Source organism: Aquila chrysaetos, chromosome 8 (genome assembly GCF_900496995.4).
Source record: "Aquila chrysaetos chrysaetos chromosome 8, bAquChr1.4, whole genome shotgun sequence".
Classification (NCBI taxonomy): Eukaryota; Metazoa; Chordata; class Aves; order Accipitriformes; family Accipitridae; genus Aquila; species Aquila chrysaetos.
Window position 1 is genome coordinate 20,341,661 of NC_044011.1, and position 144,179 is coordinate 20,485,839.

Sequence of the window (144,179 nt, forward strand, 5' to 3'; positions counted from 1 at the left end):
CAGGCTGATGCATAAGAACAGCAAAGTGTGAAAAATCACATACATCTGCTGTGCCTTCCTAAAAACAACTTAAACTGAAATTAATCAATTGAAAAAATCAGTGTATCGTAATTTTGCAGCACTCACAAAGATATGTCTGATAAGAAAACAGGGTTTATCTTTATGTTTCCAAATAAAGGGCTACAAAACTTGAGTTTTAACTAGTTTTAGGAAATATAAACTCTTTTGAACTATTTACATTTACTTTGTTTGCATTTCATTATTTTTCAGGGGTCCAACTGACTTACTGTACATATTTCAGAGCAAAACTTGAAAGGTACTGAAATCGAGTACGTTGCTTCTGAATCCTATGGCCCACAAAACAAGTACTTACACAAGTGGGAACAACACTTGCTGGTGACAACCAAAATGAAAGGCTGAGGGAAAACAGGAAGTAATCCACATAGAAAGTGTGTAACTAATCTTGAGAGGGATAGCAGCAAGCCTCCTCTGCAGCAAGCATTCAGGAAGGGAGAAGGACAGATAGGCATCTTCTACACTGAGAATGGCCTGTCTGAGCGAGATTAACCCTTGCCACAGAAAACAAAGATAACATATCGGTGTTCCAGACAAAGACGCTGTGAAGTGCTGGACTGAGATGAGACCCAACTTGAAATATAAAGCCTCAAAATAGAGGTTTGCAGTAAAAAGGGTTACAGGTTCTCAACTGAAGAAATGCAGTGAAAATGTGCTGAAAAGACAGGTCAGACTGGAATGATTCCCAGATCCTTCAGACTTGTGAAAGGAAACCATGCTGGAGAAGGTGTATTCAAAATAAGTTGCCTAAAATGCTGAACAAGATGAGAAGGTTTATTGCTTACAAATTCTCCTGAACCCACAGTGTATTTGTAAAGGCCTGGAATGAATGCTGCTGCCATTACCACATGGTACACACATTATAATTATTTAATTTAGGAGAAAAACATAATCAAATCAAAGGAGAAAATGTAACTGAAACTGCAACTGGCTGCTGACAATGTGTGACACGTGACCAACACCACAGCTGCTTGTAACCCTTTATCATCATGAGGAGGATTAAACTACTTCCCCGTTTATTTAAATAAAACTCAAAGGAGCAAGGATGCTGGAGAAGCCTTAATGACCACAGTGATTATACTGAAGAACTACTTTCCTACATACAACAATGTTTCGGCACACACTTGTTTGCTGTACACTGAACCCTTGTAGAGTCCCATGGAAGTCAGTATTTCTTATGTGATTTAGAAAGATTCTGCTGCATATGATACGGTTAGGTCCAACAAGCATGTCCAAAGTATGTGCTTACCCAAAACTAAATTGACATTCCTTACAGCAACAGAACATTTCTCTTATATAACCATTATGTTAATTTGACTAACATTTTCTTCATGTCAGAAATATTGGAACTGCAAAGGGAAAATGTGGACTTAATCAATGGAATAATACAATTACATTTTTGATTGGCTATTATTAAATTCCAGGCCAGACACTCACACAGATCAGTGTCTCAAGTGGACTGTTGTGCTGTAAAGATTCGACCACATGGAAATCCAGTCCCAAGTACAAACCATTGTTGGATTTAAGTTGTGTCAATTCGATCAGTTGGTGGTTTGAGAAGTTAAGATTTTGTCAACCTTGCTCATACTGAGAAGTATCTTACTTCCTGCGCAGCCTCACTGATTTAAAATAGAATATTTGTATGCAGATACGAGAGAGTAGGGTACTGCGTGAAACGATCTGCCTAAAAAATGTGACTGTTAATTATGTGTATAAATGTATCCTGGATTGGGGCCTATATTTGTAATCATAAATCTCTCTTTTTTTTGGAGCATTCAAATTCATTCTAATAATAAGCTTCAATTATTCGGTGGACTTCAAATAAATTACTTGTCAACTACCAGTTCAATTAATTACAGAATATATGCAATGAACACTTTAGGTGTAATCATCCAGGTCTAATACATACTTAGAAGTATGTACTCTGCTTTCTAATAATGTTTAATTAAATAAAACATTTCATTCTACCTGAAAATTTTTTAAAAGTCTTTGTTGACCCAAAACAGTAGTACTATTACTTGGCTCAGTCTCCAAACAGAACTAATTTTGTTCATACAGCCTAGCTGGTGACCGCTTTCCATCTCTGTGCTCTATTTGAACCTGGTGTCATTTGGTTTACTACAAAAGCTACTACCTCTTTCTCAAAGGTGCCTGAACATTTTCCTTTTGTTATTTCTGGTTCTCACTGATACCCAAAAGTAGAGAGTAGCAAAAAGGTCCATGTTGGGGTTCTGTGTGACAGAATACAAATGGAATGGTACTCGATTAATTATTTACTTACATGTGCGTTTATTTTTGTATATTTGCATCCTCATGAGCCTCTTCAAGAAGTAATGTTCTTAATAAGTTCTCTCATTTTTAACAGAGTTACTTTTTCAAAGAAAATACCTTGCAGTGAAATTACACTTAAGGAAGAACCTCGGTTGCGATCACACAAGCTTGAAGCATTGCGCTGAGAGGGCGTAACAGTAAAACAATGGAGCTTGTCACCCTTCCCAAGACATTCTCACACGAATAAGACGATGCAGATGAAGGGTGCAAAGCCACATTCATTATTACCGAAATAAAATATACCGGCATGTTACTATCTTGAGCCATCTAAACAAACAGGAAAAGGTGGGTGGGGAGAGAGTAGCACAATTTGCATAGCCTGTGTTCCTGAATTTAGAGCAGCACTTTGATGTGTACATCTTTGGTTCCTGGCACACCAACAAGGGATGCAAGCACATGAAACCCTCTAACATACCCCCAAACGCTTCAGGAATTCCCGTGCTCTGGGTAACTCTTTGCTTTTCATAAAGGTTTGTTGCTAACAAATATACTGGTAACCCCCATTCTCAGCAGAGTAACCACTTCCAATCAGTACAGAGATGGATTACTTTGTGAAACCTGGCAAAGAAAAAATGAGTCCCGTGCTGACTAATGGAGACAGTGCATGCTGTGTCTCTCTCTGCATTTCCACCAACTCTCCCACACTAGCCAGCTGTGAGGAACGCAGTACAGATTTGCTTTGACATCACTCCAGTAATTCCTTGTAACATACGTCACCACTGAGAGAAATCCCCAGTGGGTCATCACTTCCGCGCTTGGGCTGCCTACCTGTATGTCAGGTGCACTACCTCACTGAACAGTGGCCTGCCCCAGGAGAGCAGACTGTTGAAATGGGAGGGCAGATGCTCAGCTCTGGGGAATGCCTGGCTGGTGTCTGGATCGGCAGAGGGGAGCTGTGATGGCTTTAGGAAGCTTGTGCCTGGTATCAAACTAGTTAATCCCATGTTTTCTGCCATAGTCTGGACTTCGGTGCTGTTCAAACAGCCAAATTTGCCAAGGTAATTTCTTACCACCTGGATACTTGGAGGATCTCATACCCAGACCCATGGCTCATCTTGTGTCCACTCTCCCGCCCTCCCCCTCCCAATCACAGAAGAATAATAGGTCTCTCAGTAAAGCAAGTCAGAAAACGGAACTCCCTTCTAGTCAAAAACCCTGTGTCTTCACCCCATAGGCAAAAAAACCCACTGTTCTTCTCACAAAGGGAATTCCAGGGGAAAAAAAGGCATGTTGAGAGACCAAAACAGATTTCTCTGTTTCCTGAGTGCCCATCTGGAACAGACTTGTCATGTTCATTGTTTTTTCCTTGGGGTGGGCAGTGAAACCAGCGGCAGCCATCCAGCTCAGTGCTAGTAAAGCAAAGAGCTGGGGACCTCCTGCGCCACAGTTTCCTCTTCCCTCCCAAGCGCCAGGTGCCCTGGGGAAGGGTGGGATTGAAGGAAGCTGTGAGGAGGTCAAAAGCGAGAGCAGCCAGAAAATCATGGCTTGTCTTCTCAATAGCAGGGCTTAATCATTTCTACAGAAAGGGCATTCCTTCCAGGATATCATTCTAATATAAAATTTCCTATCAGATAACCCTAGCAGATGTCCTGAACTGGGTTTTCCTGACTGCTTTGTGTCAGCGTGGGAGGGAACACATAGAAACTCACCTCTGCAGTGATCTGGGGCAGACAAGTCACAGAGAGTTAGGGATTATATTTTCAGAGTTGCAAAAAAGGACTAGAGATCCAAGTCCCCCTGAAATCCGTTGCCCTGTGTATCTTGTTCCAGTAATACATCCCTGGAACTACAAGTATTCAGCTGGCTTGAACATTTCCAGTAAATACCTGGAAAAACACCATCTGGGATTCTCCTTTTTGATTTTCCTTTCCTTCCTTTCACCACACTCTGCAGATGTTCCAGTCTGGAAGGAGTGAGTGGGGCCGCATCCGCAACCCAGCCTCAGTGCCTGCCTGACCTTCCGATCCAAAATGTTAACACCCAAATGAGGATCCATCTTTTCCCTTCTTGTGTATGATATTTCTCAGTGATTCCTCCTAGATGGGCACAGCAGTCACATTCTGCTTTCAACTCTATTCAGAGTCTTCGCTGAGGAGCGACTCTGTGAACCCTGCTGCTTTCATTCCCGCCCCTGGCCATCTCCAGCATTCTCCCATTGCGCAGTGCTCTGCTTTCTTGTTGTTTTGACTGAAGAACCAGCTCAGGTATGCAGAAGACTTTGAAGAATATGAGTGAAAAGATTTCTTTAAATAAAGTGGCTTAGATCAGGAGAGGCAAACAGATGAGACTCGGGGCTCCCTGCTAGCTCAGTGGTGATGGGCTCATGCTTTGTCCTGCATTCCCCTAGCTGCCTGTCACCAGTCTTCCAGCCATTTCCTGGAAAGCAACCAACTGATTGTGTTCCCGCTTTGCTATGGCCATAAACAATGACAAACTTGGCTTGTCTGGCACTGCTCTGCTGAGCCTTATCTGGACCCCCTTGCAACCCCCGATGAAGAAAGCTCCGTCCTGCCTAATTCTTTGTACATGGGCTGTAAATACTGAAGATATGTTTTGTATGAGTGAGGTGCCGTGGAGGCTGTGACTTTGCTACTATTTCTTCTGGCAGTCTCATGCCAATTCTCCATAACTCACTTTGGCAAGCTGGCAGCTTCCAGCATCTGAAAGCCGAAAATAGGAAAGGGCATTTGCAGGGCTGTGATATGATGTGTGCTTGGCTTTAAAAAGGATCACAAACTTAAGGCAGTGGAGAGCAAAAAGGCATACCAGTATCACCATGGTTATGTGACATTAAACAAACCACTTGTCATGATACACAGCTGACTACTTGCCAAATGGAACAGGATCTTCTTATTATTCATTGTTTTGCCCTGCAAAACCTGCACAACCACAGGAAGGAAAAATCTCCAGAAAGGTACTGTCACTTTTCTGACCATCCCTGGCCATACTAGAGGTCCTGATTCAATGGCAACTCCCAGACGTCCACCTACTCACAAGCATTTGAAGACCAAAAGGTGAAATCTTGGTGGGCACCCTACTTAATTGCTGCAGGAAAAGGAGCTGCAGGATGAGGTCACTTCCTCAAGGTAACTCTGGCACTTGTAAAGCTTCCTGTGCCCTCAGGGCTTTGATTCCATCCCTGCTGTCCCTCACAGCTGGGGTGTCAGCCGGGTATCTTTCTGATGTCTTGTACGTGCCCACCCACTGCCGCCCACCCGCATGGCTTTGCTAAGGACTGCACCAGCCGTGCTGGGAATTGCCCTTGTCCTCTCATCTGCCCCACCTCGCTGCACCCAGTAACCCAGCTCGGCCTCCATCCCAGCGGGAGATGAGGTGGAGCTAACCCTCCTTTTGGTTTCACCTTCATAGTTCACTGCAGCCAGGTAAGGGCCCACCCAAAAGGGGGCAAGGGGGCTGCCACATAGACAGCATCTTGAAGCATCCCATTTGCCCTCACCTGTGCCTCCCCAGGGAGGACCTCCTGCACCGCTGTGTCCTTGTGGAGTGCATGGAGGAGCAGAAACCCCATCTCAGCCTACATGATGGCCGCTTTGACCTCAAAAGAGGAGCACACAATTCCTTGTGTCTGGGGAGGGTATCCTGCCTACCGCTGCCCCCTCGGCATGCCTGTGGGCAGCTGAAAGGGGGAAAGCTGAGAGGGGGAGCAGAAATCCAGGCGAAGGCACTGGTGAAAATAGGCCACCATCCAGCGATTCCCTGCGGCAGGCCTCCTCCGGCCCCTCGGCGCTTCCCAGCTACTTCAGCACGGCTGCCCATCAGTGAGTGAGGAGCTGGTGGATCTGGAGCAGGAGGCAGCAGCGCTGGTCTTGGGGCGGGGGGGGGGTGCACACACGTGGCCCTGCCGGGGCGGTGCTGCAAGGCAGGGTGCTGCCGGCCACGGGGGACTGGTAGGGGACCTGCCCCGCCAGGGTGGTCACCTTTGCAAAGCGTGTACCCACCTGCGCACCGCATGTTCTGTTCTTCTTTGCCATTCCAAGAAAAACAATCATAAATAACACTAATAAAGTCCACCAAGCCGGCCAAGGGCAAGAGTGGGTGGGCACTCGCCCTGCACACCGCGGGTGGCTGTGGGGCAAACACGAGGGATGGAAGGAGGGGGCGGGGGTGAGAGTGTGCCGGCACCCCCACACACACCTCCCGCATGCAGCGCCCGTGTCTGTGGAAAAAGGTGGATCTCGGATCTCACCTCCGGGAGAGGGGCCGGCCCCGGGGGCGCCCACGCGGGTCCGTGGGACTCACGCCGGCGGGGCCGGGCACCTGCACCGCGGCGGGACCGGAGGGTCGGGACCTCGCCCTGCCCGGGCAGCGCTGCCGGCGCGCCCAGCCCCCCCCCCCCCCCCCCCGCGTGTCCGCGGCCGCCGCGCTGCAGCGACACGAGCGGACGGGGCGCGAGGGAGCCCGGCGATGCCCGGGCGCGGGGCCGGCCGGGGCCGTGGGCGGCGGGCGGCTCCCTCCGCCGTGGCCGCTTCGGAGGCGGGTGAGCGGCGGCGAGGTGCGCGGGGGGCCGCTCGCTCCCTGCCGCCCCGCCGCGGAGCCCCGCTTTGTTCCCGGGGGAGGCGCGGAGAGGGGCGCGCAGCGCGGCGCGAGCGACCCACGGACACACGTGTCGCCCAGCCGGGGGGAGCGGGGTGCCTGGATGCCTTGCAGAGCCGCCTAGCCCCTTCCCGCGTGTCTCCCTCCGCGCGTGTGCCCCTGTGCGTGTGCGCGCTGGGTGTTGGGTGGTTTTTTTTTCCCCCCTTTCCTTTTTTTTTTTTTTTTTTTTTTTTTTCCCCTCGCTTGCTCCAGGTTTTACTTCTGGTTGCCTGTAAGGGTTTTGCTCCTCCCTTCTGAAATCCTATATTAGCTGTGGCCAAAGCTGGGTAAGAAACACAGCTCATTGTTGGCAAGTGCCGATGAGCCTCGCAGAGGAGTGAAAAACAGCTCCGGGGCTGCGGCAGCGATCACAGCACCGTCACGTAAGCGCCGAGGAGAGAGCCGGGGAAGCCCTCTCTATGCTGGGTGACTTTTACTGACTGATTTCACCGCCACCTTTGAAGCAGAAGAAGAAAGAAGCCGGGAGGTGAGTGCGGCGGTTCTCGTAGCTGGTGCCGGGTGTCCCTTTTGTGTGCAACAGGAAAAACGGGACTGTTGAAACACGCGAGGAAAGGTGTTCCTCAGCTGCCTGGCTTTACCTCCTTATGCGTGCATTCCTGTATTTTTACCGAAATAATTAGGACTTAATTCCAAAAGTTGCTGACAGCGGCTAGGTGGGACTTCCCAATTCTTTGCTCGTTCCCCGCAAGTTAGCGAGAGCGCCGTGGAAATCCGCTGCCTTCCCTGGCGAAGCCGGGGGGCTCGGCGCCTTTGGAACGTGCGGGGAGGAGGCGGCTGTTGCCGTATGCAACACTTTCCGCTGATAGGTATGCACAAGTTGGAGTGGGGAGGCGTGTGTGTTGCTCGCCGGATTAGCGGAGGGGACTGGGATTTTCGTACCGCAGGCTCCGCTTTTATTTTTCCCTTTGTACTCCACGGCAGAGCCGCGGTAGGAGATTTTGGGTTGGTTTTTCCACCCCCCTCCCTCCCTCCCTCCCTCCCCCCCGGGAAAGAGAGGACGGCGGGACCAGCGAAGTCGTTTCTGCCAGGGCCGGGCAGATGCAGCCGGTCCGGGCGAGGGCGGCTGGATGTCCGAGGGTGTATTTTCTTAACGTATTCCCACGCTAACTTTCCAGGTGGGCAATGGCAGACCACATGATGGCCATGAACCACGGGCGATTCCCCGACGGATCCGGCGGGCTTCACCACCACCCCGCGCATCGGATGGGCATGGGGCAGTTTCCCACCCCGCATCACCACCACCAGCAGCAGCAGCCGCCGCAGCAGCACGCCTTCAGCGCCCTAATGGGCGACCATATACATTACGGAGCTGGGAATATGAACGCGAGCGGCGGGGTGAGGCACGCCATGGGGCCGGCGAGCGTAAGCGGAGGGCACCCGGCCGGCAGCATGCCGCCCCCCGCCCGCTTCAGCGGCTCCCAGTTCATGGCCCCCCCCGTCGCCAGCCCGGGAGGGCAGCTGAGCGCCAGCATGCAGCTCCAGAAGCTGAACAACCAGTACTTCAGCCACCACCCCTACCCCCACAGCCACTACATGCCGGACTTGCACCCCGGCAGCCACCAGCTGAACGGCAGCAGCCAGCAGCATTTCAGGGACTGCAACCCCAAGCACGGCGGCGGCGGCGGCGGCGGCAGCGGCTTGCCGCCCGCCGTCCCCCACGTCCCCGCGGCAATGCTGCCGCCCAATGTCATAGACACTGACTTCATCGACGAGGAGGTCCTCATGTCCTTAGTCATCGAAATGGGGCTGGATCGCATCAAGGAGCTTCCCGAGCTGTGGTTGGGACAGAACGAGTTTGACTTCATGACAGACTTCGTTTGCAAACAGCAGCCCAGCAGGGTGAGCTGCTGATTCATTTAAAACAAACAAAGGACTTTCTATCGGTGCGAATGAAAACATTCCCCTAGACACGGTGTCTCACTTTTCAGGGCTTGAAAAGGTGAGAATCTGGAAAGCAGAGTCAACTATGCGCTTGTATAAATTCTTTTTTTTTTTTTTTTCTCCTTAAATCGCTGCCACTTTTTTGTAGCTTTGACATTCACGTCCCCTCCCGTAGTAATAATTTCTAGCGAACTCTGCCTTTTTATGTTGGTCCCCCCCTTCCCTCCTCGCTCGTTTAATTTCCTCGCAGTAACGTGCCCATAATTCCCACAGTGCTGAACTGTTAGATATTAATCTTGGCAAATTGCTTAATCTTGTGGATTTTGTAAACGATAATTTCCAATGACTTGAACTGCATTCAAATTCTGAGTGAACAGGGAAAAAAAATTGCATTAGTTGGTTGCATGAACTTTGAAGGGCAGATACTACTGCACAAATGCTGCCATCTTGCTTAATTTTTAACTATGCATTGCAGTGCAGACTAATAATTTTTTTTTTTTTTCTTGAATACGCTAAACTGGAAGCTTAACAGATGTGGGCCAAACCTTTCCAGATCAGGAAAAGTAATACTGTTACTTAAGTCTGCTACCCATTCCCCCTCCCCCATATGTACAGACAATAATATGGTGTGGATGGAATGTTGACTAGTGGCAAACATTTCGCAGATTATTTTTTTTTATTTTGTTTCTGTCTTCAGCATTTTGACACTGTGCTAATATAGTTTATTCAGTACATGAAAAGATACTACTGTGTTGAAAGCTTTTCAGGAAATTTTGACAGTATTTTTGTACAAAACATTTTTTTGAGAAAATATTGTTAATTTATTCTATTTTAATTTGCCAATGTCAATAAAAAGTTAAGAAATGCTTTAGTTTTTCTAGAAGTCATTTACCAGTATTTTTCTTCAAAACTCTTCCCCACTGTCCCTGGTAAGTAGAACATCTATCTGTACAACCGTGTTGGTGTGCAAAAAGACATTCCAAAATAGAAAGTACACTACACCCATATATATGTCATGGTGAACTCGGTAGGTAAGCGGGATTTGAACATACTTACAGCATACAGCCTCATACGTAACATTGTAATATGCCTGTCAGTGTGGTTTTATGAAAAATAAAGTTGCCGAGGCGCAACTTTTTTGTGACTTGCCAAACATACTTGCTTTAAATGTAGTTGTCCAGAGTTATGATGCATAAAGTATTTATTATATTTATCTATTAAACTTGTAATTTTATAAATCTGCTTTCATTTATATAGTAGACTTTGTTCTTTTGTACATTTATTATCTCTCCTGGAAGAGCTATGTAAAAAGACCAACAGCTTAACGTGCAAGTATTTGTAACTTGGGAAGGGAGGGTGGTGGTGGGTGTCGTCCCGGCCCTCTCACCTCACAGGGTTAACGCAGGAGATTGCTGCATCAATCCAGATCTGCGTCGCACCAGAACTGATAGTGTTTCATTTCCAGTGACTTAGGAGAAGGGGCATATACCCTTAAAATATTCCTCCGTGGGACATCTCTGACCCCTCTCTCCCAGAAATTGCTACCAACTAAGGCCACTGAGACAAATCCATACCGGTTTACTTTAAATATTTGGGAGAAAAATGCCCATTATTATAAAGCAATTGACATCTTTCTCCTTTACTGCCAACTGTTGCAGCCTTCCGCCCCCACTCAGCCTTTGGCAAAGCTCCCGCACAAGTTACTACTTCAGTGAGGACTGTGGGATCAGGACCCTAATAATAACACATAATCCCGTTTAGCCACGCTTCCCAAGTTCAGTAGAGGAGTGATACCACCATGCTTTCTTTTTGCTTACTTTTCCAGCCACGTCTTCTGAATTTATTAGGAAGAAAAACAGCATGGTGGATGTAGTTAAATTTTAAACCTGGGCACGTAAACAGGGGAGGATATCATCACGCAATGGGAGTGTAAATAGCAGTGTTTTGAATCAAGCTGGGAAATTAAACTGATTACTATTGCTAAAATTGTCCCAGCTGGTGAGAAAAGTGATACTTGGCCTTCTTTGCCTTACAGACATGAAGCAGCTAATATGTTTTATGAACGTGAAAAAAAAATAATGCTTGTATTAAAGTATTAGGAAAAGTAGAAAGAAGGAAGCGTACACTTCTGGGAAAACCTGATGACAAAATGCTCTCTGTAGGTGGTAACAGCCTGTTCTTAGACAACTCTCAGCACCCAAGAATTTAAAAAAACAACCTTCTGGCTTCAGCCAGTGATCGCTAATGTTTTGTGACAGTAAATTTAACATTAAATGGCAGTGAATCGTAATTTACCAACTCACCAATAATGTAAAAGAGTGTTTAGAAGAATACAGCTGTAGTTTTAAGAGCCATTGCCCAGCTTGCCACTATATAAATCCTTTTTCCATTTTAAGGCTGTTTGATCTGCACATGTTGCATTGCCCTCTTCTGCTGGAGTTTGGGAGGGTGATTTTCCTGATTCTAATCAACTTCTTATAAAACAGACTATCAAATTATGTGCATACCAAATTGCATAGATGTTTAAAGCCTCCGCTATCTCCTAAAACAAAAGGGAATACTCTCGCTTTAATGATGAGTACTTTTGCTTCATAAAGTTGGTTAAACAACAGATTCTTCACAGTTGAGACATCACTACTTAAGTCTGTCAACGTTAAATCCTTCCATATAAGCTTTTCTAAGAATAGGCAGTTTCACGGGCACACTGGTAGAGTCTATTTGTGTACGACTCCTTGTAAAACTCCTGAGAGCTGCTGCCTCTAAACAACAGCAGCTACTGAAAGCACTGGCTTTGAGCAAGGCATCGTCAAGGAGTTTTACGATTTCTTAAAAGTAGACCCTGGGGAAAATTTGCAAAACAATCATATTGCCTACCTTGTCCCTTAATTTCTAATGAAGAGTCAGATCCCAGTGGATAGAACAACTACATTGTTTTCTTATTCATAATATCATCCACCAAGCAATATTGGGGGCCTGACCCTCATCCTCCCAACGTGAACCCCTTGGCAACGCTCCCACGGCTGAAACAGTAACAGGCCTTCAAGTAGACCCTCTCTAGCCTCCACACTGTTTAGAAACACGCTGAAATAATTTATTATTTGAACTCAGCGATTAGTGAAAAATGCACAGCGACCCAGTTTTCCAGCTACCGCCAGATCCTCACGAAGGACGTTGCAGTCTTGCGTCCCATTAAGTTGCTCTCGGTACAGGAAACTTGACCTCTGTACTTTGGCTGTTTTTCAAGAACTTCCAACATGGTACATGAGATCTGCTCCTCTTTAAGCCACGGCCATAAATAGACGCGCTGCTTTATTTGGAAGGGAGATCAGCCCTAAGCCGCCCCGCCGCGCAAGACACGCTCGGCGGAAAATTAGGTGCCGATTAACGCAATCCTCTGCCTTTTTTCCCCGGGAAGAAAGGATTCACGGGTGGGCGCTGGGGCGGGAGGCCGCAGGGGGACAGCTGCCCCCTCACCGACGGGGCTCCGCCCCTGCACGCCGGGGCCGGGGGCGCCGCGGAAGGCCCGGCCCGGCCCGAGTCCCGGCGCGGCTCCCGGCCCCGCTCCCGGCCCCGCTCCCGGCCCGGCCGGGACTCCCGGTGCGGCTCCCGGCCCGGCCCGGCCCGGCCCGGCCCGGCCCGGCGCGGCTCCCGAGGCGGCTGCCACCACCTGCGCGGAGCGGCCGGCGGCGCCACGGCGCCCCCGCGTTGGCGCCGCCCTCCCTTCCTCCGTCCCTCCCTCGCTTGCATTGCGGGTCTGCCTCTCCTCCGCCGCGGCCGCGGGGCGGGGGGGGCGAGGACCCCTTGGCCTGGATCCCCCCCCCCGGGCTCTTTTTTCTCCTCCGGCCCTGTCTGTGGCGCTAGGGCCCGCCGCGTGCGGGAGGGAGAGGAAGGGCACGGCCCGCAGCGAGGGGAGCCGGCCGTGTGCCCTCGCGGCGCCGGTGCCCGCCGCAGCCCTGCCCGAGGCGCCCCGGCACCCCCGGCACAGGGCACGGCACGGCTCGGCACGGCACGGCTCGGCACGGCACGGCTCGGCACGGCGGCCCGAGGGGTGCGGGGCCTCCCGAAATTTCTCGGCGGGGGTTTAGAGAAGAAGCAAACAAACCTTGTGAAAACATGCCTGTTGGTCTCAGGTTTTATTTTAAAAAAAGGAAAAAAAAGTTATATAAACGAGGATTATCCCCTGCTTATCTTGTCTTGCTGGGGGGATTGGAAAATTCCAACATCTGGATTTGCGGAGTTCCTTTCATTTGTTCCTTTTTTTGCTTGCCTTTTTTTTTTTTTTTTTTCTTTTTTCCCCTAGGAGATGTTTTCCACACTCCAGATCTGCTAGATAAGTCGGATACAAAGCCCGGCAGATCACTCGTGTTTGGCCAAAGGCCATGGCATGTGTGTGTGGAGCCGCATCGTAATACTTCTTCTGGGCATCGGTAGCTTCTGCATCAACATCTTGGTATAGGAGCCTCCTGTTGCTCCTGCCCTCTGCCTCCGCTCCCTCCTGGCTGTGCGGCACAACAGGGCTTAACCTGTGAGCTGGTACTGATAGCCCCTCGTATTAGAAACCTCAGCAAAATCAGGGTGGCCATGGGCATGGAGGGGAAGGAAATGAAGGCGGGAAAAGCAGTTCTTCTCCCTGACCGTACAACTATCCTTTCTGAAGCCCTCATTTCTTCCAAAATACTCCATGCGGGGCTACCGCAGACAGGAATAAGAAATGCCAATGTTACAGATCTGGGCTACACACACTGACCTTAACCTGATCTATTTCTGTATCATCACTCATAGGGATAGCGGTGTGAACAAGGACTAAGTAACATTGGCAGGAGCTGTTTAAATGATAAGACAAAGTATTTTTTAGATAGTCAGGCAAATATATTTGTCAGATAACACTGCATGTGCAATAAAACTAAGATGAGGAATCAAAGGAATTTGGAACCCAAGGCAGCAGCATTTTCTCAGGGTTTCATGTATTCTAAGTGCATCATTTTGTCAGTACAGAGGAGGTGTTTTACATAGTTTCTGAAAATATATTTACACATTTCAATATGGCGGCACTACTCTGCTCGCACACAGGATAAAGCCGCGTCTCAGTAACTGCAACAATAATGAGATACCTCACATGACTGAACAGATGAGCCACTATTGTGGTAGGCTCTCTTGTTACTCTCTTTGCCTCATTTTAGAAAGAAATTTGCAACACCATTTTTTTTAATAGAGACGGATCAGGTATTGCACTCCCTCTCCATCTGCTGTGCCCTTCGTCCTCTCAAAAAATTACAGAGGGTCAATTTGATCACAAGCCTGAAACAAATTTTGAAAAAAACATATTTACCATATTGAAAATAAACAAAAGATTCTCCAGCTTATCAGGCTTCGTAAAATGCTGACCACTCTTCTCACCTTTTTCTTTCACCGGGACATTTTGTTATCTCTGTCTATTGGCGTGTTCATTTGGCAATATGTTCCCTATTTTATCAGCAATAAAGTAAAATAAAAGACACTTTCAGAATTGTCACGGTCCTAAAACCGTGGCTGAAGTTACTAGTGTGAGTACACAGCATTTCTTAAGCTCAAAAGCTAAATATTTAGCAAATGCTCACCCCAGCAAGATGCTGAAGGCGCACCTACTTGTGTGCAGTTTTGCCCGAGCCTCCTAGCAATTGCACTGTGAGTTTTCTACTGCAGCCTGCTTAGCTAACGCTAGTGCACTGCGCAGGAGAGGGTGGAGTTTCTGAAAGTCTATAAAAGTGTCTTACCTGCTGCTATTCAAACAGAACGAACACAGAGAATTTCAGATTTCACTCTCTCTCTGCCAGGATAAGTATTTAAAGACTTGTTACTCAAAATCTTCTCTCTTTTCTTCCAGCTACATTATTTGGTCTAATAATTGATACTATCTTTACAAACCTTGTACAGCTATATGTCCTCCACCAACTTTGTATGAAGTAAAGTATGTATTTGAAGACAGGAATGGATTCCTGGGATTTTCCAATGATAGGAAATGACAGCAAGCCTCTGCACACCTCTGCTTTGTACAGACGCTATACAGTTATATTTTGGGTTGCTTATAGGATTATAAGCATTATATAGTGATATTTGGGTTGCTTCTGGGTTGTTTATCAGCAGGCTGCACTAAGGCTAGCGTGTGATCTGACAGGGTGATGAAGGGCAAGGTATGAACACAGGTACGGAGATGAATATAAAACCTTTCTAAGTAGTAGGCAAAAAACAATTAGTTATGATCATCACTGAGAAGGTTTTAGGGATAGGTCTGAAAACCCCTCAGCCCTAACCCACAAACTATAAAGAGGTGTCTGTCTGTGGAGTGATGGGGACAGCTTGGTTTTGCTTGTCATGTCTGACGGGGCACAACATTGTACACTGGAGAAGTGGCAAATTTGAGAAAACATGACGTGTTAATCTTCTTCACAGACCATTATTGACAACATAAACCCAAATTTGCTCTGGCAGAGATAAGTGAGCAAAGCTGCTGTCGGATGGAGCCGATGAAGCCTGCAGTCCTGTGTCCTCTGCCTTTGAGGACGGACACGGGATCCGTGTCTTTGCTCCTGGAAGACGAGTAGGGAGCAGTCCCATTCCCAGTCAGCCACCATGCTGGAAGCCACTGTAGCCAAAACATGGACTTGAAGCCTGTGCTCAGTCCTGCTTCTAAAAACCACCTTCTCCCTTTTTAAATCTCCTGCAATCCAGTATCTTAGCCTCATCTGGTGGGATTCTCTTTCGGTGGCCAGGAAGCACCACAGGCCCCGTGCTTTCTCATGTCCTCACTTCAGTTTAATCAGGGCAAAAATAAGCCATTGCAAGCATTTGAGGCAGTAGCATGTTTGCTTTGGGATGCGCGGTCAGCCGGGGCGGTGGTTTATTGCAGCCGTGCCCTAGGATGGTAGGGGAGGGTGACAGCTGGTCTGTCACAAGTCACCTTGTGTGTGACTTTGCCCTATAAGGACAAGAGCAACCTCTGACGGGCGTCTCGCCCCTTCCCCGGCTTCACAGATAGGGACCTGCTGCAGGGCAGCCCGCCGTCCCATCGCATGGCTGCTTCTTCTTCTCTTTCTTAGCTCTCGCCTTTTGAGACGGGGTCCTCTTGTCCGACCTTTTAATCAAGCGCTTTACATGAAAGACAGCAGTGCGCAGATAATCACACAGATTTTTGAAAGGAGCTGTTTAAATTGTTGATACTTACTTGGAGGTGCTTAGTTTCAATTAATGAGTTATGTGTTGAAACAGAGCAGGAGGAACTTCACATGACAGATAAACGGCTGCAGAAAGGCTGCAGTACTGAGAGCTTGCCCACTAGGTGTAGCTGAAGCCTTGGCTTTCTTATTGATTAAAATCTTTAAAAGAGCAGCCTTTTAATTTGATTTATCGTATACGTTCTAACCAAATGAAAGGTAGTCAGAGTGAACACTGATGGATGCTTATGGAGTAGAGCCTTTACCTCATGCAAGAATTACGTCTCGGCAATTCCACAATGCCATCCCAAAAATTAGGTTAATATGCACAGCGACTCTTTACTCTGGTTCCTGTAGTCCAGAACTTCTAGTCCAGGAGTCTTTTTTGACATTGTTCATTTTACATGTAGATATCGCAAGTGATGGAGTCCTCTACTAGGGCACCTGGGTTTGGTTGTGTGTTTTTCCCCCAGGCTCTATTCCAAGGACTGTGTTTAAGAGGAGGTTGGCTCCACAGAAACCAGTGAAGCAGAGCACTTCTAAATTCCAAAGCTGAACTCTCAGTATTTTGGCCTAAGGAAGAAAGGAAGAATACTTTGCTGCTTTGCCTCACCTTCAGATCTCTTTAGCTCTTTCTATACATAACAGTTTTGCCCTGAATGGTATCCTCATCGCTTTGATTGGAGATAAGGCAAAACAAGGAAAGACCTGGTGTGTAAGCCGAATTCAGGAGGTCCATTCTCCATTTTGTTGGGTTTTTTTGTGGTTAGCTTTCAAAAGGCAGCAATCTTGATTTATAAGTTGTGAAGATAAACTGGAATTAATATTATTATCCATATCCACCTGTGATTTTCCCAGATAAGATTAATCATCAGAATCTAGGTCAATGGTGCTCTGGGTCTAGTTCTGACCTAGGTAACTGCTTGGCCAGTGGTGTCCAAGTCAAAAATCAACGTTTGACTGATGGCTAACCCTGTATAGCCATACCCTTGGTGTCCCTTTCGGAGTGCAGGCAGTACTTTATGCCAAAACTGCATTGCATATTCTGAGTCTAATGCAGTTCTAGTTTTCTCCTAAGTCACCCCACCAGTGTCAGCGGGCCTAGAAGTGCTCTGAACACATTATTCATTTTAGGAGGACTATACATTGCTTGGCCAGGTTACATGATAGTGGTGTAAATCAGTCTCAGGTCTTGTAATTCCTTCTTGAGACTCTGGAGTGGTGTTGCTGGAGTCCCTGCTTGGCCAAGTTAAAGCGTTGCATGAGCACAGCACTGCAGGTGCAGATGTGCACCATCCTCTGTAACTCCAACACCTCGTGTTACAATGATAATTTCAGATTGGATGAAGGCAGAATTCACAATCACTATGATGACCAGAAGCCTATCCGAGGTCCTTATTAACTTAATTCAAATATAACATCACGTATTTGAGTATATTCGTAATGTGGTGTTTAGGCCAGGAATGGATTAGGGTATTTTCTGATCCGTATTTTCCTCTGACATTAGCTTATTGGTACTGTTATAATCATTCTAATAATGATTTAGTGGGACTTTCTGATGACTTTTTTTCCTCAGCATAAGGTGAAATAACCTTAAAATGTCTTCTTTCTTAGTTTGGGGGGATTTTTTTGCATCACCCTGGTAGCAGGTGGCCTTTAACTACTGAAAAGGAAAGGAAGGTAGATGGAAAGCTGAATTAGATGTTTTCTGCTAAATCTGATTGACTAACATTTTCCTAATTTTCTTTCCTCCCCCACAAAGATGAAGAGCTCCAAACTGCTTTTGGTCAGTGGCTTTTGCCAGCCTCTTTCATTGTGAGGAAATTGCATGTTACTTTTTAAGGAAACCTAAGTACATGCATGCTGAGTACACTTTCATGTATGTCACATCTTAGGGGTATAGACACTTTTCTCTTTCTGGTTATTCTCCCAAAACAGGGAAGAAATAGATGTATATAGTATTTAATGTCCCAACCAATTCAGGCTGCCACTAAAGCATCCATTGTTATCGAGGGGGGTTCGTACTTGCCTTTAGAAAGGTAACTTGCCAGCTTATGCCTGCTTGTGCCAGCAGTTACTGGGTTCATGGTTCCTCAGCGGTTTTGTCGGAGATGGATGATTGTGCTGAAATGCTGCATTTCTCTCTTCTTCCATTTTTTGATGAAGGTTACCTGGAAGATTGATGACCTGTGGGTATCCTTGACACCTGACGGTCTGGAAGGGAACAGGATGACAGAACAGGACTTCGAAACTGATAAAGCCTCACAAGGACCCAGCTAGTCAAACATTTGTTGGCAACATAAAAGGAAAGAGAAGACAGAGCAAGTCAGGTCTAAACAAACTGTATCTTCTCCTTGTTTGCCACTGGCTGGCACATGGGAGGTTTCTGGGGGACTTATTGCTCAGTGTGCCCTCCAATAGCTTTTTCTTTTTTGTGATTGTTTGGCAGATAAATGAGAAAGAAGAACAGGACTAAAGACAGATTTTATTTTTCCCGTTCTCTGGTTGGTGCAACAGTCCACAGTCTTACAAGTAGCGACTATCCTTCCTGCCCGCTCTGCTAGCTGATCTAGTGAGAAAAGACTACCGCACAGAAGATAACACTGAAGAGCCTGGAGGGGCAACCAGAGAGCAGGAGCCCGCTGTGCCAGGAGAGTACAAGCATGCAACAGAACGGTGGCTCTGGGGGACTTATCCACTGGCTGTCTTACAAGACAGGGAAGGCAGGTGGGAGACCAAATGATGAGAAAGAAAGAAAACAAACTGAGAAAAGGTAATATTTATTAGTCATTAGAATAGCAATACGACAGCCCAGGGATTTTATTTACATTGTCCTGTGTGGGTTGTTGTAGTCACAACCCCTGAAATGGCTCAGAGATCTCACAGTTGTCTTATGAATTTAATGAAAATCAGAATTTCAGTTTTCCATGGTCATGTAAAGTACAGTTCCTTTGTATAGGGAAGATGACTTTATACTGGCTAACATTTAGGCCCTCCAGTCCTATAATTTACCTGACTTAGCCCTCCCTTGTGCAAAGCAGTGTGGTTTTTAATCCGTCTTTATTCAAGCTGACTAGACAGGTCCTATTAATTTCACAACAGATGCAAACCCTTTGTAGAAAGTGAAGGCACATAAAGCACATCAAGACACTGAACATTTTTGTGAGGTAGACCTCCCCTTTTCTCTAATCATGCAACTCTGGTCCTCATATAAAGTAAGCATGCCACAATTAAAGTAGAAAAGAATCTAAGCACATCTTGTTCCCATCTGCATGACCTTGTGCATGTCATTATTTATTGTGTATTAACATGTAACACTTTATGTCTCAGTTTACCCTTTCAAGTAATGAGTACAACGTGCTTTTTGCAGTTCATTGCTTCTTGATGTTGATCTTGCTTAATAGATTATATTAGATCCTTGCATACAAGCTACTACACAACTGGAAATCACTGCCACAGAAGTTTGTTCCTACATCTTTAATTCTAAAAGCTTGGTTTAAATATTTTAACCACAGATAACCATGATTTGTAGTAAAATACATTTTGGGCGCAGAAAACAGAACTAATAGCCAAAGAAAAAAATCATTAATAGGTAAACAGTAACTAGTGATGTATCTTGCAATGCTATAGGAACACAGACAATATTACAGATTGACTGATGATGATTTCAGAGCATCCAAGTGAACTAGAATTGTTCTCTCTGATCCCAAGGAGGATGCTAAAAAGTTGATTTTTCCCTGGTTCAGCAGTTCCCCATTCTCCACCTGGTTTGGGAGTCTCCAAATTATGTAACTGCTCTGAGGCTATTGAGAAGCACTGCAATCTAACCCATCCTCTCTTTTAGAGTGCCATTAGAGGAAAAACACTTTTTAAATTTGTAGTAGTAGTAGTAGTAGAGTTTTGGAGACACATCTGAAGATACCTAAGTCTAAATACTGTGCATATATCTGTTTGTATACTCCTATTCAAGTCCAGGATCTAAATTAGAGACCCATTTGCTTTTCACAATAAATATGACTTGCATAGGCTTTTTATGTACACAAAAGGAAGATTTACTATGTTCTAACAAATTGGTGACATTGGTGCCACCTGTTGTATTTGTCTTTCAGCTTAGTAAAATATGAAAGTCTCTCTCACCTGATCTTTTCTTTATTCATCCTTTCATCTCTGGGGTTTTATTTTCTTCTTTACTCATTTGGTCCCCCTAACATTGTTATGTTTAATAAGGTCACTCTACCTAGACAGCTAGAAAACCCTTATAAAAAAATCCAATTAGCACCGTTTCACAGTTTTGATCTGTTAATGCCAGTATACCTTTTGCATCCTTTTGCGTTTTCCATGTAGTGATTCTCTTTCCACGCATGTCTTAAAATAGGTCATTGGTGTTTACATCAGCAGCAGTTTTAGACATCACACAGTAGCGCTGCCAGCTCTGCAGATCACCGCGTGGTTCCTTCTGAACTAAGGATTCATCAGCCACCCTGTCATTATCCTATAGAATAAGGTTCTCATTAGGACTTATTTCACTATCACTGTCTCTCTTATTTCCCCCTTTCTTTCTACATGTCTTTATCTTTCAGCACAAATGTCCCCCTCATTTTCAAGCGTTGTTTAAGTGTTACCTCCATCTGTGTTGTTCCCATTGTGTCAGTCCCTATTCTTCCCTCCTGTAGTCTTAGACAGGTTAGTCATAACCTCAGTGTTGCTCAGTCCCCCGCCCCCCTCAGCTTACTTATGATTGTCAGCAGAATTTGGACCTTGTCCTTTCCAGAGAAAGATGTTTGGCTCCAATTACGAGATGCTTTACCGCCCATGTACAGCCCGTAGAGCTGAGAGAGCTAGCCTTCAATTTCTAATTTGCTTTATTCTCTGTGCTGCTCACCAGCAGGTGCTGCTTGGGAAATCAATGGCAGTTCCACACACGGAGCAGCTGCAGGACTGAGCCTTTAATAAGTCTTTTCCATTTCTAATTTTTACAAGCAGCTCTAGCAGCAATCTAAAAAAAAATGTTGCATATTGATAATGAAACTGATGCAAGTGAACATTACTAGCAAATGGAAGGTGCTAGAAAAGGGAAGGAAAGACAAAAAGCTATATCATACAAAGCAAGTCAGTTTACATTATCTTACTGGAATAGATAATCTCTACAGCTCACCCTTGACCAATGTACCACTGGCATTTAAAAGACTTCCAAATTACTCCTGATATGTGATTTACAGCATGATCACATCTGAACTGGGCCCAGAGATTTCCCCTGGCAGGTTCACAAAATGTCCAGGGTTGACAGTTGACTTGGCCCAACTCTGTTCCCACAGTCTGTTGATAGAAGATCATTTCTAGCTAGAGGAGCATCATTTTAAAATTAAATTAGCTTAAAAAAAGACTGTTTCAGGATTCAGTACCTTTTTGAAGTTTCATGCTAGATTTTATGTTCACTTATAATGGTGTAAATCAACAGTAACTTCACTGCACTACCAGAATAACTGGAAACAGCTAATACTTTTCTTTTCCTTCCCAATAAATTACCTGTATATATTGGAGAAGAGTTGTTTCCAAACTGCAGAGATGCATTCAGGTGTGACTGGATGCCTCACCTGAGGGATTCCTTTACCTTATGTGTGATTTTTCAAGTGAAGCTATTCTCCACTTTGCCAAATTCTTCAAATAGCACATAGCATAATGTATTTATGAAGAGTCTATCTCTTGGGCAAGCTGAAGCGGTGGAAATTGCCTGGAGAAAATTGAAACCCTGATAATTGATTTTGCTTGCTCTTAAGGTTTCAAAAGACTTGAATCTTTCCAAGAATAAATCAAAAACTGTTCAGTAGCAAACCGTGGGGAATTCCTCCAGATTCTTAGAGTGGTTTCCTTGCTAAAATTCAGAAATTGTATTCTTACTGATGTAGATTAAGAATTAAATTATTTGCTTAAAATAGTTAAGTCTGTTGCCTATTGGGATTTTCTGTGTCAGCTAATTTGGCTGCGTTATTAACTGCCATTTGTAGCCAGGATCTTTGAGCTGTAGAAGAAAAAAAGCTGGCAAACCTTAGGTATATGACAAAACCTTCAGGCCATAAAATCTTATTAGAAGGCAAATCATAACCTCCCAACCCTTTTGAGATTGATTTGGAGCTAGGAAGTCTGTAGAAAATTGATGCAGTGTGGAACACCTGCTTTGTGTATGCAAATAAATGCAAATATGTTATTTTTCCCCCTTTTTTTTTTCACTGACACGGGACTAAGCAAAAGAGAAATGATTCCCCAGAGGTCACCATGCAAAATGTCTGATTGGCCCAGATGTTTACGACATTTCTATTGAAGTAAATTAAACCCAGTGGACATCAGTCTTGACAGACTTTGCATTGGGACCTCATAGGAGTGTCCCAACACTGGTTCAGCTGTAGCTGCCCACTGCAGGGAAACGCTGCTGGACTCAGCAAGCTTCTGACTTCTAGACCACTGCTCATAGCTCACTGTGCTTCTGTGTCTCAAGACCTTTATGAGTGTTCTTTCTAAATTCTAATTATATGTTTTACGTTACAAGCATTTCTAAATTCTTCATACGTGCTATACTTTCATTATATACCTTACATGTCTGCTTGCTACTATATATTATCATGTTGTAAGTATATTATATAATTATGTAATGGCATAAGTATATTATGGTACATATTTAAACAGAATGGATCAATTTTATTTCCAATATAATTGACTGAGGTAATGGTACTAAAGGAATTGGTTCTGCCCAGGTACAATATAATTTGAAAGACTTGTATCTTTCCAAAAATAAACCAAAACCTGTTCAGCAGGAAAGTCGTGAAGTACTCCTGCAGGTTCTTAGTGGGGCTTCTGTGCTAGAATCCAAAAATGGTGCTCTCACTGATACAGATCTGGCACTGAAGTGGCAGACTACGGCAGTCCACTTCAGTTTACATCCCCGTGTATGACAGGACCAGGAATTGTTGTCTCCAGATTTTCTTGTGCTGCTGGCAAGCAGGGTCTCATGGAGCACAGCAGCTACAATTTGCAGAGGGGTGCAGACAGCTCTTTTCTGGACAGTGCAGAAGGCAGGAGACCCTCCCCAGCCTCTTCACCTTCTGCCAAGAGACTGGCCTGCAGGCCAAATCAGTCTGTATGGCTTCCAGGGGATATTAGGGCTTCTGGAGAAATTAAGCTTTCACTTGGGTGGAAGAAGAATTAAGGCTTGCCTTTGCTTGTGGTGAAAAAGAAACCCTCAAAACTTTTTAAAGTGCTTTTAACCAACACAGTATTGCCTTCAGACAGTCTGCATTTTTTAAAGCCCTTGAGCATTTGAGAGACAGACTCTAAACCTGAACCATCGGGTCTTTCGCCTAAACCTTCCCATGGCACACAAAAAGAATACACAAAAACCCTGTAAGTAACTGTTTCAATGCCAATGACATTAGCACTTGAGGGAGGGGGGAGAGCATCAGCAGGTGAGAGCTGAATGTTGCAGTTGAGGAAAATGGCCTGGGGAAAGAAAGGGAAAAATACGTCAGAAAAAGATAGGAAGAAAACCCAAAAGCTTCAATAGCATTGACTTAGTGATGAACTTATTCTTCCGCTTGGTGAGACTGAATGCATTGAATATCATATAGAGCAAGTGATAAATATAGGTAGAAATTTACTTACTAGTTTTTTTTTTTTTTCCCCCTGCAAAGCCTATGTCTTCAGTAGATGTATGCTGCTTATGATTATGTTTAATCCAGAAACAGGCAATTTCTGTGTAACATTACCAATGACCTCAGCTGAAATGCCACTGCACAACAAGGAGTGTAGGGTTATGGATATGCAATCAAGCTCACAACTGAACACAACTGAAAAATAAATTCAGCCTTGTAACAGCAAAGTCTCAAAGAGTGGTCTAGCTTTAATATGAGGAAGGTACATTTCTCCTTTTTTCTCATGGATTAGAGAAAGCTTTTCTTTCTTTTCCCCTAAACAGGGACATGAAATGCCCAAAGCATTGCAAAAGCAGAAACCTCAGAAGCAGTGCAGGTTTCACAGAGAGTGTTTTCAGCCAGCTGTCTCCTCAGCTTCCCAGATGCAACCATCCCAGCGTGCAGAGTCCCAATGCCAGTCGGTCGGTTGTCCTCAGCATGTAAATTGCCGGCATGGCAGTTTCAACACGCTCCTCTGAATTTCTCAGTCTGAGTTTCCTTTTCCATTCTTAACGTGGTTGTTTCAATTCACAGGCCAAAATCCAGCCCCTTTTAATCTTTTGGAGCTACACAGGCATACTGCCCACGTACTCAGGAACACTGCTTTTATCTGCTCCTTTGTGTTCCCTGACTGTACCAGAGACTGTTTTCTTTACTTGCATATTTAGGAGCAATTCAGAACATGTAGCTTTGCATTTCTTGTAGCTAGTTTTTACAATGATGACCCCAGCTAATTTCCTGTTATCAGTACGTTCTCACGTCTCAAGGACATGACCAGGTTCCCACTGCCTAGTGAATCCTTGCATGTCATTTGAGCTGCAATAAGGGTCTGTGTGCATGCTGTCAGTCTGTTGCAAAAATGAGCTAACACGTAATAGCTTTAGCCCCAGTGAAAGAAGGCAAAGCTGAACGTGTCTTGCCTTGTGTTTGCCAAGGAGTGAGGATATGCTGGAGTAACTTTCTGCAACTCAGCTGTCGCTTAGCTCCTTGGTAGCTCAGGTGTGCGTTTTGATCTCAGAAACCCTGGAGCTGATTTTATTTCAAAAGAAAAATGAACAGGGGACTGGAACAGGAGAATTCTCCAGTCAAAACAGGAGGAGCACAAGGAGCCCACACAAGCACTCTTATCTTCACTGGTATTCTGCTGGCTCGCTCTGCCCTGTCACAAACAACCCCAGAGCTTTATCTTCTCTCAAAACACATCCAGCCAGTTTCCAAACCCCTCCAAAAGATTCACAGAAGCAGCCCCCCACCTTGCAAACTGCCTTTCATTATCCTTAAATCTGTGACTTTCTTAGGAGCACTACCAAACCACCACCAGTGTCTGAAGAAGATTTGAAGAACTGATTTTTTGTTAAGCTGCAATGCCTATGCATCCACAGATAGTATGAGCTGCCTTTTCCAAGTAGATAAATAAGATTAATGAGAAACCACCCCACATATGTTCTTTCTGCCCCACAGACACTATCTTCACAAATGTCGCAGGACCTTTAGTCCTCTCCAGTGAAAGTCTGGGATGCTGCTAACATATGGACTATTTCTGAGCCAGTACTTCTTGATACTGAACTGCCCAGTACTGTTTTTTCATATATCCCTCGTAAATCTGGTGCAAAACATTTCTGGATGCTCTAGTGCCATGCAAGAATGGGTCCATTTGAGGGCTTACTCCAAAACATTGTACCTTATATGTGTTTTTCCTCCTAATGTTGTTCTAAGCATTATTATTTTTCACTGGAGCCAAAGTCCTATTTCCCTTCTTATAGCACTGGCTGCCACTTCCGCTACCAGCCTATCACTTCTCAGTTGTTTGCATATTTGTGCATTAAACTGACCTACATCTCTCTCTAGGGAGTGGGCAGCAGATGGTCCTGAGGCCATCTGGCATCTCAAGATGCTGCCTGAGTGGCTTGTGGGTCACAGAAGTGGGAGATGCTAGTTGCTGGATAAACAGCGTTCAGCTGAGCTCCCTGGGGAGTGCTCTGCTTGTTTGTATAAACGACTTTGGGCCAACGTGAGCCAGTACAGTAACGTGCAAGAAGTAGGTCAGAGAGGTTACCTTGGCAGCAACAAGAACATTTGTTTGGGAGCTACTGGGATCAGGGGGACAGCTATACCAGCCATCTCCATTAGCATTGCTGCCCTCGTGGGAGAAGCTGGTCAATTCACTGGAGGGGCACCGTGGTGGCTGGGGCTGGAACACTTGTCCCATGCGGAGAGGTTGGGGGAAGTGGGATGTTCAGCCTGGAGAAGAGACAGCTTTGAGAGCCCCTAACTGCAGCCCCACAGTACCTATGAGGAGATTATCAAGAAGACAGAGATAGGCTCTTCGTAGGGGTGTAAGGTGGGAAGACAGGAGGCAATGGGCACAAGTTGGAACAGGGGAAGTTCAGGCTAGGTATAAGGAGAAATTTCTCCACCACGAGGACATTGGGCAGGAGAACAGACTTCCCAGAGAGGTCATGCAGTCTCCATCCTCGGAGGTTTTTAAGACTAATATAAAGTCCTGAGAGACCAGGTCTAAGCTCACAGCATGAGCTTGCTTTGAGCAAGAGGTTGAACTGAAGACCTCCTGTGGTCCCTTCCAGCCAGTGAGTCTATGATTAAGAATCAGTCTGGGTTTTAACAAATCCTGCCCAAATCCCAGGTTGCAAAGGGCAGTCACAGCTGCGAGCTGACATTATGGAAAGCCATCCTGGTCTTTCTGGTGCAGACAGAAAAATTAGACCAAGTTTGACCAATCCATAGTCAATACAGACAAATTTCATGCAGTGCAAAGTGTCAAGCCATTGAAGGATTAAGACTTAACTTTCAAGGGTAGCAGCCGTGTATGAATCCCTCCTTTATTTTCTCTTTCTGAGGGCCCGAGTCTTTAATCTCTCATGCTATCTCTGTCAGAGCACCAACATAGCTGGCTTACACTGCCAGCTAGCAGGCAGCCTCCCTGCTCGCCTATCAGAGCCTGTCCCCTGCAAAGCGCGCATTCAGTCTCCGCCGTGTTTGCTCCTGCTGTGTCATTCTGTCCTTCCCCCGTCGCTTAGTCTTCCCGTCCCTCTTCCCTCGGTGGCAGGATTACAGTACCAGTGTCCTGCTGCTGGCGTGCCCTTGTCTGAGCTTTCTGCCTGACTTTTTTTCTCTGCTCAGCTCTTCTCTTTGCTCTGGTAAGTCTGATGAACAGCTTCCTTGCTGTCACTGCTTGGTGGCATGGTGCAAGGGTTTTAATCTAAGTACTTCCCTTTGGGACTGTCAGCCCACATTTTCTAGGAATAGCCTTAAAAGCCTGGGCACTGTGTGATGTGTGAGGAAAAGAGGTGAGTATCTAAGGCTATTGGTGAAAGTAAGAAATGCTTCTCTAAAGAGTGATCAAAAAGATTTAAGCTGACTTTGGTAGAGCTTGCCTTTAAGTGAGACTAGGGGCCATGGCTGGTTTGCTACAACAATAAGTGATCAAGACTCAGGTGCCACATGAGACTTCAGAAAGTCTCTGAGTCTGGTTCTTTCCATGCTTGTATGGAAACCTGCCATGAAGCCTCCAAACCTTTGTTCAGTTTTGTACTAGAAAACTGTGTGTAAATCATAAAGCTATTAAAATGTAGCATGTAGTTGATAAAGCTGATTTTATCACTGCTTTCTGAAGTAATACATAGGACAGTGTCTAGGCTATAACAAGGCACTCGTATTTTTCTGGAGGGTAATTGGAGCTACAGTAGTGTGGGCCATTCCAGAGTTTAATATGTGCTGCTTTGAGGTGTTATGTTCAATCTGGTGTTATGCTGAGGCAAAAAGTCAGAGTTTATCAGCATATGCTGGCTGGTGTAAGTGTATGGAACACTTTGGTTTAGAGAATTGTGTGTGTATGTGAATTTTGAGCATAAAGTGCTAAATACCATTACCCATTTTAGAAGTGCTTAAAATAACTCCTGGCTGCAGAGCAGGTGCCATGTGTCCTTCTGCTGGATACATGGGGAGGCAAGAGCTAAATATAGACCAGTTTGTAAACCCTCCAGAAGTTCAAGCTGCAAGAAGGGAAGGAGGAAGCAATTCCCGTGAGAAGGAAGGGGAAGCGCTCTGTTTAAAAAAGATAAACAAAACTCTGCAACAGCATGCAAGACATTCTGCAAGAGAAGCTAAGAAGACGACGTTTATTTTGTGCTTTGCTCCTGCCAGGACAGTGCCTCGGCAGCAGTGTCCGCTCCAGCGGTGCGAGAGGCAGGCTGACGCAGCCCAGCACACAGGGGATGGTTTTCCCAGCAGCAGAGGGAAGGCTATTGCAGCTCTGCTAAATCAGGCGCTGGCTCTTGCCGACTGACCTTTTACTTCAGAGGTACTGGCTGATTGCAAAGCACAGTGAAGGCAAATCGTGCCGTAAATGTGAAATGTTAAGGGATGTGGTCAGAGACAAACAAACTCAGCCCTTTACCAGACTGAGCTTAGCAGCACACCTTTTTCTGTTGCCTCTAAGTGCAGCTGTGGCTGTGCTGTGTGCTCAGCCCTGTTTTGTGCCTTTGGGGCCAACCGCCGACTGCTGCTGCCCCAAGCACCAACCTCACTGTGGGACGGCAGGCATAGCCACGAGTCCTCCTACAGAAAGGCGTTAGCCTGGGACTGGTGTCTGTCACCTCCCACCTGAGACTGGAGGTCACCCGTGCCCCAGGGTGGTCTGTTGCTCTCCTGGGTTATCCCAAGTTTTTAATGGAGGAAGGAGGAGAATGGAGAGGAGCCGCTCCCGCAGTGGGGAGGCAGGAACACCCTCTGGCTCTCGGGGGTGTTTCCCACTGGAGGAGAGGAGGACCAGAGTGACTACCCGTAGGCAGCAACCACAAGTGTCTGGGATCAAGCTTCCATCCAAAACACCAGGGCCACAAAAGATACTGACCTCAGGGCTGTAGAACAGGTCTGGGATTTGGGAGCGCAGGAGGAAAAGAGTAAACAAGATGCAGTGCTCAGACTCAGTCAGATAACTGGTCAGTCCTCCCCCTCGCCATAAAACAGGATAAGGCCGTGTTGGAAATTCAGGTGTCTGGAGGCAACAGTAATGGTAGTAGGAGTCGCAGACCTCAAGAGGTGGAGGTCTAAAATTGGGCAAGTCTAAAATTCCTAAAGGAACCAAGGAATTCCTCTTCTGGGCTCAGTCACCTAATTTTTAGGCTTTACTGTGTCTAAGATAGCGTATAATGTAAACACTTTTGGTCTTGCTGAGATTGGCGCCAAAAGTCTTTTATGGCCTGATAAGGAAGAATCCCTGATGTACATCAAGGTTAAACAGGCTGGAGCACGAGGAGGACTGGGGCCAACTGCAGTAAAATCTCCCAGCATCAAAGGCTGTAAGTGGGCTGCTCTCAGCAGATGATAGCTGCCCTGTCTCCCTAAATATAAACTCCATGACATTGTGGAAGCCGTTATGAAAAACAAAGTACAGACGGCTTAACAGGCATTTTGGTTGTGCTTGAAAGTAGTTATGAGACCTCTGGTTTAGCCTGAAGAAGAATGGAATAAAACATTAAAATATTTATTTGTGTGTGTAAATACAAACCCCAGTATGACCCAGCAGGTGGGCACCTTGGGTTAAAGGTTCATCACTGAGTATTTCTGTGGTTCCTGCCTCCTCACTGTTCCAGAATGGTGGCCTGAACCTCAACAGATGTGAATTGCCATGGTTTCAGAGACTGATTATAACTAATTCCTTTCTAGCCAGGAAGGTATGTTAGGGAAGATTTCCTGCAAGGCCAGCTTTTAAACATCTTGTGTCCTTGATTCCAAACATCCAGTTTCTCTTTCATTCACCCGTGTTCTTCCCTTATTACTGAGAAACACCGTGCATAAATCGATCGCCGCTGTGGATTTAAAGCCTACTGTGTTTGCAGGCATGCTTCATGATTCACATAGGAGGAAGCCTTTAGCTGGATGGTGCCGCTCCATGAGCGATGCAGCTGGGAGTTGGGAGGCAGCCAAGAGAGAGAGTCAGGGTGCAGTGAGAACCGCGTCAACTTGTGCCATCTTAGAAAGAGCGGGAGATAGTCGGAAGAGAAATTCATATTTGGAAATGGAGCATTTAGTAATCCTGTTCTCCTTCTGTGATGAAAGTATTACAAAAATAGCTAGTTTAAATTGGGGATATACTTTGTGAGACTTTTGTTCTGTCTAGACAAGCGTTGGTGATCCTGGGTTTTCTAGCTGATTGATCGCCAATTGCCAATTAGCTCAAATTAATTAATACAATTGTAAACACTAGTCTGAACATGTCAGAGATAAACACATATTTTGTGGAGCTTCTAGCTTAGCATTTACAATAATCTTACTGACCTTGAATTAATTGGCAGTCAATTAACTCTAGTTAAAACAAGATCATAAACTGCAGCCTAAAATTCATGCTATCTGGAATTATTTAAATAAATTGCACATGTAGCCTAATCCTTCAATATAAAATAAACTAAATACGACATACAATCAGACAGATATAATTTTACAATCACTGTGCAGTGATATAATGGCCATGCCACAAGCAGGAAGGAAAGAATGGGATGCGTCTGTCTAACAGGGTCTGTGAGACCAGGTCCAGCTGCCTTCCCAAACCGTTCCTGCTGGCGAGTTGTACCTGTGGGAGGAATGCAGGGGCATGGATTTATAGCTAACAGTTTTCAAGCACATCCTGAGCCTCACTCAGAGTTTTCAATTATTTGCTTGAGAGATGGTAAACCATAATATTTGACTATCTATCTTCTCTGTAAGCCCAGTCAAATAGCTAGACAATCAAATCTTGAAAAACATTGCCTTAGCGATGGCCATCACCGTACTTCCAAACATCGCTGTGAGTGGGGAGAGTTTAATAACAAACACTGGGTCGTGTATTACAATAAATTACATCTCTCTTATCATATACTGCCCTTGGCCAAGTTAGTTTATGATTTTGAAAGCTGTAGGAATTTAGACACCACAGAAGATAGACGTTAACGGCCAACTGAACAGGGAAGAAAATGCTTCCCAGTTAGCTCCATGTTTTCAAAACAAGTTGTCTTTTAAAAAATAAGAAAGCAACCACCTCAGACACTGGAACAGAATGAAGAAAGCAATCTTCTTCCTTTCTTCATTCCCCACTGGCACCATTGTAAATCGTATCATTAAAGGGATGCTAGTTGCAGGGCGAGACCCAGCTGTGCACCCTGCGCCTCTGCACTACCTCCTGAGGGCAATGCAGTGGTGACAGCAGCTCTGCTGGCACTCTGAGAAAGAAGGAGCCTTTCTACACTGAGTTTTCCAGCCGCACGCAGTCAGAGATGCTGTTTCTGCTGGCCTACACCTTGCAGGAGCTGGGAGCAGGTGCCCAGGATGCTCTCACTGACACCCTCATTGCCAGGTCCTGGGGAAGCCGGAGCAGTCTCCAGAGGAACACAGATACGTTGGAGGCTCTGTATTCACCTGGCTGAGTGCAGCTGCTCAACGACATGGGAAAACAAAAGCTTCCCTTTGCAAATTGGGAACAAATTAGCTGAAATTCACCCTAGAAAACAACACGGACTATCAACCCATGTTACGCCTGGTTGGTTTTTCTTCGCTGTGATTTATTCCGTATTTTGTATTTTGTCAAACAAGCTGTCAGCAGCACGCAGCAAGTACAAGAGAAGAGTGGTTTATAGCTGTTTATCTTATTCTTTGCCATTATTGTGACAGTGCCCAGCCAGGCTTTTTGTAGATCAAGCACCACGCTGGGCCCTCCAAGAGCACAGTGCAATTTTCGGTGCACTGATTTCATTTAAAATATTCCTTTTTCATGATTATTGACTTAAGATGTGCCAATGGGGGAGAAATAGGAAATGAAACTGATGCAGCTCTGAAGTGAAGCTGCCCATATCAGTAACCAGCATTGCAGGTAAACAGGTCAAGAAAAGTAAACATGTAGCAAATAGTATGTTCAGGGAGGGAAATGGTATAAATGAGTTGGGTGTCATTTCGTGTGTTATCGCTGGCAATGGGAATAAGAGGTTTTGATTTTAAGTACTAGCTTTGGGCAGGCTTTTCCTCTTGGAAAGTATATAATTTGCTTTTCTCCCTGCAGGCAAATCACCTTGGTTGTTTGTTTAAGTGCGACATATTTATCAAGCCAGAGCCAACAGACGGGCTGCCATCCCAAATTCCACACAAAATCACTCATGTGCTGGCCGAGCTTCCCTAACAGCTAGAAGACTAATTTCATGTGCTTTTAAATTAACCCTCCATTTGTTTGCTGTCAGGTACCACACCAAGCATGGAGAATGACCAGTCTCCCACCTCGCCTGGGCATGACGTACAGGGGCAGAGCGGGGAGAAAGCTGCCCCCAGCTCCCAGCCCCCTGCTCCAGCCCCCACGGAGCAGCCGAGCCCCCGGCCCGAAGCAGCCGTGTGCGACATCTCGGAGGAGCTGAGCCGGCAGCTGGAAGACATTATTAAAACATACGGGTCTGCCGTGAGCCTGATGGAGAAGGGAAAGTGCCGCTACGGGAGCCGACAGACCTGAAAAGGGAGAGCCGGGCAGCGTGGAGGATGCGGAGTACGAGGATGCAAATGAGGAGAGTGAGAAAGAGAAGCTGGCTCCTGGGGATGCTTCCAGAGCAAAGGATCCCAGCTGCAGCAAGGAGCAAAAGCTGGAGAAGAAAATCCTGAAAGGACTAGGCAAGTACTTACGTACTTTAACACAGCGCTTCTGCGAACAGAAGTAAAACCTCCCTGGTCCTTGCTCTTTCCCGTGTTAAGCCTCTGCCATGGAGGTAACCTCTAGTTTCCACTGAAAATTGCAGTATAACTTTTCTCTAATTGATAATTATTTTCAGCAATTACCTGACAGACACATAGGCTGTATCAGATATTAGTCCTTTTAAAAAGACAGAAATCTAGGATTGTATCACACAGTTCTGATGTACTATTGGGCCACCCGAACTAGTTAGCCAAAGCTGTGAGCCTGACAACACACTGCAGAAAGTTGCCTCTTAGACAAAGGAAAACCTGGCCTCGCGTTTGTGCCTCAGTAAATTTTCTCTTCCCCTGCTTCCTCGGGTATGACTTCTCAGCGGTCCTAACAGTGCTACTATGTAGCATGGGAATCTGCAGAACAAATTCTCCGTCATGCCCAGGTTATTTTTCATCTAGCAGACCTCCAGCCTCATGATGGACTATATGACATAAGCCAATACACTTATTCTCTCTAAGCACAGTGCTTAGAGAGCACCTTGGCCGCGGCAGGGCTCTGTTAGCAGAGCTAGAAACAAGTCTCAGCGAGTTTTTGTAAGTATGTCCTTTCTGCTGGACAGCCACTAGAGAGCAATGTAGTTACATCCCAATCTAGTAAACATGTAATTTATTTCCCTTCCTACATTTAACTCCTGCCAATCTTCAAGCCTTTCTTCGTGAGAACCCAAACCCAACCACAGACGAATCCTATAGAAAAATCACTGCAGGACGTTCTCACAGGCAAGGGATTAAGCATAGGACAGAGCAGGGATTTTTCCCCAAATTTCTTGAACGTCCAGGAGAAAGAAATTTCCTCAGTTTCTATTGCCTTGGCTTTGGTGCAGTTATTGGTACCTCTCCAAGATCAGTGAAAACACTACCAAAGCACAGTTCTCCAGCTGCACTTGCAACAGTTTTCACTCCAGGATTTGATTTGAGCTCTCTTCAACTTATTTATACTGGTGCTGTAGAGGGAACTTAGTGTGAAATAGTGGATTTTCTCCCCAGGCAGTACTCCTGGACTGCACTAGAAGTAGAAAAAGTCCAGCCTAAAGCAGAAAGCAAATTTGGGAAAGAGCCTTGGGAAAGAGGAGCATTTGGAAAACCACAGCCAAGCCCCTGGCACCACCGCCATCCTTATCTCCAGGGACACCGGGGACATTTTGTATTTGATGAACAAGCAGTGTTCAAGCTCCAGCTCATACTCAGGGCTGCAATGAATACCAAGAGGTATCAGAAGAGAAGCAATACATATATGGCTATGCAGTGATTTAGATATGCACACCCAGATAGTTACTAGACTGTCTCTGTATCCATAGTCTCTTCACCAAGTTAGAGAACTGATTTATCACTATCATGTAGCCCTGACCTGGCTGGCAGTACCCCCTGCTCTCTGATTGTTTCCATCCACACCATAGTCTCCATACCTAACTGAATTTTTCTTATGTCTTGTACAGGTTGAGCAGCACAGGAGCTGAGTAGGCCAGCTTTGATCAGTTTTTGCCTGCAAAGAGATCTGGTTTCTGAGCCTTTGGGGTCCAGGCACTTTCCATCCCATTTCAGTCAAATGTGGCATATATGTGACCCAGTCATGTTGCAAAAACATTAAATGAAAATCAGATTATGCAGGACAAAAGCATTTCACAGCCAATGCTTTTGCTAGAAGACAGCACATTACTGAGGTCTGAAATGGAGGAAAATTCAAGCATGTTTGTTCTTATGGGGAGAAGAAAAACCCCAAAATTCATAGCAAAAACTATTCCCTTCCTTCCAAAATGCCTCATTTCTCCCTGAGTTTTTAGAGATCCATGCATTAACCAACCAATTTCATAACAGTACATCAGCTACAAACTACCTCTACCATGAAATCTCTGCTGCTTTGTTTTTTAAGGCAAGGAAGCCACCCTACTGATGCAAAGTTTGAACAAGCTGAATACTCCAGAGGAGAAGCTGGACCTGTTATTTAAGAAGTATGCTGAGCTGGTTAGTAGACCATTGGTTCTTTTCTGTGCAAACTGTATGTGCAGGAAGGGATAAAAAAACATATGCCATGCAGCATGGTCAAACCTCATGTAGTAGTAGTGTCTGTCCTGTTGAGTGAATCCCAAAGTAATTGTCAGGGTCAAATAATCAATTATGGATGAGAAGGAGTAAAAAAGCAAAAAGTAAGGAAAACAAGCTGGACTTGGGGTTAAGAAGTTGATGAGGCAGAATATTTGTACTTAAAGGCAAATCTACCAAACCAACCCACACTGGAGACTAGTGTCTAGGCTCCTGCCTTCACCTTCTGCAAGGAGTTTTTCATACCTCTATATGCAGGTACTGCTTTAAATTACATATCAGTGTGGTGGGCTGACCCTGGCTGGGCGCCAGGTGCCCACCAAAGCCGCTCTATCACTCCCCCTCCTCAGCTGGACAGGGGGGAGAAAATATAACAAAAGGCTTGTCGGTCAAGGTAAGGACAGTTTAATAAAGTGAAAGCAAAGGTCGTGCGCAAAAGCAAAGAAAACCAAATGATGTTATTCTCTACTTCCCATCAGCAGGTGGTGTCTAGCCACTTCCTGGGAAGCAGGGGTTATGTGCCCTCCCAGGATCTTGCCCAGCCCCAGCCTGCCATTGAGGGGGGCAAAAATGTTGGAGAGACAGCCTTGTTGCTGTGCCAGCACTGCTCAGCAGTAGCCAAAACACTGGTGTGTTATCAACACCTTTCTAGCTACCAGTGCAGAGCACAGTGCTAGGAGGGCTGCTATGGGGAGAATTAACTCCATCTCAGCCAGACCCAATACAATCAGTGATTTAATCAAAATGAAAATAATACAAGGCTCAGTATAAAATGTTAGGAAGCAGAAAATCAGAAAATAGAGAACTGAGGCTAATCGTGAGAGAAACCACAACAAAGTGAAGAGTCAAAGATCCTGCCACCATAATGTCACCCCTGTAACAATGCCACCTACCTGACTCTGTTCTTTCCACACTTAAGAGGAGTTATTTTCAGATCAAGTATTTTCTTCTAAGTAGTTAAAGGACTCTATGGCCATAAGCTGTGGATATCTTACAAATGAAAAGGCTGCAGCATTTTACAGTTTGCAGAGTACTGAAAAATGTGCCAAGCAGAACATTGACTTTATAATTGGGTTTATGCACAGATGTGTCCATGTCTCATCATAATGTGAAGTTCAGCTTTTCCTTTTTTTCATGTAAAATTCTCTGATTTCATAAATTGGGCTCAGGCCTTTTATGGTTTAGCTCATGCTTTAAGGGACTTCATGCTCATGGATTAACTGAAATAGGTCATCTTCTTCCTCTATCATGTACCCTCCCCTGCATTCAAACATCATTGGAGCACTGTATAAAATGGGGGCCATATTGCCAGTAACCCATGCAGGAGAAGGGTGCTAAAACATAAATTCAGAGCATTCAGTTTTGACATTCTGTGCAATGTCACTAAAATAAATCATTTACTAAATACAGCTAAAAGCTTGTTGGAGAAAGCCTCACGCTGCTCACTCAGCGCAGCTGAGGGGTGTAGTGTGATTAATAACTTGTCAGCAGTGGGCTGTAGTAGTTACCACTCTCTGCTCCCTCTTGTCCATCCCCATCACACACCTGAGGTCACTTTTTGCCTTAGCTGTGTTGTTTTCCAGCCAGATCAGCTCCCTGGTCTGGTGAACTGTGTGCTGACACAAGCACTTGTTGCAGCACAGCTCAGGGGAAGGTGCAGCCGTGTGCCAGGCTGACCTGGGTGCTGGCAATGGCTTCAGCTGCGTTAGATAGTGCTGCTGCGGGCTGTGGCTTAACAGGTTGCCTGTACTCGGGGACCCTACGCAGCGCCAGTGCTTCCCCACAGCCACCCAGCTATATGCTACTTAACTGTTAGCACGTGCCCTGGCACAGTCTATAGCGATGGGTACACCAGAAAATGGAAGGCATCAGGGAAGAGCATGGGCTGGTTTGAAGGAAGCCATGCCTGCTGGGATGGGGAAGCAAGATGGGGTCGAGATAAAACTTATTTTCCTAAACTGAGAGTTTATCTCTCTAGGTCAGCCTTCCAAAATCAGAATTCCTTCTATTATACCTAATAATTCATTAATTATTCTTAAAAAATTATCATTGGTGGCCCTTTTGTCATTCCTATTTACCTGTGAATTCCCTTCTTCAGTGCCAAAGTAACACCATGTCTTAGACGTTCCTGAGAACTTTGAAATATAAGTTTCTAGTGCAAGTCATTCTTAAGGAAAAAAAGGCAAAAAAATGCTTGGAAGACTTCTTTTATCACGATTAAGACCTGTTTTATTCTAAGCCCCCTATCTCAAGCACAGCTTGAGGGAATCATCTAAAATTTGGATAAATCATTATCTGCTCAGCACAAGCTGCGCATGGAAAATGTGAAGCAAAAAGAACCTTTTTTGTGTTTTTAAAAGGGAAGGGGAAGGGGCCAAAATCAAGCTTATAAAGGAAAACAAATCTCAGCCTTAATTACAGAGAGGCTGTTTTTTCCCTACAATACTAGAAAAATTATTTCAGCTAGTGCAGCTTGATTAGATGCAAAAGCCCCTATTCTGATCTACAAGGGTAAAAACCACACAATACACATGCTGAAAGTTGGGCATAAACTGTAAATACACTCCAAGCTGGTGATTGCATTGTTTTGTGGTACGCCTAGCTGTGATTTGATTGATAATACACAGAGCTCTGTACTGTAAGCATAAATTACTGAACATCTGCAGAAAACAGATCCTCAGGCAGACAAAGTGTAAAATATGATGCCTGTTAACTGTCTTGTTTGAGCTGCACATCATTCCCCTGCACTCACAGACCTTCCCGGTCATACTGGGGTTAATAATTAATACTAGAGGTACTGTATTATTAGATAATGTAATTTTAGTAGCAACTGTTATTATTAAGGTTTGCACATTGCAGCTCATGTGCTGCTGTTTTTCAACCAGCAAACATCTGGACTTCAGAAATATCTCGCAATGTATGCATGCCTGTGATATAGCGAGGAGGGCTGCTCTTGTGTTGGAACAGGAGATGAAATCTTTAAAAGCTTCAGAGGTGAAATGCTTCTTTGACGTGACTGTTTAATTTGCAGTACAGGAAATTTTTCCAAAACAGCCAGTAATAGGCACATGTCAGAAGATATGATGTGTCTGTGTGGGGACTGCTATTACAATTCTGTTGCTGCCCCTCATTCCCTCTCCAAATACACCCTTCTCCCCACCAGCCCTCTGGGGAAGGCAGAAGCCATGCACCCACAGAACAGCAGGTTCCCAAGTGAGCCTCAGGGACTGTTCATGTTTTCTTCATTAATTACATGGAGCCAAAGAGCCCCAAAGAGGTTTGATTCACCATAACCCACCCCTGTTGACGATAGGCCCTCCAGAAATACAACTGACGGATGGTCCCATGTGCACCCATGAGCAAGAGGAGCCTGGCAAGAGGAGGTGCCCATGCGTCAGTTTGGGGAGTTCTTCCCTGAAGAGCATTCTCCTCCACCAGCAGCAAAGCCCACACACAGATGGCATCCCTGCTCTCCAGCACCTCTTCTGCTGTTGTTTTTTCCAGCAGGTTCCTGGTTATCTAGGAAGCCGTTTCTTTTTCAGGAAGCTGCAAAACAGAATGAGCGACTATTACGTTATCTCATGATCTGGAGAAATCTCACTGCGTAAAGCACTACCGGCTGCTCCAGTTCCTAACGTTGAAACAGAAATAAAAACCTCACAGATGTCCTTCAAAGAAATTCAGACCAAAGAAGGAAGGGCTGAAATGGTGTGACGAGTATTAAAAATTATGTTCACCCACCCACACTACAACGCACTTGGGACTGTTGCAGCAAGCAGGCTTAGGACACCCTCCAGGTTGCTCACTCCTCTCCCATTAGCACAGATAAATACAGAACATTTTGAGGTTAAGAAAGTGTGAAGACTTTCCCAAAACCAAAAGAGCTCTTTTTCTTTTCTTTCCTGTCCCTCTTTGTTTCATTTTAAACCCCGTTCCCCGCGCAGCTCGAAGAACATCGTGCCGAGCAGAAAAAGCTCAAGTACCTGCAGAAGAGGCAGGCCCAGATCACCAAGGAGAAGGACCAGCTGCAGAGTGAGCACAGCCGAGCCATCCTCGCTCGCAGCAAGCTCGAGAGCCTGTGCCGGGAGCTCCAGAGGCACAACAAAAACCTCAAGGTGAGTGGTGGCCTTATCAAGGTACCCGGCAGTGGCGGGGGAAGAAGATGCTGATGCCTTCCCATCTTGCTGTAGTACCAAATTGAAGAGATGTTTGCATCTCCATGTGCAATATATAATTATATATACACTCTTGTCTTGAGGCCCATTTACACCAAGACCCCTTTATTCCTCATTTGGAAATATCTGAGCACTTTTGGACACTGAGTTTGCCCACATTAGCTGTAAGCCCTCCTCGTGTTATCAGGGAGCCCAGCGCGGAGAAAAGCAGAGGTGCTAACAGGCCAGGACCCTGAGACTGCAGATGCAAATGCATGTGTATGGACAGAACAATAGGAACACCAGCTTTGCTCCAGGGGACTCACAGAACACTGGTGGGCATTTTCATGTAATTTGGGCACTTGGGCATTTTCAAGTGATCTGTGAGGGTTAGTCAATCAGGACATTTGCCTCAAGACATCACACCTCAAGACAGGAAGAACGGCAACACTGTTTGTGGAAGTTGTTGGGATTATGAGAATCAGTTCAAAAAGGAAATTTTCAGGAGTGTCAAAAGGCTGGGATTCATATGCCATGTCTGCCTATTCCTTGGTGCCTCACGCCATTTAAATGTGAAATCTATAACATGATTATGTTTCTTGAAAAAATTTAGGTTCAAGAAGTATATTTCTGTTGTGATCTTCCTTTTTTTCTGAGTACATGTTAGTGATGGTGGTGTTATTATTATACAAAAAGCCTCTGCTTTGATCTATTCAAAATCCTTCTTTATGGGGATATAGTTTTGTATAGAATTACACATATGAATTGTCAGCAGCAAGAATTTCACCTGATATAACCTTTATTAACTGTAACAGATTTTCATTCATTTCCACCAGCTCAGGAGCAGGCCTGCAGGGTCTAGCTCTGACTTGCATTGTACATTGGTAATAATATAGCTGGGAGGGGGAATGGCCACATGTACACTCAAATTGTGCACTAGTAGAAGGACAAAAGCAGTTTAACAGATAGTTAGGAAAACTAGAAGCAAATGTCCGTGTGCTCAGTTATAGTAGCACAAAACTGGTAGTGCCAATTAAATTTGTGCCTGTCATTTGTGCCAGACCTAAGCTATACCTCGATATTGATCCACACTTCCTTGGAAGTGTTCAAGGCCAGGCTGGATGGGGCTTTGGGCAACCTGGTCTAGTGGAAGGTGTCCCTGCCCATGGCAGGGGGGTTGGAACTAGATGATCTTTAAGGTTCCTTCCAACCCAAACCATTCTATGATTCTGTGATTCTGTGATTCTATTATTTACTGGACCATCATTGGGCAAAATCTTTCACCAGAAATACAAGCCAATTTTAAAGTGATTTAAGAGTACAGTGTATAGTGCTTTGCATAGACTTAACTGAGATTTCTAAAACAAGCAAATCATATCAGTGGAACAAATCAGTAGAAACTGGGGTTTAGAGGAAAACTAATTGTATTTGGAAAACATATCTGGAACAGGTTTTGTTGAATTCCTCACACAATTTCGCAGCGACCATATGCTTATTAATCTCACTACTAGAAAGCATGGTTTTTCCTTTCTCTTTGCACATAAATACTTCATTACACATTTCATCTTTACATTCAGGGAAGTCTCTTTCCAACATCTTTCCACTTGTTGGACTGTTTTACTTGGGGATTAGGTCCCCTAAATAAACTTATCAATTTCAGACTCAGTTCTGATTTTTATCCTGTACCTATGCCAGGTGAGCCAGGAAAGGTACCTGCGCTGACCTTGTAGTAGGAAGAAGTGTTCAAATTTTGGCCACTTCTTTCTAAGAGTTTGGAGACCTTTTAAGAAACCCTGAATACTAGCTTTCCTCTGGTTCCTGTGCTTTCAGTTTAAAAAAAAAAAAAGTTAAATAAGATAGTATGCAGAATGAATGAGGATTAAATTAATAAGCAAAGGCATTCAGTATCTTTATCTGGTTTTGCCTCTCTAAGAATTTTAACATAACTCTTGGAATATTTGCCTTTAAGCTTTAGCTCCTCGAGATCTGTGAATCTCCAGAATCTCATCTTTTGTTTATTCAAATGAGTGCAATTTTTTTCGCTTATGACTGTACTGAGAGGGCCCAAAACAGGAGAATCCATCAAATGTTATTTTTAAAATCTCCTGCTTAAGTAATTTTTATTTTGGTTTTGGCAGGACAGAGAAGCTGATTCATAATTTTTTAGCACTTGGGATTAGCACTTCTGCTTATGTTCCAAAGCGTGGAAAATAAAAACTGTAGGAGATTGTGTCATTTCAATAGCAAAGGAGAAACCTGGCCTGTCCAGATCATGAACCTCCTCTGACTTGCCATGTGGTACATTATATGCACATCACGTCATGTAAATGTCGTCTTCGCTCATCTGGTGTGTGGAATTCCCATTAACTGGAGTTCGGTGCAGCCAAGAGGTGATGAATATGCAATGCGGAGCTGTGCTGAAAATCCGCAGGGCAGATCAGAGTCTGGTTAGTAATTCTGGTTAGTATTGGATACTGGCCTCAAAATCTGACTTACTTACAGTCCAGCTATTCAGATTATTTCCTTGAAGTTACACTTCATAGCAGAAAACAGATGTTTAATTTTCTTTCCAAGAAAAGTGGAATAAATGTTTGTGAAATAGCAGAATGCGTTCCCACTGCAATAGAGAGTAGCTCTGCTAAGACCAACAGCAACTCGTTTCTCTGCACGGTGTTCGTGTTCTGCCAATTATCTGACAGGTTGGTGGCTACTTAGCATCTTGTAGTGACATGAACATCTCAGGTCCCTTGTCCTTCCTGCTACCGGGCATTAAGAAATGACTTTCATACAAATGTCACAAAAGTCAACAGCTTTGGTTATGGGCTTAGCTCCAAACTGGCTCAGACTGTGGTGCCTGGGAATGAAGAGAAAGGTTCATTGAAAATGAGGAGTCCACGCTCATATCATCTCAGCTGATAAGACTTCAGCAGACCAGTGGTCTTCTTGGGTTGCCCCAGAGAGGAATGAGGACCAGAGACAATCCTGCCCTTTAATTTGCAAATTATCTCACATTCCAGTGATAAATCCCAGACTGCAAAATATCCTTGTCTTAATTTTACAAGGTTTTACTCAATGCGTTCTTACATTTTTGGCAGTAAAACAAGAGTGGTAGCAGTATTGCAGTAGGACACAAGAATGAATCTTCGATAGGGTAGATATGGAGCACAAAGATTAAGAAAGGGCAGAGGAAAGGGAACAGTAGTTTATGGCTGGACTTTAGTCTTCCACAAGTGGAAATCTAAAAAGAATTTACAATGCTTTATTTTTCTCACTAAGAACACTTAACACTGAACACTTAATTTAAAACTATTAAAAGAATAAGCACAGAGCGAAGTGGCTGACAAGGCCAAGCATGGTTTGCATGTTATGAATTCACCATGATGATGCTGAGAAGTCACTACCCCAAACACCCTCTGCTCTGCTCCCTACAGCCAAGCAAGCCGGGAGCTCTGGACTCCGCACAGCTGCTTCAGCTGCAACAGCAGTAACACAAAACAGAAGTCAGTCTTCAAGCCTCCAATTTGGGGGAAAACTTAAGGATCTTACTTTACACTACAGGGTCTTGAAATGGGAAGGACTAAGGAATCTATTGGAAAAAAGTGCATTTTCACAGCTTACAGGGACAGGTATAAGCAAGAGTTGGGGCTGTAGCCTTGTGATAACAAAACTTGGGTGATGCCGATGATTTGGGGTTTGCCAGACTGTGCCAGCACACAGAGGCACTGAGGCACAGAGGGTTTTGTTCCTTGGCACAGGGATGAGGCAATGCCTGCAGGTCTCTGCACAGTGCCGTAGCCAGAGTTGCTTTTCTGCTCAGCCAGCTCCTCGCACCCACACCCACCCTTAGTCTGGAACTGGGATCTCAAGGATTTAACAAATCACTGCCATTTTATGAGGGACTCTGTGGAGCTCTCTGGGACACACCACAGCCCTCCCCCCCCAGCAAATATCCTCCTCAAATACCTTTTTCTGCGAAGAAGAAAAGATTGAGAGGAATACTGTGCCCTGCAACTAAATGCTTCCTGGCTCAGTGTCTTTAACCATGAATCTCTGTATCGTCTCTGTGTTCTTTATAATTATTCTACCTCAGAGGAGAGGATGAGCAGGAAATAAGATCCTCTGAGTAACAGATGCATGGGTTGGTTTTTTTTTTTTAACATTTGCATGATTGCTACTCTCAGGATGTCTTGTTTCACCTTGTAACAGAACTGTTCGGTGTGACGTACGCATAATCCACTAATTTTTTGTTTTATATTCAGCTGGATTTATTGCTCCAGAGAGCTTTAAATCACAGCAGGGACACATTATAACACCATTTGGTCCACTGAAACAATGAAGTGTTTTTGAGGAAGGATGTTTTGAAGCCATAGAAATAGGACTCCAGACATGCAAGTTCGATTTGTCACTCTGTCTTTGACTTCTCAAGGTGAAAGCACTTGGTCACTCCCTGCTCAGGGCTGCACCTATACAATGGAGAACTAAGAGGCATGAGCATTTTTTTAAACAGTATATTAGAGGTGAAATGGAATTCTGACTTGACCGAAACTATCTAGGAATTCAAGTTAAATTTGGCAAAGTCTCAAACAAAAATATAAAGGACAACATTGTTTGTAAACATCCGCTTTCAAAAGAAAATTAAATGTTTCATTTTGGGAATGCTAAAGCAGTTGATTTAAAACACCTTCTGAGTAGCATTTTTAACTCTACTTTGGAACAGCATTTCTGTTTCAATATTGTACTAAAAAGAGTTAAACAAAAAGTAACTGCAAACAGAACACAGCTCAATTTCTGGCCAAGCAAAATGTTTCAGGCTAAATCAAAATCATTATCATAAATGAAAAAAAAATAAAAAATTAGATTGCTTCTCTTTCATCCTGCTGCACATTTGTCGTGTGTCCAGTTTCCAATCTGGGTACTGAACCAGGGCCCCCCCACATAATTTGCCCACCTGCATCTGAAATTCTTTCTTCCTCTTAAGAGTGAGAGTCCTTGTGGGCTCACATTTTGTTTTACTCTATTTGTGAGTACACACATGTGTTCTTGTGTAAACCGCAGAGCACAGCAGGGCTTCATGGTGATTTCTGTGTACTACGTTATTATTAGCACTAATGGCTCCAATACTTTCCTCCCGTCATCCAAGACATTGTCACCTCTATCACTCCCCGGTCAGCAAAAGGACAAACGTCCCCTACCATGAACAGCAGTTGTCCAAGATCAGGATTGTACTGTGCATGCTAAGTAGAAATTGGGTCATTTGGTATTCACCTTACTTTAAGAGTAGGGCCTGAATCAACACCTTTTATGTCACATTTATGATTTAAATTATACCTCAGAGTCAGCTAAGGCTTTATTCAAGTATATTTATAGAAAATATCCATATGCAGTGTTATCAGAGATTTTTATGTAGATGACTATGCTAGTTGAAACCTTATTAGAGTATGCCATTTGCATGCTGTGGAGTGGGTTCTTAATGTGATTCTGGCATGATTTGTAACTACAGCAGATAAGGTCCTAGCCACTGTACGCCAGGATTACATTCCCCAGAAGGGCAGACTGCCCTGGAAGCAAATGAGTAGGGAACAAAAGTAGTCCATATTTCTGGATCCAAAGCAATGAATCCATATTCTTTTTTGCATTGTCTTTTATGTAAACAAATCCAAAACAGAATTTCAATAATTGGTAAAAAAAAATCCATTGATTTTTCCCCAGGCAAATTTCTGATTCTCTGCTTTGTTTCTGTAAGAAACAGCCCACAAGCTTTCCTTGATTCCACAGCCTAATAAATTAGTGCAAATGTTGGTGTCAGTTAAAAAGTTAGGGAAGAAAAAATGAGGAATTGGGAGGGATTCTACAGAAAGTGATGGTTAAAAATGAAAAACCCAAACACCATAAATTTGATGTGAGGATTCCTAGTTAAAAGGAGGCATTTTAAAGGGTGATTTTTTAGTTCAATCAAACAGAATTTCGATAAAAGAGCTTTTAACTACTTCCACTAAATATCTTCTTCCAAAGCAAAAGCTGTGCTGTGGTATCATGAATCAAGACATGCATGTATGTCCCCTTTTCCAGGCTTGCTTTGATCTGAAACTCTGCTCTACATCCATCTTTATAAATGCAAATTCTTAGTTCCCTAATTTTTTCAAGGCCACTATGTAATTTGCTCTGTAAATGTAGAATCATGCCTAATGCTGGAGCAAATGAAAGCAAGAAAATCTCCAAAGAGGAATGCAAACACGTATAATCCTTCAAAGGGAAGCCTTATGCTACTCTGAAACAGTGTCTTTCTGGAACCGCTTATTATGCGTCTTTCTTACATGACTGCGTTCTCTCCCATTTAACAACAGGAGGAGACAATTCAGCGGGCACGGGAGGAAGATGAGAAGAGGAAAGAAATAACTAATCATTTCCAGGGCACGCTGAGTGAAATCCAGGCACAGATCGAGCAGCAAAGCGAGAGGAACATGAAGCTCTGCCAGGAGAACACGGAGCTGGCGGAGAAGCTGAAAAGCATCATCGACCAGTACGAGCTGCGGGAAGAGGTGAGAGCAATGCCCTGGCTGCCCGTGGGGACGGGCAGCAAACCCGGGGGAAAGCAGAAAGCGTTGCCAGCCTGTCCTCCCGGCTGGCTATCGTTCGGGTGTCTCGTGGAGGTAACGAGGGTAGCCCCCGCCACGCTTCGCCGTCTGAGCGGGACGAGGCGTGCAGCAAGCCCGCCGGACTCCGCGTGGCAAACTCTGCGGCAAGGAGTTGCGCAGGCCAGCACCCTGCCTGCGGCACCCACGGCGGCCTTGCTGCTGTGGGGAGAGGAGCCGAGGCACCGGGCAGCCAGCCGCGCCAGCCGCCTGCTAAGCTGCCCCCCGGCCCCTTCGCAGCTCCCCCAAATCCCCGGGGACCTCCCCCAGCACCCCTTTCCTGCTTCCCCCCAGGCCGCCACCGAGCACGTCCCAGCTCCCATCTTTTTGGACAGTCCGCTTTGCTGGAGACACCAAATATGCTTTTGTTCCCTCCAGACACAGGTTGCTGGGAAGGGCTCCGATGCAAATGCTTTGACTCTTCCCCAGAAGCAGAAAAGATAAAGGAGGCCCTTTGCATTGGCATAGATTCTTCTTCGCAGGCACAATGCTCACCATAAGACCTAGCAGATAATAGACATATGGGAAATTATTCTTTCTGTAAACATTAGAGTTGGTCAGAAAATCTTGACACAAAAAAATCCCTCCAGTAAAATCCCAAACTACCTTTTTTTTCCATTTTATGACAAACACTAACAAATATCACAATGGGTCTTTTTATTGTTTCTAAATACGTTTACTGTGAGCCTCAGTGCAATCAGACAACATTATCATACTGAATAAAACATAAGTAATCTGTCCTTACAATCTGGAATGCCCGATACGAGACACGCATTTCCAAATCTGTTGCATCATGTATGAAGTCTTATGCTGAATGAAGGAAATGTACGTTTCTGTCTGGTGGTTTCTATGAGAAGAAAATGTAAAGCAGAGGGATGCACTCAGAATATTTGCTCCTGTGAATTTTATCTAAATGAATCAAGAGTGAAGAGGGCTATCAGCAACATTTACCTCCTGAAGGTCACCACGGAGCCAGACGTTTTACAGGCCAGAGGAGGCCTCTGGTTCATCTGGTCTGATCTCCTCCACATCCCCACTCATCTACTTTCACCCAGCCCCTCCAAGCCCACGCTGTGCATGTGCGAGCAGAGCAAAGGAGATGTACGGGACTTGTATTTACAGAGCGTGGCGTGAGCTGTGCACATGCTCCCAAGTACTGCAGGTGCAGGTGCAATGTGTCTTTACACATTTATCCACACAGTGGCTTAGATCCACTGGCCACTTAACAGCTCAAAAAAGTGTGTCCCCCTGCATATTTATTATTGATGAGCAATTATTTGATCTTCAGTTATATTAGATTATACTGATGACTTCATATGTAGATGGTAGAACTAGCAGAGATGCTAAGGCTTTTTTTTTTTTTCCCTACAATAAATCAAAATAGATAATGTAAACAGGTTTCCCTTCTCATGCAAATTCTGGCACAGTTTGTTCTTATCAGTGCTGTAGCTTTTTAGTAATTGCGATAGGTTGGGAGCCTTCCTGTTTTGCAATATTTTTGTCTTACGAGCGTTCCAGTAGATAGTTGTACATGCATGAGCATGAAGGTCTGTGTACATAATTAAACCTGCACATTCAGTGGAATTTATTTTTTTACAGCACCTTGATAAAATATTTAAGCACAGAGAACTTCAACAGAAACTGGTGGATGCCAAGTTGGAGCAGTCTCAGGAAATGATGAAGGAAGCTGAGGAGCGACATCAGAAAGAAAAGGAATACGTACCTATCCTTCTAATCTGTCTGTCTTTTATCTAACTTTGGGCCAAAACGGGCCCTGCATGGTATTTCGCTAATATATCGGTTCTTCAGGTCCAAGCTGGGATGCGGTAGCAGAGATGTTTTTATTGCTACTGTCAATGCTCGATGTAAAGGAACAGCCTGTGAAAGGCTGCTTTCATTGGCATTTACAGTTTTTGAAGCAAACTGCAGAGAGGTAGGTTAGAGCACAGACTGCTCTAGCTAACTCACCGTTACTACACAGTTGATTCAACGTGACATTGGGTCAGGTGATGCCATTAGTTTTCAAACGGCTCTGATATTTGATACTCCATCTCCCCACATGATAAATGAGCACGTTTAAACAATCAGAGAGGAGACCAAGAACAGGAGATTAAAGTGAGATGGCTGCAGGCCGGTAGCCCCCCAGGTTCTGAGCCTCCCCAGATGTCCCTCTGTGGGTCTGGTTTTGCCAGCGGAGGAGGCCACGGGAGCTGCTTGCCGTGACGGAGCCTGCCCTTCTGTTTGGCAGAGATTCCCCTCCCCGCATTGGTCTGCTAGTCCCTCTTTCAGGCAGGAAGGGTCTGGGTCCGTTTAGCAGCCTCGTCTGCCGTCCTCCCTACCCGGCAGAGGGGACACCTCTAGCAGGGGGACAGGGGAGAGCAGCTCCAGGCAGGATGTCCCTCACAGGCACAGCTGGGACAGGAGGAGAGCGTCCCTCCCTGGTCTCACACATTTTGCGACTCAGTCAGACCAAAATTAATGTTCTCGGGCTGCCCGCAACTTTCGCAGCAATCCTGACATCTACAAAGGATCAGAGTTCAACGCTGACACCTAGTCCTTCTTCTCAGCGGTGACAGCAGCTGAGACTCCTCGGCAGGAGTGACAGGCTCTCATCGGCTGGAAGAAAGCTTTAGTTCTCACCAGTCCTCCAGCTAACTCAGGAGCAGCATGACAGAGCGCTAAAGAGAGGATATTCCTCCCCTCCCCATATCTGGAAAGAGATACATTAGCACAAGCATGGCCAAAGTATCATAAAATATGGATGAAAATGCAGGGCTCTAAGCCCTGTGGATAGAGCACAAGGGAAACACAGCAAATATCTCTTACCAAAAATTGCCCATAAGAGCATTTACCCTCTTTCTCTGCACTGATGTTGTGGCTGGGACACCCAGTCCTGCTCAGCTTTACTCCCAGCTAAAGACTGAGGGGGAAGAGGAGCTGGGGCTTCTCCATGTGCAGATCTGCATGTTACTGCATGACAATTTGTGGTCCAGCTGAGTCCTCCATTTCACTATGGGGCCGATGTAAAGCCAAAACCCCAAATTTCATTCATGACAGTTGATTCTTCGCAGATTCAAACCCCAGGAAACATTTCCAAGAAATCCCTTACAATGGCAAAGCAAATTTGGGCTTCCTTTACTGCAGTCAGTGGGAGTTTTGCTACTGAGTACCAGATTTCAGATATTGGGGAAAAAAAAAAAAAAAAAGAAAAAGAAAAAGATGTGAAAGACAGGGCATTAGCTCTGTGGAAAAGTCACATATAGAGCTTTATTTCAATGACCTTTCTTGCTGTGCCTCACAGAACATGAGTTTTGGGGCTGCCCGTTGCCTCTGACCGGCCCTGTTGCTAGCCAGACCTTCTTTGTGTATTTTACCCAGAACTCATATGCACAGTTTTGTTATTTTTATGTCTTCTAAAGCAATGAAAGTCATCACCATCTACATTTGGGAGTGGGAGATTTTCTTTGTGGCTTTGCTGTATGTATGACTAGCACCTATGAAATAACAGGTTCGAAAACAAGCTACAAATCCTTTAAGTAGTGGGTGTATAATGATATGCACCATGTACAAAGAATGTTTTTCACACTGTCTAAACTAACGCTTAAAAACCCTGCCTTTGAGGTAGGCTGGTGATGTATGGCTAACACCACCTCAGAGCAAGGTAGATCTAGCTGAAGAACTGAAGTGACTGGCCAAAAGCCATGCAATGAGTCAAGGCTCGATTAGCATGTCATGATTCAGCACAGGTAGCCCAGCACCCAGAGTGGGGGCCTACACTTGTCTCCCACCTCAATCATATTGCTAGGCGCTTAGTCCCACCCAACCAGCTATTGTGCTAGTGTCTGTGGGAGTAATGTATATATATGTATGTATGAAATCAAGGTGGTTTTGATGGAGTCCTCTCCTTTAGCTGTATCTCTCTCCAGCTCAGTAATGTACAAAGTCAGAGCCTTACAGCATTTCAGCATCCTGTCATTTGAGGGAACGGCTTTCAGAACTATATATCAATTCTTTCCATACCATTTTTTTATATCCCTTTGCATGACATTTGCTGCAGGACTTTGAAAATGTCTTTAAATGAATTTTTTGTTTGCATTCTTTTATCTATTTGATTACTCCTTGAAGGCTCACTTTGATGTCTTCCTATGCATTTCTTCCATGTAGAAATCTTTGCCCCTATATAAAACTTCTTTACCTCAGTCAAGGAGAGATGTCCCCTCCTGCAGCCTCTGTACATCACATCTCAGTACGCAGGTCATCTCATTGCTTACACATGCAACTAAGAATGTAATTCCCTATATAAAGAGCTATGGTTCATACTATGTAGCCTTCCCAAAGGGTCAACTTTACATAAGGATGCAATTTTACTATCATCCCATAACTGGTCAGCACTACTAGGACTTCCTCCCTATATCATACATTTTTAGCGCTCATAATACAAACTTTGATGTGAAATTAATTGCAGTTTAAAGCCTCCGTGGCTTTCAAGTACATGACTGGAAGGTATTGATCAGATTTCTACATAATTGGAATTTGCAGAGTCTGGCAGCAAAAAGGGAAGGTTAATTTTCATTAAGCCAGTCCCTAGCTCGATGTCATTAAATGGGAATGTATGTTCTTGGGGACTGGCTTTTTTTAGTCCTGAGCATGATGTGACTGTCTGGGCCTCCAGCAGCTATCACAGCTCTAATAATATAGTATAACATCAGCACACTTCACTGAAGTGCTGCTTTGTAAACACCACATGCAATATTTATTCATTTCTTTATACTTCAGCCTCCTTGTTACCACTTCATAGCCTATTAATAAATGTATCAGTTCTCCTGATTCGTTTTCTCCCAGCTTGGTGTTTGCCAATGACCTCAGGCTGCATAAGAGCACATGCTAATTTGAGCAAGCCTCTCTGTGGCTTGCTTCCATTACAGAAGAGTGTATTAACTCTTGGATTTTTACTGGCTGCAGAGGCTATGTGGGTCAATAGGAGACAAGAAGGATTTCATTACCAGGCAAAAGAAGCAACTTTTCTTTGCCTTTTCTGTCCATCTCTTGTGCTGTGGCAGAAGACATGGTGCAGGAGGTGGGACCTTTTCATTGTCCCAGGCACACTGGGTACGAAGGTAACCCTAGCTGAGATTTAAGCAGTACAGATAAAAGCCCAGTTCTTGGAAGTAATGACTGGCCTAGAGACTGGGTAGCTCTGAAGGTTTTCAAAGCACTTTTCATTAGATATCAAAGAAACGTGAAACTTAAAAATCCAGATTTCATCCAAACTTAAAAAAAATTAATTATATTTGTGTGTGTAAAACATACCCTCTCCCAAGAAAACAAATGCATGAACTGAGGCTCATTTAACCTAGGCCTATTCATACCATCTCTTTTTACTTGCTGTGACACAACCTATTTGAAATTTTAGCCAACAAGATCTAAACTCAAGAATTTGACTTATCTCCATTGAACCAAACATCAAATTAACATCAAATTAAATTCTCAAAATAAATATTAAGAGGCAAGTATAAAACAAACAGAACATGGTATTTCTTCATACAATGCATACTTGAGCTGTAAAACATTCTTGTCTAGGAAATTGTAGATGGTAAAAATTCAATGGGTCCATATCAAAAGGCCAAATTGATGGAAGAAATATTTTTCTAGACCTTATATATATATATATATATATGGGCAACAAGTCTAATTCAGATAGTCTTTGTGCCACAAATAGCTAGAGACAGGGAGGGAATTCATTATGTTGTTCAGTCAGCATTTGTAGGGTACATCCTCAGCTCTTTTGCCAGGTGATATTCAAGTAGTTTACATGTGTTATTTCCAACAAAATGGTTAGAATAAAAGTTTTTACTAGGGATCAAATACATTTTCTGCATGTGGTTCTACTCACCTTTCACCTCCAATATGAGATTAGGATCTATTGACTTACACAGTACTTTTATTTTCAGTATATTTTCAGAGCCCAACTGTGCTATTTTAAACAGTACAATTTAATCCAACAGAAGGAAGTCCTGTGGTAAACTAACTTGTTTATATCTCATTTCTCAAGCTATTATTAGCATTCTTTTTCTAAAATACATTTGGCCTAGCCAGTAAAATGCTTTATAAATGTTTGGTAGGCGATAGGCACATTTCTTTAACACTTCAGTAAATGTTTCCTGCTTTCAGATTAAACCAATTGCTAGAATATTACTACGTACTTTGGAAGTGCTGACTCAGAACTGCAGTCTGGAAAAGTCTCTGTACACCTCATTCGTGCAATTCATTCGGCCTCGACTGACCCTCCCATCTGCAGCCTGCACATCAGAATGTCATTTTGCCAAATACCTTGAAGTAGGGAATCATATCTTCCCACGAGCAGCCAGGGATGCAACTGCAGTCGAGCTCTTCCTGGGCTGCCTGCTTGATCTAAGTGAAGCATTTATTACCCTTAGCTGGTATTCTCCACTGATGGCGTGTCAGTGCAAATGGAGCCCAAAGATAACAGACACCAGTAAATGTATGATATTTACTCTGCATTCCCTTTCTGAAAGCTCGCAGGTTTTTTGAGGCACGTCTGACTGTGACCATGCCTGTATGCCAAGTCCTGGTCATTAATGCAAAAGGGAGTTTGCCTTTCATTGGAGAGCAGGAATTTGGCCGGAGCCGTGCTGAAATGAAAGTGCCAGAACGTATCATAACCACTCTCTAGAAGTCTGTTGAAGATATGGTTAAATACCACACTTTTTAGAGCCCACTGTACTGCACACTTCATTCCAAGTAGGTTTTGAACTCCTATTCAAATATGCCTTTGGAAATATGCCTTTGGAAACCAAATGCCCCGTTCAACGTCTCAGGATAGCACTAAATACTCTGTCTTGCCTAACTCCTTTAACTACATTCATCTGAAAGTTAGATCAATCCTCATCAAGGTAGCAGTGGCAGAAGCATATGTAGCTGGAGGATGAGGATTTCCAACTGAAAAACTAGGGACCTAACAATTTTCTCTCTGTTGCCCAAAACAGCTCCTGAACCAAGCTGCAGAATGGAAGCTCCAGGCCAAAATGTTAAAGGAACAAGAGACTGTCCTGCAGGCACAGGTGAAGTAGGAGAGGTGATTGCATGGTGTGCCTTTGTTTCCCAGTTTTTAACCCATGAGGCATGTTCCAGGTAAAGTATCCAAACTACTTGCTATGTATTCCTTCTAGCCTCATTCTACATCCCATAGACTATTGCAAAGGAAACAGGTTATTTTCAAGCCAACTGTAAGGTAACGCCCATACTGCAAATCATACTGTGGCATGTGAATTGTTTAGTCTGGAGAAGAGAAGGCTCTGGGGACACCTTATTGCAGCCTTTCAATATTTAAAGGGGGCTTATAATAAAGATAGCGAGAGACTTTTTTACCAGGGCCTGTAGTAATAGGACAAGGGGTAATGGCTTTAAACTGAAAGAGGGTAGATTTAGATGAGATATAAGGAAGAAATTCTTTATTATGAGGGTGGTGAGGCACTGGAACAGGTTGCCCAGAGAAGCTGTGGATGCCCCATCCCTGGAAGTGTTCAAGGCCAGGTTGGATGGGGCTTTGAGCGACCTCATCTAGTGAAAGATGTCCCTGCCCATGGCAGGGGGGTTGGACTAAATGATCTTTAAAGATCCCTTCCGACCCAAATCATTGTATGGTGCTATGATTTATGAGTGTTTACAGTACTCAGCCACACAACAATGTGTGTGCCTTGTGTGATGGGTTGACCCTGGCTGGTTGCCAGGTGCCCACCAAAGCCGTTCTATCACTCCCCCTCCTCAGCTGGACAGGGGAGAGAAAATATAACAAAGAGCTTGTGGGTCGAGATAAGGACAGGAGAGATATCACTCATCACTTACCGTCACGGGCAAAACAGACTCAACTTGGGGAAATTAACTCACTTTATTACAAATCAACCAGAGTAGGGTAATGAGAAAAAAACCCGAATCTCAGAACACCTTCCCTCCACCCCTCCCTTCTTCCCGGGCACAACTTCACTCCCGGCTTCTCTACCAACCCCCCCCAGCGGCACAGGGGGACGGGGATGGGGTTTACGGTCAGTTCATCACACGTTGTTTTCTGCCGCTTCATCCTCCTCAGGGGGAGGACTCATCACACTCTTCCCTGCTCCAGCGTGGGGTCCCACCCACGGGAGACAGTCCTCCACGAACTTCTCCAACGTGGGCCCTTCCCACGGGCTGCAGTTCTTCACGAACTGCTCCAGCATGGGTCCTTTCCACGGTGTGCAGTCCTTCAGGAGCACACTGCTCCAGCGTGGGTCCCCCATGGGGTCACAAGTCCTGCCAGAAAACCTGCTCCGTGGGCTCCTCTCTCCACAGATCTGCAGGTCCTGCCAGGAACCTGCTCCAGTGCAGGGTTCCCACGGGGTCACAGCCTCCTTCGGGAAACCCACCTGCTCCGGCGTGGGGTCCTCCACGGGCTACAGGTGGACATCTGCTCCACCGTGGACCTCCATGGACTGCAGGGGGACAGCCTGCCTCACCATGGTCTTCCCCACGGGCCGCAGGGGAATCTCTGCTCCGGCGCCTGGAGCATCTCCTCCCCCTCCTTCTTCACTGACCTTGGTGTCCGCAGAGTTGTTTCTCTTACATGTTCTCACTCCTCTCTCCGGCTGCCGAATCTGCCTGTCCCAACTTTTTTCCTTCTTAAAAACGTTATCACAGAGGCGTTACCGCTATCGCTGATTGGCTCGGCCTTGGCCGGCGGCAGGTCCATCTTAGAGCCGGCTGGTATTGGCTCTCTCTCGAACACAGGGGAAACTTCCAGCAACTTCTTACAGAAGCCACCCCTGTAACCCCCCCCGCTACCAAAACCTTGCCAGCAAAACCAATACACCTTGGCTTGATTATTCACTATAACTACCCTTCAAGCAGGTTTCTAATCCAGCAAAGCACTGGGGTACACACGTATCATGGAACGTGTTTACCACACTGGAGCTGATGTGCGCATGTGCTTTTCTGGACTGGGGTGTGGAGGCAGCGTTTTCATTAACTTTAGCAGGAATTCTGCCTGCTAAGGGCTTATACAAAGGGGTCTCAAGGATTTCAGTGTTTAGTTGGAATTTGAAACATTCAATAAAACAAAATTACTTGCCAAAGTTACACTAAGAGTCACACTGGAATGAAAGGCAGTAAAAACAAGAAACAGGCAGTATATACTACACTTCAAGAGCAATGCAACGATCGACCTTGAATACAAATGAGAACACTAGATGACATGCTGGACTTTCACATTGAAAAGAGACAGCATCAGTAGATTTTCCTAGACTTACAGAAACAGCCATGTAGGTTTATCTTCTTTGACCTGTCTGGGAGAAAGGTCCCCCCCACCAGAGCTTTGAGGGGGAGGAGGGTGTCAGTCCTTCAGCGCCTCTGCAGCTGCCCATCTCCTCACCCATCAGGAAGCCCCCTCCTAGCCCTTACTCACAGTTGTTCCAGCTCCACCTTTGTAGATGGTCTAATTCCTACCTGTTGAGCAGTCAAGAAAGGCTAGTGTTAAACTGATAACCTAGAAACACGCTAAAAGGGGTTTGGTCCTTCATGTGTTTTTTCAAAGGCTAAGATAAGCTGGTAGAGCACTGAAGAATATCACATAAACTGCTGCTGATACCAGTTTGACAGGTTCTGCAATCAAACCTCAAAGGCCTCCAGCTGAGTCTATCCTGACTGCAAACCTGCTCCCAATTTTCTCAGGGTGGTTTTAATTAAACTTTTATGTTCAGCCAGAAAGAGTTTTGTATGCAGGCAGACCTCTGTAGCCAGTTTAATGAAACTGAAGGTATTGATAAAAGCTAGAATATATTAAGCATACATTTGAAACGGTAAAATTGTTTTTAGAAAAATCCAGTCAAACAAGGCTGCAAAGGCATTGATAATACATGTGCCCCTTGCAGACTTGTGTAGACAAAAATTAAGTGATCCACTTGCTGGAATGAAACATGCAGTTAGGTGTTCTGCTCAAGGGTGAGAGCTCTGTCACTTACACAGCAGCCTTCATTTGGAATTACTGCGAATAATGACATCATTATTATTATTATTATTATTATTATTATTTCCAGTATGGTAGCACTGAAGGGCCTCCCTCATGGACCAGATGCCATTGTCCAAGGTGTTGTGCAAGTGCAGAACAGAAAGAGCATAAAGAGGTCTTTGATGCAAACAGCACAAAAGAACAAATCGATATTAACAGAGGAACACCTGCATGGAAATTATGAGAAGACATTGGTCAATGAGATAAGGAGAAGCCATAATATAGCCCTCACTGCCTGCTATAGTGGATGAGATACCACTCCATTTTAGAGGAGGTGATGAACACCCACTGCTTCCTTGAGCTAGAAGGAATCAGGGGACGTCAGCTTCATGCCACCCTTTCTCTGGGCAGCACAGTGTCTGAGAGGGCCAAATCCAGCCCTTCATATGGTGACAGGGATCGGGCACCAGCTGAGGGAATACACCCAAACCACGGCGGTGCTTCCCAGGACACTGCATATCCTCCCCAGGCATATTGCTTAGGCGGACTTTTTTAGCTTCGTGCTTTGAAACAAAGCAAGAAGACAAAAGTCAGCCGAGGCCTTTAATTTTTGGTAGCCAGTGTAGTGCAATCACTGCACTATGACAACTGAGAAGAACATAACAGGGCCGAAGGGGTATCCTTGCTGTAGCACCCTCGCGGCATGGCAATGCTAAGATGCCCCCCACTTCCCAAAGCCTTGCACTTCCAAGTTCTCACCTGGCAGCAGCGCTGCCTCCCCTCTCGCTGCCCACGCTGTCAGGGGCACTGGGTGGGTGGTGGGCAGCAGCAAGCGAGTCCTCATCTCCCTAACCGAGGAGCACAAGTGCATGCTTCTACTGAGAGACAGCTCTCACAGCCTGTTCCCAGGCACTATGGAAACATTCAGTTATTATTCAAATTTTGAAGAATCATAGAATGGTTTGGAAGGGGCCTTAAAGATCATCTAGTTCCAAGCCCCCTGCCATGGGCAGGGCCACCTTCCACTAGACCAGGTTGCTCAAAGCCCCATCCAACCTGGCCTTGAACACTCCCAGGGATGGGGCATCCACAGCCTCTTGGGGCAACCTGTTCCTCACCACCCTCACACTGAAGGACTTCCTCCTTACATCTAATCTAAACCTACCCTCTTTCAGTTTAAAGCCATTACCCTTTGTCCTATCGCTACACACCCTTGTAAAAAGTCCCTCTCCAGCTTTCTTGTAGGCCCCCTTTAGGTACTGGAAGGCTGCTGTAAGGTCTCCCCAGAGCCTTCTCTTCTCCAGGCTGAACAACCCCAACTCTTCACAGGAGAGGTGCTCCAGCCCTCTGATCATTTTCATGGCCCTCCTCTGGACTCGCTCCAACAGGTCCATGTCCTTCTTATGTTGGGGCCCCAGAGCTGAATGCAGTGCTCCAGGTGGGGTCTCACGAGAGCAGAGGAGCAGAATCACCTCCCTGGACCTGCTGGTTATGCTTCTCTTGATGCAGCCCAGGATGTGATTGGCTTTCTGGGCTGCGAGCGCACATTGCTGGCTCATATTCAGTCTTTCATCCACTAACACCCCCAAGTCCTTCTCCTCAGGGCTGCTCTCAATCCACTCATCACCCAGCCTGTATTTGCGCTTGGGACTGCCCCGATCCACGTGCAGGAGCTTGCACTTGGCCTTGTTGAACTTCATGAGGTGTGCACGAGCCCATATCTCAAGCCTGTCAAGGTCCCTCTGGATGGCATCCCTTCTCTCCAGCGTGTCAACTGCACCACACAGCTTCATGTTGTCGGCAAACTTGCTGAGGGTGCACTCAATCCCCAAAAACTTAAATTGCAGAAGCTATTCTTGGTGCTATGATACTGCCTAGGGCCCCAGCTGAGATCAGAGCTTGCCCTGTTCAAACCTGAGAGGTTTTTAATCTAATTAAACAATAGGCAAAAGTTGGAAGGGAAAAGTAGAGACACAGAATTGAAGTCAGGTTTTTTAAGACAATGGCTCTGGGCTAGGACCCCCGGTTTGCTGGCTTCCATCCCTGCTCTCTCGCCTGGCTTTGGGATGCTCAGGCATTTCTCCTTAGAGCCATGATGTCTATTCCCAATGACTCACTTGGTATCATTGTCCCGCTTACGCTGTGGCACTCGGGCTGCTAAAACAAATCCCTCCGAGTTTCTGTTTATGCATAGGTCACAGCTCTGGCTACAGCCTAGTATAAATACACACACGCAAGCTTCATGTCAGCTAGCTCCGATATTGGCACCACAGAGCTCTGCATGGATTAACCTCCCATGCCTTCACCCAGCTCAGCAGGGAAGGGCTGCAGCCAGTGCCGTATTCACAGCCACTGAGACCGTAACTACCTAGTTTAAACTTAGCTTGGGCACATCCACAGTACACTGCAGTTATGGCCGTGACAAGGGGCATAATATCAGCTAGCCAGAATGAACATGAAACATAATATAACCATATGTGATTTCAAAATCAGAATTAAACCCAGTCCACTATTAGCAACATTTTCTAAATTGTCTTTTCCTCAGTAACTGAAGAGTAGTATCAGGGGAGGGGGTGCGTTTGCTGGCACCACACAAAATAAAAGCTCCTAGCTAATCATTTAGTCAGCTCCCCGCCAGTGCGGAGAGGGCAGCTAGCCTCCAGCCAGATGCCTGAATACTGCAGGCTGTTCTTGAACGTCCCATTGCTCTGCACCCACCCTGTCTCAGCCACTGCATGTTACACCAATGACTCTTTTTCTAACAAGAGCTGTCAGGCTGGACAGATGACATGTCCGATCACCTAAACACTGCTGAGGGTGCTCTGGCACCAGAAGGAAGTGGATGAGTTGGAGCTGGTCATCTTTTCCACAGAGCAGATAACCATGCTTTATCTATATAGTGTTCTGCATGATTTTGGAGCTTTGAAAGTGATTTTCCTACCCAGAAAAAAATGGAAAAAGCAGAAAACAAGAAAATCTTATGGGAAAACTAACCTCAGATCTTTAGAAATTTTTTTTTAAAAAAAACATCCACAGATTTTAGATATAAAAATATGGTTTACTGACAAAATACAGCCACAGGTGAACTTTCAGGTGGCTACCAGGTGTAAACTGATAGCAAAATATGGAGCCCTAACAGTCTTAAATGCTGGCACATTGCAACAGATCTTTTTTTCTGCTCTGCTTCACAAAGTGAAGTGAAACTGGCAGAAAAGGCTGGCAGGGGGTTATTTTCTCTGCCTTTGCTGGCTTTGCCCGCAGCTGCAGTCCACACGCAGGCTACGAAACAGAGCTGACAAGGTGCCCTCTCAGCTCGCTCAAGCCACGGTGCAGGGATGCAGCTTGAAGGAACCCAGTGCAGGATCATGGCGGTGAGAAACGAAGAGTGGGCTTCGCTCAGTGCTGGGGCTACCCTGCAAGCCAGGTAACATAGGAAGGGACCAGAGATGCTCCTCTTCAACGGCACAGTCCAGTGAAGCACAAGTGCTGCCTGGTGCAGCTCCTGGCAACAGCCTGAGCCACCGAGTGGGGATTGGAAAGATGGAAGAGGGGAAACTGTGGCTGCAGCGCGATGTGGGGATGCCTCTCCCTGCACCAGCTCGCTCAGACATCAGAAGCAGGGTAGCCAGGGTAGGACCCAGCTCCCAGCCTGGCTTGTTCAGTAATCAAGAAGGCAAGCAACCAGCTGGGCAGCCAGGCTGTACTGAGCTCCTCTGCTAAAGCCTGCCAGAGCTTACTCCCTCAGGTTGAAGTTGGAGTTTGGCAATGTCTGCATGGTGAAGCAAGGCTTAGAGCTCAGGCACAGCTCTGACCACGCTGGCTCTCACCTTGAGTTAATCCCACTGCCTGGTCCTGCACAGCATCAGTGGCCAGACCAGCACAGGTTTGTCCCTGCCCAGGGACATGGCCCAGGAGTCACATTATCGTTTTCCATTCTGTAGGTCATCCTAGGAGTCCTTTCCTGTAGATGTCAGCCACAATTGTACAAAGAAAAGAAGTATACAGGGCTTGTGAGGAAAGGCAGGGACTGGAAAACTTTGCAGACTTTAATGCTGCCCTCTTGAAGCCTCCACAGAGTTACCAAGGGAAATGTTTTCACAAGTCCCCACTCCTAGGGAATTCTTTTGCTTCTGGCCACCCTGTGTAGAGACACCCTAGCTGCAACATTCAGGATAATAGGGCATCCATAATTCCCAGGTCTTTTTAAAATCACTGGCCTGGGTCTTTCTATTCTTCCTCAGTTTACCTTTCTGCAACAGAGGAATCATAAAAGTTTGCAGTCTTAAAAAGATGCAGAGAGTTTCAGTTCCCTGAGGTTTGTGCTTCATGGTCTCGAAACAGAATCTAATTTCCATATCCAGACACAGTACTTATTTTATTATCTTCTACCAAAGTAGAAGTTCACCATCCCCAAGACTCTGAAATTACTGTGGGTTTTTCTCTCTGTTACTGCAGATCACTCTCTACTCCGAAAGGTTTGAAGAATTTCAGAAAACATTGACCAAAAGCAATGAAGTGTTTGCCACGTTCAAACAGGAGATGGAAAAAGTAAGTAGCAGCTCGTACCTGAACTCAGTGCTTGAGACTTTCCTTTTAGATTTTGATATTTCTCACTGCAATAATTTTTTCTGAGATGGGATCGTTTCTGCACATTTTGGAGAACAATCTCATCAACATCCAAATAAGATCTGGGGCACACTCGGCCCTTAGTGTGACAGCACTAGACTTCAGCACTGCAAGCTGAACATTTCACACTCTCAGCTAAAACTGAAATTGCCTGCAAGAATAAACATTTTACCTAATAGTAAATATGTCTAATGTGGAGGTTGGATATAAACCCCTCAGAGATACCAAAGGGGGAGTCTGGAGCAGGATTTGTCAGCCTGTGCCTCCAGGAGTGCCCAGAGCCTCGTGGGTGACTGTCAGTGCTACAGAAAGGTTGACACAGGCTACGCATCTTCCCACCGGAGCGCGTAGGCAGAGCTGAAGCCCACCAACACCATCCCACCATTAAGCCCAAGTGACTGTTTCCTTGCAGCTGGTGTATTTATTTCCTGTAATGAATGGGAGTCAAAAACCAAACACACCCACATGTTGTATCCACTTTCATAATAAACAATGTTCTGCTCTGCCACCAGGGCCCAAAATCCTCGTGCCCTGATGCAGGCAACCTCTAATGATCTTCACAGAGAGTTCAGTCTGCAGAAAACCAAAGGGAAAGACGGTGCTATTTAGCTAGTAGTGTGTTTTGGAGGTAGTGTAGAGGTGACTAATCCAGAGGGAACTTCCTTGGCAGTGCTGGCTCAGAAGATACAAGCCCTTCTTTAACTTCCCAGCAATCTAACGCTGTGGTCTGGTAAAGGGACAAACAGAATAATGCCACCTTTTCTCTGCCTTTTGTTTTTGTGATAGTTTGTACTCTGGGAGTTGGCTATACTTTTAACCACATAATCAACTGGTTCTATTTTAGGATTACTGACTGGAGGCTGAAAGTTATATGGCAGCTACTTAAAACTAAATCCATCCCTTAACATAAATTATTGCTTAGCACAGCCACTAGAGCTGCTGGTAGCAGAGTTATGAGGACAGCCAAAGACCTGAATAAAAGGGCTGCCCTAATTTCATCTGCAGCATGGAATTCCTGTTGTGATTCAGCTTTTCCTCCTGCTTCTATAGATGACAAAGAAAATGAAGAAGTTGGAAAAGGATACTGCTACATGGAAATCCAGGTTTGAGAACTGTAACAGAGCGTTACTGGACATGATTGAAGAGGTGAGCAGTCTTTCTTCTCAGGATGCACCTCTTTCCCCACATAAAGCTTTAAAGAGGAGATGAGATGACCTGAAACTGCCAGAAGTCAATGAAAAATTTGTTCTTGAATCTAAGGGTCTTTTTTTCAAGCTACCTTGATAATTAGATATCTTTAAAGAAAAAGACAATCCCAACTGCTGAGGCTTTTAGATTGCGCAGAGACATTCATTACATCCACGAGAAACTGAATTATGTAACTGTGAATTTTAAGTGCTCTAAAAATGTGTGATTGTTAATGCTCTCACACAGAAGCAAATTGGCATTAGTTCACTTCACGCTACTTTCTTTCTGCATAAGAGCCTCCACCCAGGGAATTAATGTGCTCTAGCTAATGAACTTTAAATTCACGCCTTTCATTAACTTCCTGTGTAGGCAAACTCTAAGACCCAAAAGCAAGTACTGTGGCTCACCATAGTTTTAAACATGCTGTCACAGGGGCATTGCAGAGGAAATTCATAAGCATGTTGGAACTTGTTCAAATAAGATAAGCGGCTGCCTGAAATTTCACCCCAAACTTACACTGAACTCGGACCAGGTCTTTCTGGTTAGCTTTGTAGCTCTGTGCTATTGGCATTTCTATGGGTTTCTGTATCTCTTGTTTCCTCTCTGGGTGTAGAAGCAAGAAAATGTTCCAATTCAGGCTGGTCTTGCAGAACTTAGAAGCAAAATAAGCAAAAATTAGAATACAGCTTGTTTTCCCCCAAATTCACACCCACACCCACCAGAAGTCCAGGCAGGCTTCTGTACGTACATCCACTACGTTCTTCCATCTCTACAGATCATCAACAGCTATTCCTGCAAATATTTTTGAGTGAGATGATTGATCTGAATCTGTATGGAGAATGCTAATACTCTGCAGTAACGGGTGAATTTCCTCTCGAAGCTTCTGTACAAAAGACCATAGTTATTGTAGAACAGTTGGTGAAAGCCAGCTACCTGGCAGAGTCCTGTGAGGGCTGCCTAGATCTCAAATTGTTTCCAAACTGCCAGTTCCACCAATGAATTGCATGCACCCAAACTCAGTTGGCACCTTTGTCTGATGTCTTTGACCACAGAAAGCCATGAGGTCCAAGGAATATGAGTGCTTTGTGCTGAAAATCCAGAGGCTAGAGAACCTTTGCCGGGCTCTGCAGGAAGAGAGGAATGAATTGTACAAAAAAATAAAGCAAGCACAATTCCCTGAAGAGGTGAATGGAAATGGCATCTTAGAAGAAGAAGATGACACTGATACCAGCCCTTCCTCCTCTGAGCAGTCAAGCATTGACCTGCGCACTACTGATGAGAGGATGCTGAAGGAGCTGGCTGAAGCTTTCAGGGTATCCCACAAGGCAGAGGAGTCCCTCCCAAGCAACAGCAGCAATCCAGAGACCTGTGACGCTCAAACATGTAGTGCCGTCCCGGTGCCAGAGCTCCCCTCCCCTCTCACCCCACGGTCAGAGGCTGGGAATCACTGTGAGCAGCCCAGCACAAGCACACCAACACCCACTGAACACACGCCAGCACCCACTGGGAGCATGCCAGCACCCACCGAAAATATGACAACGCCCACCGAGAACGTGCCAAAGCCCACCAAAAGCATGGCCGCACTCCCAGAAAGGGTGCCAACACCCACAGAAAATTCACCAATACGTCCCGAGAGCATGCCAGTACCCACTGGGAATATGCCAAAACCCATTGAAAGCATGCCAGCAACCCCAGAAAACGTGCCAGCACCCACACAAAACATGCCCACTCCCCTTGGGAATATGCCAGTACCCACAAAAAGTCCACCAAAAGCTGCAGAATGTGTGGGTGACCCAGCGGAGCGGTCTGTCCAAGGTCAATCTGCAGAGCAAACAGGGGACACAGACATGGAAGCAGTGGATTGAAGACACTGGTGTGTCCAGGCTTGTCTTCCACAAACCACAGCTCTACTTTGTCCTCTAAATTGATACCTTTTTTTTTTTAAAGAAACAAAAAGTGGGTGCTAAAACACACTCACATATCTGTAGGTAAATGTAATACACTTCTCTTTGCTACCACTCTCTAGTAATAATGGGGCTGCAAATTTTGCTGTCCTTCATCTGCTTGAAGCATATTTTCTTAATGACAGGAAAATACAACAAAATTACAGGATCTTTTTTTCCCAGGCATAATGAGTCATCTCATTCAGCAAAATAATTTTAAAGTGTTGAAGTTTCATGTTTCAAAAATCATTGCAATTCACATACATATATTTAAAGACTCATAATTAATTGTATCTATTTGTTATGACGTTGCATAAAAGATGGCCTACATGGACACATAGTGCTTTTAAAAAATGAGGTGAATCTGTAATTACAAAGTAAAATAGTGAAACCATCGATGTGGTCAGCCATATCCAAGCAGAGGTGCAATAACAAAAGGTGAATTTTTGTACAAGTAAACTACCCCTCAGCACTGTGGCCTGAACACCCACAAGCTCTTAGCCTTACCTTGAATTGGTCTTTTCTGCTTCGTGTTCCAAAAGAGGTTTTGTTTTCAACAGAACTGCAGGGCAGGGGAGATCTTTTCTAGATTCCTCATAAAATGATTGAAAACAGCAGCAATTTCCGAACTGATGGCAATTCCCAAGGTAGGGGTCACAACTCTCTTTCTGCATCCAACAGAAACCTGCTAGTTTGCCATGCTATTTGGGATCAGGAGCCAAACAGAGGGGCTGACAGCTGTTTCCAGCTCACAAATGAGGTCGGAAATTCAGCAGTTGGTTGCAGATCCCAGTTTCTAGTCCAGGAGCAGAAAGCAGAGTGGAGCTACACTAGAAGGTAGCAGGATGTATTCCAGAAGATACCCCTGAGATCACGCTTCTGAATGGTGCCATCTCTCCCAGTCACAGCCACACGAACCTCTTCGCCACAGTTTCCTCCTGGCCCTGCCGCATGTGCTGATGCTCCCAGGAGAAGGGTGAGCACACTCGCCCGTCGCCCCGTTCATTGGAGTGGAGCACAAGTAAATAGCCCAGATGCAAATAGGTACCAGGAAAGCAGGAATCCCTCTCACAGACACCTTCCAGGACTCACTACATCCTCATCCCCTCTCTTGCCTAACCAGCTTTTCTTGTCTGCCTGCCAACACACCGCTGCTTAATAATGTAGCCACCTTGTCAGAAACTGGTTGATTCTGGCACCAAGAACAAAGATGAAGAAGGAAGGGGGTGGGAGAGGGTACCTACCCAGACTGCTGTATGGTCTCAAGCGAGGAGATTAAGAAGGCTTTTTGGAAGAAGGTTAAAAAAATCCTGTTGGCACATTTCTTGTTTCTCATGCCCTTCCTCCGAATTCAGTCTAGGCCTTCTGGAATCTGAGCTGGATAGCTTAAGAATTTGAAATGGGCAATTAAAGAAGATGTCCAGAGGCTGGAAAGGGAAATGTTACAAGCAAACCAACCCCTGTTTGTAGACGAATCCCAAGAAGTACCTGAAGACAGAGTGACTTACTCAAGCCAGAGATGAAATCCAGGTGAACCAAGAGAAAAGACAGCATCTTGGGCAGACTGTGGGAGACTGTGGTCACAGAGTCCTTCCAGCGCACCACGCTCCAGAAGTGGGGTTTGAATATTTGCTTACTGCCAACATGGCCCGTACACGGGTTAAGTATGTCTGTGTCTGCACTGCTTGCTCCAGCCTTTTCGAGAGCTAACCGTTGCAGCATACAGAGTGTGATTTGCAACAGTTTGTTTTGATATGGCCTTACGAGTAGCTATTACAGCTACAGTTTTCAAATGTGGATCCCTTATATTAGATACCAAGACTGACAGGATTTATTTCATGTCTTTAATCACCTGAAAGTAGATCATTCAGTCTTAGTTACCTTAAGCTCCTTTTACAAGCAGTAGAGAAGAATAGGCATCTTTCAAGGACAAGTCATCTCATGGTAAGACTGGCATCCAAGATAGAAGAAATTACTTTCTCTCTGAAGATGCCATTTCTCTTCACTGATTCTAGAGCCAGCCTAAGACAACTAGCTTAAATTTAAAATGTCTTATTAGGTGTCTAAATTAGGCAAGATGAATCCCATCAAACGTTCAGATTCCAAGCCCTAAGTGAATGGCCATCTCTGCAAACCAAGCCGGTTGTATGCCTGTGAAAATGTTAACCTATAACAAATCCTTATCCTAAGATAAAGAGTTATACTCACCTGATTTACTTTTTTTTAGTTTCCATTGACTTAAGTCTGTAGAAACATAGTTTCTATTACAAGTAGAAGTTTTGTTTGTTGTTAGGGTGACTTTTAAAATGAATGCAATTTATATACCTGCTAATGTTTTTTTTTCTTTCTTAGTCTTGTTTGATTCTGTTGCCATTTTAGTAATTACCTGCATGAAACCAACTTCTTTTTCTTCAAGTAGGCCCTTAGAATGCCTTTAATTGTTGAAGTTTTCTTATACATTCAAATATTCAATTACATAATAATAATGGTCGACATGGCCTTGCAACTTTAACTGGTTCCATTTTGCATAATCATTATGGTCACATCTTTAATTATATAATTGTTGCCTCATACCTTCCAACTCCAGCAAGCAGGGAGACAAGCATCCTACAGAAAAAAACTTCCTACATAGTCATGATTGATTCTTACAGCATCATCCCTCATGAATAATTACACAGCCTTCGGGAAAATCACTCCCACTCTATTACACCTTCCTCGTTTTGACCCTTTTAATTCTTGCATCTAAAATGGCACTCACATACTTGCAATTCCTATTACTCTGTGAGTTTCTACCCACATACCTGTTGCTTCTCTTCTTCCATACCATCTACCAACTGCATTTTATCCCAGCAGTTTCCTCCTCATTCTCAGTGCATACATACAACACTGAAAGCACAGGAGAGTGATCCTGCCGGCTTTTAGTTCCAGGATTTGGCCTCACGTGTTTGCAAGAGTTGGGAGAAAAAAATTGCAGGGAAAATTCTGGCTGATCCCAGGCTGGATAGAGCATTTAGAGTCAAACTATGGGGATGGTTTATGTGTAATCTCCTGGCCTATAGAGCTGTGGGAGACTGGAGTACCCTCAGTAGAGGCGGAAAATCCATAAATTTTAACCATGCACCTGTTCGTCATCCCTTGCATCAGACTGGCAGTTTAAACCACCATCACCATCACAGATTTCTGTGTGTTAACCTACTTTCTCTCATTCTTCTTCAACATTAATTGCTGGCCTCCTCTTGCTCTCTTCTTGTACTGGTACCTAATACAAAACTGCCTCTGCATGGCAGCAGTGTCCTTGTGAAAAGCAGTTGGGACTGCAGTCTGTACGTCAGCTCTGCTGCACTTCCCTCAGGTACCTCCACACTCAAGACACAGAAATCCACTACGCTTCTGTGATCATTCGGAGGCAGTAAGTAGCAGTGAGACATGTGTTCATCCTTATCATCATTGTCCTACTGATACTGCCAGTCTCATCAATCCTGGTGTGTGCTGTGGTTGCTTCCTTCAGTCTTGCTTTTATTTCACAGTTATTCCCATACCACCAGGCACAGATTTTGGGGCGAGGAAAGGTGGTGATGGTAGCTATATCCTCCTTACTAAAACCATCCATTGCTGCACTGCTTCCAAACCAGCCAAAGCCTTTATTTGCAAAAGTTGCAAGGAAAGAACAAAAATATTTACCCTTTCTGCATGTCTGACCTTTGTCACCTCAAAAATTTAACAGCTCCCCTGCTGAATATGTAAAATACAACATTTTTCAATAACCCTGAGTTTATCCAAATGTGAGGGAATTTTCATGATGACAGCTATAATCACATCCATGATGCTAACATGACCCTCTCACCTAATTTCTGAACCCCGTGGCAGACCACAGTAATGATAAATCTTGTTGATGAGTGATTAGTAAGAAACAGCTGATCTGTTTCAGCTTAACTTTTCCCACAAAACTGAACAGAAGTAGATGCAGGCATGGAATATACAATCCAGATGACAGAACTGCAGCAATACTGCAAGTGACCCACAACAGGGACGTATGGTAAAATACAGTGAAACTTTCATTATAGGTTTCACTATTAATGTCATCTTTAAATTCACTTTCTCAATCAGATTGCAATCAACCACATATGCAGTAGTCTCCGGATTCACACTGCCCCTCTCTCTTTGCAATGAACATCATTGTACTCATCAGTATTGAATTTAGACTTTTCTTTTTACTTTATTAGGAAATAGCAGCAGGACTTGTTCCTCTCCCAGGCCCACACACTACCCCTGCACTGCCGTTCATACTAACGTTCACCCATGGCCTTTGCTGAGCCAAGGGGCAAGCATAAGGAACGGAGATAACCCTGCCCTAGAGTCAGCCTGCCCAGCAGTGCAGCACATGCCAGCTGGATGAGGGAGCTGGGAGGACAGGGAAGGGCAGACACAGAGAAAGGGTGTTTGCTGTGCTGGCGAGCTCCCCTTCCCCTGAATTTTTTGCTCTAACATGGTTCACTACTGTGCAATGCTGGTTTTTCTACTTAGAAAAGACTTATCACATCCCTTTCAAAGATGCAGGAGGAGACGATGGTTGTGGCTGTGGCAGGACAGTGCTGGGCCAGCGCTCGGACCCCAAGGAAACACAGAAATGTCAACATCCACAATCCCCACCGGCTCACAGCTTCCCATGGCTGACAGCTCAGGTCACCCTGCAGCCCTGGCCGCTCATCACACTTGACCCAACGCAGCGAGTCAAGTGGTAGTTGCTTGTGGACCACAGACAGCTGAACAAACCATGGGCCAGCTCCCCCTCCGCCAGCACGGCGAGGAGTGGTGGAGGTTCTTACATTTCGGTCCTGACCTTGGGAGAGGGGTGGCAAAGAAAGATGCCAGAGTGTATGCCATTTGTGAGCAATTTTCAACATCAGCAAAGTAGCTTCCACACTCCTTCTTGTATTTGGAGATCATCTGAAAGAAAGGGCACATGAAGAGCCAAAAGAGGTAATGGTTCAATGAGCCCAGAATAGTGTATTTTACAATATCTAAATCACATGTGTATGGTCAAGGGTCTAAAGGGAATGCTCTTTGGTCTTTGCCCCTATTCAAGGGAGCCACATAATGTAAACATGCCCAGACAGAGCAACTGAAGTCATGCATCCAGGCTAGGGCAGTCCTGGATTTACCCTGAGGATGTGATGAACGTGTGCACATACGCCCATTCGTGTTGCCTAATGAGGCTTGTGCTCTGTGTCCCATAAGGAAGTTCCATAAGGAGGGAACAACCACATCATCCTCCCTCCCTGTCACAGCTGCTTGTGGCCCTGACTGGAAGACTGGGAAAAGCTTTACATTTCCCTGTATTTGGATCCTAGCTTGCTTTTTTTTTTTTCCCCATGCATCTCTGATTTGATGTTACTTTCTCTGTTTATCCCATTGAAAATAGTTATATGCTTAAAAGAAAAAAAGGGAGAGGCTAAAGTGCAAGTCTGTCTCTGACAAAGTTAGTAGGCTTCGGCTTCAAGGTGCAGATGAAATACTTGCAATCCAGCCCGAGAGAAAGGCAGCCTTAGCAAAACTCTCTATGCTCAGCACAAAAAAGGATTCTAAAGTTGGGCTAAGATGTTGCACCTTGTGGCCATGAGCCATGAGACAAAGAAGAGATGAAGAAAATAGCCCGTGTTCACTGATCAAGCAAATAAGTTCTGTAACACAACAGCAATACACTGCAGAAATACAGAGAGTTAGGGCAGAGGCTTTCACTAGGTACAAACCTTCAGAGCAGAATCTAACCATTAACTGTCTGGTAATAGAAAGAAACCTTTTCAATGACCAGTTTATTCCCTAATTGCTTATTGTTTTGTACCTTGCCCTGATAATTCTGGTGCTGCCATCAGCAGAAAATAAAGGTCCAGCTCTTTGCAGGTATAAATCAGAGTAGCTCCTTTGGAGCCAGCTGAGCTCCACACATTGATGTCCAATGAGAATCCAAGGGGCTGAATTACTGGGCCATTAGCCAGTCCTCTGTTCCTATGAAGTGAACATTTTACCCAGCCGATACTTCAGGGGCCCTGAGAGAGACAGAATGGATTTACTCAATTAGAATTTGGCCAACACATTGCATTTAATGAAGCTACTTTTAGGAAAAGTGCCAAAAAAGCAATCTTTAGTGACCACAAGTGGCCATGGCCTCCACTTTGCAGCTCATTCAAACACCAAGTGCTGCAGTGCTCCAGCTCACATCCTCTCCTCAGAAAGGGTGAAAGGCAGAGCACCATTTCTTCAACCACTTTACCTACTTCCTGCAGCTCTTTGCTCTTTCTCACACTTCTCCCACCCAATGACGGGTCTAAACCTATTCTGCTTGCTGCAGCTTGCTGGATAGTCCTTGTTAAAAATAGAACAAAATATGATTAGATTCAGGTTTCATTTCACATGAGATCTAGGTCAGGGCTGACAATATCGTTTAAGCTGTTGCAACAGCTTTCTTGTCTCCACAACAGGGGAGGTCCTGCTCCTCTCACCAGCTTACGGCTCTGCAGACCCTCCTCTGCCCGCGCTCCAGCACTTGTCAGGCTCTCTCATGAACTGATCTAACTCACTAGCCCAACAGAAAAGTAATCCAACTAAGGAGAAAAGGATTTTTTTCCAGTATGTTAGAGTGCCGATGGTTAAAGTGGGAACAGTCCTTGTGGCTGCAGCAAGCTACTAGGTCAGCTCAGATGTACCGAAATCCTGCTCACTTACTACTTAATTGCAGCGCTACCTGAAGTGTGATCTTCCTATTGCCACAGCCAGAGACAGAATACAGGACCAGATGGATGACTGTTGTGAGCAGCAGGGTATTTGTTATTTTTTAAAGACTAGCTAACACCAAAGGAGTCCTCCTTGCCTCACTTCTGCTGGATATCATAGCCTCCTCTCCTATTTGGGTGCTGGCACCCCTCTGACCCAGCTGTGGGCTGGCTTGGGGTTTAACCTGACAGAAAACCAATCTTGCAAAAGAAAAAAAAATATTTTTTTGCTGGTGTGGCTCCCAAAACTGGCTTACTACGGGGTTGGGGTGCTAGTGTTTCACTCAGTGCGGAAGCTGAGAGGAGCTGAAAGCTTTTGAGCATCCACGTGCCCCTGCACATCAGTAACACTCAGGCTGTGAAGAGCTCCTCTGGCAGATCACTCTTATTTCACATCACTTCCAGTTTGCAAAGCTGGGCAGTTTTCTAGGCCAAAAAACTACCTTGAATGGCAGGCTGTGGCAACATGTGCCTTTGCAGCCCAGAGGGAAAAGGTGTGCTATACGACACCAGGGACCCCTTAAAGAAAGGGTTATGGTCTAGGCACCAGGGGACTGGAGAGATCTCTGTGGTCCCATCACCACGTGCCAGCTCAGTGAGGCGTGCTGTGGACACAGGGCCCGGTACTTTACCAAAATAAAAGGGCTGGGAGAGCTGGGTGGTGCGACTCAGGCACACGGACCACACCAGACCTCACCCAGACAGGGAACCTTTCAAGGTCCCTCCTAGCTTTATTGTTCCATGATTTACCAGGTGTCAGCAATGTTAAAGTTGAGCACTATGACGCTCAGTCCTCTTTTCAATCCATCCCTTTGGAGGGTATTACTAAAAAAACAACAAAAAAAGCAACAGCTTTTTTATAATCAGCATTTGCTGAGATTCATTGGTTTTCTGGAATTTCTGTTTTCTCAGTTTAGGTGGTCCCAGTGCCCTATGGTTAACACCAGAAAGCTTCAGCCTACAAACTGCCAGCTAGTTCAGTTTCTGAAAATCAAAGTCGCAAGCTGAACACCTCCAGTGTCACCGCAACAGTACACAGAAAAAAACCTTGAGCAAGTCCCAAGGGGAGAGTCAAGTTGTGCTAGTCATCATGTTCCTCAGCTCTCTCTTCCCAGGTGTTTCCACCAGTTTCCACAGAATTAAAAATAAAATGATGGCTCTAGCAGTAACATGACTTACAGCTTCTTCCCGTACCCCTGTTAAGGGCATCGCTCCCACCCATATGCTGCACCTACTGCCCTCACCAGCGTGCTGCTGCATGGCTACACTTGAACTGGGTCGCTCAAACGATTCAGGTTAAAAATACCCTACCACCACCACCAAGACGAGCTAATTTTAACTCAGATCATTGCAGTGATCCAGTTGGGGGGGGGGGGTTCACAGTATCTCATGAAACTATGACCTGAATTCTGGTCACAATAACTGCTAATTGAACTTCACCCGTCCTTTGCTTATAAAGGAATCCACACATTTGGACGTTAACTCTGGAGCATAATGCTGTTCTCAGAGTTAATGGTAGTCTTTCCATTGACTATTTTAGCAGATATCTCCTGGAGTGAAAACAGAAATTGAAAAGTTGTATTTTAAATCTCAGTCTGACCCTCTACACAAAAGACGGGGAAGACACAATATCCAACACACAATGATAATGACCAGCTGCAGCGTTTGGAACTGTGCGTTACATCTTCTGCTCACAAAGAAAATGAAAGCTCTCGCGCCTCTGTACGGACACCCTGGGTTCTCACACACGAGAACAGATCATGTGCCAGCAGCAAGGTGACTGCTCAGATTTCAAGGATCATTTCTCTGCTCCCCGTCATTCTGGTAGATCCTAATTGGCAAATTCCTTCAGCAATATGAATTCACTGAGTTTCTTTCTTTGTTTGGTTATTGTAGTACAACATGCTATTAAATAGACTACAGCATCCCACAACACAAAAGACTCATCTTTCTATTACACCGGAGGCTGAATGTAATGTAAAGAAAATGAGGCATTTGTTTCAAAGAAAGGAAAAAACCAGTGTGGTCCGTGCCATTTTTATTAGAAGCAGCCTTTTTTGTGGGTTGGTAATGCAGTGTTATCTCCTGAAATTCAGGGTCACATCTGAATTACATTAACTGGCAACAGTTTTGGTTTTAAGTTTGTGCTTGTAGACCATTGCTAGACTGCCAGACCACTGCACAAAACCACACTTTTGACTGGTGCTACTCTGCACGTCTAGAAAGTCTGTTCAGAAAAGACTTGACAACAGAAATGGCAGCTTGACATAGGGTCAGGAAGAGATGGACCTGCCACCTCAAGAGGTATCTTACTCAGCAGCGGTTCTCTGCACCTGCCTCGGTCGACCCATTCCTCTTCACCTATCATTTTCTGCATCATTAAATACACCCACAACACTTTAAAATATAGATTAAAATAACTGCAATTTACAAGTATGGTACACAACAGCATGGTATGTTCAGCTGGCACCCCAGAAAGAAGAGTGAACTTTTCCTTCTATAAAAGATCACATTTACCTTGTGTGTGCAGAGCAGTGGCTGCCATTAACCCACCCAGGCCTTCCACATCTTCAGTTTATGCTATTATCTGTTTCTACATCTCTATTATACACATACCAACAGAGACTCTTGATGGAACACAGCTTCATCTGCAGTTACCAGTAAATTAACATATACCATACTAACATCTTAATTATATATTAATGTAACATATCATATGATGTAGCATGTTCTATTATAGCTATGAAGCACATAGACGTGCAGAGCTGTGGTAAGGCATTTTAATGGTGCAACCTTTGTAACACCACAGCTGCAGGGACACGCTGCCACATCGCTGCTCTGCTTGGTGCCCTTCTCCCCCAGGGAGGAGCTGGGATCCTTGCTGCACCCTGGAGGATCCCATCAGCACTGGTAGATAGCAGAGGGAGACATACAATGTGGACACCAGGTTGTGCACCTGAAATCCCTGCAATTTTTGTATTAAAATCCCTGCTCTTGGGACCGTGTGTCTCAGACAAATGAATGATCTGTCTGCCTCATCTTCCTGCATGTAAAAGTCGGGTAGTGAATGTGGTGGTGAGTTATTCTGAGTGCAAGCAACATTTACTTCTCTGTAAGATTAATTGCTTTCATCTAATTTAAAATGCCATAAAAATATTATAATAATAGAATATTTTATGTTGGTAGGGACCTCTAGAGGTCACCTCCCCTTCCTAACAGAAGCAGGACCAATTCTGAAGTTACATCAGGTTGCTCAGGTCCTGTCAGTTTTGAATATTTCCAAGGATAGAAATAGCACATCTCTGGGTGCTTGTTTCCATGTTTGATTACCTCACAGTGAAATTTTTTCCTTCTGTCTAATCTTCTTTGGTGCAGCCCATGCCCTCGGCCTCTTGCCTTGCTGCTGTGCACCACAGTCTTCCATGGCCTCCCATCATTAGTTGAAGACAACAGTTCATTCCGCCTGAGCCTTCTCCAGGCTGAACAAACTCAGCTCTTCTTCTGTTGAGATGACATGGGACACCCCTATTTCATGACAAGAGAGCCCACATACATGCTTCACTGCAGCAGTGAGTTCCCTGCCTGCTTTAACTGCTGCTATCCAAGTGAAGCAGCCACCACTCCCCATTCATCCCCCAGTCTTCCCAGTACTTTACCATGAACTCCACCACAGCTTAACCCCTCACCGATTTTGCCAGTGTACCAGCTCGCGTGATCATTTCCTAATCCAGCCTGGTGAAAATATATCAGGCAGCTTTAGATTCAGTTAAGAAAATGCTCAAGCAAACCAGATCATTTTGACCTGGCTTTGCTCGGGCCATGCCTACGTAGGCAGCTGTGCCAGCTGAGTAGAGGAGCAACCGTTGGCAAACAGGTGGGTTCATCCAGCTCCGCTGGGAATGCAAAATCCTCACCCCCCTGCAGCCGCAGCTCTAACGGGATGTGTGACACAGCATCAGCTATGTGGGCCCTACCCCCCATAAGCTGAGGTTCCTACACTTGATAAAGTTCTTCTCCTGAGGCTTTGGCAAATCTTTCCAAGTCCTCAGCAGAGTAGTAATTGTTGACAATAACATTTACACAGGTGTATGAACTTTCTGTATGTACTGTTCCTACTTGCCAGGCAAAATGTTACAAGGATTAGTAAGAAGAAAAATGCAGCACCACGAGAACTTGGTTAAAGCACACCCATGTGTGTGTTACATTCAACCAGAGAAAACAAAACAAGCAAAAGTCTTTTCTAATCCTTAAAGGTTAAGCTTAAGTCAGTCTTGTAAAGACATTTTGTCTTGTCATACCAACCTACCACTGAGAAGCTGCTATAGAACAGAACAGAACAGAACAGAATAGAATAGAATAGAATATTTCAGTTGGAAGTGACCTACAACAATCATCTAGTCCAACTGCTTGGCCAAAAGTTAAAGCATGTTATTAAGGGCATTGTCCAAACGTCTCTTAAATACTGACAGGCTTGGGGCATTGACCACCTCTCTAGGAAGCCTGTTCCAGCGTTCAACCACCCTCCTGGTAAAGAGATGCTTCCTGATGTCCAGTCTAAACCTCCCCTGGCGCAGCTTTGAGCCATTCCCATGTGTCCTATCACTGGATCCCAGGGAGAAGAGATCAGCATCTCCCTCTCCCCTTCCCCTCCTCAGGAAGCTGTAGGGAGCAACGAGGTCACCCCTCAGCCTCCTTTTCTCCAAACTAGACAAACCCAGAGCTCTTAGCCACTCCTCATAGGACATTCCTTCCAGCCCTCTCACCAGCTTTGGTGGTTGCCCTCCTCTGGACACATTCAAGGACTTTCACATCCTTCTTAAATTGTGGGGCCCAGAACTGCACACAGTACTCGAGGTGAGGCCGCGCCAATGCTGAATACAGTGGGATAATCACCTCTTTTGACCAGCTGGTTAGCTGTGTTTGATGCACCCCAGGATGCGGTTTGCCCTCTTGGCTCCCAGGGCACACTGCTGGCTCCTACTGAGCCTGCCGTCAACCAGCACCCCCAGATCCCTTTCTGCAGGGCTGGTCTCCAGCCACTCCTCTCCCAATTTATACTTGTGTCCAGCATTACTCCATGCTATGTGCAGGATCCAGCATTTGGACTTGTTAAATTTCATCCCGTTAATCATTGCCCAATGCTCCAATCTATCTAGAACCCTCTGCAAGGCCTCTCATGCCTCAAGAGTCAACAGCACCTCCCAGTTTGGTATTATCAGCAAACTTGCTAATGGTGCATTCAACTCCTGCATTCAGATCACTGATAAATACATTGAACAGAAACATACCCTACAGGGCATCTCCCAGGAGTACTCCAACCAGAAAAGTGTGAACAATAAATGTGTGACAACCATTTTGAACTCTGTTGGTTATGTATTTTTGTTTTACAGACTTCTGCTGAAACAACTTAGCTAAGAGTCACAGCCACAGCTGATGATTAACTACTTAACTGCTAAGACTTGTGAGGTGTCTACTTGGTCCCAAAGGCCAGGGGCAAGGTTAAGGCACTATGATGAAGTTCACATGGTTTGTGCCCTCACACTACTGACTCAAGGACTCAAAAGCCTGTCTGAAATAAATAACTTTCACTGTGCCAGTACAGTGTGCTCCTACAGCAGTCAGAGGGAGCGATGGTACTATGGAGGAAAGTCAGGCTTATTTTGGGGTCCTCACTACCATGCTACAGGTTTTCAAAAGTGCAGTACAGACATTTCTGGGTCTTGTTCATGCCTGTGCATTTTCAAATTCATGCAGTTAAACCAGTACCAGTTCTCACATGCACGTTTATTGTGCCCTGACCTCCGTCAAAACAATCAAAAAAAAATGAGAGTTCACAGTTGCACAGTATTTTTTCTGAAGATTATACACACCCACTTTAAAATTTGGCCCACTCTCTCTGGCTTGGCTCACAAAACTACGTTTCCACTAATCGGCAGCTGAGCGCAGTGGGGAGAGAGGATTCAATAATAATCTGGCCTGGAAGTCCAGCTGCTTTAGGTGTAGGTGTGTGTCTGTTTGCACAGAGGTGGCAGCCGAGCAGCAAAGGGACAACAGGGCAGCCGTGCTCTCAGCCCAGGAGCGGAGCAGGGCTGGGCTCTCCCGTGCTCCGCTCCTGCCAGCACATTTTCATTAGAGAAGGTCAGACGCAGAGTGTGCCAAAATCCACACAAATAACAGACCTCCAGTGAGGCTGCGACAACACTGCCATCCCCGCGGAGGAGAGTGCCAGCGTGCAGACACAATCCTCGGCAAAGGCTGAGTGCAACCCACAGACTCCCCTCTCTAGTTGTTCTTGCACTGGGCTGTGCTCAGTGCTACCGGTATTAACTCCTAGTGATGGTAATGAGAAGAAAGAGAGACCAAAGGAAGCCCTTTGTACTTGACAACAGTTTCTCCCAAGCCAAATTTTATATTGCAAGTAAACTAAACTCGCCATCAAAGACCTTCATTGAAGCTCTCCCCATCTTCCCCAAAATGTTAAGTCCACCTTTCCCCCAGTCTGTTGCATCAGGATATTCCTCCCTGCAGCCATGCTCTGCTGTATGCTCTCCAGAGGGAAAGCAAAATGTTAATTCTCCCATCACCTCTTTCATGCCTTCAGCCTTCAGACAAATGTCCTCACCTTACTGTATGAGTCAGATTTCTGATTCTTTTCTTCCTGTGAAAGGGATTTAGAGGGTAATTCCTCATTAATAAGAATATTATAATTCTTACTAAGAATTCCTTGTTAATGAGAGATCTGCCAAACACATGACGAGTAATTTATAAAGTGCTTGATCCCAGCAATACCTATACTCTGAATTTCTGATGTCCAGCAATTATCTGAAGCCCTAGTAGAAATCCTCTTCTGGCATAAACAGGCACACCACCATTTCCACGGACTTCAGGAGACAGAGGACAGCTACATTGCCAAAATCCTGGCTTGGCTTCCCAGCTCTGCTGCAAGCACTCCTTTCTCCTTTGTTCCAGCCACAGATGGGCAGCTGCTTGAAAGCTCCTTCAATTAGGATCTTCCCAAAGAGCAGAAAGATGCCTGGGTGATCCTGCTCCACCTGCTGCATAGCTGCTCCACCTCCACGGGCACGATGCCTCGCACTAAGCAGGCACATCACGGCAGTAACAGTATGCCCCCACCGATCTTCTTCCAGTGCACGAGTAATGAAGCAAGGACCCTGACGAGATATCCGTGTGGCGCAGGGAACTTGAGCAAGCTCGCGATGCTTTATGTTCCCCTGGGCAACAGGTATTATGCCATTGACATGCAGCAGTAGGGGCAGTTAAGGGTCATTCCTTTTTTCCTTCCTTTGCCATGCAAACCTTTAAGATAAATAGTCCTCAGAAGCAGGTCACAAGCATATTACAGTTGAGGGAGGCAGAACAGAGAGGCAAAATCACTCAGCTCAGTCATACCCATGCTGGCCCTCTCCAGGGCTGGCTTCAGGCTCTGCGCGTTGCATCCTGTACCTGCAAGCACTGAGGTGCCGAGCCAGCTCGGTGGGTCTGGAAGGAGCCAGGTCCATGCCCCAGCACAGGTGGGAGGGAAGAGGTGAAGAAGCAGAACAGGGACTCTCCCGGTCACAGCCCTGGGAAGTTAAATTGAACAAGGTACAAGCACCGCTTACAAAAACGTCAGGAAAGTCTGCCATAAAACTTTTGACAGAAAACGCCCCTTACTCTGCACTTGTACTCCGACCAGCCCAGCTGCTGCACTGCCTTCAGCACTGGATTACAGCTTGCGCCATATTTTGCTACCGACCGTTCAGTTCCCATGTCCTCCCCGGCCGGACGCCAAGGTCTGCAGCCTGCTCCCTTTCCGCCGTCGGGCCGGCCAGCCCACCTAGCGCTGACTGCGCCGATGGGAAAGGCTGCCCGACGGCGAGGAAAGACTCCCACGCAGTTCAATATATTCTTTGGCAGAAAATTGAGATTGAAAAGCAGGCTAAACTCAATTACTATTTGTGTAACTGGAGTATCCTGGTTACAGAGCTTGTAACCATAGCAATCATTTAAATAAAGCTTTAAAGAAAGTATTCCCTCGTTATTAAGATGTTGATCCTTGATTCTGATTCAGTTTCTTGATCCTCCTCTTGCCTCCGATCTCAGAGGTGCTGTCTGCCTCCAGGTCTTACAGAAGATACAGGAAAGGAAGAGCTCAGCTCAGAACCGCCGAGTATCCTCAACTAGTATTTGTGGTTTGTGCCAATAGAATGATGCTTCCTAAACATACGATACAAAAGGATCAGTTTGTCATGTGGGGATTGGAAGGTTTGTGAACATTATACAAGTCATCAGCTAGCAGGGATGTCTCTTAGAACAAGTCCCAGGCAATTAAACTGAGCCTACTATTAATCACATTCCAAACACAAGGTATTAACTTAGGTTGGAGCCAAACTCATCTAAAAGCTCAGGCACTGAAAAAAAAAAAAAGAAGAAAAAAAAAAAGGCAGAAGTATTGGGCAATTGGCAATTTATATTATTAAGTCTCCTTGATTTTATAGCCGGATTACCTTCTATCTCCAAAGACTCCATTCCACAGTTATGATCCCTGTATTAGTAAGAGTCATGCAGGCATCACACAAAGGCAGCATTGATTTGTTATTCTGTAACTCTGTCTGGATAACCAGGGAGATTTTTATTTTGAAAAGATCCTGCCGGAGCTTTTTATTTTTTCAACTGCTCGTTAAATGAGTATGTAACCAGGAAAATGGGACAGAGAAGCAGTAAGATGGATTGATCTGCACACGTGTTTTTCTCACAAGAAAACAAGTGCAGTGCACGTTTAACAAAAGGGAGTAGCTTCGGGGTTATATTATATAAAGGAGCAGACATAAACCCTTGAATATACAGCACTCCAGGCAGCTACATTACAAAAATGAGACGTTTTTCTTCATGGGAGGAAAGAGCAAATTTCTTCTTGGAACATGGCTTGAGAGCTAGTCCTGGATGCCACCACGGCTGGTTCAGCCCTGCAAGCTTTGCTGACGTGAGCACTGCATCAGGCGGTCTGTGGGCTAAGGAGCTGTATCGGCCACTGGAGTTTCTCTGCACATCCTGTTGATGTTGGTTGGGCATCACTGAATGAAAAGCGAATGTGCAGGAAACCCAGTGACTAATACACGTATTTAAGGCCAAAAAATACTAATGTACCAAGTCAATGACAAAGCATAGCAGCTGCAGCCTTAACAGGAAAGCAGGTTTTGTTTTATATGGCCAGGTTTTACTAGCATCAAAATGAACAGAAGTTGTTTCACAGAATACTGTCAGACTACAAATCAAATACGAATATAGCTGTGTGAAACCTGGACATGTATTTTTAGGTGCACACACCCACACACATATGCAGCCTGAATAGTTCATTCCCCTCCTCCGATACAATCAGGGATGCCTCCAGCAGGAACATGAGCCCAGGCATGCTCCTAACCCAATTTGCCTGTGCCACCCCTATTTTAACTACATACTATATCATGTAACAGCTTGAAAAGCTTTTTTTCAGTGACTTTTTCTTTCCTCCACATTCTCACAATACTATTCAGTTTCTTTTAGCAACACAGTAATTACCGCAGCAGATCAAACCTGAAGTTCTGCAGTTTAGTGCTCAGTAACAAAAGTAGGAAAAACTGCAGTAATTAAACTAGGGGAACAGTCTCCTCGAAATATTAGTTCTCATTTAGTTTTCACACATAGGCTTAAGTATTAAACCATGATCTAAGATCCCTTCAGCAAAATATCGATATGGAATCGCTGCATTCACTTGCAATTACATCATGGTAGCTTATTTACATTTCCACCTCATAAACAGATCTGCATATTTTAAGAGGCAGCTGTCCAGAGTGCCTTTCACAATTAACACAACACACAGTTTTTCAGCTTCAAGGTTATTCAAACCAGCCACACTATCCACTTCCAAAATGTAACCTGAACAGCTATGGCTGGCTCTTCAGAGAGTGTTTCCGATCTCCAAATCACACCTCATCTCTCTTGAGCCTTGGCCCTCCTTCGCCCATGGCAGTATTTGCTCTACTTTTGTAAGTCCAGATTGCCTTGACCATTCACATCCTTCCCGAACTTCTCTGTGGTAATACGCAAAGGCTGAAAAATCATGCTGTAAGCATACGGAGCAAGGTTTGCTAAAATGCATGCTTAGATGATTAGTCAGACTACTGAAAACCTTACAGAGGAAGCAAGGATTTGAGTCTCCCTCCCTTGCAACAGGGTTTCAGAGATGAAGCGTTCAGTCGTAACATGGGAAACGCTTTTGCCTAGTGCTACCGTATTGCGTTCTCCCCTACAGAAGCCCTTCTGAGATTTCTCAGGCATCAGAGGGCATATTTCCATTAACAGACTCCACCAGAAGTGAAGGATTCAGCACTCTGTCCTCTATTCAACCCCACTGGCAACGGCCGGCGCAGCACATGGGTGTTCCCAAAACGGCTCCTGCAGGACATGCTACACTGCAGGAGGAGCATTTCCAATGTCAACAAAGCGAACAGGACTTCTGTTTTGCAAGGGGACATGTGACCCCCCTCACCACCACCTTTTTAGTACAGCAGTCTTCAAAATGACTACATCAAACCTTCATTGTAATTGACACTGAAAACCAGTTTTCACTGTGCCCTTTAATACTTAAGGCAACTAGAGTAAGTCTCTCTACAAAAGAGCAGGTGTAAGAAACTAGTCAAGAGAAGAAGGGGGAAAGAAGAACCCACACCATTAGCTGTCTGGTATTTATTACTTTTTAATACAGAGAAGTCACAACAAAATATTCTCTAACAACACACGCAAATGATATCATAACCAATTATTTTAATTTCATCAACATTCATTTGCTATGTACATATTCTTCCATCTGCAAAAGTGCAATCCAAGAATGTCTCCACAAGAAACCTTTATGGACAAGTATATTTTTCAGGGGTTTTCTCACCAGTGGCCTTACAACAACACGTTTGTCCTCAGTTACCTGGTACAGCAAAATGAAGAGTACATGGAAAAAAAAAAAAAAGAAAAAAGAAAGAAATTGGGTTAGATGCCTCCCTTGTAGGAATATTCCCTATTTTCCCAACTAAATTAATTATGAATACACTGCTCACTACTGGAGATGTTAATGCAAATAGACTATAGGATAGTCTACAGGCTGCCTATAGAACACTGTAGTTTTAATGACTCCACAGCATTAGGCAGAACAAGAATTTCAGGCTGTTCACCTTGGTAGATGTCAAATTACGCATCAGCATGTAAAAGATGTCCATTATGTTACTTACAGTTATCAAAATTTATTTTTAAACATCCTACTGATGGATGAATTCATTTTTACACATCCAAAATATGAAGTCTATCTAAATGCAAGCCTCTCCTATGGAAAACAGAGTTAACTACTGGAAAGAAAAGCATTTGCACATGCAACTCCTATTACTATCACAAGGAGTATCGTGCACTTAAGAAGAGTAGAATGAACCTCCAAATCCAGAGGACTGTATTCTCGTTTACAAAACATATTTCAGGCACAATTCAATCTGACCATAGGCCAGATTAAAAAGAATACATAGCATCAGAAAAATGAAAGGTAATGAAGAACATTACCAAACTTCAGCCAAACAAGCAAAGCAAGCAGCTCCCTAGCTAGGGAAATAATTTCCCTTTTGACAAATTTAAAAGCTCATGACCAAAAGCAAACCAACTGTGGTCCAGCTGAACCTCTGAAGTAGCCATCAGGTCCCGAAGAAGTTACCTCTGCCTTTCTACTTATGCAAAGCCCAGCTGAAACTCTCATGGCCAAAGGGTGGGCCTGACTGCTTGACTGGAATCTGATGCATCTTACAGAAAATACCACATTTTGCAGTAACCCAAGACTAGTTTTCAGTACCAGCAAGAAGGAGGGAAAGCATTCTCTACAAATTAGGGACAATTTACTTTGGAGTGAAAGCTCAGAGGAATCTTTCTGTAGCTCAGATGGTTTCCACTGAGGATCATTTCTACAGTGCTGCAAGTGCTGCTAGCCTCCAGCTGAGAGATGTGTTTTGCAAGAAAACAGGCATTTCCTCAAGCAGTAGATAAGACTCACTTAACAGCAGAATTAAAAGGAAAAGCTGATGGAGAACTGAATTGTTTTCTTGGGTAGATTTGTACGTAACTCCTTGTCACTGTCAAGACTTTAAATATGCTTCCCCCTTCCTGTTTTCTCAGTCCGCTGCATTCTTGGTTTTGATTTGAATATATTGTACAACCTTTCATACACTTGGGATTTTAAAGCTGGCCAAATTCCCTTTTTCCATGTCTACTCATTCTTGATTGTCACACATACATGTCTGGAGAGGCATCTAAGTAATTAGAATTATAAATTAAGCTACTCTAAGAAAAGCAGATGAACAAGTATTTAGAAGGACTCCAGATCCCACTTCTCCCCTACCATATGCATTGTACAATGACACCTCCCATCGCCAAGTGCATGAAAAAGTGGGTACACAATGGCATGTAGCTCATGTGGGAATGAACACCCTAGACTCACGGCATGAATGACTGGCACTCAAGACCAAAAACCACAGTAAGAGATGTCTCCTTTAATTTTTCTCATTACAGGAGCTTTGTCTTTGCTGTGTGATTTCAGGCTGCTGGGAACAGTCTAGTCATCATCTAGCTGGTCTGGATCTCACGGTACTGCCAGGCAATGGAACTCCAAGCCTTGTTAGCCACCCTAACTCCATCAGGTTGCTCAACACACCATCAAAGCTGAAGGGCTCATCCTCCCTGAGGAGTTAATTCAAATTATAATTTGATTGTTCTCCATAAGGGATAACTACACTGCACAGCTAACCAGGTTTTATCTGCTGGACACCTTCTTCCAGCCCAGGTATGCCTAGGCCAGCTCCTGCTCCTATGGGCAATGGTTACACTGCTGGTCCCACTGCAACTGGGCTTGGTGTAACTTGGGTTTGTTGTAGCCACGGCAGGACAGTGTTAGAAGTCTCTCAGAGTCCTTCCCATAACTCTCCTTAAAAAGGAAACAGGTTTTCCCAAAACTCTCACAAACAGGGAACAACTGCACAAACCCCCAAGAATGTGCTGCAGACCCAAAACCACGCCCAGGAGCGAGGACAGAAGGAGGAGAGCGCCAGTGATGAAGGCCACCACAGCCTGCTAACATTGTTCTTCAGATCCGCAGCGGATCTCCAGTGTAACTGTACAAGATAGCCCAGATGTGAAAGCCCAGATGTGAAAACCATTAAAATGAGCTGGCTGGCTTCTAAGGACATTACCACTCAAGATAGCAGTAAGTCATCTGTGCCAACGTCAGTCCTCTGTGCAGCTTGAGTATTACTCAAAGAGTGGCTAATGCTAGAAGGAGCTAATTCTGCAGTGAAGACAGCCAAGAAATAAAACTGTGAACTCGTCATTTTTATCCACAAAGAAACATGGATATTCAGTTTGAGTTTTATGTGCACATTAATTTCTTAACTTAGCAGAAAGCATAATTCTCAGCCCAGCATATGAAACACTTTTTTGGCTTCTGACTTTTTTGCTTTCTTTCCCAGGGTGGCAGAGTATCAGGGCCATTTTCAAGATCGTGATTTCAACAGATGCACTCTTTAAAAAGATTCTAATTTGGAAAAACAAAAAAACTTCAGAAGAAACAAAAAATAATCCCACATCATAAACAGAAACAAAACCCATACCTCTCAAGTGGACAAACACTCCATAAATACAGTATGGAGAAAAGCAAAAAAAACCAAACCTCCTCTAAATCTCAATTGGCTTGAGAAACCAAGCAAAAGATTAATGACCTATTTTAAAAATTTTATTTAAGGAAGGGAGAAATGAGAACAACGAAACAACAACTGCAGAGTCTACAGGTCCAAGCCCTCTGATACAAATTCACTGCCTAATGCATAGTCTCTTATGTACAGCACAGAGGCATGTAGAAAGTAAATACGCTAAGTTTGCTTTATTAAAAGTCTCCAAGTTTTTAGATCCTGGACTTAATGCAATTTTGAAAGACAAAGGTGCAGCAATTAATTGTTTTAAAAAGCGATGCCATGTTTCGTACTCAGTACCTCTCAGCTCTTACAGGTCTGACGGCCCAGATCCCACTTCACGGTCCTCCTTCCACACCAGTCACACCAGTCCACAGTAGGCAGCAAAGCCTCAGCCACAGCAGACACATACAAACACATCCCCATTCAGCTCAGCCTGTTCCTTCCCTAAAATGTCTGTGAAGAAACACCTTTAAATAAAGCATTTTAAGATCTCCAGCTTGTTTTGGTATGAACAGATGACCCGGCTGGGCACATGACAGCCCCAGTGGAAGCAGCACTATTGCCGTACGGTCCGTCAGTGAGGGCAATGCACATCAAACACACACGGCAGGAAGACGCTATGCCAAAAAAAAAATTCACTTCAAGATTGCATTTTCTGGCATACATTTACATTCACTTGTCACAATACCTTAGTTTACCCCGTCTCGGGAAATCTGAAAGAAAGCCTGCGGAGGCGACTGGCAGCACGGGGCCAGCTCCTGCGCCCGTGGGAACCGATGCGAACGGCTGAATGAATTCAACAGTAACAAGACTGTTTCTTTCCAAGGATTTCCCATTTCCACCGAGCTGGAGGGACAACAACCCTACACAATTACCCACTTTCCAACTGGACATATTTCTCCATCCTGTATGTCTCCCCACACCCTTCCTATGTATCCCGTATTAGAATTATACAAAAAAATAAAGCCAAATCATTTTTAGCTGAACTTTACCCCACACTTGGGATATATTCAAAGGCCATTAAATTGGCTTGCCTCCAACCTTCACAGAGATCTTGTCAGGAGGATTCTGGTTTTAACAACAAGTATATATACATATTAATATGTACACAGACAAAGAAGCTGCTCTTTCAGTTAGAAAAGAAATTAAATTTCATCACAGAATGAATCCTATAAAAAGATATGTAATAAAGTTGAAATACCCATAAAATAGCTATTACTAAAGCAAAGCTTTCGTCAATAAGCCTCCAAAACTTTAAATGAAGAAAATGGCTTCACGAAGTGGTAGTCTAGATTTCCACAGTGAGGACACTGCTGGACGTTGCTGTATTCAGAGAAATACTGCATGCCAATCCGTACATCTATTACTGGCTTCCCACAGTGCTTACAGTTCAGCCGAGCCTGTAAAAAACAAACAAACAAACAAACAAACAAACAAACCCTTTTGAAATAACCGAACTCGCCTCTGAAAAAGAGGGTGTCACACGCAGCCCCTGCCCTGCCCTCCCCAGCAAGAGAAGGGGTAAGTCAGGGAACTGGCAGTAATGGGATCTGCTGGGAAGGACATTCCTCACCCGGACTGGTAACTCACATTCATGTGAAAAACATTGTGTAATACCACCACCAAATTCCGTAGAGTAGGTTACCTCCCACTCTGACTGACAGGAGGTAGAGGATTTCGAAGTTTATATATGCAAATGATTGTTTTGTGTTGCTTAATCTCTGAACCAATTCCTCAATGCCCAGCACAAGAAGTGCTGTCTCAATAATCATTAATGAAGCCCTGAAGCAAAGAGAGAAATTTTACATTTGTGCCACGCCATTCAACTGTTTAGGTTGATGTTTGAACATGATCTGTCTATAAAATGTATCAGTATTTTCATCTTTTGGCTTAACAAATGTATAACTCAATCTATTTTATCAGCATGGCATAGTATTGTATCACTTTAAGTATCTATTTAAACATTTATAATACATACCAGGTCATACAAACTAAACATCAGTTCAAGCACACAAACTATTCTACAAAATCCAACTGAGAAAGGACCAACATTAACTGGGTGGATATGAGAAATAATTAAAGGTCAAGGGTGAGGACAGAGCTATTAATGTTCAGCAGTAACAAAAAAAAGTAAGTCTTCAGAAGAAATCTAGCTGTGAAACCCGGCCCATTTGATATAAAGAAAGCAACAGGCGGTGTGAAAGCTCAGCAGGCCATTTGAAATACTCCAGAGAAGCAGAAGGGATTTGAGACCGTAAAGGAGTTGAAGAGTAAAGGTGGCAAATGAGCAGCGAGGGCCTGAGCTGTATCATAGCTTAACCTCACAGCCCAGTGCACTAATGAAAGCTTCATCTCTTCACTGAAAAGAACAAAAAATTATTTTTTCAATGACAATCTTGATTTACGGAATTTTCCTGGGATGAGGAAAGGAAGAAATTATTAAAGTACTACTACTGTTGAGACAAGATTCAAAAAGAAACAAAGCATCAGCTCCACAGCCATCTGCTCTGCTTGAAAAGCAGCAGTTCTCTGAAGTACAATCTAGTAGGGCATGGATTTATATGATTTTCTTAACCAAAGTGTTGTTTTCCCCCTTGCTACTGTCCAGTACATCAGCTGTCTGTTAGTAACCTGGCAGTGGCTGCAGTTCATTATCCTACATGCACATTTCTGGTGTATAATTAAATATTTTGAAATAAGGTATGAAATTATTCAAAATAGAAATTAGCAAGGCAATTGGGAGTTAAATTATATACCGTATTTCAATATCATTCCTCTGTATGCACAGAATCATCTGTAACAATCACGGTGAAACAATAATGCATATTATCTGGCAATCACAGTCACTGCAGCTAATGATTTCATAGTCAGTTCTATTACTTACCATGTATTGTCACACTGTCCATTAATCGTATAATTAAGGCTCTTGTATAATGAGACCTTAATTCTTGTCTTGTACATTCAACAGAAGCAATTCAGATTTAAATTTGCTGGCTTTTACAGAGCTAGCAAGTCAGCATCAGTGTTTCATCTTTAAAAGTCCCTATTTTTAAAAAAAAGTTACTAACTTTGGAGGCAATATCTCTGTCTTTAGTTATAATTGTTATCAATGTCATTTTATCCAGTAGCAGCAACTCCACTTGCCTTTTGAGCAATACATTTTGATAAATACGTTACATTTAAAATAAAAATGGCATTTCGCATATTGACAAAAGTGTATTTTAGATCGCTCTTAAGCACGCACGTGACCATGAAGCGATCACACTTTGAATGAGTGCATCTCTGCGAGGCTCCTGTTCTCACCCAGTAACAAAACCTGCGTGTCCGAAGGCAACAGTCCGCTCCTGAGCATCCCGAGCAGACCACTGAGCCATTCCCAGACAAATGCTTTTTCCATGGCCGTCTACCCCTACCTACACAGCAGAAGTGCTCTGCCCATCACATGGACAATTCTCTTGGATGCTGACGACCCTGCTGCCTCAGGCCTGTGTCTACTCTGGAGTGACCCAGGCCTTGGATCTTTCTCTCCCTAGGCATAAATGAGGTGAGCATTTAATGAAAACTAAACCGCTTCGGGCTGTGGTGGAGTACCATCACCAGAGTCAGTCGCAGCAAAGATTGAGGAGAGCTGGGTAATCTCCAAGCACAAAGGCTCTTTAGACCTTTCCGTCCCCTTGGCTTTTTTGCTACAATTACCTTATGATAAAACAATTCAAGCATCTAAGAGAAACTTGAATACATGAAATATCTGCTAAAAATGTGCAATTGTTATTAAAATACTACTGTAATTATACCTGATGCCAAAGATACTAGGACAATCCCTAGATCATCCTAAGGCATCAGATTCAATTGTGGATGCACTTAAAGGGGCTTTATTTAGAAACATAAGTAATAACCACTGACCACGGCATTGGTCTTTGTCTAGCTATCGGCCTCTGTGCCTCCTAAGTTAAGACAAAGGGACACACACTCAGTCAGCTTTCTTGTATTGCACTCATAGGCTAGAAAAGAAGGGAAGGGAGAAGAGAAACACAAACCTTGGCTTTACTTATCATCAGTTGGAATTTCACCTTATGAGTCTTTATATACGTATGGTACTAACCTGACAACAGGGAGATGCTGCCAGAATATCGTAGGTATACATAGTTCCCAGCTGATGCCAGCTTCCATCCCATCGGGACTTGCACTTAATGCAGATAATTTTGTGAACCCCTTCTAAGCAGTCTACACAAACAGCATAGAGGTGCATAAGCCTTCCTGTGGACAGGAAAGACACTTCTTAAGGAGACTATAACAGAAAATTAAAACAGACATTTCCTGCAATGTGTTATCTGCCCTTTAGTGATAGAAATCACGCCTTATTAAAATCTTTTTTTTTTTTTTCTTAAAAAACGTGTGAATGATAAAGTAAAAAGTGTTTCTCTATGGGAAATACATAGGGCTTGGCTGAAGCTATCTTCTATGGATCCAAAACTCAGGAATTAGTCATCACCCTGCCCACCCTCCCTTCCTCCATTTGCTGGTAGACCTTAGTAAAATATTTTATAAAAGGAGTTGCTTAAGCTCCATGAACAGATGCCAGATTAAGCTATATGATCAGCTGCAGTGTTTCCAAAACCAGGATTGTGCCCTAGCTTCCTCACCACCTGACAGAAAAAGCGGAGAATTGCTGAAGATTATTAGCAAGCTGGGTACAGATTCATTTAAAAACTTGCCAAAATCTTCCAGCAAAGAGGGAGCTGAGGACCTCTTATTCCTCATGGAAAAAAGCAACAGCCAGCAGAGCAATTTTCTTTCATGTACTTTTTCCTGAATGTTCATTAACTGTAAGTATATTTTAAAGCACTGTATGTTACACATACACAGACTTTAACATGCCGTTCAGAACTATGAATTTATCCAGCTCTATTGTGACTTTAGGCTCTGTGTGCACAGTGACTTTCAAAACCCCAGTTACATTGACTTCCATAAAAATCAAGCAGCTCAGACTTGAAAATGAAATATTTTCTCTACGTAAATGTGACTAAACTCACCAATGCAAAATCCAAGATGCAAATTTCACACAATACAAAAAGCCCTATGCAAATTACAAAGATCTGGCATCTAGATTATGCCCGATTTGTAGTGATTGAATCAATTTGTAGTTTAATAGCTGGCCATTAGAAGTGGGCTGACACAGAGTACTAATTCTGTCATATACCATATTTTGCACTGCTATGTAAGACAAAGCTAAGAAGTAGTGCAGCTGTGGATCAGCTACAAAACAGGACTGCATATAGTATGTGTTTATTTTGGATTGCAACTTGTGCTTTTTAGCATCAAAGTACTGAATACATCATAACCTGTAATTCAATGAATGCACACATTTTGTATGTCTTCTAGATAAAAGGGAATAAAATATTAACAATTTATGATTAGTCCATACTAGACACTTTCAAAATTAATGGTTTGGTTTTTAACTTGTTTTGGTTTTTAAGCCAACTATTTTAGAAAAATGGGAAGAAAAAACAGATTCTTCTTAAAATATATAGAAAAAATAAACTTGCTAGTATGAGCTGGTAAAAATTGAGTTAAAAATTGAGTTACTCCGCATTGGCATGTTCAGCTCTAGAAAATGTGATGTGATAAGACTAAAGTGCAAATATAATAAACTCTGTTCCTAAAGTGAACACTCAAGATTGGAGACATTCAAATAATTCCACGCACAGAAGTTTTGTGTTGTGCAGGAAGATAAAATAATTTTCCCCATCTGAAGTTCTGCACTGTTCCTGCACATCAAAATACTGCATTACCCCACCCCTTAATTTTCAGGATCTTTGTTATCTAGGAAATGAGGCACCCAATATCTTAAACATGCCTGAAATAAAGGAAGTTATTTTCTGTACTGAAGAGAAAATAACACCCTGGAACAGCACCTTGCAAGCTTAATTTCATTTCAAAGAGTACTTCTGACAATAAACCTTTTTACCCAGGACAAGGAGGTAAAAATTTTAACAATTAATTATTCACAGCATCTTGTCTGAGCAAGTTTTTCAGATGTATCGTCCAATGGGTAAGCAGCAATTAACTAAAAAAAAGTAATTTCACGGAGTTTCATTCTTAGTGGTAAACTTTAACAAGTGATGAGTTTCACTATTACTAAACCAGCTATTAGTACTGATAAAATCAGAAGCACATCGTGCATGTCTCCCCACCAAAGCAAATAAGCATTGTTATCTCACATACATATATTCTGTTTATCCTGGAGCTTTTTTAGATTGTGTATTTGCCTATCACTTTTTCTCCTTAAAATACATTAGGCAAGACAGAAACAATAATGTTAGCATGAATACAGTTTAGTGACTTAGTGCACAGTGATTTAAGGAAAGAAAAAAAAAAATACAAAGTCTGTTGATCAAAGGAATGTTACATAACACATATTATGACCATGCATGGGATATAAAAAATTTTATTGAGGGAAAATTAAATGTTAAAATACCTCTCATTAAAGTCTTCCCAACACACTTATCAACATATAATTCTATGTTTTTGAACACCAAACTAGAATACTTTCTCTGACTTATTTTAGCCATGCTGACTGCCAGCAGGCTGCAGGACAGGTATGTTTTGCTGCATACTACCCCGATCACTTAGTTTGGGGCACAGCTTTCAGGAAGAGCTGAAGCTCATCCTAGCCCACATCCATTTGTTTCTCTAGGAGGAGAAAAGCAATACATGCCTTGGTCTCAACTCATCTCGGAGCTGGGACACGATCAGGATGCAGTCCAAACAGGCTGGAATTTGGAAATAAGTCTAAGACCCTCACTACACCATTGCTGCTTCAACCCACCATATTAAAAGCTTACTTTTACTATGTCCAACCTTTCCAGGCCAGTGTTAACATAGGCCAGACTATAGTCCTTTCCATAAAAAAAAATAAATTAAAAAATAGTTTGCTATAAAACAAAACTGATATTCTCTAGTCTGAAAGCAGATGAAAGGCATCTCATCTCACCGGTGGTACAAATATAACTTTCACCCATGCTGCAGCACAGCATGCTTAAATTAAAAAGGTTGTTTAAAAGGTTGATGTATATCTTGCAGTAAAGCTCACAATAGATAAATCAGCACGCACACGCTGCAGAACAGATTGGTTGGAAAGCCTTCCCGTGGTCTACCTAGAAACCAGATGAGAAACCTCTTAGTTGTAAACCCAAGCACAAGGCACGGATCTTTCTACACAGCATTTGCTTTTTGTAATTCCTTCTAAGCGTTTCGATCTGATCCACGTGATTAATTTGGACGTGACTTCAAGCCTTACAGAACTGCTTAAAAACGCAGAATCGGGATGAAAATCTATAATGGGGGGGACAGGGCACAGAAGGCTGTTCCATTATTTAATGAAACCTAGCATGACTGACAGACAACCTGTACCTTGAAGGTGACAGGGAACATCATATTCAATCTCATCGTGTCTCGATGGGCTAAGGAACAGGGTCCCGTCCACCAGCGGAAACTGTTCAAACACTGGCAGTGCCCTGTGGCATAGCGCACAGTTTACAACGTTCCTGTGGCTGGCACTAAGAGCAGCAAGGATGAACTTCCGAAGGTCCTCCCCTTGGCCCACCTGGGCATCGTCTTCCATCCGCACGTGGAAAGTATTCAATTTATGCCTGGGGATGTGAGTAAGCAGCTCAGACAGATCGAGCCTTCTCAGAAACTGCACGGGGGCATCGAAGTGTCCTGATCTATGGGCCTGCAAGCCAGCCGCCCCGTAATCAAAATGCGCGTTCCTGAACATGCCCCCACCAGCCATGTTCTTCTTATGGGGCTCCAGGTGAATGGCGTTCTTCAGGAACTCCCCTAAGTATCGGGAGGAACGAGGGCCGCTGAAATGCGTGGGGGCAAGAATAGAGTAGCCGGTGGGTGGGGACTGGCCGGGAGAGACACAAGGCGAACGAACGGTGTAGCTACCACCCATGACACCCTTCTCCTGGGAGTTCTGCCTGTCCATCGAGTGCCTCCGCTGGAGGTCATTACTCAAGCCTTTCTGTGGCTTGTTGGCCGGCCTGCCCTTCTTGGCCTCCTCTGCCGACTCTGCCATCGACCTTCCCGTGCTCTTCTCCAAGACTGATTTTTTCTTCTTATCATCCTGCATCCGCTTCACCTGATACCAGTCAGTGTCCTTCTTTAAATGACCCTGCCCACACCGACAGGAGCAAAAGCGAAAAGCCAGGTCATATCCCTTCTTTGTCCACATGTTTTGGCGACACTGCTTTTCATTCCAGCTCCTGGCTCTGCCAATGCAATTGAACTGGACAAGAATGCTGCTTTCCCACTCATAGAAGCACTGAAGGTGCATCCAAGTGCTGTACGGACAATGCTCGTTGTTGCATATAACCTTCTGGTAGTCATCCTTCTCCAGGTCCACCGGCCTTCCAAAGCTACAGATCAGTGGAGTAGCACAAGGGGCTTCTGTGGAAGATAAAACAGATACATTAAAGACTTAATGGCCCACCTATTGCAATACTTCTTTAAACACCATGCCAAATATGCACGCGAGCTCTCACTCGTGATCCGTATTATCGAAGGGCCCACAAGCAGTAGCTCTGGGCCAGGGAAAAAGCAGTTTTTGCCAAATAAAGTTAAGCACGTGAAAGGAGATACAGAAATGAGGGAATAAAGAAAGAAAATTACTTTACAGTTTGTTTAATATTCAAAGCTAAAGCACCTCAGAAGCATTAGCCCTCCTCAAGCGTTTGTGGATACCGTTGCAAGGCCTTAAGAAGTAAGGAGAAAGCTTTGTGGATGTTTCTGCGGGGTTGCTTTGAAGCCTGAGAGGCAACATGGGGAGAACACACATAAGTGTTTGTTTGAAAAACAAGTAGGCAATACAGCCTGGCTTTGCAATCACAGGGAGAGGTAGGAATTGATCTTTTCTTTGGGACTGAGCAAGAGACAACAGCTAGGGAGAGGAGGAGGAAGCAGAGGACTTTGAAAAGCAAGACAAACAGCTTATGTTCCTAGTACAAAAAAGAGGGCCTTCATTACATTGCTCAGGCAAATATAGACTACACTACTATCACTGACCTCCTGGATAGCTAAATTTCACAAACCAAATAGTTCTGCAACACAGACAGGTTAAAAAAAACAAATGCCACGTGGTCTTTTATCAGCAAAGTAGCAGCCTTTGCTATATCCTTGAGCAAAGAACAGTTTATTTCAACTCCCTCACTGCAACGGTATCAGCTTCTACACAAAAATGCTCTACAAAAAATGTTCTGCATTTATGGACCAATGACATTTTCCCCTCCCTCACCGAAGTACCATGGACTACATATGACTCCCATTTCTGGCTGCTCAGTTGCAGCTGGGAGGCACAGAAAGGACAGGAAATTTTCAGCTGGAGTTTCTATTAGATCTTAAGAGTTTCTAATTATGAAGTTTTTAGATGCTTACTCAAGTATTACAAATATTTCTCCTCTGTATTTCTGACTTCCTACTTCCTCCGCTTCACCAAAAAATACTGTTCCAACAGCGCTGGCAGGCTGCCTTTTAACCTCTGTATTGCTGCATTAGCATACTAGCAGGCTTCTTCAGGGTCTGCCATGGTCAAGTGCTGTCTCACCCCGTGTGAAACAGAGCAAAGGCTCCCTGTAGTTCCCCAGTCTCAGCCAGAGCTCCAGGACTTGCAAAAGAGGTACACCGAGCCTTGTGGAGACAGGCTGCCGTGACCCGGGGTTTTTTTTCCCTAGGACTTTAAATTTCCAGCTGATAAGAAGGGAAAAAACCACTACTCAGTTGCATTGCTTTTAATCCCGTTCTTGTCACTGCCAGCACAAATAATACAACATAATTTGCAGCAGGATGATAGGTTTTACACTGCTACGTTTACTTTTACTCAGACTCTCAGTAATAGACACGCGACCCATCATCACCTGTCCTACAGCAGCAATACACAAACCAGATGCTTTACAACAACAGATCTTTGCCACACTAGTGGTTTTGCCCCTTCCCAATAAGTTTTTGTTAAAAGGCTATAAACAAACAAACACAAAATCTTCAAGGTTACCTTCAGTAAATTCAAGATTACAGTAGCTCTTAAGATTTATTTGCCCAGAAGAGAAGGGCACAAAGAGCACAAGAAAATTTTCCCAAGCTGTTCCCTGGAAGATGCCACATCCTTCACCTCATTTCTCTGCCTCCGTTTCTAACGCCAGAAGCGGCACAGTTGCAAAGAGAATTTCCTGCAATACCTGTCCTTCAGGGACTGGCCTGCAAACTGCAAGCAAAGCACATTCCCAAAAACATTCTCTTAAAGCAAAAAAAGCCGATTTCGGTTCAAAATATGGACTTGTTCAGTCATTAAAAAAAATTACCGAATTGGAGAGAACAGAGATAAGAGAGGCTTTCCCTTAGGGACTCTTTGGAAGTTCCTTCTATACATCTGACACCTATATTCTTACTAGTTGTCTCAGGTCTCTGAAAAGCCCACTAAGAACATGCAGATTTGGAGATGTCTTTGAGAAGCATGAATTTTATTGGCTACCAATGACTAATCTTTCTCCATGTTTTTTACTGTGTATTATTGAGTATAAAGTCGCTGGCAAAGAGCAAAAGTGAATGATAACTTATCTGGTCTGCAACAAAATCTGTCAGTTTACCAGTTCAGGGAGTCCTCCCACCCATTCTCCCAGACTGCAAGTCACACTATGCCACACCAAGCATCTCTGCAAAGTTTTTCTTCGTTGTCAGTCATTCTTTCATCATATTTAGAGCCTGAAAGTATAGTTTGCGATTACAGGATCCTTATGCAATTTGTCTCAGAGAAGCCAGTTAAACTGAAACTATTAAAGGCAAGTCATCAGAAGTCAGATGTGCAGCAAGATACCGGAGGTCCCAACACGAACAGTTCTCACTTATGCATTTCCTATATTCATCTATTTTGGTACATATTCCTTTCCACCACTGCCAAGAGGCAGGAAGAACATGCCAAAAATCCACTTATGCTCTCCCTGTGTTTCGGAGTGTAAATGTTCTAACAGTTGCAGGTATAATTAGAGCTGACAGCCAAGAAAGTTACTATACAGACAAGTTTAGAGATCTCCACTTTACAATAAAGACTTTACACTTCTTCATCCATACTGGCATAGTTAACTGACTAAAAAAGAAAAGTGTTTCCTTGATTAGCCTTTGAACATGTTTTTGGGTTTGGATGCAAAATACGTATGATCTCTAGCTGCCTGAGAAGTTTACAGCCTCTTCATTATGTGGACAAAAAAATGAAATTAATAAAATAAGTGGCTGAAACACAGAAAAAAACACCATAGCCTGTGTATTCCACAGAACATGTCCACAATTATCTGATTATGAACACGCACTAGGTGTCTAGAGGCTATTGTAAAGGTGATTTTCCAACAGATTTTTTTCGCCCTTTCCCTGGTTGGTCAGTGGAAGGACTGTGGAATGGGATATTCTCCAGCTTCTCCTTAAGAACTTATGGATGTCAGATCACCTGAGGAACCTCCCACACGGCATAACTACGAGCAAGAAAAAGCTTCAAGTTTTGGACAGCAATGTCTTTTTCAACATTTAAGTCAACTAGATGACTACAAAGTTTTCAGACGTTCCCCCATCTGATCTTCTGTCTACTCAGTGTGAATTGGCTGGTCACACAATCACCATAGCAAAAGCAGGTCTAGAGCAGCTGGAAGAAAGCAATGGGGTGAACAAGAGCCTTCCCCCATGCAAAAGACTCCACCAAATTGTTAAATGGTGGCACTGAGATCGCTTTGGAAAACATCATTGCTAAAAGGAGAAGCTGGTCCCTACTCACATCTTCTGGAGACTCACTTGACATTTCACTACTCTCACTGCAGTAGCACAGGAATCACTCTAGAAAACCAACAGGTCTCTCTGCCATGTTGCCATGCTCCACAGCAAGGTTCATGCCATGCTAGTCAAAGCAGCTGCTTTCACTGATACAGGTTTGTTATTACAAAGTCTGCTGATTCAGAGATGGCCTTGATAAAACCGCGACAGTATTTCCACAACAGAAACTGAAGAGCCCAGCACGGCTAATGAAAGCTGTCCCAGTAGAAAGTTCTACCACTTCTGTACTATGCCTGTATTTAAGAAAGCAGAAAACTCCACTACCCGAAAAGTGTATAGAAACCTTAAGCCAACATTTGGTTCTGTCTAATATTTCAAATTCCAAAAGTCTATCTGTACAAAACAGACAGTGCAGGACTGAACATCCCTTGCAGACTTCTCTCCATTCATGTCCCCTGCCAAAAATAATCATGCCACATGTTCCTACATAAAGAATAAATGAGAAACAGAAAACAAACTGATTTTTTGTGCAACTTTCCCAGGTCACAGCAACAGATTTGCCTTAGGAGTGAAACAGACAGCATTCAGATCACTTAGTATGGGTGCCACATTAGCAAATGTGAAGAGCTCTTCCCATCAATTCACACCCTTGAAAGTGCTCTGAGTTATTTAATCATCATTTTATAAATGAGACAAAGCACTTATTACAGAATTACAAAACTTTAAAAATTCTTGTTATCAAGCCCTTCCATTTCCCGTTAATGAGAAATGCATTTTGAGATTATTCTTCAAAAAGTCAGAGCTAGAATCATCGTCTTAATGTTTTATGATAACAGTACAACAATTACTGTCAAGAAAGACAATAAAGGGGATTAAATAGAAATTCACATGGCTAAACTACCCATCCACACCTGCAGCCTCAAGCTGGTTTGTCACCTAGATATAATTTGCTTCCAAGTAGCTAATAGTTCAGCAGATTTCTGGTTTCCAAAGTTATGAAATTGAACTTCAGGAAAAATGGAAGATTACCAGGTATCAGAGCACCATCCATTCTCCCAGTAGACCCTTCTGAAAGAATGCCTAAATGACCATAAAAGTACCTCTCAGTTTCAAGATGGTTTTCACAGCCTAAGAGAACAAAACAAGACAGCGTGCAGTTTTGTGTAGCAGAACGGCTTCGACGTTTAGACACAAGTGCACAGCTGTAACAGACAGGCTGTCAAGTTGCAACTGCAATTGCAGGCAGCTTCTTTCAAGAAGTTACATTTCCACATAAAAAAATGTTTTCTCATACTCCACTGTAGTGATTTTGATCAGTAATTCTGAAAATAGTTGCAAGGGGCAAGCACATAAATGTCCTCTAAAACAAAAATAACATACATTATTCCAAACATATGTACATTTGAGCAAAGTTAGGTCATTGTTTAAACAAGGTTATGTTTTATGTTTGACAGAACTACCATAAAATTAACTTTTCCTTCAAAAACGAGAACATGACAGAAGACTGCAAGGAAGCTGGTTTGGGTGTTTGGCTTTTTCTCAGTTTTTCTCAGTTCAGGTTTATAAACATCAATAAAAGCCAGGAATAGAAACAGACAGTTGAGATAGATCTCCTTCAACAAAAGGTAGAAACTGGTTAATGTGGCATTTTTAATAAAAAAGAAAGAGGATATATGAAGACCACCCTTCCCATTTTATGACCCAAACGAAAGCAGCAGAACAACGGCTGCCTGAGGAACTTCTCTCTGGTGAAGTAAATGGAGGAGAATGTTGTTTACTTCTGTTTACACACCAATAATAAAACCAAAGATGCACCCAGTAAGCCAAATGCAATGACTCCACAGCTTCAGTTTCATGACTGCTCTCATTTGTTCCAAGTCCTCAATGCAGACGCCTAAAGCAAAATTCGCTCTTCCCCCGCCACGTTCCCACATTATCCATTGTGTTAAGCACCAGAGTTTTTCAGTCAGTGGACAGAAACAGATAATTATTTCCTGTACTCATCAGCGTAGGTTTTAGCTCACCGCACAGACTTGCGATTGCTGGTAAAGCTTAAGGGAGGTGTTAAACATGTGAGGCTGGGGGCAGAGGAGAGAGAAGCGCAGTGGCTGTTGGAAGAGGCAGCCCTACTGTTATCTTAAAACAACTGTCAGGCGACATTAGGTTGTTATGGAACTGGAAAAAGAAATTATCAAAAAAAAAGGTAAGGTCCTGGCACTGGATCGGCTGTGAGACACTGACTATGCCTTGCTTTTGGTCTACCGTTACTCTAGCATGACATCATCTATGCCAAGGACACTTTACTTGCCAGCACATTACCTAGGCCAGAAGAGTACCTGTGGGACACATACTTTGCAAATCAAGCACTTTAACCTCTACCACCGCTTTCCCATGAACAGTGCTCTCTTCACAACCCTACACAGCCAGGAATTGTTCACTCTGCCAGCGTGAACCAGAGCTGAGTCATTTCTGTGGAAGGCTACTCCTTACCAACCATCTGCATGAATCTTCTCAATTTCCTCTGCCATCAGCTTAGCTTTATTTTAATTGAAGTCATACAATATTATTGTGCTAATACTGTAATGCAGCTGTAGAAAATAAACCACCAAAACAACAACGAAACAGACTGAACAGAAAACTTGTATTACTTGCCCAATGTGTTTGCTTTGGTGAACCGTGGAATACAATCTAACATGCAAAAGATTACCAAGATGTGACAAAATGGTATTGCCATATGCATAACTGGTTAAACAGTACAAATAATACAGCGATACAGAAATGATCATCCACCTTCCTAAGAGCCTGAATGCAGCAGGAAGAATGCAATGGGAAAAATGTTTTACAAGTGGATCCAAAAGGCAGGCTTGGATCTTCAGTGCAGCAACAACAAATAACAGCCGATAAACAGTGAGAGAAGTCTTTCAGAACAGCTCGGCTCATGGCTTATATTGATAACACTCGCTGATGATGACCGATGTCTCTCCAAAACTACTTCAGCAATCTTTGCAGACTGATCAAGATGAAAGTCCCCAGTCATTCTCCAGGAGGGAGGGGAAAAAACAAGACAGCAGTACCTGGTAAGCCGCCTAAAACACAGGCTTTCTTCTGTGTCACGAGACTCCCTCTTACATTTTTAGAAAGAGAAGCCAATGTCAGTCGTCCATCTTCAGTAAGCAACTGAGCTCAGGCTGGCATGACAGCCAGCACAGACCCACCTGATAGCTTTCCACACGTAAGCGCCTACATATTGACAGTTACATGCCAATCTGGAGCTCAGTCCTACCCCCAAGGGCCAAGTAGCTGCAGCCAATATTTATGCTCAGAAGGGACTTAAAGAGACCAAAGCCATAAGCAGCCTGGCTCTCCTTGGCATGCTTACCCTATGAGCAAGATGTCACTAGTTTTATCAGGTGAGGAGTCACCTTCCCCTAGAAAAGATTTCAGGTAATTTGGAGCTGCTAAACCCTAGCTCACCTGAGAATTCAGATAACGGGACTCCTGGAGGGCTCAGTAGGTGCTGGAACCGTTTCCATGCACTTCACTTAGGCTGACTTCACACTTGGCCTCCAAGGGAGTCTCTTCACCAAAAAAAAAAATCAAAAATGAGAAAGGCCTAGCAACTACACAGCAGTGGGAAGATGCCATGGAAATCATAAAGGCTTAACTCATACCTGCCACGTTAACACCTTCTAACTCACAGCACAGTCAGAGCTAGTGCCTGTTTATGAACTCAGCAATTAGCACGTGATACAAAGTCAGTTATCTGTGGCTCTTATTCAACCACCCACTCCCAGCTCAGCCATCACCTCACCAAAGTAAGTCAGAAAGTCAGGAGCAAAACTGTACCAACTAAGGAGGATAAGCACTTACACGTGCACAATAGTTCTGCAGTTTGCTTACACAGCCATCTGTGCTCCAAGCTGGACCAACTGCCTACACCGCTGAAACCCATCACGAGAATTCACACGGTCTTGTAGAAGTCACCATAATCTGTACAGTTATCGTGCAGCCAACTTCTTCCCATTTAATACCTGTCGTCCAAACAGAGAACAACTCAATCACCAGCTCTGGCTTTTGCTTAGGATGTACGGACCCTCTCTGCACAGGAGAAATCTTGCCCTGGCTTGTGCCATAATACCCTCAGTTCAACTGAAAATATCACCAGTTCACCATACCAAAGAGAACAGGCCTGAGCCTCTACCTCTATCGGCACCAGGACAACTAATGCCAATGCACTCCTGGTACTCCCACGTGAATTCCGAGTGGACTTAACCAGGTCAGGGACAGTTGGTCCTCCGTGCCACAAGCAGTCCTGCCCGGGCCAGGAAAACTCCTCACACTCCTTGGTGCAGGGTGGATTTTTCTGGTGACCTCTATCATGGTGAATGCAGAGATTAGTGACTATCTCAGGACTGGTGGGCATTGCCGTGTTTTGAACATTGGCTGTTGCCTTGTCCGCACATGAATCATCCTCACAGAAAAGCATTTTCACCATTAAATTCTCTCCCTGTAGCCTACCAATAGCTTTTAATATCTCGAAATATTACAGAAAACTAACCCTGGTGCCTCGAGAAACAGACGTCCTAATAACTAAAGCAGACTCTAATGCACCTGTCCCAGAAGTTTTCACTGGCAAATTCCAACTCATGCTGGGAATAAAGAGATAACTGTGGCCAGCAGTAGATGCCCTAATACCAAGCACAGACGTAAACACCGCAGGCTGGACTTGCCCAGATTCAGAGCCAGCTAGCCAAGAGACCCAGTCCAAAAGCACAAGAAGGGAAGAGAAAAAGGAGTAAAGGTTGAATCGAGTGGTATCAGCACCTCTTTTAGTTTCAAGTCTAGGGATGTTTGTGCCATTGGTCTATCCTTCTCAAGTTTCAATACGACAGACAGCATTTTTATTTCCCACGCTAAAGGCTAAAGAAGCCGGTAGGAACTCAGTGGGAAATGGGAGATGCAGTCACCCTCGCTGCAGTACCCAGCATCTCTGCAAGATAGCAGCTCCTGAGCGTGGAGCTGTCGGTTCCAATAGACATCTCCCTCACGGTGCTGTGCTGGCTCCCAGCTCTGCCTGTGTGCCATCTTTGGCATCTGTACAGTACATCTCGACTGTACAGGGCTCCCAAAATGGGTATCGGTAGCACAGAAGTGGGGACAGGGAGTGCCACGCACACGCAACAGCCAGGCCCTGATTGAAGCTACCTCCTCTCCCAGCAGGCATTCAAGACAGGAACGGCAGCAATATCCCTCCCAAGCCTTGGAAGGAGGACTGATAGACTCTACCATCGCAGGAGAGACAGAGAGAAAGAGATAAAGGCTAAAGTAAATGCTCTCAAGATAAATGTCACTGAAGTCTACCGGGAAACGCCAGTGCTCCACTCAAAATCCCACAAGCTTTCAAAACGGAATTACCCACTCCAGTGACTAGATTACTGCTTCAAGAGGCCTCTGAAATCATTTGAATTTCTACCCAAACTGTCTAAAGAAAGCCCATGCCCTACTAATGCTGTTGTAATTTAGACACTTTGAAGATTAGCTGGAGTATTTTGCCCTGAGCTGGATGCAAGGTTTACCTCTATTTTTTTTCCCTCCCATATGCTGCAGGAAGAAAAGCAGAGAAAGAGAGACATCTGCCAGTCATCACAGTACTTTAATATCAAAGGATGTCTCAATATGCAAGGCTGTAAGGGAGGCTGAAGAAAACTTACGAATGTCTCCAAGGACTAGAAATCGTTTTGTCACTACTTGTTAGATCACTAGGAGGAAGATAGGGGATGAGTACAGACAGAGTAAAGCAATCAGTTCAAAAACTGTATTTCCTCACATGAAACCTAACAAACATCAAGCCTAACCCTTACTCATGCAAGCACTACACTTGAGCAAATGACTAATCACATGAATACAGAATGCCGTCAGGGCACTGATAACCATTTTGATAGCAAATAACTGTTAAAAAAAATTAAATGGGTGTGTACTTGCTTGCATGAAAGGATTGTATTTATTTTATTCAGTAATACCTTAGACATGATTCCATTTGCAAAGATTTGCAGAACATGAATTGCATTTGCTACAAAAGCATGTAATTGCATAGTTTTAAAAATCCTAAAACTAACATGAAGTCCTTTCGAACCTGATTTGCTTTGATAGAGACAGTCAAATTTGCATTCGTTTCTGCAGTTAGAACTCAATGGAATTCTGAAACAAAATGGTTTTCCTTTAGAAAATTAATAGGTATTAAATTTTGTAGTCACTGCAATAGAATAGAAACTTAATTTTCCAGGTGGTCTCACTGATATCAATGGGACTCCCTCAAGCTAAGTAGCAAGAAGGTGCCAATACTGAACATCACTAGAGTGCCAAACTGGAACTGGATGTTATATGCGGCAGGGAACATTTGACAGCAAGTATTAATCCATGCTTAAATACTACAGCAATTCATGCTCTAAAAATACATTTTTAAATTAAATATCGCACTGACAAATTTTCTGGCCCTCTTTAACTATCCCACCTCCAGGACATAAATTTTTTTTTTTTTTTTTTTTAAATCTTAATTGTTGGCCAGTCACAGCTTTCAATACATTAGTCACTGTTGCACTGACTGATTTTCTTCTTCACACACTTGTCCTACATTAGCATTTTTATTTGAAAGTAAATCAGTCTTATGAATTTGTGAAACCCAGGTGAAGAGTGTGCAAAAGCACGGCTGGGCATTTTAAACCCTGGTAACTACAGAGAAGTTCGGAGCCCGGCCAGCGCAGCAGGCACTGCTCACACAACCCCTTGGCTACCGCGGCAGGACCCCCACCCCTGGGAAACAAGGCTCCAAGGGAGACCTACAGCAACCACCTCCACCAGCTCCCCCACAGCCTTTTTTTCCCCTGAAGGACACTCATGCTCCAGGATCCTGTATAAATCTGACCTCTGGCAACTCCACCTGACAACCCACCGACTCACCAGCTCTGCCACTTTCGCAGTTCAAGGGCTCACCCATGCCAGAGAGGAAGAAGTATCGTCTTAAAGCAGGTGGCCAATACACCGTAAGACAGTGATTTAGAGTCAGCTATGCCATATTTTTTTAGTTTAATTTAGCTGGCTATAATGAACCCCATGTTAAAGGGGGAAAGCACAGATAAGGAGAGCCAGCTTCTCCTTTTCTCTCATCTTCTCCTAGCACCAACACTAGAGAGACTCGAGTGACAGGGACAAGGGGATGAAGCAGCAAGATGTTAAGACAGCGACATTCAAGAGGAGGAAGAGGACTTGGGTCCACTGGACAATGAGTCTAAGAATGGAAACAAGGCAAAGAAAATGGATGGAAGAAAGAATTTTAGGGTCAGAAACAACTATATGTGGAGACCAGAGCGAGAAGTTCCTAGGGTAAAGGGATAGAACGGCTGGAGCTGACAGTGTAAAAGGGCCCAGGCTCAGCGAGGCAGAAACAGAGAAGGAATTTGCCACTCAGAGCCATCAGATCTGAAATAAACCCTGTGGATTTTCCTCTTCTGCTGCTCAGGGCAAAGTATCCACAAAATGTCTTGCCTCCTCACACTCATTTATGTCTGCAGATGAAGGTCACCAACTACTGCCATTAGGAACGCCGGTAATACACAAGGCTGGAGTCAGTGGGGTAAGCGCACAATCCCATGGAGCTGCTGGTGTAATTTTACATGATGACAGCTCAGATTTTCCAGTTTGGTTAAGACAAGTAACCCAGAAAATTAGCTAGAAAACTAAAAATTTATTAGGAATATCATTCAACCACTCTGAAGACAGGGAATCTAAGAAATTAGGCTTTCTGTGACAACGCATTTCAGTTTCCCTGTGCACTGCAATACTGTTAAATTAGTCCATCCCTCCCACCCATGGCCTGTGCCTCATTCAGTGCAGAAAATGGATGCACTTTGGTCAAGAAAGATTAATCTATCATACACAGAATTTCTGCTTGATCTGATGGAGGAGATAGGAAAGGAAGGCACAGCTACAGAACGTGAATCCTCCTTGTGGGCATCATCCCAATTCCTGCTGAAAAGTTACAGTGCAAGATGGAGAAAAGCCATCACATCTGGTCCGTGGTTATGCTCTCTCTCTACCTTCCCAATTCCCACATGGGAGTTTAGAACGCTTCGATCGCAGTTTGAGCTCTGAACATACAAAAATTAAAACACTACCAAAAAAAGCATAAACCGAGGCCTTCCTGGGGCAGGGGGAAAATCAGCCTGCATTTCTCAATCATCATGCCAAAAACTGACTGACACTTTGAGGGAAAATTGTGCTGGGATGGAAGCTAAATTTGTCAAAATGTAAAAGGGAACAACGTCTTTCCACTGTAAAAGGGTGCTGCAACAGCAGTTCTGTATTACATGGCACCACCAGTCAGAGTTGCACAGAGAAGCCCAGAGGAAATTAAAAATTCTGTTTCATTATGGCACGTGGATGGGGGGCAGAAACAATACATGGACCACCTAATGAACTGTGAAGACTTAAAAAAAAAAAAATCTGAACCACTATCCCTTCCCTGAGTGAAGAAGGGTCCTGATGGGACTGCGTAATTAGACTGTCATACTGACCTCATGATGCAAAGCCCAGGTTTGCAGAGACAATCTTAATTTTGCAATTATTAAATCTGCTGCTTTAATCTCTGCATACTTCTGTCTTGTCACATCAATGAAAGAAAACAGTTTATGTTATTATGATCATCTACCGCTTTTCCAGGGTAAAGATAGAGTAGGAGAGCAATAATACTAGGCACATTCCAGTTACTCTAGAACAACAGACGGTGACAAGGCAGGAAAGAAGAGCGAGCCCGGAGACGAGGGACCCACAGGACTGGTGAGCCTGGGCAGCACGAGTCAGCATGCAGCTGCACGGTCCAAAAGCAGCACAGCAAAGGGCTTCCCTGCACCCAGCACACTTAATCAGCAACCTAGATAGTCTCCCATGAAAAATCGAGAGTTGACTGTGTACAGCAGAACTCGATTAACCTCACAACTCACTGCAGCAGGCCGCATTCTCCATAAACTGCTTAGTGATCAAGTAACCGTAAGTGCGCGGCCTCTTACAAATGTCTTGAGTCTAGTAATGGGATACTTGCCTCCAAGGCCCTGGCTATACTACATAGCTTCATTTCAGATTCACCGGTTTTGAAGACTTGGGGGAATCCATTATCATCATCTAATCTTTTCCTTGCACGTGAGAGCTGGACTCCCAGCTCTGTAGCACGACAGGAGCAGTTTCTCCTTTCATCTCCTGAATCAAAACTGTTGAAAGCTTTGGACTTATCAGTGAGAATACAATTTATGAAACTTCCAGCTCAGGATTATCTGATGGGCAGTAGCCGACATAAAATAAAGCTAGCAACCACATCTACTCCTCAGCCTTTATGATTGTCTGAAATGAAAGATATGACTAGATAGGCACATTGATCCTATCAAGGCAAAGATCAGGTGTGCTGACCTGGCACTTACTGCAAATGTCGAAGCCAACGCTGTACCTCTGTCGTGAGGGGCAAAAAAAAGGGGAAGGGGAGGATTCGACAAAAGAGTCAAGGATGTTTCTGACCACTGAAGTCATATGCAATCAGGGAGAGAGAGAATAAAGGAACATCTCAGGTTAGCTCTCAGAAAGGCAGCCTCAACTTCTGAGGAAGCTGGCCAGCACAGAGGAAGGATACGTAAGGTACCTGGGACACACAGTCTTACAGCTGAAGAAAGCTGACAACCCGTGCAGCCAGCAAGTTGTACCACTACCAGTGTTCACTGGCATCACCTTCAGTGGCATCTGCACAAGGAACAATACTTCATTATCCCCATGCAAAACAGCCGCACCAGAAACCCACTTCTGCTTTCACTTGTGCTTGACTGAAAAAAAATTGGAAACACTGTTTCTCTCCACCTCAAAAACCAAATAAAAGCCAACAGTGTCATGCATAAGACGCCACCTGCAAAGCGGATGTCGCACATATTACATCACCGGACTGAAGTCGTGATAAAAATGCTCTAGAAATTCTCTAACTCCTGCTAACCTTTCTGGTTTTTCTCCCCCTTGTTCACTCACTTAGAACAAATAGTCAAAAAAAAAAAAAAAAAAAAAGGAAATTCTAAGCATTCTCCATGATACTCTGGAATAAGTAATACTCTTATAAAAGTAGTCTGGCAAAGATCTTGTGAGCTAAAGTGATTCATAATTAATTGCTACTATTTCTAAGGAAAAGTTTCCATTAAATAATCCACAGGAATCAGACATCTTGAAAACCAAAGTAAGATTCTTGGAACTACCTTTGGCTAACAGCAGCCAGGCAAAACTGCCGCCACAAAGTATAAAACCAGTTGCAGCTACCCTCCCACTTTTTCCAAAGCATCGAGAGTAAAAAGCTGAAGTCCAACTTGGGAGGGGAAAAAAGTCAGGAGTAGGGACTGTGCGCCCCAGTTTGTAAATCTAGCAGCAGAACTAAGAGGTGTGGGGTTTTTGCTTAGCAAAACGTGTAATAAAATCCTAGCCAACCTTCAGTTTTAGCCTGAAATACCATTTTGCAGCAAGACTATCCCCAAACACGGAGAGCAACGCAAGTTTCTGCAAGATAACACCTTACCAAAACTGCTCCGAACCGAAAACGAACCCACCAACCAAAGGCAGCGTAAAATGGTTGATGAAAAGTCAGTATACTACCCTGAGAAACCCAACTGCTCTGCAACGACAAATAAAACAGACCGAAAAGTAGGACTCCATTTTTAACCGTGCTGAAATAAAGTCGGGATTTTTCAACTCGGCACCGCACAAGCCGAGACGCGGCCGGAGCCGGCGGGCGCCGCACGTCCCGCCCGCCGCCGGGGATGCGCTCGCCCCCGCCCCGACCGCGCTCCCGGGCGGGCGGCCCCCCCCCCCGAGCCTGCCCGCAGCTACGACAGACGGGCGCTGCGGGGCAGGCAGGCTCCCGCCGCCCGCGCCCCTTTCAGCACCGCCGCCGCGGAGGCCCCCGCCCTCCGGCGGGTCACCGGGCGGGGACATCCCGGCGAGCAGCCCCCCGCCCCGCCGCGCGTTTCTGGGAGATCCCGGCGGCAGCGGCAGCAGCCGCGCGGGGCCCCGGGCGGCGCCCGCCCCCCTCCTCCCCCGGCCCCGCCGCCGCCGCCCCCCCCCGGCACACCCCCGCAGGTCCCCTCTCGCCGGGCGCTCCCCCCCGCGCCCCGCGCCGCCCACACGCCCCCCCCACCCACGCCGCCGCCGCCTGCGCCACCGCGGGCCGCGGGAGGCCGCGGGGCCCGGCCCGCCGCTCACCGCTCTTGACGTCTCCGGGCGCCGCGCCGCCCGCGGCCGCCGCGCCGCCCGCTCCGCCGCCCGCCCCGCCGCCGCCGCCCGCCGCCGCCGCTCCGGCTCCGCCGCCGGCCGCGGCGCCTCCGCCCGCCGCCGCCGCGGCTCCGCCGCCCGCCGCCGCCCCGTTCTCCTGCTCGTCGCCGCTGCTGTTGGCGCGCTTGTTCTTCTTGCCCTTGCCGCCCTTCTGGTTCGGCATCGCGGGCCCGGCCGCCGCCGCGGCGGGGCGGGCGGCGGCGGCTGCGGAAGGCGCCGCCGCCGCTACCTCCGGCTCATGGCGGGGCCGCGGCGGCCGCGCTGCGCTGCGCCGCGCCCGCGGTGGGCGGCGGGGCCCGGGGGGGGGGGGCCGGGCCGGGGAGGGCGAAAGGCGTGTCCCGCTCGGCCGGCCGCCGCCGCCCCGCTTCTTCCCGGAGCAGGCGCGGGCGCTGGCGGCAGCGGGAAGCGGCGCGCGTTGGGGGGGGGGCTGGGGCTGAGCCAGGCGGGGGGAGCGGGAGGGGCTTATCGGGAGAGGGAAAGCCCCGCTCCCGCCGGCACGGGGCGGGGGGCCGCCGCCGGTGCCAGGGGGGGCGGGAGGGCGGCAGCGTCTCCCGGGAGGGGTCAGAGCGCGCCCCGCCGCCGGGGGCCGGAGCGGGAACCGGAGCGGGAGCCGGCCCCCCCGCCGGCGGGGCGGGGCGGGCGGCAGCGCCGGGAAGCTGCCGCCGTGGGCCGTGCCGCGCCCCGGGCGTAGGGCGGCGGGGGCGGCGAGGTGGGGGGGACGCGACGGGCGAGCGGGGGAGGCGGGCGGCGACTCGGGGCCCGGCGGGTGCCGGGGGTCTCCGGGCGCGCTTCTCGCTGGAGCCCCGGCCCCGGCCCGTGCGGTCAGGGCCGGGCTCCCCCCTCGGCATCCCAGGCGGTGTGGATGTCCAAACAGCTGGAAAATGTCACCTGAAGGTGCAGGAATAAAGGGCGGGGATCGCAATAATGCGGTGTCGTGCTTGGGGGGGCGGTTAAGGAGCAGAAAGCCTTGCAACATTACAGCCCTGACTTGAGGTTTTTCATCTCGTGTGGTTACTGGTAGGGGTAGCTCCGTGGGTGACAGAAAGCGGGGGTGAACCTTTAGGATACGAGCTGGATGAAGACTGTCAAACCGCTGTGTGTGCCTGGAGCGGAGCTGGAAGCCACCGCGCCTCGACAGAGACGATGTGGAGGGGCAGCAGCCTCGGCTTCTGCCGGACTCCGGGCTCGGTGGGAGGCACTGCGGAAAATCGGTAACAAATATTCACGGGATTCCTGCACCCAGGGAGGCGAGATGCTGCCAGTCACCTGCAAAACGGCAGCACTCACGACATGCCTTTGCCTGGCCGACGAGCAGCGGCTGCCCGCCCCTAAGTGTCACCTGCTGGTGTGCTCACCTTGGCACCTACCGGTTTATCCAACTTGAGAATAAAAAATACAACCTGTCGTAAGAACAGCGCGCCAACTCCCAGGCTGAGCAGTTATTTTGAGCTTGGCAAGCTTTTCCTTGCACATAAATTAACTTTCTTTCCTTCTGACCCAGATCCTGCAGATTAGGTTTCCATGATTTCCTTACGGAAGAAGTACACAGGTGTGCAAGAATGCGCCTTCATAGAGCAGTTATGGTTAGTGGTCTGTGACTGATCCAGGCTGGGTGGACAAGAGTTCGCGTGAGCTGCCTGGGCTCTAGAGGTCAAGTCAAAGTGGGTAGGTCAAAGCCTGTAATGAGAGAGGTCTGCCCGATGGGAAGGTGCCACATCTGGTAAGTTACAATTTATCCACAGTGACTGGCCAAACCGTTGACCTGGAACAGTTCCCAAATTTCTTCATGTTAGAAACTGGACATACATCCTGGATCGTCTTGTAGCTGTAGCTGGGGCCTTAGTTTTCCAAGAAAATTAGCTGCTGTATGTTCATATACTCTTGAAGCAGCTATCACAAGAAGTTTTGAGTCGCATGGCCTGGTTTCTTTGCCTGCAGACATCAACTTTTTAGAGAGATTTTAAAGCAGTTTGTTGTGTTGGTGGAAACCTTCTGAAATGATGTGCTTTTCAGTATCTTGCATTCCTGTAACTAAATGTCCTGCCTACCGTAGTTCACAGCTTTGAAGCTTCTAAATTCCATTTCTGTCTAGAAACCAGAGGAATGGAGAAAGTGTGGCCAATTTCTGAGGCCACAAGTTTGGGCAAATCCTGATCCCTGCCATCTCAGTTGCAGAATTTCCATTTGTTTTGGCAAGAGCAGATTTCACCCCTAGTTCTTCGGGTTTCCAAGACCAAAAAAAAAGGATCCCTTCCACTACCACGCTCACAGGCTCATAAACATGCTTGCCTGCAGTAACAGGGGGTTAGACCCGCAAGGAAATCTTTCCAAGTCTTCATGTTCCTGTAAAACAGTGAAAACCCCATGGATGCAGAATAGGGGCCTGATTCTCATGTCCGGAGTAGGTGTGGAGTGTCGGGCTAAATGGTCGAGTTTGAACCAAGAAAGCAGCTCCCTACCATGCATCGGAGGGGCTGGAGGAGTAACTGCTTAAATGCTGTGGCTGTGTACAAGAGTGTAACATCTCGAACATCAGTTTTGCAAAATTTAAGCTCCTGGTTTTCAGGGTCAAATCTTGGTGATGTCCAGTCAGCCTTTACGCTCCGCGAGGGTTGTGCTGTGTGTAGGTGAGACCTTCTCAGGGTGAAATTGTAGAAGTATGTGCAGACATCAAGTAATTCATGGCAGTTTCAGTAGTCATGGAGATCTGCCGTAATGTTCTGGGGGTGAAAAAAAGTCTTCCACAAGGGTGGCAAGTACTTGCTGGCTCACAGAGAGGAGGTGTCTGCCTCTGGGGCTTTTTCTGGTTCAGGTCTAGTTAATGAAGTAGTGACGTGCCCTCTATGGGTACAAAGCACCCGTTACTAAATGCATATCCAAATGAAAGGCCTCTCGTTAACATTGATGAGGGCAGATTTGTAGCTATGTGGCAAAACTTACTGAACCAAATAACAAAGAGCAGAAGGGTTGTGAGTAGCAGCAGGACTGAAGAGCAGTCCTAGGTCATCATAGCATGGTGAAATTTCCTCTCTGAAGTGGTATGATGTCTCTAAGCTGACTTGGTAAAGACAAACTGGGCATCATTAATGGTATGTCTGCGGTCAGCAGCAAAAAAACCCCTATGGCATCAGAAAGGGAGTAGCACAGATAGTGGCCTTCATCTAGGCACTTCAGGGATTCCCACGGCTCTGAGCCAGCCATTAGCTGGATTTGTGACCTAGGACAAGTTTTTGGCAGAGCAGTGAGTAGGAGTAGGAGTGTCGGGCAGGAGAAAGCTCAAGATACCTACTAGTTTTGGACAGAGAAACTCATCTCAACTGTCTTGATGCTACCATGTATGCTGCCTAATTTCCCTTGCCTGGTCTGGCAGTGGAACTAGCCTGCCACAGACCCCCAGTACAGGCATTTTCCTACTTAGACCCATGGTTGATTGTGAGGTCATGAGGATCCCTCTGCATGAGGGTGAGGGGTCTCCACCAGCCTCTTCACAAAGGCCCTCCCATTCCCCGTCCCATGGAAGTGAGGTGGCTCTGCTTGGGTGTGCAGGTCCTTACTGCACATCATCAGCCAAGACTTGCCCTGGAGATGCATCTTTCTGATGAGTGGGATTAGTCCACGCCAACCGGTACTGCAGTTTCTCTCTCCACAGTCCAATCCTTTGCAGAAGCCTTGTTTTACATAATCAAAAATAAGCATCTCTTTTCTTTCTAGGTATCGTGCACAGAGTAGTCGTGACCATTTCACTCTGAAATGAGTTATTTTAAAAGTCAGGTAAGTAGTTAGGTTATTCACACAAACCAGATTTCTGTTCCCACCTCGATCTTTTCCATTTACCATACTTTCTCAGGAACTCCTTTATCAGAATAGATATGATCTCCTTTAATAAATAAACAAGGAAGATTTTAGCAAAACAAGCCACCTTTCTCAGACTTTATTCTTATTTTTTCTTATTTTTTGGTATTTTCCATGTACAAAGGGTTAGCACTGGTGCCAGTAAGCTGACTTTAGCTTACTTGATTTGCAGATGTTCACAAATTGTTCAGTCTCACTAAATTTTGATTTAGAACATAAAAGACACCTCAAAGCCCAGCGGTAGTAGCCAAAACAGTGTCACATTTGTATACTTCAAAAGAGATGCACATGGAAAGGATCAAGAGACTTTGAGCAAGTATACTGAGACTGTTTTCTACAGAGAAGAAAAATTCCCATAAGCAATATATTTTGGGTTTACAGGTATTGGCCAGTATTTCATTCTTGGTGTAATCTCCTTTGAGGTTAAAAAAAGCCCTTCTGGTTCGGCATCGCGGGCCCGGCCGCCGCCGCGGCGGGGCGGGCGGCGGCGGCTGCGGAAGGCGCCGCCGCCGCTACCTCCGGCTCATGGCGGGGCCGCGGCGGCCGCGCTGCGCTGCGCCGCGCCCGCGGTGGGCGGCGGGGCCCGGGGGGGGGGGGCCGGGCCGGGGAGGGCGAAAGGCGTGTCCCGCTCGGCCGGCCGCCGCCGCCCCGCTTCTTCCCGGAGCAGGCGCGGGCGCTGGCGGCAGCGGGAAGCGGCGCGCGTTGGGGGGGGGGCTGGGGCTGAGCCAGGCGGGGGGAGCGGGAGGGGCTTATCGGGAGAGGGAAAGCCCCGCTCCCGCCGGCACGGGGCGGGGGGCCGCCGCCGGTGCCAGGGGGGGCGGGAGGGCGGCAGCGTCTCCCGGGAGGGGTCAGAGCGCGCCCCGCCGCCGGGGGCCGGAGCGGGAACCGGAGCGGGAGCCGGCCCCCCCGCCGGCGGGGCGGGGCGGGCGGCAGCGCCGGGAAGCTGCCGCCGTGGGCCGTGCCGCGCCCCGGGCGTAGGGCGGCGGGGGCGGCGAGGTGGGGGGGACGCGACGGGCGAGCGGGGGAGGCGGGCGGCGACTCGGGGCCCGGCGGGTGCCGGGGGTCTCCGGGCGCGCTTCTCGCTGGAGCCCCGGCCCCGGCCCGTGCGGTCAGGGCCGGGCTCCCCCCTCGGCATCCCAGGCGGTGTGGATGTCCAAACAGCTGGAAAATGTCACCTGAAGGTGCAGGAATAAAGGGCGGGGATCGCAATAATGCGGTGTCGTGCTTGGGGGGGCGGTTAAGGAGCAGAAAGCCTTGCAACATTACAGCCCTGACTTGAGGTTTTTCATCTCGTGTGGTTACTGGTAGGGGTAGCTCCGTGGGTGACAGAAAGCGGGGGTGAACCTTTAGGATACGAGCTGGATGAAGACTGTCAAACCGCTGTGTGTGCCTGGAGCGGAGCTGGAAGCCACCGCGCCTCGACAGAGACGATGTGGAGGGGCAGCAGCCTCGGCTTCTGCCGGACTCCGGGCTCGGTGGGAGGCACTGCGGAAAATCGGTAACAAATATTCACGGGATTCCTGCACCCAGGGAGGCGAGATGCTGCCAGTCACCTGCAAAACGGCAGCACTCACGACATGCCTTTGCCTGGCCGACGAGCAGCGGCTGCCCGCCCCTAAGTGTCACCTGCTGGTGTGCTCACCTTGGCACCTACCGGTTTATCCAACTTGAGAATAAAAAATACAACCTGTCGTAAGAACAGCGCGCCAACTCCCAGGCTGAGCAGTTATTTTGAGCTTGGCAAGCTTTTCCTTGCACATAAATTAACTTTCTTTCCTTCTGACCCAGATCCTGCAGATTAGGTTTCCATGATTTCCTTACGGAAGAAGTACACAGGTGTGCAAGAATGCGCCTTCATAGAGCAGTTATGGTTAGTGGTCTGTGACTGATCCAGGCTGGGTGGACAAGAGTTCGCGTGAGCTGCCTGGGCTCTAGAGGTCAAGTCAAAGTGGGTAGGTCAAAGCCTGTAATGAGAGAGGTCTGCCCGATGGGAAGGTGCCACATCTGGTAAGTTACAATTTATCCACAGTGACTGGCCAAACCGTTGACCTGGAACAGTTCCCAAATTTCTTCATGTTAGAAACTGGACATACATCCTGGATCGTCTTGTAGCTGTAGCTGGGGCCTTAGTTTTCCAAGAAAATTAGCTGCTGTATGTTCATATACTCTTGAAGCAGCTATCACAAGAAGTTTTGAGTCGCATGGCCTGGTTTCTTTGCCTGCAGACATCAACTTTTTAGAGAGATTTTAAAGCAGTTTGTTGTGTTGGTGGAAACCTTCTGAAATGATGTGCTTTTCAGTATCTTGCATTCCTGTAACTAAATGTCCTGCCTACCGTAGTTCACAGCTTTGAAGCTTCTAAATTCCATTTCTGTCTAGAAACCAGAGGAATGGAGAAAGTGTGGCCAATTTCTGAGGCCACAAGTTTGGGCAAATCCTGATCCCTGCCATCTCAGTTGCAGAATTTCCATTTGTTTTGGCAAGAGCAGATTTCACCCCTAGTTCTTCGGGTTTCCAAGACCAAAAAAAAAAGGATCCCTTCCACTACCACGCTCACAGGCTCATAAACATGCTTGCCTGCAGTAACAGGGGGTTAGACCCGCAAGGAAATCTTTCCAAGTCTTCATGTTCCTGTAAAACAGTGAAAACCCCATGGATGCAGAATAGGGGCCTGATTCTCATGTCCGGAGTAGGTGTGGAGTGTCGGGCTAAATGGTCGAGTTTGAACCAAGAAAGCAGCTCCCTACCATGCATCGGAGGGGCTGGAGGAGTAACTGCTTAAATGCTGTGGCTGTGTACAAGAGTGTAACATCTCGAACATCAGTTTTGCAAAATTTAAGCTCCTGGTTTTCAGGGTCAAATCTTGGTGATGTCCAGTCAGCCTTTACGCTCCGCGAGGGTTGTGCTGTGTGTAGGTGAGACCTTCTCAGGGTGAAATTGTAGAAGTATGTGCAGACATCAAGTAATTCATGGCAGTTTCAGTAGTCATGGAGATCTGCCGTAATGTTCTGGGGGTGAAAAAAAGTCTTCCACAAGGGTGGCAAGTACTTGCTGGCTCACAGAGAGGAGGTGTCTGCCTCTGGGGCTTTTTCTGGTTCAGGTCTAGTTAATGAAGTAGTGACGTGCCCTCTATGGGTACAAAGCACCCGTTACTAAATGCATATCCAAATGAAAGGCCTCTCGTTAACATTGATGAGGGCAGATTTGTAGCTATGTGGCAAAACTTACTGAACCAAATAACAAAGAGCAGAAGGGTTGTGAGTAGCAGCAGGACTGAAGAGCAGTCCTAGGTCATCATAGCATGGTGAAATTTCCTCTCTGAAGTGGTATGATGTCTCTAAGCTGACTTGGTAAAGACAAACTGGGCATCATTAATGGTATGTCTGCGGTCAGCAGCAAAAAAACCCCTATGGCATCAGAAAGGGAGTAGCACAGATAGTGGCCTTCATCTAGGCACTTCAGGGATTCCCACGGCTCTGAGCCAGCCATTAGCTGGATTTGTGACCTAGGACAAGTTTTTGGCAGAGCAGTGAGTAGGAGTAGGAGTGTCGGGCAGGAGAAAGCTCAAGATACCTACTAGTTTTGGACAGAGAAACTCATCTCAACTGTCTTGATGCTACCATGTATGCTGCCTAATTTCCCTTGCCTGGTCTGGCAGTGGAACTAGCCTGCCACAGACCCCCAGTACAGGCATTTTCCTACTTAGACCCATGGTTGATTGTGAGGTCATGAGGATCCCTCTGCATGAGGGTGAGGGGTCTCCACCAGCCTCTTCACAAAGGCCCTCCCATTCCCCGTCCCATGGAAGTGAGGTGGCTCTGCTTGGGTGTGCAGGTCCTTACTGCACATCATCAGCCAAGACTTGCCCTGGAGATGCATCTTTCTGATGAGTGGGATTAGTCCACGCCAACCGGTACTGCAGTTTCTCTCTCCACAGTCCAATCCTTTGCAGAAGCCTTGTTTTACATAATCAAAAATAAGCATCTCTTTTTCTTTCTAGGTATCGTGCACAGAGTAGTCGTGACCATTTCACTCTGAAATGAGTTATTTTAAAAGTCAGGTAAGTAGTTAGGTTATTCACACAAACCAGATTTCTGTTCCCACCTCGATCTTTTCCATTTACCATACTTTCTCAGGAACTCCTTTATCAGAATAGATATGATCTCCTTTAATAAATAAACAAGGAAGATTTTAGCAAAACAAGCCACCTTTCTCAGACTTTTATTCTTATTTTTTCTTATTTTTTGGTATTTTCCATGTACAAAGGGTTAGCACTGGTGCCAGTAAGCTGACTTTAGCTTACTTGATTTGCAGATGTTCACAAATTGTTCAGTCTCACTAAATTTTGATTTAGAACATAAAAGACACCTCAAAGCCCAGCGGTAGTAGCCAAAACAGTGTCACATTTGTATACTTCAAAAGAGATGCACATGGAAAGGATCAAGAGACTTTGAGCAAGTATACTGAGACTGTTTTCTACAGAGAAGAAAAATTCCCATAAGCAATATATTTTGGGTTTACAGGTATTGGCCAGTATTTCATTCTTGGTGTAATCTCCTTTGAGGTTAAAAAAAGAGCTGAAAGCATCAATAACAGAAATAAATGACTGCACCTAATCAGTATGATGGTATAGGAGCAAACAAGACTTTTCTCAATGGATACAGAGTAGACATTTGAAATCAGGGTCATACTCTGAAAAGAGACTGAATTGACAAATGGGAGTAGATAAAATAGTGCCATTTTACTGAAATTGCTGACAGAGAGCGAGCGCCATATTCCACTCCATGGCTGTCAAAAAGCGTGAGAGAGAGCTAGTGGGAAGAGGTTGTGAATAATTTTGGGATCTTCCTGTCTGAAATATTTGATACAAATACCCTGTATTATAAACATTCTATTTAGGTACTTTTATGGAAGCATAGGATGAAAAAGAAAGAATTAGATTAAAACAGTTGAAAACTCACACTCAGACCTCTGCAGTTCTCCTGCACAACTTTAAAATGTTCATTCAAGTCCAATTTCAAGCTGATCAAATAGAACTACCCATAACCAAGAAATAAAAATAAAACATCCTTTGTGGGAGACAAAATAGAGTACTTTGACCAGTTTATTTTATTGCTAGTTATTACTGTCACCTCTCCAGATAACAGGTTGCTGCTCACCCAGCTACTTAAGATGACTAAAAACTCACATCTGGGCTCCAGTTAGTTATCTTTCAAAAATACCCTCTCAGAAGAGAGACAATTTCCTCGTCCTCTCCCTCTGCGGTCCCCATCTGTGGTTTCCACTGGTGCCGCAGTGGGCTTTCGCCTCCCATCCCCTGTTATTAAAGTCCCTAGGCGAGTGCCCGGGAACATCTGCACTGCAGCTCCCCTCTCCTCAATGGCTTTGACTGAAACTCAGAAAGCAAGAGATGAAGTGACTTTGGTTCTTCAGCCCACTCCCTCTAAGTAGTTTTGGTCCTGCAAGTCACTTATGATTTTTCCTAAGTAGTGTTATATGAATCCTTCCAATTTTTAAGACAATAAAAGCTGGGTTTCCCAAAGCATCTTTCCCTGTCCTTAATGTGGAATAATGGCAAGCAGGCTGTTCTCGTCACAGTTGGTCAATGAAGTTTGCCAGGGAAAAGTGGTTTAATCAGAAAATGTGAGCGTCTCAGCTCAGAAATGATTTGTGGCAACTGGCTGAACGCAGACTCTTGCAAAGCCCCAAGTATTTTTCAAGTCCTGGGAGCTTCAATTCCAGAGCAACACATTCAAAGCTTTTGCAGCTACTGAGGGAAAATTGGTGGCATTTGTTACCTTCACTGCTGCTGTTCAGAAGTGGGTAGGTGATGAAGTTAAAGGAAATTACATCAATTTCACATAGTTATTGCTGAGATGACAGGCAGTGCACAGATTTTCCAAGGGAATATCATGCGTCTGAAAAATATCCGTTTTGTGGGAAGTTGCAAAACACAAAATTATCCACAACCTGGAAATTTTTCCAGTTCTCCATGAGTGTTTATTGCAAAGAAGTTGTTAGCATTTCTTCCAGGCATTTCTTAACAAAAAAAGGAAACACAACATGTAATCTGTGAGCTGTTACTCATTCTTTGAATAATGGATGCTATTTTTTGCAAAGGCCCCAAGTAACGCACAGGCAAGTTTTCTCAGCATCTGTAGGAAGGTGGTATAGCAACAGTTGTTGAAGGAGAAGGGATGGAGAAGTCTTCATATCACTTTTGTGGTGTTTACTTTTGAAAAACTGGATTGAGTTTCCAAACATTCAGTGGGGAAGCATTTGTCATCCCTGGGATTTGTCTCCTGCATTGAGGGGAGCGACAGGCAGGGGATTGGTCTCCTGCTATCACTAACTATATGTAAACGCCTGGGTTTGGGGATTTATAATGAGATCTCAGGAGATCGGTTCTGCTATTACTAATTGCTATTACTCATTTGAATGGGAAGATTGGTTTAGACATCTGTGGTAGGGAAACTGCAAAGCACTGCAGAGCTGTACGTGAAATTAAGGGAAGTGTTGTTGTGTGCAGTCCCTTCTGCTCAAGTGAGTTTGAGAGCTAACGATCAAAGGTGAGGGCCCTGACTCAAGCAAAGCATGAGCGTGATGTTCACCTTGTGCTGAAACCCGTTCCCGCCACCCCAGACCTTGTTTCCCAGTACTGGGACCAGGGCAGCGGCGGCCACAGCACAGGCACGGGGTTTCTCCAGCCTCCTGTGCACAGCCAGTGCAGCAGGCTTACCTGCCCCTTCCCAGTCACAAGGTAAAGCCCTGCATGGTGAAAACGGTCAGTTATTCCATATTCCATGTCTGAAGACATCGCCCATGTTTGTAATAATTGCATACGCCCTCCGCTGTAAGCAGCAGGGCAGGCTGAGTTCAGCGGTTGCTGTTCTCCCACCATCCTCGCTCTTACAAACAGATGGGCCTCATGTACAAGCCATGTCTCAGTTGCATTTAGCTAACAAAAGCAACAATCAAAATCACCACTGAGTCCACAAAGAATAATGAGGATTAGAGTCTCGTCCAGTGTGCTGAGAGGCTCATTTGCATTCCCTGATCTGGCTGTTCCCCATTTTTCCCATTTATGAAAGGACCACCCCTACATCTTTCTGTCCCCAAGACAAGAGAGCTAAAAAGCTTTAGTTGATGGAGGGGAGTGGAAGATCATGTTCATCACATCTCCTTTATACATAATTCTTACACATTATACACTTCTGCCACAATTATAATTTATTTTATGCCTCTCCAGAAAAATGCACCAGTCGTCTCCGTGGTCGCCCTGTTTACCATCTCTGGCTGTGGGAGCCGGTACCGGCCAGGTGCAAGGACAATAGCTGGCTATTCATTTCTCCGCACCAGCTGTTCCCCTCAGCATGCACCGAGTCTGGGTCCTGCTGATGACAACCCTGTTACGGCTGCTGCTGCTGTGAGTTTAATTTTATTTTAAGAGCTAATCCAGACTGATCATTCTGAGAGCGTGCATAAGTGTAGCAAGCGGTAAGTATATTTTGCAGAAAGGCGTATTCCAGGTTTTAAATCTGTTACAGAATAGCTTATAGGTCTGTGTGAGCTTTTGGGTGTTTTTTCCCCAGACTCAACGGGAGATGTGGACTGGTATGATTAGGTAACACCAGGTAGCAAATCCCTAAGCTGGTATCGGCGTCCACCAATCCTGTGTTCCAGCATATGGGTCAAATACACCTGATAAAAATGAGTGGACGCTGAAGAAGAGCCCACAGTACATCTCAGCCCTACAAAGACCCCAGAGCCAGCAGAGCCTGTTTCTTGGATTTGCTTGTGAGCACAGGAGTCGGTCTGCACCAGGCAGCTTAGAGGCCCTAGGACAACACTGCTGCTGGGTTTTTGCTACATGGACCCCCAAATGAGAGGAGAGGAGAGGAGAGGATGCTGCTATTACGGAGTTCATAACAAATGGATGGCACAGGAAAGAACAGAAAATTTGCTTACGAAATGTCATGAAGTCTTTGAAGCCCAGGTTGAGGATCCAGGCCCTAGTCATTTGCTTTCAGGAGCATGAAATCCATAGTTTCCCATTTAAAAAGCAAGTAAGACTATCTGGGTTTTCAGGGAAATTCTGGTTCTGGTTTCAAGTTCTGCTGTTCACCAAAACATTATCTGCAAGGTTGTTAAAAATTGCTTTGAACAAGACATTTCTAACAAAGGGGGAGATATAAATTGCAGCTGTATGAAAACAATGCAAAAAATGAGAAATTAAACTCGGAGAATCTTTTCTTAGCCTCGATGATGTCATTCACAGATCTCTTCCAACTAATTGTTTTCAAATTAATTTTTCAACTAATTGCTTTACTTCCAAATGTTTTTCATTAATATTAAATGGAGACAAAACTGACTGTCTTATAGCTATGGCAGTTACATTTAACTTGCATCAATGGAGATTTTCCTTCCCCCATTTCTTCTCCCAGCTCAGTCTATTATATTATCAGTCAGAATTCCCCACCGAAGAATGTACTTCTGCCTCTAAGATTTCTGCTCGCTTCCCTCCAGCTGGGAGGAGGAATTTGCCAGTACTTTGACCTTTCTCTCTCTACTAATCTAACTTGAGTCAGTAGATGCCAAAGGTAGCCTAGTTATTTCATATTTTTCCAGTTTTATCTGCTGATAGTCTGTCATTCTTTGTGTAGACTCCGGTGTCTGCAGAATAGTACATTCTGTTCTTCTACAGGCCAACAAAACGAGACAAATGGGATGCTGTAAATACAGTAATAAAACCCCGGAATAAATGAAACTTTGAGAGAGGTCACTCAGAAATAGCTTCAACTCCAATAGACCTTGTATTAGTGACTCAAAGTCATGTACATAGACAATTAAACCAATAGTTCATGCTGAGATACAGAGATGGGGACTGCTGGCTATTTTTTATGAATATTGACTTTCCTTCCAGGAGATCTGCCTTCTCTTCCCAGCCATTCCACATGTTTACAGTGTGATGTTGAGCACATCATCCTCTCTCTTCAGTTTAAAATTTCCCATTCATCAGAATAAGGACCATGATATGGCCGTCCTTTGTAAAACGCCTTGAAATCCATGGATGAAGTCAAGCCTTACACTGAAAAATCACCAGCTGTATGCATTTACAGAACAACTCTTAAGAGCCTCAGAATGCTATCCTGAAATTATACAAAAATGCATGCATTAATTCAGGAGTATTCTAGTTAAAGTTGTCTGAAAAGGCCGTATTCCTGGTTCATGGACAATTAGCCTTTTTTTTTTAAATTCAGTTTTGGCCCAAATCATACCAAAATCAGAAATTATTAATATTTCCTGCAAATGGGAAGTTCCAAGGGAAAAAAAAAAAGATAATCAGAGATACCAAGGAAGGGTGGCTTCCAAAAGAAATTACATTCCTGAGTGAATCCTGCATTATAGACAACAGGTGCCTCAGATGGGGGGTAAGGAGGAAAAGAAAATTAGTCTTGCAGGATGCCTGAAGAGAACCAGACACACCTTGTGTATTTAAATTCCTGTTCCTCTTCTTTTTGTGTTTTAAGCTTAACGCTTAGCCAAAATCCAAGGTTCTGTAGTCATTTTCTGTTAGAAAGAGAAATTAACGATAAGAGAGGCGGGTGTCTTTGACACAGCTCCACTCGTTTACAAATAACGTACAAAGTCTTGCTTCCTTCAACAAGGCAGAAACCAGCAAGCTGGAGACAGTTTCTCAGAAGGGGGTCTGATGTGGCCAGCCACCAGTGCTCAGCCCAGCAAGACCCCAGGAGATTTTCCCAACACCGTCTTCCCCGTGCTTATTCATGCCATAACTTACACTTGGCTTCACCTCCTCCCTCTCGGGTACACAGGTCCTCCGGGGCAGCTTGCATGAAGGCACTGTCCAGGCAGCGAGTGTTGCACCATGAAGTCTCTCTCAAAGCCCCTGCTGCTGGGCACAGCATCGAATTGACAGAGTCCATCTCAAAAAATTTCAGAGAAAAGTTGAATAAAAGCTCTCAGGGCAATCTGAAAGCTCAAAAAGGAGAAGATAAGAGAACCCCCAATGTACTTTCCTCACCACCAAAAAATACCATTAATGTGAGGGCATTTATTACTCTGGGCCTGGCTGATGCTGTAAACGTCTGAGATGATAGATTGGTGATTTTCAGGAGCAGACTCCATTAGGTAACAATTCAGTACACTTCTGCCACAAGAAATAGTCAGGATGACACGGGCAGGATGGGGATGGGTAAAGGTGATAAATAACACAAAGGTGGTACACAGATGCCAACAGCATCTCCACTTGGCACAGCCATCACTGCCAGACTCAACCTCCTTGCCATTCCTGTCACAGGCTGAAAGGTCTGTCTTGCTGTAAGAAGTAGAAGTCTTTTCAACTCCCAAAGGAAAAGTGGATTGTGTTATCACAGACTCTCACACCAGTAAACGTGCATCAAATCAGTGTAAACGATAATAATGAAATTGTAGTGTATATGTAATCTCCAGCAGCAAAAAAACTGCTACCAGTCAGGAAGGAGGAACTAGAAAAAAAATTGAGAGGTCTTTTTCATTATCTAATTTGCAATCATTCCTTGATTTCTCCAAGTGAGGCTGTGGGCTCTGGGATAGATCGTTAAGGCTCCTTCCCTCTTTTCTGTAGTATAGACCTCTGCACTACAGAAAAGAGAAGCTGGCATTGGAACCTACAGGGATACCATGAGCTCTAGCAATTCTAGTGAATCTATGGAGATTTTATGGATGATAGCCCCAGGCACCTGATCAAAAGAGCTGAGTTTTTTTTACTAAGTTCCCTCATCTCTAATGAGCAAGAGTACTTCTGTCAGGTATTGAGTTTAGATTTAGATTGCAGTGCTGTTCACCACTTGTTACAAAAGTCAAATAGATTTAATGTCCAGACATGTAAATCCTCTGCAGTGAAACAGGGTTAAAAATGAAGTTACAGAATGAAGACCAGTTAATGGGAGTGTACGCATGAATGGCCTGTAGGGTTTCCTCATTAACTGCTGTGCTGATTTATATTGTTGTCATTGCAATCTTTTTGTATAATGTTTCATTATATTTAAAGAATATTGTTACAATTAGATTGAAATTTGTCTTCATGGGAGGCATTGCCCTCACTGAAGGACAAGTATGATATTCCTGGGCAACCTGTAATGCAATTTGCCACCTACAGCTGCCAGCTCATGTCCACCAGGTCTTCATCACCATGCACGGATCTTCATCACCATGCACAGGGCCAGCCCAGAATCTGGGGAATGGATAACAAGGTGATTTCAAAACACCCACATCTACACTAAGCCTTCAGGTAAAATACAACCAACCACCTTTGTGGGGGACTGAAGAAGGAAAAATCCAGGCACCTCCTTCCCTGGTTCAGGAAGGGTTGAAAGCAGCTGCTTCTTCTGGGGTTCATGCTCACACCGCTGACAGCAGCCCGAAGACCGCCTGCCCAGGGGGACGCATGCATGCACTGCAAGTAATCTCACTCTGTACATCAGACTGTAAAAACAAAGACCAATTAATCATCATTTCACCTTGTCAAGTAAGTAAATACTACTACCCTCATCTTACAGGAAAACTGAGTCATCAAGCTATCACAGAAAGAGCTGGGGCCCGTGCCAGGACCAGGAAACAGGTATTCAAACTCTCCAGTTTGCTTTCACCCTGCTTCTCTCAGGCAACAAAACTGATTTCCCGCAGAGTCAGACTCGAGCTGGCTCCTCTGGAACAGGGGAAGGCAGCAGCCAACCTGCCCTGATGTCCCATGGACCATCATGGGCAGCAGGACCCTGCTCTTTGCCATGAGGACGTTGCCCTTCCTAACTTTTGGCTTCTCATAACTTGTTCTTTGTTTGTTGAGAGGAATTGGAGTCTCAGGAAGCCCCACGCAGTAGTCTAGGGGCTTCTGGTTGCTTCTATAGTAGCAAAATAGCAGACACAAAAAATAACAGTGACAAGCTTTAAAAACCAGCTAATGTTTAATTTCCATTCAATTTTCAACATTTTGTATGTGTGCATACAAACATAGGTGCAGATTAAAAGCTTCTCATTAAAACATAAAACCAATAGCCTGGGTTTTCCTTAAACTCCGAGGCATCACGGTAGATGCTTCACAGGTCCCATAGCTTACTCTTTTCTTTACAAAGGCAGACCAATACAAACTTCTTGCTCCTGTTGTTACAACTCCTGTTGTTATAACTAAGTTATAACAGTAACTATAGTCTAATCCTATAGACTCACAGCTTGTAGGCCCATGAGGCTGCCTGTCTTGAAATAAGCGTGCAGGTATTGTTCAGCTTGCAGCCCTCTCCTCTCACAACATAACAAAGAAAGAAGATATAATAAATAAATAAAAAAAACCCCCAACATAAAACTTAGCAGAGAAAACAATATGCTTGGCCAAACCTAGCGCTCTCTCAGGGAGTTGACAGTTGATTTACCCTACTAAGCCATCAGTAATTCTCTGTGCTACAAAAGAACTACGAGGTTCAGCTTGTTCGCTCTCGACATTGGTGCTGAAATCCCCTAGCCACATACTCGGGAATGGATCCTTTTATCAAAAAGCTTTGCTCTTTGCACCACAAGTGTTTTATGTAGCTGATATTGCCCTTCCATTATACCCTTGAATGGGATTGACTGTAGTGATGTGGCAGCAATGTGCTGACAGCAGAATTTAGCCCCAGTTTGATGGGATAAGGCAAACACACAGATTTTGGCACTTACATTCAGAAGGGCTAATATCAAGGAGTAGGTCTCTGCGGACATTACTAGCTCAGTGACAAAACCCTGCTGATCCAAATTCAAGAGACCAGTCTCAAGGAGGACATTGTATTAGGATGCTGGGAGAAAAGGAAAGAATTGTTCAAAGGCTGAAGTCACTGGCCCAGCAGCAGCAATTAGAGCTCACCATAGTTCTGAGGTTACATATACCAGCAGGGACTCCAGCTGTATGGGTAAACAAAAGTGCAGTAGAGCAAAAGGAGTCTGAGGAAGAGACAAGGATTTGAACCTGGCTGGAGGAGTCTGTCTCCAGACAGATGCAGCCTGAGTGAAGGTGGTGTTTATGTGCGCAAGGGTAAAGGGGACAGAGTTTGTGCTTGCAGCTGGTTAGGGAAGTCAATAAGCTCTGCCCTTTTCTTTCCAGAAAGTAAAAGGATAGCCTGTTCCCCCAAAAAAAAGGAAAACAGGAGAATTTCCACACTGGACTGTTCTTACTCCACCTGTGCAAATACCTTTGTATCCACTGGCAACAAATCTGGAAGGTCCATCTGCTTCCAACCAACACACCAAGACTCACTGATCCAACCTCACATGCTCTTACTCTATGTCCCCTCATTTTACCAGATCATAGAAAGGGAAGAGGAGCGAGAAATCCAGCGGATTTACTCTAATACCTGAATGGAGCTTTGGATCTGCTTTATATGGTCTCAGAGCCACCCCTTGTCTATATAAACAACACCCCGTGCTGAACAGGTGATTCTGTACAGCCCGTGGAGAAGAAAAAGGAGAGAAAAAAAGAGTAGTGAGAAACAGAGACAGTATATAGTTTAGGGAAGCATAATATAATAGTGGCAGAGTTTGGATTTTATGCCAAAAAATTCCCACCAGTTTTTTTGGCTTTTTTACTAGAACTTGCTGAAGTTAAGAGACAGAGAGTAATTTTACAGACTCTGACACGTTTAGCCAAATGATAGAGCAAAAAGCTTGGGAAATACCTTTCACATTCAAATGTACAAAATAATACATCTTGTGGTTTGTATCAGCCTGGCTTTCTACATGCCTAGGATTTAAATGTAAATCTTTGCCAAACATAAGGAGTTTATAAGGATGTTAATCACATAGCCCTTTTTATAGTGTGCAAAGTGATTTGAAATCATTGGGGAGCATTTATACCTTACGGGGAGTGTTCCAGGTTAGAAGACTGCAGTTTGCAGCACTGCTAAGACATATAAATCACTTCAGCTATAGTGGAATGTGATGATTTGAAACCATTGGGTTTGGAAACGGAAAAAAGACGTGATCTTGAAATATTCAAACTGCTTTGAATATGCTGAGCCCAATCCTACAGCCCTGATTGAGACATCTTCAACAAACATCAAAGTACAAGCTGCAAGATCAAATACTTTCTGCTGGAAAACTTACGGTAAAACTTACCCTTTCTAGCCCTGCATATATTTAGAAACACTGGGCCTAATTGTACAGCAGTTTGCGCTTGGTGTAATCACCTGCTGTAGTGCAAACTGAGCACAAACACCTCTTCTGATCTAGTAATAATTGTACATCGTTTTGCCATCGTTGTGAGGTGCAAAGCTACGGTGAATGCATGCTTTGTTCTGCAAGGAGAAAGAAGTTGGAGACACAATTTCCTTGCTTCCACGAGATTGCCAGGCTATAATAGGCATTATAGTGGGGGTCTGGTACAGGCCAAGGAAGACCAAGCAGATGAGACCCTCTATAGACAGATAGGAGCAGCCTCACATTCACAAGCCCTGGTCCTCATGGGGGACTTCAGCCACCCCAATATCTGTTGGAGGGACAACATGGCAGGGCATAAGCAATCCAGGAGGTTCCAGGAATGCGTTGTTGATAACTTCCTTCTCCAAGTGATAGATGAGTCAACAAGGAGAGGGGCTATGCTGGACCTTGTTCTCACCAACAAGGAAGGGCTGGTAGGGAATGTGAAGCTCAAGGGCAGCCTTGGCTGCAGTGACCATGAAATGGTGGAGTTCAAGATCCTTAGGGCAGCGAGGAGGGCACACAGCAAGCTCGCTACCCTGGACTTCAGGAGAACAGGGTATCTGGATCACCTTTTCAGGGATCTGCTTGGTAGAGTACCATGGGATACAGCCCTGGAGGGAAGATGGGCCCAAAAAAGCTGGTTAATATTCAAGAATCACCTCCTACAAGCTCAGGAGCCTTGCATCTCAACAGAGGAAGTCAGGCAAAAACACCAGAAGGCCTGCGTGGATGAACAAGGAGCTCCTGGACAAACTCAAACACAAAAAGGAAGCCTACAGAAGGTGGAGGCAAGGACAGGTAGCCTGGGAGGAATACAGAGAAATTGTCCGAGCAGCCAGGGATCAGGTTAGGAAAGCTAAAGCCCTGACAGAATTAAATCTGATCAGGGACGTCAAGGGCAACAAGAAAAGCTTCTACATGTATGTCGATGATAAAAGGAAGACTAGGCAAAATGTGGGCACTCTCCAGAAGGAAATGGGAGACCTGGTTACCTGGGACGTGGAGAAGGCTGAGGTACTCAATGACTTTTTTGCATCAGTCTTCACCAGCAAGTGCTCCAGCCACACCACCCAAGTCGCAGAAGGCGAAGGCAGGGACTGGGAGAATAAAGAACCACCCACTGTAGGAGAAGATCAGGTTTGAGACCATCTAAGGAACCTGAAGGTGCACAAGTCCATGGGACCTGGTGAGATGCATCCGTTGGTCCTGAGGGAACTGGCAGACGAAGTGGCTAAGCCACTATGCATCATATTTAAGATGTTGTGGCAGTCCAGGGAAGTGGCCACTGACTGGAAAAGGGGAAACATAACCCCCATTTTTAAAAAGGGAAAAAAGGAAGACCAGGGGAACTACAGGCCAGTCAGTCTCACCTCTGTGCCTGGCAAGATCATAGAGTGGATCCTCCTGGAAATTATACTAAGGCATACGGAAAATAAGGAGGTGACTGCTGACAGCCAACATGGCTTCACTAAGGACAAATCGTACCTGACAAATGTGGTGGCCTTCTGTGATGGGGTTACAGCATTGGTGGATAAGGGAAGAGCAACGGACATCATCTACCTGGACTTGTACAAAGCATTTGACGCTGTCCAGCATGACATCCTTGTCTCAAATTGGAGAGACATGGATTTGATGGATGGACCACTGGGTGGATAAGGAATTGGCTGGATGGTCACACTCAAAGAGTTGCCGTAAACAGCTCGATGACCAAGTAGAGACCAGTGACGAGTGGCATTCCTCAGGGGTTGGTATTGGGACTGGTGCTGTTTAACATCTTTGTCGGTGACATGGACAGTGGGACTGAGTGCACCCTCAGCAAGTTTGCTGACGACACCAAGCTGTGTGGTGTGGTCAACACGCTGGAGGGAAGGGATGCCATCCAGAGGGACCTTGACAGGTGTGAGAGGTGGGCCTATACGAACCTCATGATGTTCAACAAGGCCAAGTGCCAGGTCCTGCACATGGGTCGGGGAATCCCAAGCACAAATACAGGCTGAGCGATGAGTGGGTTGAGAGCAGCCCTGCAGAGAAGGACTTGGGGGTGTTGGTTGACGAGAAGCTCAACGTGACCCCACAATGTGCGCTCACAGCCCAGAAAGCCAACCGTATCCTGGGCCACATCAAAAGTGTGACCAGCAGGTCGGGGGAGGTGATTCTGCCCCTCTACTCCACTCTCGTGAGACCCCACCTGGAGTACTGCGCTCAGCTCTGGGGCCCCCAACGTAAGAAGGACATGGACCTGTTGGATGGATTCCAAAGGAGGGCCACAAAAATGTTCAGAGGGCTGGAGCACCTCTCCTGTGAACACAGGCTGAGAGAGTTGGGGTCGTTCAGCCTGGAGAAGAGAAGGCGCTAGGGAGGCCTTATAGCAGCCTTCCAGTACCTAAAGGGGGCCTACAGGAAAGCTGGAGAGGGACTTTTTACAAGGGCGTGTAGTGATGGGACAAGGGATAATGGCTTTAGACTGAAAGAGGGTAGGTTTAGATTACATGTAAGGAAGAAATTCTTTACTGTGAGGGTGATGAGGCACGGGAACAGGTTGCCCCGAGAGGCTGTGGATGCCCCATCCCTGGCAGTGTTCAAGACCAGGTTAGATGGGGCTTTGAGCAACCTGGTCTAGTGGAAGGTGGCCCTGCCCATGGCAGGGTGCGTGGAACTAGATGATCTTTAAGGCCCCTTCCAACTGAAACCATTCTATGATTCTATAATAAGCAGAAAAAGATAGAAAGATGAAGAACACCCACAAAATTGTAGCAGTTACATAAAATGGAAGTAGAAAAAGAATGGAAGTGCAGCAGCTTCATTGCTACAAGCAATGTCAGCCAGAGAGTAGGAAAACATTATCGTCTCTACCATCTTGCCCTCTAACCTTGGTCAGTCTTGAGGACTGGAGGGAAAACAGAGCTTGAATCCATTTTATGTATTATTTATACTAGACCTGCACTGTCTGAGACCTAGTACTGTACTAATAGGAAATGTTAAGAAAGGAAAGCTCTAAAAAAGAATTAGGAACAAACAGCTGCCAATTGGTGATGCTCAGTAAGATGTAATTAGTGACACTGGATCAGACGGGATGTGTTTAAATATTACACTTGCTTCTAAAAGCTATTGTGTATCCACAGAGAAAAGAATAAAACACATTTCTAAGTTTACCCAATTTCTAAGCATACCAAAATCGTTCTTCTGAAGAAGAAGTTTCCCTGCCTTTTGCCATGACTTAGTTCAGCAGTAAGGATGACATGAGAGAGCAAACTGGACTTGTACGTGCAGGTTGTGAGGAGTTACATATTGAGCTTGATTAATATTTGCTATTGCAAAAGATACCTGACCTTTTTTGGAGGAGCTCAGTTGCTACCTCTGTCTTGTAGCAAGCCTTTGCAAGTCTGGAGGGGAGTGGTGACAAGTGCTGCGCCTGCCTTCCATGGAGCTCCATTCAAGCCTGGACGACAAACAGCGTTTTTCAGGTTGCTGCGGTCCTTCTGCCATCTGCATTTGCACTGCCAAGAACCTGCCAAAATAGAGCACGAGCTCTTCCGAAGGGGGAGGACAGAGTGTGCTACCAGGAACAACTCATACATGGATCCAGAGTGAGACCCTGCTTACCCATCTTCCTCACAGAGGACTTGTATGTATAAATTCTTATCGATGTGGAGATAATGCTCATCAATATGTATATATGCTTGTACATACAGCACTTAAATAATATGCTCTAGACTGAGGTTAAACACTCCAGAATTATAAATGACACCTTCCATGCAGCCTTAATTTGGTTCCTTGTGTATATGCAATGGAAGATAACCTTGAATTAAATGTTGGTTTTGTTTTTTTTTTCCACAGGTATCTTGTCATATGGTGAGAACAGCAGTAAGATTGGGAATTAATGAGGCCCTTGCTTCATTTGCTCCACCATGCAGGAAATGAAACTTCTGCAAAGAGCAAAGGCAGGAGACTGCAGGAGAGAGCATGTCTTTTGGAATCAAGCAAGTGACTATTACAAAATAAAACTCAGTCATGTCCCTGCCACTGCTACAGACTTCCTCCCTGACCATAACCACAGTTCTCTCATCTGCTTCACGGACAGTGAATTGACAATTTAGACACGACAGGGCGGAAAAGAAGTGTGTGGGTCGGTATAACGTGGGCCGACGTTAGAGTGCCTGGCAGCTTTGAAAATCAGAAAACACCACGTCTTTGTAAGAATAGGAAGGCACAGAAACAGGACATGACACCCAGTAGGATTAGGTACCTATTAATATCCTAACTCTATGTGATGTGATATGATACAGTTCTTACATAACAGAAAATTTGCATTTGGCAAAATTCCCCTTGGGACAGTTTCTAAGCTCCATTCCAACATGTGAATCACCCAAGTTTCCTGAAAGACCAGTTACTCTACTTGAAAACAACAGAAGGTACTTCCCCAATTTTTCTTCCCGTTACCACCAGTACGTTGGATGACTTCATTTCGGAGGTGAGCCAAGGAGCAGCTTAGCAGCTTGTTAGAAGGAATAAACTGAAGATTTGAAAGCATCCACATAGTGATCCTGACCTGGAAACCGCTGCGCATCGAGGAGTCCATCATCCACATCACAGCGAACCTGAGCAGTCCCAGGCCTGTGCTGTGCTGTGCCGTGCCGCACGTCCAGCGTGGCCTTCAGCCTGTGTTGTGCTGCCCACATCCCTTGGCCGTGGGACAAACTTGGCCACCTCGTTATAAGAGAGGAGCCTGCGGGCAGCTCCCGCTTGGTACCAGTGATTATGCCACCCGCCTGGCCTTGCCTTTACCTGCAAGCGCAGCAAGAAGTTCTCCTGCAAACATCCTTTATGAATAGACTTGTTTTCTTGTAAGGAAATTATTTAACGGCTATAAGGACCAAAAAGGAGGAACCTCTCCTCGGAGGGATCTGCCATGGGAAAATCTATCCGGGCCCTCTCTGATGCTATGCAAAAGCAGGGTGCCCAGCATCAGAAGGGACATGAGAATTACTCGCTACCCGTGTTCCTCTCTTTATTCTATCCTATTAAAAGAGCTATTTTACTAATCTATTTGGTTTGGGCCTTTCTTACTGAGATCCAGAAAGAGCCCTGTACCATTTTTCTCTCTCTCCATCTCTCTCTCACCTCACCACCATCCCTGGTGCAAAACAATGTCTTATATGGATATTTTTAAAACTTTTCACTGTATATGTGGGAAACAAACTCTGACAAGAAAAAATTATTTGGAGAGCTACTAAATGTAAGTTTAGATGATACTATCATTTGCACCATTACATCAGTAAAGCAAATGTTCCAGTCAGGACTAGGTCAGTGGTGCATAACATGCATGGACAAATTCAAAGAAACAATACTTACTCTGGAGAGTTTCCACCAAAAAACCCTGGTGCTCTGGGAAAAGCCACAGCGATGGGCTCTGTGACCAGATGCCTTTACAAGAGTTTTTCCTAGGATTTTTTTTCTAGGATGGGCTAAGACATCTCAAAAGGTTATTTTGTCTACCCGTTATGCAAAGATGGAGATATTTTGCAGTGTAACAGGTAGGGTTATGCTGCTTGGGCTTTAGGGGATGGAAGAGAGCAAGGAGGGATATAATTCTGTTTAATTTACATGTTTAACCTATATATATAAACTAAAACAAAAAAAGAGAGACCTGTAAAATGGACTGCTGCTGTTAGAGACACAAACTCACATTTTCTCCAACGAGGGCAGAGATACTCAGCCTTTTTGGAAAGTCACCCCAAGAGCCACATCTCAGAGGGGCGGGAGGTGGAGGCAGCATGCCCACCCCTCATAGCACGGACCACCGAGTGAGGAGGAGCTGTGTGGGTGTTTCCCAGGCAGACAGCAGTGTCCCCAGCATGGAGCCCCATCTCACAAGCGAGGGCAGGACTGGGCTGAGCACCCAGCGGGACCTCAGGCTCACTCAGGAGTTTCAGCCTGGGCTTTTTCCCCAGGATTGCTGCCTTCCCGCAGCCGGGGGACCAGGTTCGGCCAGCAGCCTTCTCACCTGTACTACTCCAGTGAACCTTTAAACCTGAAACACGTCTCATGCCAGGTGTATTTTTTTAAACAGTAATGCTAATGGGTTAAAATGATAATATAAACCTCTCTCGTGAGACAAATGTATCCAGAATATGATTGTACGTCCAAGCTGTGGCCTTGGTACCATCTAGTCAATGGCATGGTATCACTAACTACTGCAGTCATGAAGCCACAAGATCATGACGTTATGTTTGAATAGCTCACAAACTATCTGTGCTGGGGACGGGAACGTGCATAAATAGTGAGTGCAGTGATGAGACGTGTGATTTTCACACCGATTGCCCCCTTGCTTCTATAGCCACAGCCATATACATGGCTTGACCATGTGTGAACTGCCCCATTGAGTCCTAAACATTTGCAAAAATAAAAGTCCTATGAAATGCAGAAATATTCTTAGAAATTTGATGCAAAAAAATGTATTTGTCTTGTGGCCTCACCTTAACCATAGAATACCCACAGATTTTAAATTTAATTATTAAATTTAATAAAAACTTGCCCTTGTACTGCAGACAGTGGCTTGGAAATATGACCCATTCACAGCCAGAAAAAAAGGAAGGCAAAGAAAAAGCACCTCAAGCATTTTTTACAAAAGAACTTTCCAAAACCTCATCTTTACATCAGCCTCTCGATATTTTTGCAGCCTGACTCATAAAATGCTGAGTGTGGGTGGGAGAGGTAGAGTGGGAATGAAGGGATGGCGCTGCCATTTTTAAAAAGATTATAAATAGATAAAATGCCAACTGTCTGCATTTTACCCTCAAGACATCATTAACTGGCCAAGATTATTACCATCATCTATAACTAATAATGCAAAGATGATTAGTTTTGTTTCTTAAATTTGAAGGAGAGTGTCATAAGACTTGACAGCAACCCATGCAGCTTGCAAGGTACAGCTCAAGTCAGGATTTTTCTAGACAGTTTCAGTGAAGTTTCTTTTTTTGTTTAAAATGGAGATGATCAACATAGCAATTTAAAAGATGTGCTTGCATGATCACTAGCAGTCTGGATTGCAATAAAACAAAAATTTGCAGTATCATTTACTTTGCACTATTTATACCACTTACTTCCTCTTGCTTCTGCTGAAGTGAATTGGTTTCGTTTTCCTTTCTGCAGAAGCCCAGGGCGCATTTCAGCCCTGGCTGTCACCCACCGCCACGTCCTGCCAGCGCCCGGGCTGCGGAAGGTTTGACTTTTACATCCATATGCAAAGCTTGCTGTCTTTGGCTGTTTTAAAGATGTAAGGGAAGCATGTTGGCCACAGGCCTAAACTTAGTGATGACAGCAGGACCGTGGTATTGTGATTTTTTAACCCTTCATTTTCTGGGCCGCATATTGTTATACTTTTAAGATGAGATGTGTTCAGTAATGTCAACAAAGCTGACAAGACCCTTACTAGGGTGCACATCTATGAATGGGGTCCCAAGCATGATTTGGGAGCTCTTTTTCTCACTGTGCAAGGTATTTGAGAGGGAAACAAGCTAATGTGCACTACAAACTTATGGGTCCCTTCCAACTTGAGATATTCTATGATTCTGCAAACTGCCAAACGTGTTTATAGAGAAGAAAACAATTCTGAGAAGTCCCTCTATGGCAGTTCCCCGCCATCGGGCCAGCTGGCTGGGCTTGCTTGAATGTAATACAACACAAACGTAAGCACGCAGAGCGGCATTGTTTCCCACAGCACAGAGTAAGACACAGGTTAGGGAATCCCACTCTCGGCTCTGAGCAAACCGTTCAGCCTCGGTGTTGCTAACACAGAAGCGCAGACCAACTTCCCAAGGAGCCCGAGGCACAGTGTTTTACACAGCGGTTTCTCTTCACCTGCTGACATGTTTTTCAGCACACCACGTGCCGTGCAGGGGGTAAGCACGCAGGGCCTAGCAGCAACCTGTGCCCCCCTGCTGCCGGTGCTCCCAACCCCTTCGAGCCGGGGTTCGCCGAGATAATGAAAGGTCTCTTAGTGGACCCTTAAGAAGAAAATTACAAGACATTTCTGTACAGAGCTGAAGACTACTCAGTGTCCATGCTTCTCAGCACAGGTCCTGGGGGAGTTCAGGCATGAGTGTGTGCTGATCCCCTGCGGACAGAAGTCTGAGACATGCAATTTGGTGTTCAGTGCTGGCAATGACAAGCTGGCAATGCCTCTGGGTATATGGAGGCTTACGTGATTTTAGGTTCCCAGCAAAGTTTTCCGGTCAAACCTTAGGTGCCTGGACTTGGAGCTACCGGAGTACCTTGCAAATATCACATACTCGAATTTAAGTAAGTACTCCAATGCCCCTGAAGGTACCCATAATGCAATTACTTCCATGTTTGGATCTTGACTTCTGTGTCAGCTGCTACATAGTGCTGAACTGCTGAATGGTGGCGAGTGTCTTCAACTGCTGTTGCCTTTATGCCTTTTTTTTTTCCTAAGAAAACTGAAAGCAGATTTCCAAGAAAATCATACTGTGCTCCAAAATACAACTTTATAAAGGAAGCTTTTTAGAACATTAGCTGCAGAGGCAGACCAAGGCTTCTTAACTAATAAAGACCTGGCAATAATACGTCTTCTATCACCAAAGCTTCACAAAAGACCTAATTCTGCAAGATACAAACTCTCAATTATTCTAATGTGATCTTCTGTGGCGTGTAGCAGACTTAGCAAAGACCAGAAAATGCAGCTCACTATATTCCCATTCAAACATAATTGTCATTTACTGAGCGTTTCCCCGCTGGGAAAAAATAGTCAGGTTTTGAGTACATGTTGTACCAATATATACGCATAATATGCATATACAAAGACATGGTACCTACTATGGTCCTCTCTGGAGAACAGCTTTAAGCATTGCACAGTGGCCGCAAGACTCTTAGTGTCACTCAGCTTGTAGTGGTTGTACAGGAATAAGCTCCAAAAAGGAGCAAGGTAATGGACATAATGCTGCTATATTTGTGAAAATGCTGTACTGGAAAATGCTCGGGTCTGACTCTAAGCATTTCTCTCAAAAGAGGTTTGATCTGGATCTGATCTGACAAGAGTCTAGAGCGTGTTTGTGTATCACACTACTCCCTCCCCAGGTTACCAGCCTGGTATTTAACCTCCCCAAGTCGCTCAGGAGCTCTGGTGGAGATAAGCATAATCTGCAATGACATCTAGGCTACACCACAAGATAATGCTTCTTCTATTCAAAATACCTGCCAGGAGACTCACTTTGGCTGCTTAAATATGCATCTACAGTGCATTTGTAGCTAAAGCTGTACTCAGAGTAGCAGAACTAAACTGAACTGCCACCCTCAGGAAAACTTTATTAGAACAACTTCACATTAAGCAGTTTACGTAACTAGATCTTAAATACACTGGCTTTCTAGAAACACTGTCAAGCACTTACACTTAAATAACCCATTCAGTCTTTTTTTTAAAAAAAGGAGTACCTGGAAATAATGACCATAAAGATTCCTTGAAATCATTGGACCAGAGCAATTCTTCAACCTGCTATTGATTTTCTTTGAGAATGCCATTTCAGATCAAAACACTGAAGACACCTTACCATGAAAATCAAATCCTTCAGAGACTGAAGTTGGTATGGGTGCTGGACCTTTGAGCATAGGCAGACCATTGTTTTTTAGCATCACCTGTAACATTAACAGTCTTGACTTGGATCCTGTCTGCATGTATTGGGGAGCACTAAGCAGTTCTTTTGTCCATGTAATTTTCTCTGGTACGTAATAAATGCACCAAAGGGGACAGTTTGGGTCTTTTTCATAAGTTTAATGAACAGTTTCCAAAGTAAAAATTGACAGGTCTGTAGGGAAGCAGAAAGAAACCCAGAGTATTTCGGCATAAATCATCATCTTCTGGGTTGCAAAACAAAGTATGTCACACAGACTTTTGTCCTGAAAGGTATTCAGGCTTAAATATGTCACTGGGTCACCAAACTCATATTCTTCAACCTAGCCAGATCACCTGTTCCAAATTGCTGTCAGAGCACTGAAAAATATTGCTTGGTCTAAGGGTTTGTTTCCCTTCAAATTGCTTTGTTCATATTTAGTTCTACCCTTCATGGCTGACTTTGGAATGAATCACTTACTTACAAATCAGAAAAAAAGATCCATTACAGACCAAACATCCTGTATTTGCTTGAGAAGGACATGAACAAGAACATGAATTGTGCAAAATTACTGACTTCGCCAGCTTCCAAAAGAAATGTACATTGGGCTTTTTTTCCTTTTGTAAGTAAGTCCTTGAAACCACGATTCCCATCATACAATTACCAGACAGAGGATTTTCAGGCAATACCAAACATGAGTTGTGCTGCAGGGTGTAGACCAAACCTTTAGGACTGTACTTTTATACTAAGTGGAGGTGATACAAAGATATTAATGGTGAGTGTTTTGATATGGAACCATAAGGCCAGTCCTGCAGCATTCATTGGTTCACACTGTGTCATCTCAGCAAAGGCTCTGCAACTACTTAAACATGCTTAATAGTCACTTTGTGCTGCTGGAGTAGAAGAGAATCTCAGCCTATTTATGAAACATCCAACTATTTTTAAATAAAACTGTTAAGTATCAGTGGCAATATAATCAGTTTTCAGCATGTAAGAACTTCCTGCTCTTACTCTTGTTCTTTCCTTCAAGTGTTTTTTGTGACAAAGAAACTAAGTAAAGAAAACCAACTTTACACAGGTATGAATGGCAAAAGCGACATTGCTGTCACTGACAGAAATCCCTTGAAGTGGAAAGAACACCTCCAGCAAAGCTTTGGAAGGGAGATGAGAAGCGAGCAAAACACAACATGCAGTTTCAAAATTCATTCCAACATGAGAGGCATGTAAAAGATAATATTGCATACATTTCAACCCTTCCTTTGCTCAAGTTTCCAGCAAAAACCTATGCTCACAAGAGAAACAGCTGTGAAGTTTAAGATGTTACCACGCCTCGCCAGAGGTTACACAAACCTGCACCTCAGCGCCTTCACCGCTTAGTCAAAACCACTTTGAAAAGCACATTTATCTCCAGTCACTGGATTTTGCATGGAAACAGCTGAAGTGAGGTGAGGTGAGTGCGTACACTCCACTCCATCAGTTACTCTAACAATCCCTGCTGAAGACATAGTAGTAACATCTTAAATTGTACCAGCTAGATTTGCCCTGGAGCTCACCTAACCTCTCTTCAAGGTTCTACCATGCTCTCGGATCTTATGCAGATGGAGACTGAATTTGCTAAGCTACTCTTTCACTAATTTCCCAGAATTATCACAGGCAGGTAACAGCCCTGCTGACAATTCTTTTCTGCTGTTGTCAAAGATCTCTGTACCTTCCTACTTCCCAGCAGTCAGGAGAATGACTTGATATTTTGGAATCACTGGTGCTCCTGGCTGACCTACAAACTTCCTTCAGACCCATTGCTGGCAAGGTCATGAACCCATCACAGGGGACTGCTGATTGTCCTACTGTTTACAAGAACAGGTAATGCCTTCCCCATAGTTAGCTCTTCTATTATTGTGTCAAGTGCTCCAGGAACTACATCTTGTGTCCACGCCATTTGCTGCGGTAATTAGTTCCTTAACAGAGGTGTGGTCCCGCATATGCGAAGCAATGTTAGTATTTGATTTTCTCTGAAAAAAAGTATTTAGAAATAAAGTCAACAGTGCTTGTATATAACCTGAAGTGAAGAAAGCCTGCACGATTCTGGGGCCAGTAGACACATTAAGTGTTTCACTGAGGGCGAGCTCTCGGATATACATCCTTGTTCCTATTGTTCCTGTTCTGCTTTCAGAAACAGAGGGAAAATGAATCTCAACTCCCCTGGGCAGTCACATTCTCCTCTGGTTGTTACAAATTTGTTTTAGTGCCAAGTTTCTCTGTCTCTTTCTACACTGTGTTCCCAGAAGCCCTGAATACATTTATTAGCATTGTTAAGAGAATAAGTCCAAAACAAGACAGACATAAAGGTCTCTTCACAGTCCCATCTCAGCTCTAACTCAGCACTGAACCTTAAATTTACCAGGGTTTTGGGGATTTTTTACTAAATTTTCAAGACTGAGGCCCCTTCAGTGCTTAAAACTGTCGTGAACATGCACAGAGAACTATATCCTGGCTGGGGCAGGCTGGTGCTCTCCCGTACCAAAACCAGCATCTCAGACAATCACAAAGCACTTGGTATCTGTCAGCGTACTCAGGCTATCCTGAGAACCCAGACAACGCCTCAGGCTTTCGACAAAATAGAGACAGGGAAAAAAAACTGTGGTTATTGGTTAACGCAGAGCTGTCTAGTCTCACCCTTAATGCAGAAGGCTTGGCCTTGGTCCTTCTTTCCACCTGTGGGGTGCAGGGGGTGCAGGCACTTGTCAGCTCAGGTCTGGAAGCAGAATAGCTGCATTGGAGTAACAGGGCACTGGAGCCAGTAAGCTGTGCTGAGCTCCTGCTCTGCTTCTCTGCTCCAGCTGGCTTGGACCCAGACAGCTCAAGTTTCTTTGCATATCACTTCCCTGCTCTCCAGATTCTGGGGCCAGCACAGGCAGAGGCAGGCCAGATCTGTTTGCACACAGGATTTAAGTTGTTTTCCTGTTGTGCGAAGCAGAGCAAACAAAGATGAAAGGGGCAGCAGCTGGAATTACACAGCTTTGTAGAGATTCCATAACCATGTGTGCATTTCCTGTATCTGGAAATAAGGAGACACTTTTCAAGCTTTTTGCACTTGTAAAAAGCTGCTAAGTAAAGGGAAATTCAGCCGTCCTGCAACTTTAAGAGCTGCAGCTGCAGAGTGGAAGCACAGAGCAGTAAGCAGTTTGCTTACCCACTGCTGCTTTCCTCATGCGGCAACTGTTTCTTCCTACTGGAAGGAGCATTTTTACCTGCTAAGAAGAATTAGAGTAAGCTAGAACACAATCAAAAGGGCTTTTTTTTCCTCCACTCCCACTTTCTGCCTGGAGTGATATAAAGTATGATTTCTGTGAGGAAAATAATCACAACCTGAAGCTGCTGTACCATCTTCTGGTTAACACTACCTGAAAGCATTCAGGGATGTCCTCACCCACTTCCTTCAAAAGTCTAGATGACAAAAAAATGAAAGCATATTACACTACCAGAGATGAATGAGGTACATCCATCATTCATGGCTTTTTGTGCACAATCTGGTCACTCCGAAGGACGGTCATTCTTCAATTCAATCATGCTGCAAAATTATTTCTGTCTCACTGTCATGCTTTCTGTACAGTTACTTAACTATGTTCCTTACAGGAATTCAGTTTGCTTTCATTTCAGATTGCAAATAAAAACAGAAACAGCAGCACTAAGAATTACATAAATTTAAGTATGTGCTTTTATTTTATACTTTCATGGCACATTTTGATTTGTAAACATTAAATTACCAGTCCCCTTCTTCATATGTTGAAAATAACCACCAGACATTCAAGGGCATTACCTGAGATTTAAAAAAAAAAAAAAAAAAAAAAAAAAAAAAAAAAAAAAAAAAGAAAGAGATCTGGCATCTTTTACCTTACTCACATACAGTACCATTTTAGGAAGAATTACAAAAGGGAATGTTTTCCAAAAAGGACAGTTTCATTTTGACTATAAAGATATAGAAAATACATCAAAACACCTTAGAATGTATCAGCCTTATTCAGAGGATCTTGCAAGTCAATGTCTCAAATAATTCCATTAATGCATAGCTGAAACACTGCATCAGTCCTGCAGCAGCATGATATCAACGTTGTCATGAACACCTTGTAGAAGTAGCTCCCCTTGATAAGCGACAATCTTCCGTCGTTTTGCAGCCTTAAGAGTTCCCACTAGGGCTTCAAAGAGGTTGGCACACTTCTCATCAGCAAAGAGCACACCAAATTTCACGCTCACTTGTCCATCAGCATCTAAATCAAAGATACAACATGAAAACACATGTAGATTTTCTTTCAGTTAGGACATTACTGGGGAAACAAAGTGACACGCAGTCAGAACGTTGAAAGTAAACCCCATGGTGATTCCCAATTTATTGGGGGACATATTATGAATGCTGACAATAAATAATAGGCAGAACTCCTGCCTGGTACGAATTTCCCTTTTTTCCAGAGACTCATATCAAGGACCACATATCTGATATGTTTATTTTTACTGATGACTTTCTGAAACCTATGACTAGCACAGGCTATTGAACCTCTTCAAAGCACAAGGAGGAAATTAGTTTTAAATAATTAAAATGTTAAAATATTTTTTTTCAAATAATTTCTTTTCATTTATTAATATTTAAGGTTCACAATGAAAAAGCTGCAACATAAATTCATTTCTCACACAAAGCAAGAATTTTAAAATATATGTTAAGGTTAGCTAGCTTATTCCTAAAAGGCAGATGCAGTCATACAAAACTCAAGAAATACATATCCGTTTAGGTTTTGAAAAACAAATGGAACTGAATGAAATTGCATCAGAACTGAAGTATATGAGCAGGTAGCACATCCACAGATTGCACAAATATTTGTAACAAAAGAGGAGTTTTAAAAATTAAAAACAATCTTAAGAGAAAAGGCTACCTTATAAGCAAGTTTGGGACTACACCTACAACTCTTGGATTAGTTTTAGGCATACAGATCAATTCCTTCCATGTAATACTATGATGAACAGAATTGAAGTGTATGAATTCTGAAGTTCAGAAGTTACCTAGGAAGGAGGTGAAAGGAAAAGGTGCAATTTTCTTCTTTGATGGCTGTAGCAAGTATTGGAAGTCTAAAGAAAAGGGTTATTTTGCAGTTGATTTTAGTGGGAGCAGGATTTCAGGCCTACATCCTCTGTGCTGCACAGGCTTAAAGCCTTAACCTCATAACAGAACTACTTTAAAGGATGGGATGCAGGGAGTACTATACAGTCCAACATTAAGTATATATGCAAATTTTCAGGTTACCTCAGCTTGCTTAATTATATGTGCCAAGTTCATAGGTTGATATAACATGACTACATCTGTATGACATGTATGTCATATATGTATGTATAACATGACTACATTTGTATGGTCAGAGGTATTACAATACTTACTTTTGGTTCCCAACCGCCGAATCTCCTCAACTAAGAGGCTAATTTCATGTTCCACATTCATTGTGATCTAAAAAGTAAAATAAATTTTGACAAAGTTATTGGGAGACCTGTAAATCCTTTGTGCCATCTTGGCCTGTTCTCAGTTCATCAGGAATGTCACAGCACTTTGTAAATCCCAGTAGCCTGGAGACACACGGCTCCAGGATAATCTGCAATTTCAGTCTTGAACGGATAAAGAGCCTCCACACCTCCACTTTTGAGAGGAAGTGAACAGAAACTACAACCTCGGCACATTCTAAACACAAATATAAGGAGCTAATCTCAAAATATGAAAAATGTGGGAAGGTCAGGGCCAGGGTGTGGGGGCCAGTGGAGTTTTTTGTTTCAAAGAATGAGTCTAGGCTGCCACAGAATCAGAGCATCCTGGTAACGTGACAGGTCTTCAGGGGCTTTGCACTTTATATCAATGCCCTCAATAAAAATGGAACATCTTCCTTCAAATTCCTCTCTGGGATATGCAGTAGATTTGGTTTTTTAAACCACAGCACAGCTTTCCACTTGTCCTGGCAAGATACCACAGACATCCAGCTGGTTACAGGAGGTCTATGCACACAGAGCCTGACAGGACAGCAGCCACTGCATGCCTGCTACTGAGCATGGAACTGAACCAGAGACAAACTATGCAAGTGTCCTAAGAAGGCCAACATTTATTTCCATTCATAGTGATCCCAAGGAACTACTACACTGCCAAACATATCCCTTCCACCTCTTTGCTGTGAAACATGGCAATTTTCACCAACGCACACCAATGTCTTGCAACGGTTTAGCCATATGCAACTGAGTAGATGGCAACACTACAGTCGCACAAAACACTATTTGGCTACAAAGCATCTATGGTTAATCACTGCAGGAACTTCTGAAAGGTGTTTTGGGATCTATGCTCTGCAAAGCAGCATCAACACAATTAAACCTTTAGACACGGAAGTCCTTAAGCAAAAACTGGCATCAAGGTAAGCACAAGAAACCGGGCCCCACAGACAAAGCAAAGCGTCAAATGCAGCTTCCACAGGTGCTAACCATGCAGTCTGGAACAAAAGCTATAGACAGAGCTTCTGGAGCTAAGCACTGTCCGAAAGGGGCTCAGTGTGCTCCGAGACCCTCTCTGTTGTGCAAGAAACCAGGATTTCTGCACAGATCCGGTAAGTAAGCAGAGTTAAAAAATCGACATCTGGATGGATCACAAACTCTTCCTAGGAGAAAAGATTCCCCTCCTTTCTTTATTTTATTGAGTTAAAATAGGTGAGTGACATAGTTCCACCTCCTGACCCCTCAGGATTTATCCAAGAGACAAAAAACCTTTGCAACAGAGTCTGATTTTCAGATCCCAAATTCACTTGCAAAAATCTGTCTTTTCAACATGCAAAACTGAGCAAGCTTAGTATCAGCACAGTTTTCAGGCAAAGCCCCATCCAAACCACAGTTTCATCCCTAACGCGTGGTAACAACAAACGCTCAAGTGGATAATAACAGACTAACGCACAACACTACAACAGGATGCGCTGAGGTGGTAGCACCACTGCAAAGCTGCCTTAAAAGGGCATGGCAGCAGGGCTGCAGAATTTTAATTGCCTTAGATGAACTCTGCAAACTTTCAGATTTTGTTTAACTGAGCTCTAAATATATTGTTACCAGTCAGCGAGGAAAATATGACCCATCTACCAAAAAGCTTACACTATCACCATTAATTCGTGAAACTGCCAGTTTTAATATTGGTCATTACAACGGCATAATTAGCTTCTTCTAACTTTATAAAGACTTTTTTACTTTAACTTTTAACTCTTTAAATTCACGTTAATTTAAAATTTTTTCCCTCATACACGTACTCTGCCAGTTTAAATAGCGACATTTAGAATTTTAAAAAAGTACATTTTTATGCAACACTTTTGAGACCAGAGAACTGCGGCTGTGTAAGAAGAAAGAAAGGATTCTAGGTATTTTAAGCAGACTTAAATATTTACTTTATATTGTCATATACTCGACACACCAACTGTCAAAAGTGCACGCCAACTATTAAACTCTTAGTATTTCTGAAGCCGATACACCGCGGAACGCCAGCATGATTTTTCAGTACGTAGTACGAAAACTAAACTTCTCTTTATTTGCTGGAAATTCCCCCGACCGTCATTTAGCACAAATACGTCTTTGTAACCAACCGCACCGACCCCTCCCGTTGCAGATGCTACAAATACCTGAGAAGATGGCTCCTCGGCGGGCCCGCGTTTGGAGGCAGCGCGCCGTCCCCTCCCCACCGAGGACACCCCCCGACCCGCGGCTCCCCGGGCTCCCACGGCACGGCACGGCACGGCACGGCACGGCACGGCACGGCACGGCACGGCACGGCCGGGGCTCCCGCCGCCGCCTGCGCAGGGCGCACCGGGAAACGGGCCCCGCCCGGGCGAGGGGCAGCCGTAGCCGCCCGCCGCTACCGGCGGCTGCCCGGGCAGCGCCCCTCTCCCCCCGACGCGGAGGGAAGGACGGCTCCCGCTCCCCGCCGCCGCCACTTACCCGCTGCCGTCGCCGGTCGCGCCGCGAGAAGCGGCGGGAGCGGCGTGAGGCAGCGCGGGGGCGGCGGGCCAAGCGGCGGAAGGCGGGGACAGGGCGAGGGGCGGGCGGCGGTTACCCGGTTACTCCGCCGGGACCTCGCCTCGCCTCGCCCCGCCCGGCTACCGCGGGGGGCCCGGGCCCCGCCCGGCGCCGAGATCCCCGCCGCCCCGGTGCGACGCCCTCGGCCATTTTGGGTTGAGCCGTTGCTCGCCGCAGCGCGGGGGTCCCTCTCCCCGTGGCATGCGAGGGCTGCCGGGCGGCAGCGTCCCGCCGGCACCCCGCCTCTCCCTCGGCGCCTCGCAGGAGACGAGCGCGCAGGCCAAGCGCTGGCCCTGCCTTGCCAGTTGAAGGGCTGTGTCGTTCTCCCCGCCCTGAGGACCTCGCTCCTTTCCACCTCAGTGACTCGCGGCTTTATGCCGTCTACAGCTTTCAGCAGCACACCTCGTTCTTCTCCTGACAAAGGCATTGGTGCGTGTGTTCGGTAAAAGGCCTTCCGAGGCCAGCCCTTCAGTAACTCCCTCTCTTCCAGTAGGTCTGCTCTCAGCGTAATACGTGGTGTTGGTTTGGTCACTTTATGTCACCGTACCGTGCCTCGTACTCTCCATCTCCGTTGGCCTCCCCAGGTGACATTATGCCACATTTCTTATGCCCCCCACATTTGTCTCCTGGAAAAAGCAGTTCTCTTTCCAGTGAAAGGGAATGAGCTAGGTTAACACAGTTTACCTTCAGTAAAGTCATGTTGCGGTTTATCTAATTTCTCATTCAGCACCACGTCGTTGCACTGTACACTGCAATTTAATGTAGAATTAAACATTCTACATTAATGAGAGAAGGCAATTTAATTTCTTCCATCTTGTACCTTGGTATTCGCTACTGCTCTTGTCTCTCTTGCTTCCTCTTCACCTCACAGAAATGTTTACATCTCTCAAGGACACAGGCACTAAGCCCGAGAGCTGCATTTAACTCCTACAAAGCAATGAGGCTGCCGCCAACCCACTAGTCAGAGGCAAGGCTCCCACCAAATGTCTCCAGAAAATTCTCACCGGCACAGCTCAAGGCGTTGCTGTTCCCGGCTGCCTCTCCCACCTCCTTCTCAGGCGTGACTGCCCCTAAAGCAGTTTGTATGCAAAGCTATTTCCATCCTTTGCAATTCACGTTTTCATCCATTAGCTTCTGAGGGTGAGGCTAAGATACTTTCTCAGACTGTGAGCTGTGCCAGTTAGGTCTGGTCCTTTACTACATTCTCCCATCCCTGGTGTAAGGATGAATAAATAGCTAATGGCACCTTAAACCACTACAGCAAGCTCTGCTAGGGCTCATTTGGCAGAACCTGCAGCTAGATAAATCGATTTGCGCAGTGGAAATGATGCCAAGAAGATCACATTTTTATCACTCCAGGAACGTAGAACTGGAGTCCAAGCCATTTCCTTTTCTGAGGGACTTTTTTGATGTTAGTGTTTTTATTAAAAGGTTAGCTTTCCCTTAGAATAATCACTATTTATCAGTAACAGAATCTTTGGTTAGTCAAAAAAACCCATGCTGCTTTCTGCTCAAGGAGCTATCTATTCAGCAGGTGATAGCATATCAAAACATTTTCCCAAACACATTAGCTGTATTTAACATCAGTAAGGGGCACTCTTTTCAAAAAACAAACCCTGATAGGTAGGAAAACAAGTTAAAATTGAAAGGGCTACCTTCCCAAGTTGA

The 144,179-nt window shown here is 45.0% G+C and overlaps 4 protein-coding genes and 1 long non-coding RNA gene across 7 annotated transcripts; 2 read left to right on the plus strand and 3 right to left on the minus strand.

The window, feature by feature from the left end:
- Positions 1–7,206: 7,206 nt before the first annotated feature.
- On the plus strand, positions 7,207–10,139 carry CITED2 (Cbp/p300 interacting transactivator with Glu/Asp rich carboxy-terminal domain 2). Its single transcript, XM_030023384.2, has 2 exons — positions 7,207–7,486; positions 8,136–10,139. Exon 2 carries the CDS (start codon positions 8,143–8,145, stop codon positions 8,869–8,871), a length of 729 nt encoding a protein of 242 aa, XP_029879244.1. The 5' UTR covers positions 7,207–7,486; positions 8,136–8,142; the 3' UTR covers positions 8,872–10,139.
- A 16,640-nt stretch (positions 10,140–26,779) lies between these two features.
- TXLNB (taxilin beta) lies at positions 26,780–71,766 on the plus strand. The gene is given in 11 exon segments (XM_030023058.1): positions 26,780–26,931; positions 31,999–32,228; positions 32,230–32,416; positions 34,362–34,453; positions 38,476–38,646; positions 45,030–45,224; positions 46,917–47,036; positions 52,325–52,399; positions 59,770–59,862; positions 60,991–61,086; positions 62,181–71,766. Coding segments are annotated over 10 exon segments (2,058 nt in total). The 5' UTR covers positions 26,780–26,931; positions 31,999–32,012; the 3' UTR covers positions 62,994–71,766.
- Positions 71,767–75,606: 3,840 nt separating this feature from the next.
- LOC121233504 lies at positions 75,607–78,366 on the minus strand. The gene is made up of 2 exons (XR_005933082.1): positions 76,631–78,366; positions 75,607–76,499 (listed from the first exon to the last, which is right to left on the minus strand). It is a non-coding gene; the product is annotated as an uncharacterized LOC121233504 (long non-coding RNA).
- A 2,185-nt stretch (positions 78,367–80,551) lies between these two features.
- HECA (hdc homolog, cell cycle regulator) lies at positions 80,552–107,007 on the minus strand. 2 transcript variants are annotated; one of them, XR_003924658.2, is made up of 5 exons: positions 106,675–107,007; positions 91,003–92,043; positions 87,692–87,846; positions 83,887–84,989; positions 80,552–80,798 (listed from the first exon to the last, which is right to left on the minus strand). XR_003924658.2 is itself a non-coding variant. In XM_030022752.2 (4 exons), the coding sequence occupies exons 1-4, from the start codon at positions 106,904–106,906 to the stop codon at positions 84,825–84,827; spliced, it is 1,593 nt and encodes a 530-aa protein (XP_029878612.1). In that variant the 5' UTR covers positions 106,907–107,007; the 3' UTR covers positions 80,552–84,824. The 2 variants fall into 2 exon arrangements, 1 of the variants encoding a protein (XP_029878612.1); XM_030022752.2 differs by having other exon boundaries at positions 80,552–84,989.
- A 31,132-nt stretch (positions 107,008–138,139) lies between these two features.
- ABRACL (ABRA C-terminal like) lies at positions 138,140–142,580 on the minus strand. 2 transcript variants are annotated; one of them, XM_030023213.2, is made up of 3 exons: positions 142,434–142,580; positions 139,869–139,935; positions 138,140–138,712 (listed from the first exon to the last, which is right to left on the minus strand). In XM_030023213.2, exons 2-3 carry the CDS (start codon positions 139,927–139,929, stop codon positions 138,528–138,530), a joined length of 246 nt encoding a protein of 81 aa, XP_029879073.1. In that variant the 5' UTR covers positions 139,930–139,935; positions 142,434–142,580; the 3' UTR covers positions 138,140–138,527. The 2 variants fall into 2 exon arrangements, with proteins under 2 accessions (XP_029879073.1, XP_029879074.1); XM_030023214.2 differs by lacking the exon at positions 142,434–142,580 and adding an exon at positions 142,118–142,223.
- Positions 142,581–144,179: the final 1,599 nt, after the last annotated feature.

Coding starts and splice junctions, on each gene's coding strand:
- CITED2 (XM_030023384.2), top strand. CDS start 8,143: ATGGCAGACCACATGATGGCCATGAACCACGGGCGATTCCCCGACGGA.
- HECA (XM_030022752.2), bottom strand. CDS start 106,906: ATGCCGAACCAGAAGGGCGGCAAGGGCAAGAAGAACAAGCGCGCCAAC. Junction 92,044..106,674: donor GCCCGGAGACGTCAAGAGCG/GTGAGCGGCGGG, acceptor TATCTTCCACAG/AAGCCCCTTGTGCTACTCCA. Junction 84,990..87,691: donor CAGCATCTCCCTGTTGTCAG/GTTAGTACCATA, acceptor TGTTTTTTACAG/GCTCGGCTGAACTGTAAGCA.
- ABRACL (XM_030023213.2), bottom strand. CDS start 139,929: ATGAATGTGGAACATGAAATTAGCCTCTTAGTTGAGGAGATTCGGCGG. Junction 138,713..139,868: donor TCGGCGGTTGGGAACCAAAA/GTAAGTATTGTA, acceptor TCTTTGATTTAG/ATGCTGATGGACAAGTGAGC.